General features: G+C 39.5%; 1 protein-coding gene and 1 pseudogene across 3 annotated transcripts; both read right to left on the bottom strand.

Annotated features, from left to right (window-relative positions):
• Positions 1 to 52,093: 52,093 nt before the first annotated feature.
• Positions 52,094 to 140,799, bottom strand: SMC5 (structural maintenance of chromosomes 5). Of its 3 annotated transcripts, none has more exons than XM_039219175.1 (25): positions 140,618 to 140,799; positions 137,767 to 137,908; positions 130,752 to 130,804; positions 122,838 to 123,000; positions 121,250 to 121,384; positions 119,196 to 119,336; positions 117,669 to 117,830; positions 116,591 to 116,662; positions 97,222 to 97,477; positions 95,907 to 96,061; positions 92,201 to 92,314; positions 89,666 to 89,760; positions 88,918 to 89,050; positions 85,757 to 85,930; positions 85,495 to 85,664; positions 74,575 to 74,698; positions 74,112 to 74,234; positions 61,319 to 61,444; positions 58,604 to 58,648; positions 58,089 to 58,184; positions 57,547 to 57,651; positions 57,222 to 57,341; positions 56,235 to 56,414; positions 56,060 to 56,155; positions 52,094 to 54,461 (listed from the first exon to the last, which is right to left on the bottom strand). In XM_039219175.1, the coding sequence occupies exons 1-25, from the start codon at positions 140,797 to 140,799 to the stop codon at positions 54,321 to 54,323; spliced, it is 3,303 nt and encodes a 1,100-aa protein (XP_039075106.1). In that variant the 3' UTR covers positions 52,094 to 54,320. The 3 variants fall into 3 exon arrangements, with proteins under 3 accessions (XP_039075106.1, XP_039075108.1, XP_039075107.1); XM_039219177.1 differs by lacking the exon at positions 140,618 to 140,799 and adding an exon at positions 140,159 to 140,281; XM_039219176.1 differs by lacking the exon at positions 58,604 to 58,648 and having other exon boundaries at positions 54,321 to 54,461.
• On the bottom strand, positions 79,783 to 85,109 carry LOC120221660 (annotated as a pseudogene).
• Positions 140,800 to 144,179: the final 3,380 nt, after the last annotated feature.

Raw genomic sequence — 144,179 nt, 5'->3', positions numbered from 1 at the left:
CCCGTTCTCCCACAACTATCTCCTCTGGCGACCACCAGTGTGTTCTCTGTATTGATGAGTCTGTTTATTTTTTTGTTGTGTTTGTTCAGTGGTTTTGTTTCATTAGATTCCACAGAAAAGTGAAATCATACGGTATTTGTATTTTTCTACCTTATTTTACTTGGCATAATCCCCTCTAGGTCCATCTATGTAGTCACAAATAGCAAGATTTCATTTTTTATGGCCAAGTAGTATTCCATTCATCAGTCGATGGACACGTAGGTTGCTTTCATACCTTGACTATTGTAAATAATGCTGCCATGAACATAGGGGTGCATGTGTTTTTTCAAATTGGTGTGTTTTCATTTTCTTTGAGTAATCAGAATTGAAATTGCTGGATCATATGGTATTTCTTTTTATAATTTTTTGAGAAAACTTCATACTGTTTTCCATACTGGCTGTGCCAACTTACCTTCCCACTAACTGTGTACAAGGATTCCCTTTTCTCCATGTCTTAACCAACATTCATTACTTGCTGTCTTCTTGACACTAGCCTCTGACCGGTGTGAGGCAATATCTTGCTATGGTTTTGATTCGTGCTTCCCTGATTATCAGTGATGTTGAGCATCTTTTCATGTGTCTGTTGGCCATCTGTATGTCTCCTCTAAGAACATATTTTCTCCTCTGGCCCTCTGCCCACTTTTAGTCAAATTGTAATTTGAGTTGCATGAGTTCCTTATATAGTTAGTATATTAACCCTTATCAGGTATATCATTTGCAGATATATTCTCCCATTCAAAGGCCATCTTTCAGTTTTGTTGGTGGTTTCCTTCACTGTGCAAAAGCTTTTAGTTTGATGTGCTCCCAATTGTTTATTTTTACTTACGTTGTCTTTGCCTGTGGACCGAGATCAAGGATCCATACATTGCTACGATGGGCTGTCCAAGAGTTGACTGCCTATGTTTTCCTTTAGGAGTTAGAGGGTTTCAAGTCCCGCATTTAGGTTTTTAATCCATTTTGAATGTGTTTATGTGTATGGTATGAGAAAGGAGTCCAGATTTATTCTTTGGCATGTAACTGTCCAGTTTTCTCATCATCACTTATTAAAAATGTACAGTTTTTCCTCCTCTGGTCCTAGATTAATTGACCATGTCAGCATGGGTTTATTTCTGAACTCTCAATTCTGTTCCTTTGATCTATGTTGTCTATTTTTGTGCCAGTGCCATCCTATTTTGTAGTATGGTTGGAAATCTGCATATGGGATACCTCCAGTGTTGTTCTTGTTTCTCAAGAATCCTTTGGCTGTTTGATGTCTTCTATAATTGCACACAAATTTTAGGATTCGTCTAGTTCTGTGAAAAATGCTGTTAGTATTTCAATAGAGATTTTGCTGAACCTGTAGATTGCTTTAGGCAGTATGGCCATTTTACCAATATTTTTCAAATCCTCAAGCTTGGGATATCTTCCTACTTAGGTCATCTTTATTTTTTTTTTTTTTTTAAGTTTATTTACTTAGTTTGAGAGAGAGCAAGGCAGAGAGTGAGCAGGGGAGGGGCAGAGAGAGAAGAGAGAGAATCCCATGCAGGCTCTGCACCATCAGCACAGAACCCAAAGTGGGGCTTGAACTCATGGACCATGAGATCATGACCTGAGCCCAAGTCACATTTAACTGACTGAGCCACCCAGGCCACCCATATTTATGTCCTCTTTAATTTCTTTCATCATTATATTAGAGTTTTCAGAATACAAGTCTTTCACTTCCTTGGTTAAAGTTATTCCCAGGTATTTTATTCTTTTTGATGCGATTATAAATGGGATTGTTTTCTTGATTTCCCTTTTATTAGTGAATGGAAATGCAACAAATGTCTGTGATAAATTTTGTATCCTGCAAGTTTACTGAGTTCATTCATGCTAATAATTTTTTTTTGGGTGGTGTCTTTAGAGTTTACTATGTAAAGTATCCTGTCAAATGCAAATACTGAAAATTTTACTACTTCCTTACCAATTTGGAAGCTTTTTCTCTTTGTTTTCTGACTGTTGTGGCTACAGCTTCCGGTACTGTGTTGAATAAGTGGCAAAAATGAACATCCTTGTCTTGTCCCTGGTCTTAGAGGAAAAGCTTTCAGCTCTTCACCATTCAGCATGATGTTCATTATGGGTTTGTCATGCATGGGCTTATACTGAGGTATATTTCCTCTATACCTACTTTGTTGAGAGTTTTTATCATAAATGAATGTTGAATTTTGTCAAATGTTTTTTCTGAACATACTGAGATGCTCCTGTGATTTTGATTCTTCATTTGGTGAATGTGATGTATCCCATTGATTGGTAAATATGGAATCATTCTTGCATCCCTGAAATAAACCCCACTGGACTGTGGTGAACAAATCTTTTAGTGTAATGTTGAATTAGGTTTGCTATTTGTTGAATTTGGCATCTATGCTCATCAGGGATGTAGACATGTAAATTTCCTTTTGTGTGTTTGTGTGCTTTTTGTCTGGTTTTTGGATCAGGGTATTGAATGAATTTGGAAGTGTTCCTTCTTCAATATTTTGGAATAGCATTGTGGTTGAAGGAGATGCTTGATAGGATATCAGCATCTTAAATTTGTTGAGACTTGTTTTGTAGCCTAACATGTTACCTGCTCTGGAGAACTCCATGTGCACTTGAAGAAAAAAGTTTATTCTGCTGTATGGGGATGGAATGTTCTGTATGTTTCTGTTAAGCCCATTTGATCTAATACATGATTCAAAGTTACGGTTTCTTTATTGATCTGTCTGGATATTCTCTCCAATGATGAAAATGGGGTGTTAAAGTCTCCCCCTATTGTATTACCTTCATTTTCTTCCTTTATGTCTGTTAATATTTCCTTTATGTATTGAGGTGTTCCTCTGTTGAGCGCATACATATTTGCAACTCTTGCATCATCTTGCTGGATCACTTTGTCATTATGCAATGCCCTTCTCTGCTTCTTGTTACAATCTTTTTTTTAAAGTCCATTTTGTCTGAAAAAAGTATTGCTACCCCTGCTCCCCCCCCCCCCGCCTCATTTTCATTTGCATGGAATATCTTTTCCATTCCTTCACTTTCAGTCTGTATGTGTGTTTGGGTCTGAAGTGAGTCTCCTACAGGCAGCACATTGATGAGTTATTGTTGGTTTTCAGTGTATATATTTTCTTGTTAATTTGTTTTTATCTATTCAGCCAAGCTCTGTCTTTTGGTCAAAGCATTTAGTCAAATTACATTAAACTAATTATTGATAGGTATGTACTTACTGCCATTTTCTTAATTATTTCTTGGTCATTTTTGTAGTTCTGTTCTTTTGCTTTTTTCTCTTACTACTTTGGTGTTCTACTTGGAGTCCTTTCTCTTCACTTTTTATGTATCTATTACAGGCTTTTTGTTTGTGGTTACCATGAGATTCATATATAACACCCTATGTATATAGTAATCTTTAAGTTGATTTCAAAACATTCCAAAAGCCCTACATTTTTACATCCCCACCCCAAAGATTTATGTATTGATTGTCATATTTTACATCCATATTTTACATATTTTATGTCCCTTAACTATCATAGATCTAGTTGACTTTACTGCTTACTAGATTTATAAGTGACTGACCTTTACTATGTTTGTTTTTACTAGTGATTTTTTTTTCTTTCATAATTATGACTTTTTTTTTTTTTTTTTTTTTTTTCTTAAGGAAGTTCCCTTAACATTTCTTGTAAGGCCAGTTTAGTGGTGATGAATTTAATTTTTGTTTGCGAAACTCTCTCCTTCAACTTCAACTGATAACCTTGCTGGGTAGAATATTAATTTTAGGTGTTTTCTTCTCTGCACTTTGAATATATCCTGTCACTCCCTCTGGCTGCAAGTTTCTGCTGAAAAAAAATCAGCTGACAGTCTTACAAGTGTTGGCTTGTATGTAACTAGTTGCTTTTCTCTCTCTCTCTCTCTCTCCCTCTCTCTCTCCCTCTCTCCCTCTCCCCCCCTTTTAAGATTCTCCATCTTTAACTTTTTGACATTGTTATTACTAGGTGTTTTGGTGTGGACTTTTTTGGGTTTATCTTTTTTTGAGCTCTCTCTGTTCTCTGGATCTGGATGTCTGCTTCTTTCCCAAAGTTAGGGAAGCTTTCAGCTTCTATTTTTCAAAATAAGTTTCTTTCCCCTTTCTGTCCTCTCCTTCCAGGACCCTGTAATGCAAATGTTGGTATGCTTGGTGTTGTCCCTAAGGTCTCTTAACCTATCCTCATTTTTTTAAAAAACTTTTTTTTTTTGGGGTTCAGCTTGGATGATTTCCATACTCTGTCTTCCAGATCATCTATCCGTTCTTGTGCATTCTTTAATCTGCTGTTGAGTCCATCTGGTTTATTTTTCTTTTTAAAATTTTTTTAATGTTTGTTTTTGAGACAAAGACCGAGCGTAAGCTGAGGAGAGACCGATCAAGAGGGAGATACAGAATCTAAAGCAGGCTCCAGGCTCTGAGCTGTCAGCACAGAGCTGGATGCAGGGCTTGAACTCCCAGATCGCAAGATCATGACCTGAGCCAGAGTCAGACGCTCAACGGACTGAACCACCCAGGCGCCCCCAGCTTATTTTTTATTTCTGTTATTCTTCAGTTCTGATTGGTTCTTAAAATTTTTTATTATCTCTATTGAATTTCTCGCTGAATTCATGCACTCTTCTTTGAAGTTGGATGAGCGTCTTTAATGGCCATTACTTTTAACTCCTTACTGCTCATCTCAATTTCATTCATTTTCTGAGGTTTCTTTCATTTGGAGCCTGTTTCTCTCTCCTCATCTTCTCTGATTCTCTGTGTTTGTTGCTATCTATTAAGTAAGCCAACTACATCTCCTGGTCTTGAAGGCCGTGGTCTTAGGTAGAAGACCTCCTGTGTGTCCCAAAACCTGCAGTCTCCCCAGTCACCAGAACTAGATGCTCCATGAGGATCCACTGCAGAGGCTGCATGTTGTGGCTGGGCCATGACTGCTGGGGGTGCCCTGGTGACTGGGACTGGCCCCCAGCATAGTGGCTCAGAGGCTTTGCTGCAGCTGCTGCGGGCATGCTGGTGGGTGGAGTCAGCCCCTGGTGTGGCTGGCTGCAAAGCCTGGCTGCAGCTGCTGCGGGCATGCTGGTGGTGGGGCCGGCCCCTTCCTCCCAGGACCCTTCTCTCCAGGAGACAGCTTGGAGGGGCACTGATCCCAGCTGAGGGTGTTGGCTGGTGGTGGTGGGGTGGGAGCTGCTTCAGAGGGGCCCTTGCTGGGGCAGATGAGCTGGGTGTGGCAAGTCAGCAGGGGCACACTGGAGCTGGGGGAGCAGAGCCTGCAATGCAGGGGAGAATGTTGGAACTGGTACCTGCCCACATTAGGCCAGCGAGGCTGAAGGAGAACAAGAAAAATGGCACCTACCAGTGCTGCTTTTCCTCGAGACAGTTTCCATGTATCACTGGCCCTCGCAGCACATACCCTAAAGTGCGTCAACAGATCTCTTCCATAGATGCTGGAAGAGCTCATCTTTGTGGTGCAGATCCCCAGGGCAGAGGGTGCCCCATGTGGGGCTTAAACCGCTCCTTCCTCAGTACCTTCCCCCGTGTTTGAGGGAGCCATGGATAAGTGCACTTTAAATGAAGTATTTCTCTTTCTGAAGTTGATCATCATTGGTGTGCGATCTGTTGCTCCTCAGTACTTCAGATAATGGCTAAAAATGTTTTCTTGAGAAAACAAAGTCCCTTTTGAAAAACCCATGTTCCCCTTCTATGTTTTTGTGCTGGTCCTAGGTAATCAGCTTTCTGCATCCTCAAAAACAGTTGTGTTTTTTGTTTTCTATTATCCCCACCCATGGAAGTGCCAATTGGCCTCTGAGGAATTTTCCTGAAAGAGTCCAACTTTATGCATGTTTCCGCTATGCTTATTTTTTTTCTTTTTTTTTCTATATTTTTATTTATTTCTAGGAGACAGAGAGACAGCGTGATCAGGGGAGGGTCAGAGAGAGAGGGAGTCACAGACTCTGAAACAGGCTCCAGGCTCTGAGCTGGCAGTCAGCACAGAGCCCGACACAGGGCTCGAACCCACGAACTGCGAGATCATGACCTGAGCGAAAGTCAGACGCTTATCCGACTAAGCCACCCAGGCTAAGCCACCCTCAGCTATGCTTATTTTTAATATCAGGGCTTATCACGTCTATTTTTTCCTCTTCAGGAGTCTACGAAGGAATGTCTCAACATTTAAATATTTTTAAGTGTCCTCCAATTGAAGTATCTTAAATTTTGTAGGCACTCTAAAAGACATTTCAGAATGAGGATACCTGAAGTTCACTTTTCAAACTGGCATTTAATTTTCCTGGTTCTTCTCACCTGTCCCCTGACATTTGAAATCTTGATGATGATAATGCGTCTAAGAACACAGTTGAAAAAAAAAGCTCACCCTATTTGGAGAAAGTATTGCAAATAAAAAGTGTTGCTCATTTAAAAGTCGAAATAAGTCAGCCTTCTCACAATGAAGGTGTGCCTATTGGGAGTGAAAGTTGAGGGTAGGAAGCTGAATAAACTGTAAGGGTGTTATAAGGAAATGCTGCACTGAAGAGAAATGAGATAGAAAGATGAAAGGATTTTGTGCATTTAACTCAGAAGATGAAACACATATTAATCATGGAAGGTTGATTCTGTTTTTAAAACAAAGATTTGAGCCACCCCGGTGTCCCCCAAACCATTAAGCATCCAACTTCAGCTCAGGTCAGGATCTCCTGGTTCGTGGATTCGAGCCCCGCATCGGGCTCTGTGCTGACAGCTAGCTCAGCCTGGAGCCTGCTTCAGATTCTCTCTCTCTCTCTCTCTCTCTCTCTCTCTCTCTGACACTCCCCTATCTGTGTGCTTGCTCTCTCTGTCTCTGTCTGTCTCTCTGTCTCTCTCTCTCTCTCTCAAAAGTAAATTAAAAAACATTTGGTCACTCATTCTTTAGGGCTCCAGTAGCACACAACATTCTGGAAGTATAGCAGTGGATTTACTCTTAACTTTTCCACTGGACGCTTAATTTTTTGACTGTGCTATTTATCTTTGGGGTAGCATGCCACCACCCCATCCTTGAGGGATTCCTACACCCTGTCTCTCCCAGATGTTCAGACTGCCAAACCAATGTCAGGAAGAGAAGTGCTTTCGTCTGCTACATTTGCTAAGGGGGACTGTGTGAGTCTGGCATTGAAAAGACATTTGTTCCTGGCCACATGAAAGATGTATGTGTTCAGCAGGGGGATAAAGCAACAGGGAGGCAAGTTCAGCTATGGAACCAGTGAGCCCTGAAGATCCATGAAACTTTGGATCCCAGTAAAACCATGGTTCCCAGGAATTTGGATACTTGAATCCTAGTTGCATGCCTGTAAGTGAATTTTGTATTTTGTTGAAGTTACTTCGAGTTTGACTCCTGTATCTCTGTCACCCTTCACAGAGAGGTACACCGAGGCAAGCTCAAATTACCAGAAATTGAGTTATTTCAGGAACAGCAGAGGAATTGCAGTTTGGGAAATGGGTGCTGTACAAAGCTACAGGCGAGTCCACTGAGTGTTTGGGGCAGGCTGTATTTCTGGGCGAGGAGCACAAAGCGGGGGAAGTCCAGCCACAGTCCAAGCCAGGAGCTCATTGGCTTGAGGGGAGAGTTCTTGGTCGCTGTTCGTTGGTCAGGAGATAAGCCTCGGTCTTCTGTAAATTTTCTGACAGGATATCAGTCTGTCAGTTCTTAAGTTTCATACTTCGGAGGTTACATGTGTGAGATGACCCGTTTCATATCCTCTGGTTCCATTTTAGATTGAAATCCTTTCACATCTGCCTGCCTGTCAAGGGCTTCTGCAGGAAGCATGAGTGAAGAATGATGTCATTTGGGCACTGTTTTCCTTTTTTCTTGTCCTCAATCAAAAACATTGTTAGATGAAGTGCATGTCCCTTGGAGCTGAGGATAACCATTCTCAGGTAGGGGTCTTGTCCCACATAGGAGGGAAAGGACAAGTGGATATCATTGTTTTCATTTGAACGACACAAGGAATAAGAAATGAAAAAAATCTCCATGTTCTTCTAGACTTGTTAGCTCAACTTACGTGGTCAATTAATAAGCCTAAAAATCATTCTTTTTTTTTTTTTTAATAGAGAGTGTGAGCAGGGGAGGGCAAAGGAGGAGTGAGAGAGAATCTTAAGAAGGCTCCACACAAGGTGGAGCCTAATGCAGGGCTCAGTCTCATAACTGAGAGATGATGACCTGAGCTGAGATCAGAAGTTGGATGCTTAACTGACTGAGCCGCCAAAGTGCTCCTAAAAACCATATTCTTAATACAGCTCACCAGGGGGATAATCCACACTCTTTAGAGTGTACTTTGGGACAATGGTTCCCAAGACCCAGACAAATCAGAATCAAATAAGTGAAAGAAAGACAACGCCCTCCTCTCCCCCCCGAAGGAATCATTTTAAGACAACTGGTTTGTTCAGGGATCTTGTGCAGTTGCATCTCAACTTTACCAGAAGTGTCCATCTAAGTGCATCAGGTGGTGTTGGCCATACCACACATCTCCTTCCTCTACTAAAAGATAATCAAAATCTATCCTATTATAAAGAACAGTTGGGACACCTAGGCTCTTCTATTGTGGCTCAGTCATTTAAGCATCCAACTTCAGCTCAGATCATGATCTCGTGGTTTGTAAGTTTGAGCCCCATGTCAGGTTCTGTGCTGACAGCTCAGAGCCTGGAGCCTGCTTCAGATTCTGCGTCTCCCTCTTTCTCTGCCCCTTCCCTGCTCGTGCTCAGTCTGTCTCCATCTCTCAAAAATAAATGTTAAAAAAAAAAAATTTTTTTTAAAAAGCTTTGGCCGGAGTCTAAGAATTTTTGTTGGGCAGCTATTTCTTGAGAAGCAGATTCTGCGATATCTTCAAGAGTTGAGGAGAGATTCCTAATTATAGCATCATTTGTTCATACTCCTAGGCAAAAGAGTAAGGGTCTGCCAAAAGAAGTGAATTTTGAATCATGAATGCCTCCTGGTAATTTGAGTCTGTGGCTCAGGATTGCAAATGTGACAGCTTTGGAAATCAATGAAATGTACAAGTCTGTGGACCACACAGGTGGTTTCATTTCTGTTACCCTTGCCTTGTGTCCCTCCCTGTCTTTGTACAGAGTCTGGATGCAAGTTTCTTTAGACGTGATGTTGTTAACTAATGACAGGGAAAAGGACCTCTAGAGTTAGGGAGTCAGACCTGATCAAGACGGGGCTGAGTTTGTTCCAGAGAAACGGAGGCACTGGAAGTCAGGAAGAAGTTTGTGACAGACAGAATCACAGGATCCACCAGCATGGTCGCAGATCCAACAGTCATTTGGAGGTTGGATTACCCTTAAAGCAATGGCCTGAGATTTGTGAACAATGAATGGCATTATCTTCCCAGTCCAGAGCAAGATGAAAGATGCACAAAAGAATCCTGAAGATCTTCATGGTGTAAGAATCCAGGGAAAGGATGCTCAGAGAGGAAAGGAGGAATGGAAAGAAATGCCCTTGGTCCAATGACTTGGAAGGATGCAGTCTATTTTGTCGGCTACTCCTGTTTTACTAGTGACTTTGATTTTGAGGTCTCGAGGTTTTGCGCAGGACTGGATGTCAGGTGGAGGCTTCTTTGTGAGGTAAGCACCCAACGTTTGATGACTTGTGATTTACCAGTAGAGTCCATGGTCGAGAGTATTTGGAAAGGTCCTTTCTATGAATCTTGCTTTTGCAAAACCATAAAACAGTGCCTGTAAATGGCAAAAGATTTTTAAATGTCTGTAGTTACCTATCTGATGAGTCTGGTAAAATGGAATTAACAAGGAAATTTGGTTACTTCTGTGACCCATCACTGAGGGAGAGGAAGCATAATTTTCCCTTTAAACTTCTAGGATCTTGTCTGAGATTACCCTACGATAAGAGACAGATGGGCAGCTTGGGTGGTTAAGTCAGTCAGGGGTCTGACTCTTGGTTTCCGCTCAGGTCATGATCTGGTTTGGGAGTTTGAGCCCCACATCGGCTCTGTGCTGATGGTGTGGAGCCTGCTTGGGATTCTCGCTCTATTTCCTCCTTCCTAGATCTCTCCCCTGCTTGTGTTCTTTCTCTCTCTTTCTCAAAATAAATAAAATTTTTAAAAAAATTTTGAGAGACAGATTGGCAAAAGAAAAACCAGAAGTTTAATAACCACTTGTATACCTCCCTTATACATGGAAGACACTCAAGAAAACTGAGTTACTTTCTGAACTGGTACACGTTACCACTTTAAATAGTGAGAGAAAATGTTGGGGAAGGTCAAGTTGTGGGAGGTTAGCAGGAAAAGCAAGGAAAGAGGGTACATCGTTACGCAGATTTGGTCTTTGCCGTCTCATTGATGAGAGTTTCTAGAGATTTAGGGAGCTCCTACTCTTCTGCCACAAAGGGGGGACCCCCTTACAAATAGAGGTGTTCCCTATAAATGTAAATGTCTCTGAGAAAAGGATAAAGTCTATGCGGGTTTCAGAGATTTTTCTAGGTCTGTTATTTCTTAAAAATAATTAGCCTAAAATATTTTCCCAAAGACTGACTTGGGTGGCAAATTCTGCTCGCCACATTTTAAGGTAACTGGAATTATGACTGATAAAATGACACCAGAACATAGCAGATGTCTAGGAATTGCAAACATTTCTGGAAGACTTGTATTCATAACAGGCTTCCATACAAATATAAGCTAAGAAGGGTTAGCCTCACTTCTTGAGAATGTTTCCCGTGTCACTTAACGTGTCCTATAAACCTAGTTAGTTTAAGATTTTACCAAATAAGACACCTGTCCTTTGAGGTGTTTTGTTTTGTGACCTTGTGGGAAATCTGAAAGTTACTTTGAGAATTAAAACAAAACAAAAAACTCCATTTAGAATTTGACTTTGGGAAGTTGTCAAAATGTCAAAAGGTTAGAATATTAGACTAAATAGGATCACAGCAGATTAGGAAATAATTCTTCATTATTTAACCAAAGTGAAATAAAACACCTTGAAGGCAAACACGGAAGCTTACATCGTTGTGGACAAAATTTAGCTCTTTCAATATGGAAGAGGATGGGTATCCTGAAGTAAATGAAGACCTGGTAAGGACAACACACAGCACACTTGCTTATTTTTTTTAAGACACAAAATTTTTGCTGTCCACACAGGTAACCTAAAAGGTAAAGAAAAGCCCGTCACAATCTCTTCCCGGGAGCAGACCAATAGCCCAAGAAAAATTTCCTTTTCAGCAGATGAAAGAAAATTAAAGTTGAGTTTTACATAAATAGACTATTTGTATTAGAGCTTCCCCCCCCCCTTAATTATAACAAATTCATTCCATTTTAGCCAGCTTGGCCATGCAAGGTAGGATTCCCCTTACTCTGTCCACTTCCTTCTTTCTTCCCAACTTTCTAAATCCATTCAGTTTGCCCTTTCATCTTTTTCCTGTTCTGAAATAACCAAATTACTTTGGGACAAAATTACTTTCTTTTCCCTTAACAAAAAAGCACTTCCATCCCTGACACTGTTTTCTTGCTGAAAATATAAGTTCTACTTTCCTGGCATACATACAGACGTTTATGTAATTTTTGCTAGAAATTCAGGTTTTTTAAACGTGAATTTCTAGCAAAAAAATAGGTAAACAATTGGGAACAGTGTATTACTGGAAAATTTACAAAAAACATTTTGTAATTCCTGGAAGTATACCCTTCTAGAAATGTATAGCATGTTTGCCAACATGTCACAAGTATCTATAGTTCCTCTGTAAATAGAAAGCCCAAAGGAGACAAATCCATGTTCAACAATTGTTTCCACTATCTTACTTCATTTGGAAATCATCTAAACATTCAATGAATACCCATCATTTAACTTCTCTCAATATAACTTTAAGATTTCAAGTAACTAAAAAGATTTTGGAAACTATTTTTTTTTTAAGTGTATTTATTTGTGAGAGAGAGAATGAGAGAACAAGCAGAGAGGCAGAGAGCAAGAGGGAGACACAGAATCCAAAGTAGGCTCCGGGCTCTGCTCAGAGCCCGACACAGGGCTTGATCCCAGAAACCCTTAGATCATGGCCTCAGCTGAAGTCTGACACTTAATTGAACCACCCAGGCTCCCTTAGGGAACTATTTCTAAATGGACCTACCATAAAGCACAATTGCTCTTGAAAAGTTTATTTATAAACTTGTACTTCTATCTTACTCACTTGTTCCTAAAAATTAGGCTTAGATTACTCATGAAAATTTCATGAGACCTTAAACAGGTGACCATCATCCCAAATACTCTTTCTTGGTGAGAAATACTGTAACAGGGATAACATGAGGGTATGTGACTTTGAGTAAACGGAGGAAGAACAAAAGTTTAACATTTAATGCTAAGAGCTCTGAAGACCGGTCTGTTTTAATTTAACCAACAAACCAAAGCTAGCTTTTATTTACTAAAGATTTGTCTTAGATCATGTGAACTTGAAAAACATTTGGGTTCATTTTCATACTTCTGAGAGTTTTAGGAATACTTAATTTGAGTGCTTATTTTTCTTTAAGCCAATTAAATAGAGCTCTTTGAAAAATTAATTTTGGCAATACCATCCAGAGGTAGAAAAATTTCACACATTTACTTCCTACATAGATACATGCATAGATGCACATAAAAATACAGGCAGGCACAACACAGATCTTCCAGCTCTGGTTGTTAAAATTTTAGCTATGAATCAGGTGCAAGATAAAACTCACTAGTTCATGAAAGAACAGTTGAATCCAAATTGTGTTTCTGGAAGTTGGAATAAATTTTAACTGCTCAGAAGGCTAAAGCTTTTTTTTTTTTTTTTTAACTGATATTTGTGGACAGGAGGCTTGAGAAAATTCACCAAACTTCCAGGCTTTCCCCTACACCCCCCCCCGCCATTTTTCTTTGGATGAGAAGGACATCCTCCCACCTCGAAGTTTGCACCTGAGAGAGATGGGCCTAATAATTTCTAGGGGGAAACAAGTAGAACATTAACATCTCAGAGGCACAGGGAAGTGATTCAAGTTCCTTCAAGAGGGACCTTTGTTTCCTCAGACTAGATCTTTTATCTGCTGGCCTTTCAGGATGAACAGGGGAAGTTTGGGGGTTGGTTAAAAAAAAAAAAAGTGAGATTGGAATTGCTTCTAGAGCTGCATTCTTGTTATAAAATTACGTCTTCTAAGACAAGGATGATTCTTTTAATTCCTCATAGAAATGGGCTGCAATTTGAATGCCGTCATAGGCTGATGTCATCCTATGACATGACCTTGAATTTTCTTCTTTAGATGAAGGAGAAGATCTCCAACCAAGATGGACATCAAGACTCTTGTGTTCTAGATTTCCTAGGTTTAGAGCTGATTGTTTTTTGGAATATTTGGGTTTTGTTTTATTTTTGTTTTCCCTCTGGGTACGTAATTTCATTTTAGATTATTGGAGAATGCCTTCAAAAAAACAGAATGTCTATTAGACCCTGAACAACTACTTTCAATGTTTCCAACTTCTGACCATAGAGCTACCTAAGAAAAATCCTTTCAACTATCTTGTCGGGGTTCAGCCAGGACAAAGAGTAAATATTTCTGGCAATATTGATCAACCCCTTGGACACAAGCATCCCCAAAGAGGGTGCAAAGGACACTACACTCCCAAGATCCAGGACAACTTCCAAAGATGACAGAAGGAAAAATGATTGGGACAACTTTCCTGAGGGCAGACAGTAGTCAGTAGGACCCTGCCCCAAAATGGCGTTCAGCCCACATTTGCCTGGCAGTATTTGGACACCACCAACCTGATGGTTGCCGAGCAGAGTTCTCAGGACCCAAAATGAGGCAATCAAGAAGACAACATCTCTCCCTCGGAGACAAAGAATAAAAACTAGTGGGTTTGGATTTGGAAAGGAAGGGACGACATAAAAACTGATTTTCCTCTATCAGCTGGGCACCTGAGACAGATTCAGGAAAGCTGAGCCCTCACCAACATCTCTGGTTTTCCCGGGATTCCATCCACAGGCTCTGAAGTGAGTGGGGTTTAAAGTAGAGCATGCAGCTCCAGGATCTACCAGAATCTGACAAGATTTTCTATTAATTTTCCCCCCTTGGCTGTTTAAGGGAATGATGGGTAGCACTTATAGGAGAACACCTCCGAGTCCTGTCAACCCCATGAGAGGCTCGTGGGGGGGCTCTCCTTTGAGGATAGATATGTCCTCAAGGCCACTAACTTCACAGACTTTGTTTATGATCCTATAGTCTCTTCAGAGTGGAAAGATTGATGTAGACAGAGGATGCGTAGACTAGATCTGTTTAAAAGGGCATCAAAGGGAAGAATGATAGGGAAAATCTGTTGTAAGATGGCATACAAGACTAATAAGAAAACACCTGTCTGTGATCAAAGATACCCCTTCCGGGTGGTTCTTCCCACCCTGCTTGTCATCTGCCTTAATGAGGAATGCGGAAGTAACAGGCTATAAATTTTCCCTTCTACTAATGCTCTGGGCTCAGACCTCTGAAGAATGATCTCCTCTGAGCCCACTGGTGTAAAATAAGCCTCCTGCCTCCCAAGATCTCTGAGTGCTGCTTGGTTTTTCCGCCGGGTGATCCAGACCAGGTTTCATGATGTTTGGAATCAAGTAAAGGAAGTTAGGAGAAAGCAGTAGGAGTCACTTGAGGTTTATAGCCTTTGTTTTAGCTACCTCTTATGTTACAATTTTGCATTACTCTTTTGCAATGGATCTTCCAGTGAAGCTATTATGAAATCCATAATAGAAGCTTCTGCAGGCCAATTAAAATAGGTATCCCATTTTGGTTTGGGGGAGAACCGTTAGGTTCAAGTGTACCTCCTAAAGGAAGGATCTTGTCTAATAGGGATGCTTCTCATGATGGCCATTGTAATTCTAGATTGTCTTCATCAGATAAATCCATTTAGTAAAAAGTGTACATGCAGAGAGACCATAAAATCGCTGGGTCTCCTGAAGGGTCAGGAGTGGGGGATGGCATACTTGGAGCATTCTGATGACTAGGGTCCTGCACCTGGACTTTGCTCAAAGAAAAATCCTAGATCGCCTGAGAGTTGGGACTTGGGTTTTATCTGATGCTGTGCCTTTTAAGGGATACTTGTTTTCCTGGCTGGCAGTCCATGCCCAATTTGTCTGACTCTTGACCAGACACCTCATTGCATGGAATTTTCCTGTAGGTGGCAAGCAACCAATTGTGAAACTTGACCATGCCCATCTTCTCCTTCTATGGGATTCTTGGGCTTCAGAGACTGTTGTCTCTCACACAGAGGTGGCATAGAGCTCCAGCAGCATTTAGGTGCTCAACGTGTGTCTAGAAGTTTCAGTTTTACTTTTGCTCTGAGGAAAATCTATAGGTTTAAATCCAACCCAAGTGCACCTGAATTCAAGGTCCCTGTCCTTCTGAGAGTTGTCTCCTTCAGATTCCTCTTACACTAGTGAGTGTTAACTCAATGAAGCTACAGGCTGAGTCCATGGAGAGTTTGAAGCAGACTGTATTTATGGCCAAGGAGTTTCAAGAGGGGAAGCCAGATGGAGTTCAAGCAGTAAGTTCATTGACTCGAGGATGAGGCGAGGTTCTTGGTGGATGTTCATTGGTCAGGAGGTAAGTCTTGGTTTTCTGTAAATGAGGCATTTATAGTAAATCAGTATCTCCGTGCTTCTGGTCTGTTCTTCTGAGGGTGCATGTGTGAGATTTTCCATTTCTTATTCACCAGTTCCCTTTTTAAACTGAAACCTTTTCGTGACTTTCAACCAAGAATTCTTTCACAAAGCTGGTGGAACTTTCTAGCACAACATTGCAAAAAAAAAATAGTTGTAAAGTGACAAAGCAATCAATAGTTTTCACATTTCTGATTTCACATTTAAAAAAATTTTGTTTTAATGTTTTTATTTCTGAGAGATAGAGTGAGCAGGAGAGGGTCAGAGAGAGAGGGAGACACAGAATCTGAAGCAGGCTGCAGCCTCTGAGTTGTCGAGCTGATGCGGGGCTTAAACCCACTAACCCTGGGATCATGATCTGAGCCGAAGTTGGACGCTCAACCGAGTGAGCCACCCAGGAGCCCCTCTGGCTTCACATTTTTTAAGGACCATGATAGAGGCACAACTAAGTTTATGCAATCTCCTCAATTCATCTTGGTCAGGTCAGCTATCTTGACCACATCTTCACCAGGAGTAGATGACATGTCAAGAAACCACCTTCTTTGCTCAACTCTGAGAAGCAACTCCTCCTCCATTAATACTCTACCGTGAGATTGCTGCAATTTGCTCACATCTTTAGGCTCTCCTGCTTCTTCCACCACATGTGCAGTTACTTCCTCCCCTGAAGTCCTGAACCTCTCAAAATCATCCATGAAGGTTGGAATTAAACTCTTCCAAACTCTTGTTCATGTTGATATTTCCACCTCTTCCAACGAATCATGAATGTTCTTCATGGCATTTGGATAAGAATGCCCAATCCTTTCCAGAGATTTCAACTTACTTTGCCCAGATCCATCAGAGGAATCACTATGTAGAGCAGCTGTAGCTTTATGAAATGTATTTCTTAAATCATAAGAGTTGCAAGTCAAAATTATTCCATGTTCAGAGGGCAGCAGAGAGGAAGTTGGGTTAGCAGGCATGAAAAACATACTAATCTGTTTGTACATCTCCATTAGCTCTCTTGGGTGACGAAGTGCGTTGTCAATGAGCAATAACATTAAAAAACAAAACAACAAAAGCCTTTAGCAACATCTTACTAGTGGGCTTAAAATATTCAGTAAACCATGCTGAAAATGGATACATTTTCATCTACACTTTACTGTTCCATTTATAGAGCACAGAGTAGAAATAGCATCATCCGTAAGTGCCCTAATATTTGAGCATCAGCTTCAACTTAGTCACCATCTGCATTAACCCCTAACAAGAGAGTGTGCTTGTCCTTTGAAGCTTTTGAGCCAGACATTAACTTCTGCTCTCCAACAGTGGAAGTCCTAGATGGTGTCTCCTTCCAATAGAAGGTTCTTTTATCCACACTTTTATCCACCTCAGTAACTCTCTCAGATAGATGATCTGGAGAACTCGCTACAGCTTCTCCCTTAGCACTTGCTGCCTCAACTTGCACTTGTGTGTCATGGAGATGGCTTCCTTCCTTAAACCTCTGGAGCCAACCCCTGCTAGTCTCAAGCTTTCCCACCTGTCCCAGCCTTCAGAGAGTTGAAGAGAGTCAGGGCCTTGCTCTGGGTTCTGCTTGGGCTGAAGGGAATGTTGTGGCTGGTTCTCTCTTCTGTCCAGATCACTAGAACTCTGTCCATATCAGCAATAAGGCTGTTTGACTTTCTTATCATTGGTGTGTTCACTGGAATAGCACTTAAATTTCCTTCAAGAGCTTTTCCTTTGCATTTACAACTTGGCTGTTTGGCACAAGAGGCCAAAGTTTCAACATGCCTTCCTCACTAAGCTTAATTACTTCTAGCTTTTTATCCCGAGTAAGTGGTATATGACTCTTCCTTTCACTGGAACACTTAGAGGCCACTGTAGTTACTGGCCAGTTATTAATTGGCTTAGTTTCAATATTGCCGCCTCTCGGGGAATAGAGATGCTGAGAGAGATCACATATGGTCTGTTGTAGAGCAGTCAGAATGCACATAATGACCAGTTAAGTTCTTCATCTTATAAGGGCATGGTTCAAGGCACCCCCCCCAAACAATTAGAATAGTAACATCAAATGTTACTGATCGCAGATCACCATAATACATATGGCCATGATGAAAAAGTTTGAAATATTCCAAAAATTATATGAAAATGATACACAGAGACCCAAAAGGAGCAAATGCTGTTGGAAAAATGGTGCCAGTAGACTTGCTTGTCAAAACCCTTCAATTTAGGAAGGGAAGGCATTATCTGCAAAGTGCAATGCAGCAACACACAATAAAATGAGGTGTGCCTATATGTAGTTCATTATAAGTCAAACAGTATTGCAATGTTTCATTGACCAATAGTCCTTTTGGGGACTATCTTTCTGAAGTAAGAGGTGATAGAGAACTAAGGTGGTGATTTTAATAAACCAAGGGCTCCCCCTGACCCAGACATTTGTGTGTTGGTGCCTCTCCATCTGAAATATTTGAGTTGTCTTATATTGTTTATACTCTCCTACTTAGCACTAACACTGTTTAAAATTTTTAACTGCCAATTCCTAGTAAATTTCCCAAGAGCAAACTAGTAAGAACAATGTTTGCTACAATTAATTCAAAGATAGATAACATCTGTTTATCCCAGGAAGCTTAGAGATTTTTTTTTTTTTTTTGAAGCAGCCAGTTTTTTCTTTAAATTGTTTGAAATACTTTGTCCTGTCAGAGATTCCACTTGGCCTATTTGTCAACCCTTTGTACATTTTCTCTTAAGTAGGACTCACACCCAGCGTGAAGCCCAAGGAGGGGCTTGAACTTAGGATCCCAAGATCAAGACCTGAGCTGAGAGGAAGAGTCAGATATGTGACAAGCTAAGCCACCCAGGCCCCTCAACACTTTGTACATTTTCAATTGAATATTTCTCCTACATTTAGGCAGCTTTCATAGATTTCTTCCCCAAAAAACAAAAGCCTAAAACCTCTCATAGGATGATCCATATTTACAACATACTCCAGAAAGAAAAGACCAAAGAATGTTTTATAAACATCAGAGTGGGAAAGGAATAGGAAAGAGACCTTGGCTAGGTTACTTCTCATTCATCTTTTATGTGGAAAAGGCTGGAAACAATCTCAATGTTCAACACAGGACCTCAGTTAAATAAATTAATAACAAATTTGGAAAATGGAATAAAATTTGCTTTTAAAAAGAATGAGGTAGAACATATGTGGTAAGGGGCACTTTTCAAAATAAATTCTGTGAACAGTATTCATACATTTGTTGAACAGCTATTTATTAAGTACTGTCTGTGCTTTGGGGACCCTGAACTTAAGGCAGACAAGGCCTCTGATTCACCTGCCTACTTTAATATACCATATTTCCATTTGTGAGGATTTTTAAAAGTTAAGTTTATTTTGGAATTTCTATACCCAACACGGAGCCCAAACTCACCACCCCAAGATCAAGAGTTGCTTGCTCTTGTGACTGAGCCAGCCAGGCAGCCCTATTTGTGAGGTTTTCAAAAGCGTTTACACTTCGTGCCTCCTGGGTGGCTCAATTGGCTAAGCATCTGACTTTGGCTCAGGTCATGACCTCCCAGTTCATGGGTTCAAGCCCCACATTGGGCTCTGTGCTGATAGTGCAGAGCCTGCTTAGGATTCTCTCATCTCTCTGCCTCTCCCCTACTCGTGCTTTCTCGCTCTGAAGACAACCTTAAAAACATAATGTCTTTTAAAAAATGTTTAATGTGTGTTTATAAACCTATATACATAAAAATACAATTTTAAAAAACTTGTACATACATGTATTCATATGCATGTGTTTGCATTGTAAGTTTCTGGTGTACAGGTAATAAAATGTTAACGTGGTTGCCTCTGGGAAGGGGGTGGGAGGGCCTGAGGTAAGAGAGAGACTTCTTTGTCTATATTTTATATATCCACATACATGTATTACTTTTTCCATTGAAAATGTTAGTATTAGGGGCGCCTGGGTGGTTCAATCAGTTAAGCATCTGACTTTGGCTCAAGTCATTACCTCACAGCTCTTGAATTTGAGACCCACATCGGACTCTGTGCTGACAGCTCAGAGCCTGGAGCCTGTTTCAGATTCTGTATTTCCCTCTTCTCTGCCCCTCCCTGAGTCATTTTCTTTCTTTAAAAAATAAACACTAAAAAAATTTTTAAGAAAATATTTTACTCTTAAAATGAACTTCTAACAATTATAAGCAGTATTTATAATCTTCAGTGTCCATATACAAGAAATGGTTTGTTAAGAATTCCTTGGTGGCTGAATGTGTAGCAACATGGATGGACCTTGAGGGTGTTATGCTGAGCGAAATAAGTCAGGCAGAGAAGGACAGATACCATATGTTTGCACGTATAGGAGGATTAGGAGGAACTTGATGGAGGACCACGGGGGAGGAGAAGGGCGGAAATGGTGGGGGAGAGGGAGGGAGGCAAACCATGAGAGACTCTTGAATGCTGAGAACCAACTGAGGACTGATGGGTATGGGGGGAGGGGGGATGGGCATGGAGGAGGGCACTTGTGGGGATGAGCCCTGGGTATTATATGGAAACCAACTTGACAATAAACTATTTGTAAAAAATAAATTAAAAAAAAAAATTCCTTGGTGGCTGAAAAGTTGTAAAAATGATGACTGGATATAATCACTTTCCAACAAACCTTTTGTTTGACCCATGATTGATCGGCAATGCTTGTTAAGTTGAGTGAAGAATAAGCTATAGAAATGGAAGCTATAGAGGATCCGTAACGGAAGAGAAGAAACCCAGGAGAAAGAGGACACTACAATAATATTAAGTAAATAGAAATGAAGGGTGGGCTAGTGAGAGCTCTTGATTTATACCAAGAAAACAAGGAAAATAAAAAAATGGGACAGGTATTGAGCTCAAAGGGAAATGGAGAAGTGAGCGTTAGAAAAACGGTGAGGCAGGTCAAGCGGTGTCTGGGGGCCATTAGCATTAGCCATTAGTTTGCCCGTAGCAAACTCAGAGGGTCCCTAGAGAGGAAAGATGGGACACTATTCGGGAACCGGGTGGACCCTCCCCCTACCCCAGTTCCTTCAGTGCCAGGTGCAGGGGACACTCTGCTGGAGCAGGATGGACCCTCCCCACACCCCCAGTTTGGTTCAGATGTCAAAACTAAGGATCCCACATATACACACCAAGAGGTATGAAGAGGTTTATTCCTCACATGACAAGTCTTTTTGGGGAGATGAGGGAAGGCTTCCCAGGTTTACCCAGAATGGCTGCAGAGGACAGGGAGCACAGGCCGAGGTGGAGAAGGCGTCAGGCCAGGGTGAGGGCTCCTGTGCGTGGCCAAGGGATTGTGAGGCTTGAACCTCCTCAAAGGACAAAGCTGCCATCCAAGGAAGGAGCCCTCCCGCCCCCGATCAGCTTGCTCACAAGTGGGGCACCAGGGGAGGAGGCCTACAAGCTTCCAAAGTCAAACATCAGGGGTGCCCGGTGGCTCAGTCAGTTAAGCGCTGGACTTTGGCTCAGGTCATGATCTCATGGTTGGTGGGTTCGAGCACCACGTTAGGCTCTGTGCTGACAGCCTGGAGCCTGCTTCAGATTTTGTGTCTCCCTCTCTCTGTCCCTCCCCCACTCATGCTCTGTCTCTCTGGCTCTCTCTCAAAAATAAACGTTAAAAGAAGAAGAAGAAGAAGAAGAAGAAAAAGAAGAAAAGGGGGTTCTGGGGTGGCTCAGCAGGCTAAGTGTCCAACTTCAGCTCAGATCATGATCTTGCAGTTCATGAATTCAACTCCCGCGTCAGACTCTGTGCTGATGGCTCGGAGCCTGGAGCCTGCTTCCGATTCTGTGTCCTCCTCTCTCTCTGCCCCTCTTCTGCTCACACTCTGTCTCTTTTTCTCTCAAAAATAATTTTTCTTAAAAAAGTCAAGCATCAACAATGGAGTCAGATTATTACAGAAGGCCTGATAGCTGCAGAATCCTTTTCTATTCTTGCATTTCCATGTGAAGGAGACTGAATTGGAGAGAGAATTCTGAAAACCCACTGCCCTAGATTTAAAGGTGGATAGGCAGGGACGACTGCTCTGGAGAGGAAAAGATTCCCAGCAGGTACGGGTAAAGGGGGAACCAGGCATGAGAAAGAGGAATGAATTCTAGATGCCAGGCAAACTCAAAGGTGGTCTAGGGAGTCCGTGGATTTGCAGGCAAGGTTGCGAAATATCAAAGCAACTATAGTATATGAAGTTGAATATAAAGATGGGAACCTGGCAGAGGTTTCACCCAAAAAACAAACATAAATAAAATATTGTTAAAAATACCAGTGTTAAGTAGTTTCTTCATATCTATTTTGCCTGGCAAAATATTTTAGGTGATAAGACCCATATAAAATCAAGGTAGAAGGTACATCCAGAAAAGAAAAAGAAAATACGATCTCTTCAAAGAAAGGTATGGAGGTCTGATGAAGGAATACAAGAAGGGAATCAGAAGACCATAGGGGCGCCCTGGTGGCTTAGTTGGTTAAGCGTCCGACTTTCGCTCGGGTCATGATCTCGCGGTTCGTGGGTTCGAGCCCCGCGTCGGGCTCTGTGCTGACTGCCAGCTCAGAGCCTGGAGCCTGTTTCAGTCTGTGACTCCCTCTCTCTCTGACCCTCCCCTGCTCACGCTGTCTCTCTCTCTCTCTCCTAGAAATAAATAAAAAAACATTAAAAAAAAAAAAAAAAAAGAAGACCAGAGCACAGGCTGTGAAACAAGGTAGCAGAGGCTCAAAGCTCAGTCCTGTGACTTACTCAGTGTGCAGCTTGGGTAACTAACTGACATCACTTCCATAAGCCTAAGTCCCCTCCTCCGCAAGCTGGGACATTATCAGGTCTGACACAGTGATCGTAAAGAAGGAAGTCAGAATCTTCTATACATACTATTGAACACCACTACTGGAAATTGAATACTGTTAGTATTAACATATTAATAAAAGAAGATTTGGAGACTCCAAAAAAAAAAAAAAAAAAAAAAAAAAAAGGGAGGAAGGGGGTGGCTCTGTTTGAGAACATCTATTATTTAATCCCCACAACAACCCTACAAGGCAATTTAATGATGCTACAAGAGGAACACAGAGGTGGTAAGCCACTGGCCCAAAGTGAGATCCTTGAGCCAGCATCCATATACAGGTCTGCAAGGCTCCAAAGCTCCGGGAGGTCCTGTACCAAGATGAATTTTGTTTTGCTTTGTTTTTGCTACACATTAATGGATATATATGTTTTTTTTTTTTTTTTACATTAATGGATATTTTTGAAGTAGGAGGAGAAAGCAGAATACTGGGCCTTCGAAAGAAGAGAAATGTAGAAGTCTGCAAACGTGTGTGAGCTAGAAGAATGGAAGCGGAATGAAAAATACATTTGAGGATAAAAAGAAAAAACAACCAGAAGAGGGGAAAAAAATAATGGCCATATGTATATTGTGTTGAAAAAAAAATGCAGTGTGTGTGGAAAATTTCTTGGCTAAGTGAAAGGGAAAATTGTATGTAAATGTGTAAATGGTTAAGATAGCTATTATAATTAAAACCTGTGAGCAAGAGATAGGAAATTGCTTTGGCAAAATAAAAAGTACTTCACCGTTAAGGTTTGAAATGGGAGTATTCTTGAAACGGTTTTTGATAATGTTCTAACCAAGGCAGTTTTTATGGCCAAAATCTTTTAAAGGAGAAGGGGGTGCATAATGAAGGGGGAAAATGACCTTAATCCCCCAAACCCCACTTTGCAGCCATTTCATTTCCACTTTGTGGTGGTTTTGTTGATTTCTTGTTTTGCCTTCCAAGTCCTTTCCAATGACTGTCCCAAGACCATCTCAAAGGATGGCATTGTTCTGTGGGGATGCATACAAAATGTAGGCTTTAGGAACCAATCCCAATGCCAGCTTTTCAACAGTTGATAATATTCCATGCATCTCAAAAGTTGCTGCCGTTTGCCCACTTGACATTTCTCCACACTGAGTTTCCGAAGAGCCTCAAGGTTTGGAACTGAGGAGCGGCAAGAAAATGAGAAGGGAATCTCTCAAAGTGAAAATGGTAGCTATGTATCATCATTTCAAAAGGATGGAAAGAACTGTCAGAGAGCGAAGTCCAGGAGAACAAGCCTTTGGGGGCCTGTCCTCTGGTCTGTTTTTTGCGATGCGCGCTGAGGCAGAACTCAGTCCTCTTCCTTTGTCCCCTGCTGTGTCTGCCTTCTACCAAGATCCAACAGGTGACAAATCTAAAGAATTGGCATCCATTGACAAGCTGTAGGTGACACAGGATGAAGAACAGAATCCCTCCACCTGGGCTCCGTGGGTTCCGAAGACTCATTGTCAGATTGTGTAAACTGAATCCAACCTTATACAAAGTGAATTTATATTTGCACATTAGGATGAAAAAGAGGAGAAGAAACAGGCGTAATCTGCCTCAGAACACATGATGGTGATCAATCCATTAAGCTGGCCATTCTGCTTCCTTGGTTTATTCTATAATCAGAGGGTAGTGATTCGTAAGACTGAATTGTTGGCTATAACTTCATAACAAGCTTGGGTTTAAGCAACTGGGAAGCTGTTCTCCCTATATAAAGATGACAAATAGGTTATTTGCAGTTTTCAAGGAGAGGATATATTCTAAAGGGTTTTGGGGTATGAGTTTTGCTTACTGTCTATCAAAACAGTCTTTTTTTTTTTTTTTTTTTTTTTTAAGTAGGCTCCACACCCAGTGTGGAGTCCAATGCAGTGCTTGAACTCACAACCCTGAGATCAAGACCTGATCTGCGATCAAGAGTTGGATGCTTAACTGACTTGAGGAACCCAGGCACCCTTATATCAAAACAGTCATGATGGGATTCCCAGGAACTAATATCAGTGAAAGATAAGACAACCACCAGTAATAAAACAAACAAGCAAACCTTTGCAGGAAACCATGTTCATGTTATGATTTGCTCTGGAATGAGAGTCAGTTTCTTATGAAAGTCTTCTTTTCCCTCCATCTGTTAATAGGAATGATCAGGTTGATTTAAGTTCTTAATATTTTATCAGATTAAAGGTTTTAACAGCATTAGTGAGTCATAATTGACAAAAAGGAATTGCACATATTTAAAGTGCACAATATAAGTTTTAGCCTTGAAGGAATATTCTGGATCCTCCACATCATAGTCAACACTTGTTATTAAATATCTCTTTAATTTTAGGTGTCTTTCTGAGTGTGTAATAGTATGGCATTATGCTTTTAATTTGCATCTCCCTAATGATTAATGATATTGAGTATTCCTTAATGTGCTGGTCATCTGTATATCTTCTTTGGCAAATATACTGTCAAAGTGCTTTGCCCGTTTAAAAAAAAAATGAATCATTTTCTAATTACTGAGTCTTGAGAGTACTTTATATATTTTGAATACAAATCCTTGGTCAGATATATGCTCTGGAATTATATTCTACCAGTCTGTGGCTTATTTTTATTTTTTTATTATTTATTTATTTTTTATTTTTTACTCTCTACCAATATCTTTCAGTGTGCAGAAGTTATTTTTATTCTAATGAAGTCTAATTGAACAATTGGTTACTTTAGGAATTCTGTTTTTGGCGTCCTAAGAAGTCTTTGCCTAATCCAAGGTCACAAAAGTCTTCCCCTGTTTCCTTATGGAAGTTTTGAAATGCTAAGTTTTACATGTAGACCTATGATCCATTTTAAATTAATTTTTATATGTTGTAAAATAGGGACCAAGATTGTGCTTGATTTATTTTGATACTTAACGTGTGGATCTCTAGTTCTTTTAGCTGCAAAGGCTGTCATTTCTCCACTAACTCGTATCGGCAATTTTGTTAAAAATTAGTTGTTGAAGAAAATGTTTTGTGCCTTTAATTTCATTAATTGATTCCATTAATCTATTAATCTATTTATGTCAATAGCATACTGACTTGATTACTTTAGCTTTGTAATAATTCTTGAAAGTGTCAGTGTGCGACCTTAAGTTTTGTTGACTTTTTCGAAGTTCTGATTATTCTCAGTCTTTTCAGTGTTCATGTGAATTTTAGAATCAGCTTGTTAACATCTCTACAAAAATGCCTGCTAGGATTTTGCTAGAGCTTTTGTTGAAACCACAGATCAGTTTGGGAGAACTGAAAACAATACTGAGTTTCCAACTTACGAACAAGGTGTGTCTCCATTTACTTAAGTCCTCTTTAATTTCACTCAGCAGTGTTTCACAGTTCTGTGTGTAAGCCTTTCATATCTTTTGTTACACTTACCCTGAGTTTTCATGTTTTTTGGTACCATTGCAGACAATATTTATTATTTTTGATTTTTTAATAAGAATTTTTAATGTTTTATTCTTTTTTTTTTTTTTTTGAGAGAGAGTATGAACAGGGAGAGGCAGAGAGAGGGAGACACAGAATCAGAAGCAGGCTCTAGGCTCTGAGCTGTCAGCACAGAGCCCAATGCAGGGCTTGAACTCCTGAACCACGAGATCATGACCAGGGCCAAAGTCAGATACTCAACCAACTAAGCCACCCAGGAGCCCCAGATTTTTAAAAAAAAATTTTTTTTCTAATTTCTAGGAGAGAGAGAGAGAGACAGCATGAGCAGGGGAGGGTCAGAGAGAGAGGGAGTCACAGACTGAAACAGGCTCCAGGCTCTGAGCTGGCAGTCAGCACAGAGCCCGACGCGGGGCTCGAACCCACGAACCGCGATATCATGACCTAAGTGAAAGTCGGATGCCCAACCGACTAAGCCACCCAGGCGCCCCTATTACTTTTAATTTTTGAATCTTCACTACTAGTATGTAGACAGAATTCTTATACATTGATCATGTATTCTGAAAACTCAACTCATTGATTGCTCAGGGTTCTTGTAGATCTCCATAGATTTTCTACATAAGGGATTATGTGAAAAAAGATAGTTTTACTTTTTGCTTTCCCAGGGTGGATGTTTTTTATTTCTTTTGCTTCATCACGTTGGCTAGAATCTTCAATGTTGAGAATAGGCACCCTTGACTTGTTCCTGATCTTAGGGCAAAATCATTGAGTTTTACACCATTAAGTATGATGCCAGTTGGAGTATTCTAAGTAAATGCTCTCTATTGAGTTGAGGAATTTTTCTTCTGTTCATTATCAGAGCTTTTTTTTTTTAAAAAATCAGGAATGGATATTAGCTTTTATCAAATGATTTCCTGCATCTATGGAGATAATCACATATCATTTATATATTTATAGATACATATTTTTAGCCTGTTAATATAAGTTACGTTGATAGACTTTTGTTTTCAGATGAATTGTGCCACTGGCCTACACTGGTGGATTTTCAAATGCAAAACAGTCTTGCATTCTTGGGATAAACTTCACTTGGTCAAAATATATTAATTACCCTTTTCACATATATTGGATTCCATTTGTAGAAATTCAGTTTAGGATTTTTGTTATCTGTACTTACTACACAAAGATATTTGTCTGTAGGAGCACCTGGATGGCTCAGTTGGTTAAGCATCCGACTCTTGATTTTGGCTCAGGTCATGATCTCACGGTTTATGAGATCAAGCCCTGTGTGTTGGTCTCTGGGCGGACAGTGCAAAGCCTGCTTGGGATTCTCTTTCTCTGCCCTTCCTGGACCCCTCCAAAAAAAAAAAAAAAAAAAAAAAGAAACTTAAAAAGATATTGGTCTGCAATTGATTTGTAAAGTCTTTGGTTTTGGTATCTGAATCCTCTCTGGACTCCTGGAATGAGTTGGGAAGTATACCTTCCTTTCCCCCTCTCTGAAAGAGCTCATGAAGAATTTGTAAATACTTGGTAGAATTTATCGGTGCTGCCCTAAGGGCATGGAGTTGTCTTTGTGGGAAAATTTTCAACTGCTAATTCAATTTCTTTAATAGATCCGGGCTATTCAGATCCTATCTTTCTTCCTGAGGAAGCTTTGGTAATTTGTCTTTCAAGTAATTTTTCATTTCATCTAACTTGTCATATTTATCGGCATAAAATTGTTGACGATATGCTCTTATTTTTTTTAATACCTCTGGAATCTCTGGTAATGTCATTCTTCTCATTCCTGATACTGGTAACTGGTGAATTGCATTCTTTCCTAATCAGTCCAGCTGGCTTTAGTTTCATTGATTTTTATCTATTGTTACCTATTTTCATTCTGGTTTTTATTTCCCTTCTCCTGCTTACCTTGGATTTAATTTGTTCTTCTTTCTTTAGCTACTTAAGGTAGAAGCTGAGGTCATTCATTTGAGATCTTGCTTATTTTCTCACTCCCTCACCCTGCGCTCACTGCTGCCTCAGCAACTATTAGTTTGTTGTCTGTATTTAAGAGTTTGCTTTTTGGTTTGTTCCTAGTTTCATTTGTTATACTTTTTAGATTTCACATATAGGTGAAATAATATATTCTCTCTGATAATATATCTTTCTCTGATTTATCGCACTTAGCATAATTTCTAGATCTATCCATGTTGTATAAATGGCATGATCTCACTCTTTTTATGGCTGAGTAATATTCCATTTTATGTATGTATATATATATGCATAAAGAAGAGGTTGTGTGTGTGTGTATATATATATATTCTTTATGCATTCATCTATTGATGGACACTGGGGTTGCTTCCATATTTTGACTATTATAAATAATGCTGCTATAAAGATAGGGGTGCATATATCTTTTTGAATTGGTGTTAAGTGTTTTCTTTGGGTCAGTATCCAGTATTGAGATTGATGGATCATATAGTATTTCTCTTTTTAATTTTGGGGGGAACCACCACAAAATAGTGGCCATAGTGACTGCACTAATTTAATTCCCACCAACAGTTCAAAAGGGTTCCTTTTTCTTTTTACAAAAATATTATTGTCTTTTTAATTCTAGCCACTCTGACAGGCGTGAGGTGATATCTCACTGTGATTTTGATTTGCATTTCCCTGACGATAAGTGATGTTGAGCACATGTTCATGTGCTTGTTGGCCAAATATATTTCTCCTTCGGGAAAAATGTCTGTTCAGGTCCTCTGCCCATTTTTTAATTGGATTGTTTGTTTTTGACGTTGAGTTGTCGGAGTTCTTAATATATTACGTATATTAACCTTTTATCAGATACATTATTTGCAAATATTTTCTCCCATTCAATAGGTTGCCTTTTTGTTTTACTGATGGTTTCCTTTTCTGTGCAAAAGCTTTTTATTTTGGTGTAGTCCCACTAGTTTATTTTTGCTAGTGTTTCCCTTGCCTGAGGAGAGATCTACCTAGAAAACTGTTGTTAAGGCTAATGTCCAAGAGATTAGTGCCTCATTTTCTTATAGGAGGTTTACACTTTGAGGTCTTAAGATCTTTCTTATTCTAAAATGCCTGTTTACAAATATCAGATAGAACCAGTTGGTTGATAGTGTTGCTCAACCGTTGAGTGTCTTTACTGATTTTCTAGTTAAATATTCTACCATTTATTGAGAGAGGGGTATTGAGTTCTTTTTTTAAAATTGAGATATAGGGGTACCTGGGTGACTGAGTTAAGCATCCAGCTCTTGATTTCGACTCTGGTAGTAATCTCCTGGTTTGTGGGTTTGAGCCCTGCATCAGGCTCTGTGCTGAAAGTGCAGAGCCTGCTTGGTATATTCTGTCTGTCTTGTCTGTCTGTCTGTCTGTCTCTCTCTCTCCCCTTCACCTGCAAGTGCACATGTTCTCTCTCTCAAAATAAACAAACACATTAAATTAAATTAAATTAAAATAGAGATAATTGACACATAACATTATGTTCAGTTGTACAGCATAATGATTTGATACTTGTATATACTGCAAAATGATCACAATAAATCTACTCAACATGGTCCCCTCCCATAATTACAATTCTTTTTCTTGTGTTGAGAACTTTTAAGATCTACTCTCTTAGCAGCTTTCAAACGTATAATACACTATTATTAACTGTAGTCTCCATGCTATACATTATATTCCTAGTACTTATTTTAGAAGTGGAAGTTTGTATCTTCTGGCCACCTTCACCCATTCTGTCTACATCCCAACCCACACATATTAGCGGCAAATATTTTTTATTTTAGCAGTTGCCTTAAGGCTTTTAGACTGTGATGCATTATTGCTGTATACTATTTTCAAATAATATTATCCTGCTTTTGTATGTTATTGGAACTTGAAAATTATCTTCCATTTCTCCCTTTCCAATCTTGGTGCTTGCCATAGTCCTACATTTTCCCTTTTTACATACGTTGTAAACCCAATGGTACATTATTACTATTATTGCTTCAATGGTCAATTATCTTTTAAAAAGATTTAAATAATGTTAAAATGAATATATTTTCCCATGTAGTTACCATCTTACTCTTTTTTCATTCTTTTTTTTATTCCTTTTGTAGACAAAGATTTCTGTCGGACATGATTGTTTTTGTGCTAGAAGGACTTGTGTTAACATTTACTGTAGTGTTGGTGTGCTGCCAGTGAATTCTCTTGGCTTTTGCATGTCTGAAGATGTCTTTATTTTGCTTTGTTTTCGAAAGAGGTTTTTGTTGTGCACAGAATTCTAAGTTGAGTTTTTCCCTGTCAACACTGTAAATGCCCTATTCCACTGACTTCTCACTTGTATTCTATCCAGTGAGGAATCTGCTATTCATCTTGCCTTTGTTCCCCATTTATATAATGTCTCTTTCTCTGGCTTCTCTAAGCTTTTCTCTTTCTTACTGGTTTTTAGCAATTTTTTCCCTTATGGTGTCCTTGGGTATAGTTTTTCTCCTGTTTCTTGTGTTTGTGTTTTATTAGGCTTCTTGGTCTGTGGGCTTTATTTAGACTTTTCTTAGACTATGGAAATGTTTAGTTTTTTAAACAGTTACAAGTATTGAATAGTTATGAATATGTCCACAGTCCTCCATAAAATAGAATTATGTATTTTACAGTAATAGGTATCCACCTGAAAATATACCAGCAATTTGGATAATATTTTATATGTTACTTAACATTTGCGTCTCAGGCATATTTTAGTATCTTCAAAGCTTTGAATAATTTCAATCTAGGGTATATGGCTTCATACCAAAGTTTATGAATAGACAGACTAGCACATAAGAGTTTTGTTTTGTTTTTAAAATTGTGTGCTTTGGTGTATATTATCAGCTTCATAAAATGAGTCCATGTGCAACTGATAATTTGGGGTGGGGGAACAAAACCGTTCCTAAGGATCTTTTTTACCTTGAGATTTTATATTTTATAATTGCAACAATAACACCAAAACCAATGCCTAGAAATTTCACTGGATAAGACATATGTGGTGTTTTTGTGAAGAAAACCATAAATCTCTGGAATATAGGAAATGTGACTAAATGGAGACCTAGAGGAGAGTCAGTATTATGTAAATGGCAGCCCTTTTATTTAACTGATAAACTAATACATTATCAAATGAAATCACAACAGGCTTTTTAGAATGCCAAAATGATTGTAAAGTTCACCTGGAAATATAAACCATACAAAATGGAGTAATTCTGAGTAATAAAAGGGGACTACTTACTTCCATGGAATCAATGGTAATTAAGACAGTGTGGCAATAGACTTGTTAAACGCAGGAGCTTGGTACTTGACTAATTCTTACCTTGAAATCAATTACAGACAAAGATTTAAATGTAAAAAACAGTATTAAAATGGGGGAAAAATGAGTAAATAACTCATGTCATTTAAGAGTGGGAAAAGCCTTTCTGAAAATGACATAAAGCCTGGGTTAAGAAGTCTGACTAAAACAAAACTTGAACAGAGGAACAACAAATCTTACCGAAGGCAAGAGTAACAAACAAAAACCACGCACTGTAAACAGTGAAAAATATATTGGGGAAAATATTTGCAATGTATATCATGGGCAAATGACTAACTTCATTTTCTCCTTTCATTAAATATATTTTTATATTTTTATATATTATAGATCTGAAATAGATTTTTAAAAAACATTATGAAAAAGTACATAGCAGAAAATAATGGGTACGTGCAGACCTTCTTACCTGACATGTCTCCAGAGGCAAGGGAAACCAAAGACAAAATGAACTATTGGGACCTCATCAAGATAAAAAGGATCTGCACAGCGAAGGAAACAATCAGCAAAACAAAAAGGGATGGGAGAAGATATTTGCAAACAGCATATCAGATAAAGGGTTAGTATCCAAATCTGTAAAGAACGTATCAAGCTCAACACCCAAAAACCAAATAATCCAATGAAGAAATGGGCAAAAGACATGAATAGACACTTTCCTGAAGAAGACATCCAGGTGGCCAACTGACAAATGAAAAAATGCTCAATATCACTCATCATCAGAGAAATACAAATCAAAGCCACAATGAGATACCACCTCGCCCCAATCAGAATGGCTAAAATTAACAGCTCAGGCAACAACAAATGTTGGCGAGAAGGCAGAAAAAGAGGATGTCTTGTGCACTGCCGGTGGGAATGCAAACTGGTGCAGCCACTCTGGAAAATAGTATGCAGGTTCCTCAAAAAATTAAAACTAGAACTATCCTATGACCCAGCAATTGTACTACTAGGTATTTACCAAAGGATACAGGGGTGCTGTTTCGAAGGGGCACATGAACCCCAATGTTTATAGCAGTGCTATTGACAATAGCCAAAGTATGGAAAGAGCCCAAATGCCCATCTATAGATGAATGGATAAAGAAGATGTGGTGTGTGTATACATGTGTATACATATATATACATACACACATACGCACAATGGAGTATTACTCAACAATCAAAAAGAATGAAATCTTGCCATTTGCAACAACATGGACGGAACTAGAGTGTATTATGCTAAATAAAATACATCAGTCAGAGAAAGACAAATATCATATGACTTCACTCACATGTAGAATTTAAGATACAAAATAGATGAACATAAGGGGAGGGAAGTAAAAATAATGTGAAAACAGGGAAAGGGACAAACCATAAGAGACTATTAAAATTTTTTTTTTACATTTATTTAGTTTTGAGAGACAGAGACCGTGTGAATGGGGGAGGGACAGAGAGAGAGTGAGACACAGAATCAGAAGCAGGTCCAGACTCTGATTGGTCAGCAAAGAGCCCAACACCAGGCTCGAACTCACAAACGGTGAGATCATGACCTGAGCTGAAGTCAGACGCTTAACTGATTGAGCCACCCAGGTGCCCCAAGAGACTCTTAAATATAGAGAACAAACTGAGGGTTGCTGGAGGGGCTGTGGGTGGGGGGATGGGCTAAATGGGTAGGGGCATTAAGGAGGGCACTTGTTGGGATGAGCATTGGGTGTTATATGTAAGCGATGAATCACTGAATTTGATTTCTGAAATCAAAATGTTAAGTAACTTGGATTTAAATTAAAAAAGAAAATAATGGGCACAGAGGTAAGAGACCATTCAAAGAAGAAATACAAATGGTTGAGAAGCAGAGGCTCATCCTCACTGATGTAAGTTCAGATTACAAGACGTATTACAAAATATAAGATCTATTTTTTCTTGCCTATCAGATTTCTGGAAGTGACAGATGGGCAGTATCTAAAATAGGGGAGTATACGGATGACGACAAGACTATACTCCGGCACCGGAGATCAAACAATAAAGGGGCTTAAGTAAGATCCTCACTTCTCTACTGAACGCTCCCTCTGTGAAGGTTCTAGATCAATGTGGGCAGCTTTGTAGGTGGGGGACCTTGCCCTTGGCTCCGGGGCTCTGCCTCCTTCGTGGGCTCTGAGCTCTGTATCAAGCAGCCCGGGGTGGGGGGCGGGGGGGGGGGGCTACTTACTCTGAGGGCTTTTGAGACTTGTTCCACATGGCCACAGGCCCTTTCAATGTATGTCCTGTCTCGCCTCTGATCACTGGGCCACCGCGTGCTCTTCTAGGCTGGTCTTAAGTCCTACCTAATAGGGACAGACATTTCTTGTGCGGATGGGACTGTCCTCACTTAGCACATGGGCCCTTCGCTGCTTCTTTCTCTCTGGACAGTTTGTGGAAGGTGGGTTGGGGTCAAAGAATACATGTTAATACATGTTAATTTATGTTAATTATGGGGAGAAAGAACATGGTCTGCAATTGCAGTGATTATGGCTTCAAGAGGTCAAAGGTGCTGCTGAAGATACGTTGTTTACGCCATTTATGTACATTTATGCCATAAAATTCTCACTAGTAAATTTAAGATGCCTGGAAAATGAACTGTGGTTCCTATTTTCTTGCATGTTCGGGCTAAGACTTGCTGTGTCCCCATTATCAATGAAGCACAGAAACCATGCTAATGTCATTGGAGGTCACTGGATGATGCACCCGCAGGAGTGATAATGTGCCAGCAGTTAGTAAAGGGAACGGGGGGGGGGGGGGGGTGGGGGGGGGGGGGGGGGCTCCTGGGGCAGGATAACCTGTGTTGTTTTAACACGAACAAATTCCCAAGAGCTCTGGTATTTAAAGTAATAACAATGTTGCTACTGTTTCAATGGGTGGGGATATACTATTACCAGAAAGGGTGCCCTTGGCAATAAAGATGCTTTTGGGACTCGAACAGGAAAATAGGGTGCAGTTACTGAACAATAAACAAACATTTAAACACTTCTCACTAAGTGATCATCATAAGTCCCTATACCTTACATGGACTGATGAATCTTATAATACACATTTTAAAATTAAATTGTGTGTTTAATCAGGAAGATGGAGAGAGAGAGAAAGCGCGTGAGCATGTGTGTGTGTTTAAAGACTAAGAAGAATTGAGACGCCTCAGTGGCTTAGTCAGTTAAGCATCTGACTTCGGCTCAGGTCATGATCTCGTGGTTTGTGGGTTCGAGCTCCATGTCGGGCTCTGTGCTGACAGCCAGCTCAGAGCCTGGAGCCTGCTTCAGATTCTGTGTCTCCCTCTTGCTCTGACCCTCCCCTGCTCACGCTGCCAATCTCTCTCTCTCTCTCTCTCTCTCAGAAATAAACATTTTAAAAAATTTAAAAAAAGAGACTAAGAAGAATTACATCAGTTCCACAGTGTTGGCTTCATAAGAGATTTTCTTTGTCCTTTGGACTGTGATGTCACACTGAATTAAAAACCAGAATAACTTGGCCATGTTCGCATAGAGAGCTAAGTGGTGGAAACAAATTCTTTGAGTCCAAAGCCCATACTTTTTCTCTTCTTATTTTTTTTGAGGAAGAAAACTTGAAAATATAAGTAGTATAAGTTACGTAACCCAAAATATTACAAACCAGCATATGGTGAAAAATCTTCTTTCCAGCCTAGTTCTTCAGTTATCACCTAATTGCTCTTCCCAGAGGTAACCACTGTTCGTTTCTCTGAGTCCTTCAAGTGACAGTGCAGCTCTGTCTTTGTGTATTTTCTCCTTTTTAAAAACACAGTGCAAGTCCCTCCCCTTTGCCCTCCCCAGTACTTTGCTGTTTTCTGTTAATACAGCCTGGACATCTGATGCTATCAGTACATGAAGATCGACCGCTTTCTTTTTAACAATTGTACCATATTCTCTTGAATGGATGTTTGCATCCTCATTTATTAACCAGTTGCCACTCTCTTGCTATTTCAAACAATATTGAACATCATACTCTCACACGAATGCTTAAAAATACACGTGGAGAGGGCCACCTGGGTGGCTCCGTTGGTTAAATATCCAACTCTTGATTTTGGCTTCAGGTCATGATCTCATGGTTTGTGAGTTCTGTTCTGTGCTGACAGCTCAGAGCCTGGATCCTGCTTGAGATTCTCTGTCTCCCTCTCTCTCTTCCCCTCCCTTGCATGTGCGTTCGCTTGCTCATGCTCTCTCTGTCTCTCTCTCTCTCTCTCTGAAATATTTTTCTAAAACATTTGAACAACTACATGTGGAGAGTAGGTGAGGCACGTTGCTGTAGGTGAGCTCGCTACTTGTTCAGAAGAGACGGCCAGGTGGCTCACTACGGAGCTACCAGCTTTGCACCATCCCCAGCAGTGAGTGTGATCTTTCACTGCAGGCGGGCCAGCTTCTAGAGTTGTGCCATCCTCTGTATTTGTCAGCGTACCCCCTGTGGCCTCCGAGTCCTGACTCTGGCGTCGCGCTAGGCTGTGAGTATGGCTGAGTGCGTGTAACCTCTGTGAACTGCCATCTTCAATGGAGATGACATTCATCTTCTGGAGTTTCTATCAAAACTAAAGGAGATATGTGAAAGACCAAACATTACCCAAATGGGAAGCAGAATCAATATTTTTATACATTCCATGTAGAAATGTGTTTTCCCTCCACTTCTCCTCTTCTATTCTTAGCAGAGCAACTGCTCAGGCTTTATTATGCATCTACGCATCTATCTGCTTTCCATGCTCTTCTCACATGTCCTTGTTTCCTTCCCCTGAGTCTCCTGGTCAGATGAATCATCTTGGATTTTAGTTTTAGTTGCGTTACTCTCCTGAGTTAAAAAAAAAAAAATTAAAAAAAGGAAAGACAGACAGACGGACAGGCAGAAGGACAGATGGATGGACAGAAAGACAGACAATGTAAAAAAAGTCTACGCCTTATTTTGTTATCTAGCCTCACCCTACCCTTCCAAGCCATTTTCCACCACTGCCTTTGGCCACTGTCACGTATGGTATAAAATGCCTTTGAAGCTTTCCTGCCCCAGCACAGTGATCTCATTGCCAGGTTCAAGGATCAATGCAGCCGGTTGGCCTAATCCGGCACTTTGAACATTCTGAACAGAAAGCCCCCACCAGAGAGGCAGCTATGAAAAGTGCATCTACTATCTGTATATTGATTAAACCCAGACAGATGCTTTGTTAATCAGCACAGAGTGTCAGAATTGGTTTTTTATTAAATTGATAGCTTATAATTAACATGATGAATGTTAGAAATGGGCTCGCAGTGAGAAATTAAAGGTATTTGAGATATGTGTTAATAGCTTAGCTAAAATGCTCAGAGACTCCCTCTTATTTTCATGACCTGGGTATAAGAATCGAGCAGGTTCTAGATGCTTTACTCTTAGAGATGGTTCCAAAAGTTTAAACACCCAACCGTCCTAGGACTAAAATTGGTCTAAGGATTTCTTGCTGTTTGTCCCTGTGAAGGAATGTTATCACATGTGGTACAAGTGAACCTTTGATGCAAAGTATGATCAAGTCACTCAGAATGATAGAGCTAGGACCTCACTATATTAGAAAACAAGGTAAATGAACAGTTTTATGCTTGCTTATAACAAATGCATAACAAACATCTATGAGTGGTAGAATTATTTAAGACTGTTAGTGTATTCTGTAGACAAGGTTGTGGGGAATCCCATCCATGTTAACCGTGGTTTTTTACAAGCAAAATCTGAGAGTTGTGTAGGACAGAATTGTCTTGGATCAGCTGAAAATAACAGGACATAGACTTTTCATGACATGAACATATTTCAGTTAATATCACTAGCCTATGAAAGCCTGCCTGCCTGTTCTGTTCCCCTTTCTGGAAGGCCCACTGTGAATACCCAAATGCTGTATCTTCATGAAGCCTTCCCATTTCTCAGATCCCATACCCTTTGAATTTCAATAGTGTTCAATCTGCAGGCCACTTACTGAGCTCCAAAATACCTCTTTGTGGTACACCTTAAAGCATCTTCATAGATCAAGTTTCTTTTACATATATGTGTGTGTACATACATTATATATATATATATATATATATGTATATTCCATCAAGGGTGGAATTAAAAGGGTATGAGTGTGTGTGTGTGTGTGTGTATATATATATATGCATATATATATACTCTAGGGTGGAATTAAAATATATATACTCATACATATATATACATATACCAAGTTTCTTATATATATTACATAATATATTTATATATTATATAATTTATTTTTATATTTGATATAAAATATGTATAATATATAATTTATATTATATATAATATATATAATTTATTTTATCTTTGACCTCCTTCTTCCATTGCTTCCATCCCCTACCCACTCCCTCACCGTGTAGCTACCACCAATCCCTTCTGCATATCCATGAAGCTGTTTTTTTTTGTTCTGGAGTCCACATATAAGAGAAATCACATGGTATTTGTCTTTCTCAGTCTTAGTTCACTTAGCATAATGCCATCAAGTTCCATTCATGTTGTCATCAATGGCAGGACTTTATTATTTTTAAAGGCTGAACAATACTCCATTATGTATGTATACAATTCTTTATCCATTCATCTGTTGATGGACACAGGTCATTTCAATATCTTAGCTACTGTAAATAGTGCTGCAATGAAAACAAGAGTGCAGCTATCTTTCCAAGTAAAGTGTTTCCATTTTCTTCATTTTCTTTGGATAAATACCTCAAAGTGGAATTGCTGGATAATATGGTAGTTCAATTTGTAATTTTTTGAGGAGCCTCTATACTGCTTGCCATTGTGGCTGCACCAGTTTACATTCCTACCAACAGGGCATGAGCACTCCCTTTCCTCCACATCTTCCCCAACACTCGATTCCTTCTCTTTTTGGATACTAGCCATTTTCATAGACATGAGGTGATTTCTCACTGGGGTTTTGATTTGTAGCTCCCTGATGATTAATGATGTAGAGTATCTCTTCATGTATCTCTTGGCCATCTGTATGTTTTCTTTGGGAAAAATGTCGATTCACAACATTTTTTTTTTCCCTCAGTGTTTTTTGGTTTTTTTTGTTTTTGTTTTTGTTTTTTTTTTTTAATGTTTTATTTAGAGACAGCGTGAGCAGGGGAGGGTCAGAGAGAGAGGGAGTCACAGACTGAAACAGGCTCCAGGCTCTGAGCTGGCAGTCAGCACAGAGCCCGACGCGGGGCTCGAACCCAGGAACTGCGAGATCATGACCTAAGCGAAAGTCGGACGCTTAACCGACTAAGCCACCCAGGCGCCCCGATTCACAACAGTTTTAAACTGATTGCTTTCATTGTTGTTTGGTGTTGAGCTGTATGCATTCGATATATACTTTGGATCTTAGCCCCTAATTGGGTATATGATGTGGAAACATCTCCCATTCAATAGGCTGACTTTTTATTTTGTGGACAGGCTGCTGCTGTGTAGAAGATTATTAGTTTGAGGTTATTCTACCTGTTTATTTTTGTTTTTGTTGCTTTTGCTTTTGGTGTCAAAAGCACAGCTCTGCCTATACTATTTGGGGGTGTGTTTACAGTTTTAGGTCTTACATTCACGTCTTTAATCCATCTTGAGTTAATTTTTGTGGATGGTGTAAGATAGTGGCCCAGTTTCATTGTTTTGCATGGGGCTGTCCAGTTTTCCCCATTATATATCCTGGTCTCTGTCCTAAATGAATTGATCATATGTGAGTGGGTTTATTTCTGAGCTCTCTATTCTGTTCCACTGATTTATGTGTTTTTACGTCAGTTTTGATTACTATAGCTTTGTGATACAGTGTGAAGTACGGGGCATGATGACATCAGCTTTGATCTAAAGATTGCTTTGGCTGTTGAGCGAGCATCTTTTGTGGTGTCGTAAAACTTTAGGATTGTTCTAATTTGGTTGAAAATGCCATTGGAATCTTGATAGGTATTGCATTGAATGAAGATTATTTTGAGGTGACTGTGTGGCTCAGTCTGTTAAGCATCTGACTCTTGATTTTGGCTCAGGTCATGATCCCAGGGTTGTGGGATCAAGCCCCACATCAGGCTCCCCACTGGACATGGAGCCTGTTTGGGATGTGTGTGCTCTTCCCCTCCCTCCCTCTCCCCTCTTCCCGCCTCCCCCTCCCTCTTTCCCCCTCTCTCTCTTTCTTTTTCCCTCTCTGCCTCTCTCCCACTTCTGTACACTCTATCTCTCAAAATAAATGAATAAACATTTTTTAAAATATTGTTTTGGGGGCTCCTGGGTGGCTCAGTCAGCTAGGCCTCCAGCTTCAGCTCAGGTCATGATCTTGCAGTCTGTGAGTTCAAGCCCTGCATCGGGCTCTGTGCTGTCAGCTCAGAGCCTGGAGCCTGCTTCAGATTCTGTGTCTCCCTCTCTCTCTCTGCCTCTTCCCCATGCATGTTCTATCTCTTTCTCAAAAATAAAAAAAACTTAAAAAGATTAAAACCAAGATTGTTTTGGGTGATATGGATATTTTTACAGTGTTGATTCTTCCAAAACATGAACATGAATATCTTTCCTTTTTTTTTTTTTTTTTTTTTCTGTGTCTTCAGTTTCTTTCATTAATGTCTGATAGCTTTCAGTCTTTTACCTCCTGGGTTAAATTTATTCCTAGGTAGTTCATTCTTTTTGGAGCAAATATGAATGGATTGTCTTAATTTCCCTTTCTGATGGTTCATTATTAACGTATATTGTGTATTGATTTTATATCATGCAACTTTACTGAATTCATTCTAACAGTTTCTGATGCACTTTTTAGGGTTTTCTGTATATAATATCATATGCACGTAGTTTAACTTCTTCCTTTCCAATTTGTATGCCTTTGCTCACTTTCTTTGCCTAATTGCTGTATTAATATGATACCTCCAGTATCATATTGAATAAAAGTGGCTAGAGCAAACATCCCGGCCTTGTTCCTGATCTTACAGGGAAAACTTTCAGATTTTCACCTGGTCATATATGGCCTGTGTTATATTGCAGGGCATTCCCCATCTGTACCCACTTGTTTGGGAGTTTTTATCATAAATGGATGTTGAGTTTTGTTAAATGGTTTGTCTGCATCTGTTAAGATGATCATAAGATTTTTGTCTTTTATTTTGTTAATGTAGTCTATCACATCGAGCGATGTGCAGATGTTGAACCAACTTCTCATCCCTGGATTAACCCCCAGTTGCTCGTGGTATATGACACTTTAAAGTATTGATGGGGGCGCCTGGGTGGCTCAGTTGGTTAAGCATCTGACTTCGGCTCAGGTTGTGATCTCACCATTCATGAGTTTGACCCCCACAATGGGCTCTGTACTGACAGCTCAGAGACTGGAGGCTGCTTCTGATTCTGTCTCTCTCTCTCTCTGTCCCTCCTCCACTCGTGCTCTGTCTCTGTCTCTCTCTCCCTCAAAAATGAATTTTAAAAATTTTAAAAATTAAAAAAAATATATTGATGAATTCGGTGTGTTGGGTTCATCAGGGATATCAGCCTATCATTATCTTTTTTTTTTTTTTTTTTTTTGTGGTATCCTTCTCTGATATCAGTATCCATGAAATGCTGGTGTCCTAAGATGAATTTGGAAACATTGCCTCCTTTTCAATTTTTAGGAGAGATTGAACAGGATTGGTATTAATTCTTTGAAGGTCTGGTAGAATTCCCTGGGGAAGATGTCTCCTCTGGGACTTCTGTGTGTTAGGCTTTTGATTCCTGATTCAGGTTCATTACTAGTATTGGTCTGTTCACATTTTTTTAATTTCTTCATGATTTGGTCTTAGTAGGTTAGATGTCTCTAGGAACTTAGGCATTTCTTCCAGATTGTCCAGTTTTTTGGCATATATTTGTTCATAAGAGTCCCTTATGATCCTTTGTGGTTCTATGGTATCAGTTGTAACATGTTTCTAATTTTATTTAATTTCCTCTTTTTTTAAATGTAAGGGTAGTTAACATAGAATATGACTTTAGTTTCAGATTACAACATAGGGATTTGACAAGTTTCTACATTCTGTTATGTTCACCACCAGCGTAGCCACCGTCTGTCACCATACAGTGCTGTTACAGTGTCCCAGGCTGTATTCCTTATGCTGTGCCTTTTATTCTCGTGACTTAACTGGAAGCCTGTATCTCCCACTTCCCTTGACCTATTTTGCTCATTCCCTCAACCCCTTCCCTCTGGAAACCATAGTTTTCTGTATTTATAGATCCGATTCTGCTTTTTGCTTATTTATTCATGTGTTTTGTTTGTTTGTCGTTCAGATTCCACATAGGAGTGAAATCATATGGTATCTTTCTCTCTCTCACTTACTTCTCTGCTAGATCCATCTGTGTTACCAAAAATAGCACAGTCTCCTCCTTTTTATGGCTATGCAGTATTCCATTGTGTGATATGTGTGTATAATATACAGCTCTCCCATCTTTTATCCATTTGTCTATCAACAGACACTTAGATCACTTCCGTATCTTAGCTGTTATAAATAATGTTGCAGGGGGCGCCTGGGTGGCTCAGCTGGTTGAGAGTCCGACTTCGGCTCAGGTTATGATCTTACGGTTCATGGGTTCGAGCCCCCCATCAGGCTCTGTGCTGACAGCTAGGTCAGGGCCTGGAGACTGTCTTTGGATTCTGTGTCTCTCTCTCTCTCTGACCCTCCCCTGCTCACACTGTCTCTATCTCTCTCTCAAAAATAAATAAAACATTTTAAAAAATTAATAAATAATGTTGCAGTAAACATAGGAGCGCATGGGTCTTTTCAAATTAGTGTTTGCATTTTCTTTGTGTAAATACCCAGTGGTGGAAATAAATTTTCGTACAGTATTTCTATTTTTAATTTGTTGCACAACTTTCATACTGTTGGTCCACAGCTACTGCGCCACTTTCCATCCCCACCAACAGTGCATGAAGATTCCTTTTTCTCCCCTCGCCAGGGCTTGTTATTTACTAGGGATTTTTGGTTGTTGTTGTGTTGTTTTTCTTTTTTTTAAATTTTAACCATGCTGACAGGTGTGCAGCGATTTCTCATGGTAGTTTTGATTTGCATTTCCTTGATGACTAGTGAGGTTGAGCATCTTTTCATGTGTTGGCCATCTCGATGTATTCTTTGGAGAAAAAAATGTCTACTGAGGTCCTCTGGCCATTTTTTAATTGGATAGTTGGTTGTTTTGGTGTTGTATAAGATTGTTATATGTTTTAGTTTCTAACCCATCTATACTTTAAAGGGTCATATATCATGATCAACTGGGGGTTAATCCAGGGAGGAAAAGTTGGTTCAACATCTGCAAATCACTCGATGTGATAGACTACATTAACAAAATGAAAGCTAAAAATCTTATGATCATCTCAACAGATGCAGAGAAGGCGTTTAACAAAATTCAGAGTATTAGCAAATACTTTCTCCAGTCGGTATGTTGCCTTTCTGTTTTGTTAATGGTTTCCTTCATTGGGCAAAAGATTTTTGTTCTGATATAGTCCCAATAGTTTGTTTATATTTGTTTTTCTTGCCTTGGGAAAAATATCTAGAAAAATGTTGCTACAGCTGATGTCAGAAAAATTACTGCCTGTGTTATCTTGCAGGGGTTTTATGGTTGCAGGTCTCACATTTAAGTTTTTAATCCATTTTTAGTTTATTTTTGTGTATGGTGTGAGAAAGCTGCCCAGTTTCATTCTTCTGCATGCTGCTGTCCAGTTTTCCCAGCACCATTAATTGAAAAGACTTTCTTTTCCCCTTTGCATCTTCTAGCCTCCTTTGTTGTAGATTAATTAACCATATAATTATGTGTTTATTTCAAGATTCTCTATTCTGTTAATCAATGTGTCTATTTTTGTGCCAGGACCATACTGTTCTAATTACTACAGTTTTATAGCGTGTTGGGTAGCAATTCACTTGTGAATCCATCTGGTCCTTTTTAATTACTAATTCAATTCCATTACTAGTAATCAGTTTTTTCAGTGTTTATATTCCTGATTCAGTTTTGGAAAATTATTTTTCTAGGGCTTTATCCATTTTGTGTATTGTTCAGTTTGTAGGCATATGATTTTTTATTGTACTCTTTGATAATCCTACATATTTCTGTGATGTCAGTTTCAGATTTTATGTCTTTGGGTCTTTTGTTCTTTTTGTTTTGATCAGTCTGGCTAAATGTTTATCAATTTTATTTATCTTTGAAATAAACATCTCTTAGTTTAACTGATAGGATTTTTTTTGTCTCTGTGTCATTTATGCTTTGATCTTTATTATATTCTTTCTTTTTAATTTTTTTTAAGGTTTATTTTTGAGAAAGAGTGAGAGAGAAAGCATGAGCAGGGGAGGGAAGGGAAGGAGAGAGAGGGAGACACAGAATCTGAAGCAGGCTCCAGGCTCAGAGCCTGACGCGGGGCTCGAACACATAATTGGTGAGATCATGACCTGAGCTGAAGCTGGACACTTAACTGACTGAGCCACCCAGGTGCCCCATGTTATTTTCTTTCTTAGACTCACACTGGGCTTTGCTTGTTCTTTTTCTAGTTCCTTTAGATGTAGGGTTAGAATGTGTATTTTGTTGTTTTGGGGTGGAATGTTCTCTGCATATCTGTTAGGTTCATGTGGTCCAATGTGTCCACTATTTCCTTATTGATTTTCTGCTTGGATGATCGATCTATCCATTGCTTTAAATGGGTTTTGAGGTCCATTATTATTATGATATTACCAACAATTTCTCTCTTTATGTCCATTAATATTTGCCTTATGTATTGAGGTGCTCCAGGGTTGGGTGTGTAGATACTTCCAGTCGTTCTGTTCTCTCGTTGGGTTGATTCTTTTATCATTATGGAATGTCCTTTTTTGTCTCCTGATATAGTCTTTATTTTTATGGTCTATATTTTGTCCAATAAAATACCAATAAAATGTTGGTACCCTGGCTTTTTCTCCCCACTTCCATTTGCATGGAAAATGTTTTCCGTCCTTTCACTTAAGGTCTGAATGTCTCTGTAGGTGTGAGGAGAATCTCCTGAAGGCAGGCTATAGATAGGTCATTGTTGCTGTTTTCCAATCCATTCTGCCACCCTATATCTTTTGATGGGAGCATTTAGTCCATTTATGTTAGTAAATGACATAAAGTAACTGATAAGCAGTTGCTTATTGCCTTTTTGTTATTACATTTCTGCTGTAATCTTGTCTTCCCTTCTAATAACTGTAGACTTCATGTTTTTCTTCTAGTTCATTGAAGTATAAAAAGTTTGGTTGCTTTTTTGGGTGCCTGGGTGGCTCAGTTGGTTAAGCATCCGACTTCGGCTCAGATCATGATGTCACACTTCGTGGGTTTGAGCTCCGCATCGGGCTCTGTGCTGACAGCTAGCTCAGAGCCTGGAGCCTGTTTCCGATTCTGTGATCCCTCTCTCTCTCTGACCCTCCCCTGCTCATGCTGTCTCTCTCTCTCTCAGAAATAAATTTAAAAAACATTTAAAAAAAAGTTTGGTTGCTTTTCAGATGTCCTTGTTTCTTCAGGTAGGCATTTACTGCTGTGAACTTCTTTATTAGAACTATTTCTGCTGCATCCCATACATGTTAGCATGCCATATTTCCATTTTCATTTGTCTAATGGTATTTTTGGATTTCTCTTTTGATTTCTTCTTTACCCATTTGTTCAGCATCATGTTGTTTAATCTTTACATATTTATGGATTTTCTGATTTGCTTCATGTATCTCATGGGTAGTTTCATACCATTGTGGTCAGAAAAGATGCTTGATATTTTAGTTCTCTTACCGTCTTGTTTTGTGGCCTAACATATCCTGCAGGATGTTCCATGTGCACTTGAGAAGACTGTATATTGTTACTTTTGGATGGAATATTCTAGATAGATCTGTTAAGTCTGTCTGACCTAATGTGTTGTTTAAGGCCACGGTTTCCTTATTGATGGACTATCTGGATGATCTATACATCAGTGTAAGTTGAGTATTAAAGTCCTCTGCTATTACTGTATTGCTGTCTATTTCTCCATCTCATGATTGATTTATAGCTTCTTTGTTGGGTACACAAATATTTGCAAATGTTATATCCTCTTATTGAATTGACTACTTTATCATTATGTAATGCCCTTCTTTTTCTCTTACACTAGACTTTTGTTGTTGTTGTTTTAAAGTCTGTTTTGTCTGATGTAAATATAGCTACCCCAGCTCTCTCTTGGTTTCTATTTGAATGGAATATATTTAGTCGTCTCTTCCAGTCTGTGTGTATCCCTACATCTGAAATGAGTATCTTGTAGGCAGAATAGAGATGGGTCCTATTGTTTAATCCATTCCATCACTCTGTCTACTGAATGTAAAATTTAGTGCATTTACATTTAAAATGATTAATGATAGGTATGTACTTATTTTCATTTTGTTACTGTTTCCTGGCTCTGTTGTAGTTTCTCTGTTCCTTTCTTTTTGGTTTGCTCCTTTCTTGTGTTATTTAATGCTCTTCTGTAGTAGGATGTTTAGATACTTTTTTCTGTGTTTTTTTGCTTGTTACCATCAGGCTTATATGTAACAACTTAAATCTACCCGTCTGTTTTAAGCTGGTAACACTTAACTTCGAATGTATTCTAAAGTACTCTCTCCCCCACATCTAAAATTTTTAATGTCACGTCTTACGTCTTTTTATCTTGTGTATTTCTTAACTAATTATTGTGATCATAGTTATTTTTACTACTTTTGTCTTAACCTTCATAGTAGCTTTAATAGTGATTAATCTACCTTTACTCTATATTTAATTTTCTAGTATGACTTATTCTTTTATATGTTACTAATTAGAACCTTTTCTTTCAGATTTTAAAGAGGTCCCTTAACACTTCTTGTAAGGCTGGTTAAATGGTGATGAACGATTTTAGCTTTTCTTGTCTGGAAAATTCTTTATCTCACTTTCAGTTCTGAATGATAACTTTTCTGAGTAGTGTATTCTTGGAAGACTTTGGTTTTTTCCTTTTAGTTTTGTGAATATATCATGCTACCTTATTCTGACCTGCTGAAAAAAATCTGCTGATAGTCTTCCGAAAGCTTCCTTGTATATAACAACTTGTTTTTTCTTCTGGCTTTGAAGATTTTTCTTCTGGCTGAGGCTAGTGTTTTGACATCTTAATTATAATGTGTCTTAGTGTGGGTCTCTTTGGGTTCGTCTTATTTGGAAATCTCTGGGTTTCCTGGATCTGGATGTTTGTTTCCTTCCCCAGGTTAGGAAAATTTTCAGTCATTATTTATTTATTTTTTAAAAAGGCTTATGCTCGGGGCGCCTGGGTGGTGTAGTCGGTTAAGCGTCCGACTTTCGCTTAGGTCATGATCTCGCAGTTCGTGGGTTCGAGCCCCGCGTCGGGCTCTGTGCTGACAGCCAGCTCAGAGCCTGGAGCCTGTTTCAGAGTCTGTGTCTCCCTCTCTCTCTGACCCTCCCCTTCTCATGCTGTCTCTCTCTCTCCTAGAAATAAATAAAAATATTAAAAAAAAAGAAAAAGGCTTATGCTCCTCTCTCTGCTTTTTCTGGGATTCCTATAATGTGAACATTAACTCATTTGTTGTTGCCCTATATGGCTCTTAAGATATCTTTACCTTTTTTCCCCCCATTTTTCTTTTTGCTGCTCAGACTGGGAGAGTTCTACTGCTTCGCCTTTGAATTCACTGATCCTTTCTTCTGTTTTATATAACCTACTGTTTTTAAATGCCTCTGGTGCGTATTTTAGTTCAGTTACTGTATTTTCAACTCTATGACTTCCACTTGGTACTTTCTCATACCATCCATCCCTTTGTTATATTTCTCACTGTGTTCATCCATTTTTCTCCCTAGTTTCGTGAGCATCTTTATGACCATTACTTTGAAGTCTTTAGTGGGTAAATTACTTATTGCCTTTTCATTACATTTATTTCCCTGAGTTTTTATCTTGTTCTTTAATTTGTGACCTTCTTTTTTGTTGCTTTATTTTGCTTGACTCTTTGTTGGTTTCTATGCATTAGATGAAGCAGCCACCTCTCCCAGTTTTCAAGAAGTGAATTCATGTAGGAGATAAAGCTTGTCATCCAATCCTGCCCTAGCTCTTGTCTTTCAAACATTTGTCCTTGTCCAAGCAGCCTGTTAGATTTTTAATAGCTCCCAGGAGCCTCAGGACGTACCAAGACTTGTCAGTGTCCCAAAGAGGTTCTTGGCACCTGGATTCAGGCCGATGGGAAGCCAGACCCTCATCAGCTTTCAAAAGTGTGCAAATACATGTAGTGCTCAAGATTACATGCAAGATCTAGCGGTGTCCCCTGGGTGGCATTTGAAAAAATGGGGGCTCCAGAAGTGTGTACAAACTCTTCTGGGGGTGCTGGCCAGCTGGAGTAAGGCAGAGGGAGAGCACCAAGATCGTCCACAGCCTATGTTCCTTGTGAGCAGCTCCACAGGCCACGAGATGTGTGCCAAACCTGAAACTTGACCTTTAGGCCAAAGCTCCAGGACAAGCAAAGAGGTCTCTCTCACAGAAAGCCTGGGATTGTGCCTCTGTCTGCTGTTTGTGCAGTGTCCCAGGGGTAGGAGCCTGCCACAAACTGTGTCTCTGATTGTTATAGTTATTTGGTACTGGTACCCAGAAATGCAAGCTGCCCTGGCCACCAGAGTCAGGAGATGAGGGGACACACCCTGGGTGGACACCACAAAAAATAGGCCACCAGATGTAAAAACCAGAGTACCAGACATACGTAAAGCTCCCCTCTGGGAGACTCACTGGTGCTCTGGAAGGGAGGGAGAGCACAAAGGTAGCACCCACTCTCTGAGGTCTTTGGAAAGGATTACAGACAGCTCCTAGATGCGTGTTTTATTAGAAGCCTGTCCCGTAGGCTGTGGCTGTGATGAGCTAATAGGTCTCCTTCACAGAAAGATGGAGAGCCTAGATTGGCTGCTTTTTGCTGCACCTTGGGCAGCTATTCAAGAGGTGTTTCTCCACTGGTTACTGGCTACCAGACCCAAGGGATATAGAAGGATCCCCCTGCAGCAGCCATAAACATCAGGGTGCCTGAGAAGGGAGGAAGTTCCTTCCTGGGTGACACCTATAGTCCCGTGGGACCAGGAATGCAAGGTCCCCTGCCCTCCGGAACCAGGTGATCAAGACGTGTCCCTCAGCAACAGCTGCGAACATCGGGGCACCAGATGCATGTGAAAGTTCCCTCCTGGGAGATCCTTTGCTTTGGTCATGACAAAGTTGGTGCAAAGGTGACACCCGCCAGTCTTTGTCCTGGAGTGATCCAGCAGCTTCTAGATGTGTGTGTTAAATGTGATGCCCGGTTCTCAAGTCGATGCTTTAATATAAGGAGAAGAGTCTGTGTACAGCGCAGGCACAAACAAGCTACATCTGAGCCGGGCCCTGGGGCAGCCACGTGCAAGCACATAGGCCCCGCATGGCTTTCTCAGACCGCTAGTCTGGGGGGCTGGGGGGATTGCGAGCCCCGCTGGTTTACAAGGTTCGACATCTTGGAGGCTCGTCTCTCAGGCGCACAGTTTAAAAGCTGGGGTGCCTAATGGGTTGGAGCTGAGCCCTTCACCACTGCAGGAGAGGCTCTGGGTTTGGAGTTCCGTCCTGCTTGTAAGTCACTGCACAGGGGTGGGGGCTTTGGCAAGTTTGTGTCCCAGCCTCTCCTACTCTTGACTTGTTTTCTCTTTTGTCCAATGGGTTGGTGTCACTCAGCCAGCCTTTCGGTGATCCTGAGGACATGGTTCCCTATGTAGCTGTAGACTCCGTGTGTCTATGGGAAGAAGGGAGTTCAGGATCTTCCTACATCACCGTCTTGAATCAAACCCCTACCCTAGGCTAAGTTTGTTGAGAGAGGAATCTTATGGAGGCCTTATTTTTTTTTCTTTCCCCTTAAAATACATAGGCTAGTGTTTTGCTTGTAGTGCCTGTAAATAAGGATTGAATATATAAATAATGCAATATGCTCAAATCCATCAGTGTTGGGAGAAAGGGCACTGTTTCATGATACTGTTACTGAGCACTTACTACATACTGATGAGTGTTTTTCTAAGCTCTGGGGTGTAATAGTCAACATGACAAAGCCTCTGCCATCCGAGAACTCATTCTAGTTGAGAAGAGAGACGACAAACAAAATACAGTAAGTGGTGGTAAATGCTATGAAGAAACAACAGCAAGAAGATAGCAGTGGCTCAGGGATGCGATTTCAGATGAGGGTGGAGTGGAAAGGTACATAGGAATCTTCAGGGCTATGGGAACTCTGGATTTTCACGTGCGATGGGGAACTTAGCAGGTCTTTTCCCTGAAAACACTGTCAATAGGGCCATGGGGTTCTCTCTGAGTCTGTGGCAGACTCTTGTCTCCCAGTAGTCCCCTTCCCTTTTTAACAGAGTGGCTGGAGTTTAACGTGGTAAATGGCCACGTAGCTAAAGATGACCTAGTCCGGTTTGTCACAGGCCACGGGTCTAAGTCCAGGACAAGAACAAAAGTAACATGGACCTCTTGCGTGTCGTGTTCTTAAAAGGGGCGACTATGTCTTCCTCTCACCCCTTTCTCCCTTCTTGACCATTTGGATACAAATGGTGGCCAGAGCTGAGGCAGCCATCTTGGACCATGGGAAGGAAGCCATTTTTTTGAAGATGGCAGAGCAGCAAGAGGGGAACTGGGTGAGGAACCGCGGGCTGCTTCTGCTCCGGGAAGAAAAGAATAAACTTCTCTCTTCTAGAAGCTCTATCTGGGTTTTTGTGACAGCAGAACTTGAACCTGAACTAAGGTACAAGTATTGGGGTGGCAGTGTCTTAGCCCTCACGAAGTGCATTACATAACCAGCAACCGTTTATGGGAGAGTTCCCAACGATCCAGATGGCAAGGTATCTTGCTAAGAAGGCAGCACGGGGGGCGCCCGGGTGGCTTAGTCGGTTAAACGTCCGACTTTCGCTTAGGTCATGATCTCGCGGTTCGTGGGTTCGGGCCCCGCGTCGGGCTCTGTGCTGACTGCCAGCTCAGAGCCTGGAGCCTATTTCAGAGTCTGTGACTCCCTCTCTCTCTGACCCTCCCCTGCTCACGCTGTCTCTCTCTCTCTCCTAGAAATAAATAAGACATTAAAAAAAAATTTTTTTAAAAAGAAGGCAGCACGGTATCCTGGGAAAAAATTAAACCTGTTTCTCCAGCCTCCAGCCTGTTTCCCATTTACCGAAGTAAAAGCTTGCAAAAGTCTTTTAACGTCGCAAAGTTTCTGTTGCTCTACAGTTAAAGGGTTGTTGGGTAGAAATACTCTGGAAGTACAATACGGCTTATACACAAATAAATACCCCGTCTAGTTTACAAAGTCACTTGAGGCTTATGGGGGCTAGCCCAATCACTCCAACGATTCCTTTTCGTGATTTAAGACTGGAGAGGATGATCTAAGACGCTCAGATCGTTTCTAAGCCTAACAGCTAATACTTGAAGGTGAAAAATGACATGTCAGAGACCACTGGCACTGAATTAAGATTTTAAATAATACGAAAAGGATTTAAAATTTATTATTCTATCATAACATTGGACAGTCTGTCCCCAAACTTTTACACTGAAGTGATGTGTTTCAGTCTACTCCTCAGTGGGTATTTGGCAAGAATTGAAGGGGACCCCTTGGCACCGTGCCTTCCGCCCCAACTCTTCACACGTGGGCCGGGACACCCCCGAGTGTGTGAGCTTGCTCCTGAGAGGCAAAAGGAAATACGAGTTTCCTAATGGGTGGCGAGAAAGATAAGGCACAATTTGTGGCAGCCTGCCCCCAAACAGCCAGCCTGCGTCCCAGCCTCAGATGAAGTTGGGGCCCACAGGCCCCTCTCAGCTTCCCGAAACCCTCTTAGAATGAATCTACGCAGAGCAGTCCTGCTCTTTGTCTTTGAGATTAAACAACGCTGGTTTAAAAAAAAAAAAAAAAATCTTCCAATCGCCAATGACTTATTTTGGAAAAAACGAGTGAATAGTTCTCTCTCAGTAACAACAAAATCCCCGAAATTCAAATTTTCCACCAGGAATGAAAAATAAGCCCAAATGGTCAATAAAGTCAAATCTCCCAAATGTGCAAAGTGCATTAGTTAGAAGATTTCCCCAATAGATGGTGTGAGAATAAAGTAATGAGACTGGTGGGTCTTGAGGGTAGTTCATCTCACGGATCCAAGTTTCATGAAGGTGTACGAAAACAATTTTATCTGTACGTCCAAAGGCTCCCTGAAGGCCTACAGGTGTCTGTCTGTCCTTTGAACAACTAACACAATCAATAAAATGGAACAAACACTCTACGTTAACCTCACTTGAAAGGGAATTCTCAAGACCTTGCTGGAAAAAATACGTAGTACGTTACATTTTTTAAGACTTAAAATACAAAACTGCAATGAAGCTGGAGAAAAAAATGAGCCACTGATGAAGTGGCTGCTGGGCCCAGGGGCCCTCGGCACCCCTCAGCTCATCTGCTCCCCTTTACAACTCCGTGAATGAAGTATTCTTATTTCACCACAAGGAAAAGGAGTCAAGAATGGAGATTAACGTATGGAGACCAAAAGATCCTGGATAATGTTTTTAGCAAACCTAGGGCTTCAGGCTAAAACTGCTGACACTCGTGTTGTAACGTGGCTTCCTCGGGTGGCTGAAACGTTTTTTCATGGTGTTCTTTGCTTCTATTAGACGGCAACGTCCTTGCAGGCAAAGAGCTAAATTTTCAATGGCTTTTGAACACGAACTGGCAAAGGCACACCAGACAGACTGCTTTCTCGGTCAGTGTGAAAACCAAAATGACTCTCAGTAAGTTTGCAAGTGTAAAAACCGTTTCTCTTTAAAACCACCACCACCAGGGGCGCCGGGGTGGCTCAGCTGGTTGAGCGTCTTGATTTCAGCTCAGGCCGTGATCTGGTCGCACAACTGGGGAGATGAAGCCTTGTGTCGGGCTTCGTGCTGAGCACAGGGCCGGCCTGGGATTCTCGCTCTCCCTCTCTCTCTGCCCTTCCCCCACTTACTTGCCCACATACATGCTCTTTGTCTTTCTCGTTCAAAAAAATAAACATACTCTGAAAGAATATGAAAATATGCATTTATTACCAACAAAGCAGCATTTCCCACAGAGGTCTTTTCCCCAGTGACCCACACACACACGCAGACACACACTAGGGCAGGGCAGAATCACATTTTTCACAGATTAAAGAGTCACACTCCAAAGAAAAATAAGCACGTGTCCAAAAGACAAGCAGAAAGCAGAAAACCTTTACTTCAAACCCCTAAAATATTTGAATAGAGACTCTCTCCTTAGGCAAATCAATGAAGATCCTGTCATTAAAAATACTTGTCACCTTCAGGCTTTAAATATTTTATTCATCAAACCAGACTCTGACTTGGCGTTTTTACAATTTGTATGTAATTAGAAATCAACTATTGCAGAAAATATATGAAGTTTTAAGTGGCTGAGAATATAATGTGTTAGGCGTCTTATTCTTTTATTAAAACATGTTAAAATGATACATAATTTTTCCTTTACAGTTCAAAATCCAATGTAAAACTAAGTATTTGTCCAGTAGAGAAATATAAAATGCTTACAAACAAAGTACGGAATAATTACTGGCATATGTAAATTGCAATTAACCTGACCATTTGACTTTCAAACACACCTCATCTTCAAGATCCATTTTCCCATGGGTCGCCCATTGGCAGGGGGGATCACTGGCACTGACTCACACACCAAACACATGACAGTAAGCAGGAACACATGACAGTAAGCAGGAATTAGTAAAGATACTTTGGAAAACAAAGTATTAAACAACAGAAACGTTTGGGAACACTGTCCCTTGACTAACATGTTATCAAGGTTCTCAATGTTTCCGTGAGTTGTTACACTAATGGAAATGTTATTTTAAAATAGTTTCATAATACATGCATTAGACGAAGGGAAGGCTCATTTAAAATTTTTTGAAGAAAAAAATACCTTTTTAAAGAGAAAATGTCCAAGGGAGAGGATATAGACTTAGGGTTCATCATTTCTTGACCTAATGAGAATATAAACTTCCATGGCTAGTCATGAATATACAAAACCCAAATTGAGTGCAATTCTTCAACTTATTCAAGCTAACCAAGTAAAAAAAAAATAATAATTTTGTTACAACTGGCACAGATCCAATCCGTTTGTCAGAGACAAGCTCTTGGATTCGTCCACTATCTCACAAGATTTATTGTGTGAAAGAGCAGAATCGTTTTGGCACTGTTAATTAGTGTAACTCAGAGACAAACAAATGACTCTCTAATTCTTCCCTGCTCAAAGAAAACAGCTCAAATTTGATTTTCTAGGACAGTGGGGTGGGATCAACACTGTAAGGAAGGGACCTCAAAGCTTAAGTTCTAGAAACATTGTTTTAAAACAAATCCATGTTCTCCCTCACTCTTGACGTAACACTGAGAAATTTCAAATACAAATTGTAGAAACCAGTATATGAAATCTTAAGAAAAAAATCCTTCTAAAAATAATTCTTAAAATGCTTTTAGAAATTGAAGATGTAAAAGACAGTCGACTTTAAATTAAAACACAAACAAAACCAAAACCACACGTTTACAGGGTTATTTAAAAACCCTGATCACTTGATTTTTCTGTCAGTCTTCGGCTGCACGTCACATCATCTCGTGGCCACCTGGTGGCATTTCAAACAAGTCCGAACCATTTGTGAAGCCCAGTGTGTTTTTCCCTTGAGACACCAATACAATTAATGTGTCAAGTTTCATAAAAATTTTTTAAAGGCCCATAAAATCACATTTCCTAGTGGAGATAAGGTAATCCTTTTTAATAGGAAGAACTGAATAGATTTGTCATAAATTATTATTATACATTAGTCTAGACATTTCCATATCAATCTTTAAAAAATTAAATAGAACACTGGGAAGAAACTGCCTTGAGCTACAGAGTCCTCTTTAGACTCGGACAGTAATCAAAGTTACTCTGAAATCCTAGCTTGGGGTTACACTTGCCCTGCGCCTGTGATGTACCATGGCCAACACCTTTTATCATGGGAACCTCGTGACATTTGGTCAGAGGGCCAAGGACTCCAGTTCAACAAAAACTGAAGACTAATTTCTACTATGGGATGACGTTCCACAGAGAGAAGTTCCTACGGTCTCCAGTCACCGACCCATTTGTATTTAACATCAGGTTTCCAAAAACAACTGAGCTCTTCGTCTTTAGCGAATCTCTTTTTATTCAAGTGAGGCACACTTATGAACAGGATTTAACCAGAACAAGGTCACGGTTGCCGCCCTCTGCTTTCACTGCGGCTGAGTGAAGGTGATACGCCGCCGCCGCCTCTGGAAAGCCTTTAAGTTCCATCTGTTAGGTTCCAACATATGAGGGCCGTTGTAGACAAACAGCACAGTCATCTTCTCAGAGTAAGGAAGATTCTGCAGGAGCTGTGTGAAAACAAAGGGCACGTAATGCCGTTTGTCAAGCACAATTTGCCGACCTTACGTGGGTCAAGTCAAATCTTACTCTTTTTTAATGTTTTTTATTTATTTTTGAGAGAGAGAGACAATGTGAGCAGGGGAGAGTGAGAGAGGGAGACACGGAATCCGAAGACAGGCTCCGGGCTCTGAGCTGTCAGCACAGAGCCTGACGCGAGGCTCGAACCCACGAACCGTGAGATCATGACCTGAGCCGAAGTCGGACGCTTAACTGACTCAGCCACCCAGGCGCCCCAAATGTTATTTTATTTCTAATGTAAATGAAACATTTCTGAAGTTCTCAATTCATCACCTCCCCTGCCAGACTGTGATCCTGCCCTGAGGGAGCGTACCTGGAGCCTGGCCTGAAGAGTAGTCCACAGGCCTTGTCAGTGCTCCTCAGGCCACATGAGACCCTACAGCTTCCTAGGTTGGCCCTGGAATACCCTTCACAATACCCCTGGGATCTGTACTGTAACTCCTTCATCCACAAACATTTCACAGGCAACAAGCAACTTGTATGGTTTGTGAAAGATTGGTAACCTGAACAGTGTGTGACCGGGGTGGGTTTTTAAGGCCAGGTGTTACGTAAACAACAGAGCATTATTAACAGACCTGGCTATTCCAGAGAGTGTATGTCAGGCACAGAAGACAGATTACATACTAGTCAATAAAAATGAGCATCTAGATGGACTCGTCAATGAAAGTTTTCATGCATGCATACTTAAAAAAAATTTTTTTTTAATGTTTTATTTTTGAGAGAGAAGGGAGAAAGCAAGAGAGAGAGAGAGAGAGACAGAGTGCAAGCAAGGGAAGGACAGAGAGAGGGAGACATGGAATCTGAAGCAGGCTTCAGGCCCTGAGCTGTCGGCACAGAACCCAATGCGGGTCTCGAACTCAAGAACCGTGAGATCATGACCTGAGCCGGATTCGGACGCCTAACCAACTGAGCCACCCAGAAGACCCTGCATATTTAGTTTTAAAACGAAAACCCATTAATCTGAATGAACACAGCTCTGAGTCTGCTGGTCTTATAATTTACCCACAGCACAAGGTAACGAGAGAAAATTTCCTGTTGTGATGGTTCCTGCTTAGGGAAATTTCTCTATAAGGATGAATCTGCTTTTATCAAAGCTAATGTGAGAAGAGAAGATGTTGGCCTAACTCGTGATGTCCTCTGGGCCAGGGCAGTGGTGCTGGTGGACAGAGAAGGGCATCGCACCCCTGGACTGGCCCTTCTGGGGGCATGAGCACCTCAGCTCTGGGGGTTAGCTGCTGCCACTTGTAAAAAGTGCTAACAGAAACTTCTCTAGAGAAGGAATACGCGCCAAAAGCAGGGAGGAAATCTTGGTTCTAGAACATGATTCTATGCCTCCTACATTTCTTCTTGCAGTAATACGGTCTCTGATTAAGTATGCCACGGAACACGTCCCCTTGAGGAACGTGAATACTACTGCAGTGCTTGGAGGTCCTTCTGTGGGGAGTGTTTCTGGGCCCTCACCTGCCACATGATGGAGCCGCAGGGGGCCTGGGAGTCACGGGAGCTTTCGGAGAGGACTCGTACCTACCTTTGGTGTGATAAAGAAGTACTGAGACGTATTTTCTTTACAAGCAGTATTTACAACCATTTCAAACACTCGGCGTTCGTTGATGGGGTCCATTCCCTACGCGACAATAATAATGATTACGTTTAGGGCTGTCCTAAGGTGCCCCAAAGCCCAGGCAGGAGAGAGAGCACCGCACCTGATTGATCTCATCAACCACACGGAAGGGACAGCGGTTGAGCTCCTGCAGCGCCATCAGGTACAGCATGGTGGACACACTGCGCTCGCCCCCGCTCTGGTGGTGCGGCGTCAGCTCGTGCAGCTGTGTGCTGCTGCGGAACTTGACGCGGATCCGGATGCCGTACTTGTCATAGTCCTCCTGCGAAACGTCCACACAGCTGGTGAGGGTCCGGGTGTCCCCGGTACTCACATAACTACTGTTCAAAACCAGACTGAATAAATCCATTAGAAGCGGAGAAAACGTAAAATTTAGTGACTGTAGGTTTACTGCAGTAGATCCCTGCAGATCCCCAAAGGCCTGAAGACGGCAATTGGTTCTGATACTTTGTTGTTGGGGTTTATTTGTAAAAACAGAATTGATTTATGGTTCCTACTCCACAGAATAATTGTGAGGATTAAACAATCATCCTGTTTCATCCTCTTTTTCAATTATTTTAAAGCAAATCCCAGTTCATCACTTGATGTACTTCTGAATGGAAATTATTTTACCTACCCTTTGCAGTGCACTAACTTACAGCTTAAGAACTTAGTAACAAATTTCCAAATATTTTCATTCCTCTGTACTCTCTCTTGCTAAAAAAGGAAACCACTAATAAGCAGTATTTCAGTTAAGTTTGCCAATCTGCTTAGGAATGTTGTAACGTGGACAGTGGTCCATTTATAAAGCAATTCATGCACAGCTGAATAACCATTACCTACCTGGATATAAAAAGAGTTAGTAAGGTACTAGTGACTTATCCCACATCTCTCTCTCTCTCTCTCTGTCACACACACACACACACACAAATGATCATGATGGACTCCCGCAGATGGTGTTTTCCTTCCTCTGAATGATTTTTTAGTAAGCAAAATTGTCACAGGCACAATTCTACAATTAACAATTCACACGTACTTTCAGCACATAATTAAAATTGTTTGCCAGGAAACATTTCAAGTGCATTATTACCTCATTTTCTGTATGTAGATCAACTTCACCAGCACACTGCATGGAACTAAAAAAATTGCTGAATTTTTCATTAATTTTTTCTACGAGCTCCTTTAAAGGATTAAGCCACCTTTCTTTCACCTGCAAATAAATTCCATATAAAAACACAAAAGTATTACTATACTCTGATAGAAAGCTGTCCCGAAGACAAACGCAGAATCAATCTAGTCACGAAAACATGCATAACTGTTCATTTCATGTAATTTCACTTTGCATTTTCTACGTTCCTGTGGGATAAATGATAAGCACGTGACAGAAGAAACGATAAAGGTTATTAAATAATTACCTGTGAAATGTTTTCCCTGTATTTATCCAGTTCAACTTTCTTTATCTTTAGTTCCTCAGTTAATTGCTCGATTTCTTCTTCTCTTTTTGTGTATTCCTCAACGACCTGCCAGGGGAAAAAAAATTATTGAAGACAAATCTACCAAAGGATAAAATTACGGGAAAACGTACATCAATTTAACCGTGAAGTGAAAATGCCCATTGTGTCGCATGGGTTGTATGCAACTCATTTATGTTCTTCTACTGAAAGTGTTTTTTATCCTCAAAAAAACAGTCGCTGCAGTATTTCAGGTTAGCCCCACTATTCTTTTTATAAAGGAAAGGCACAGAACAGGGTGTTCCTTAGGAAGAGTCTATTTAAAATTCTAATAGATTCAGAATCTGGCATTTAAAGCACATTGTTCCTGCTGTCTAGCTTATTATTACCAAGAGCTCCAGTACAGAGTGGGAGGCCAGCGCTGGGGGGAGTGTGTGCACGCGCGTGGGGGGGGCGTGGGGGGGGCGTGGGGGTGCCTGCGGTAGGCCGTAGGGGAGAAAGCATACTGTGGGATTCAGTCCTGTGAAGCAAGAAGCTCTGGATCTTTCTTCGGTTAATAAAGCATCAATTTCATCCAATGTGTTTGGAAGATCCTGGAAAGCCTAAAGAAAAAAATGGTCTATGGTTAACAGAGAGTACAGCAAACGGAGTTCAATTTGGATAGTTAAATGTTCTGCTGAGTAAGTTATCTACTACGTGTTCAACGGCATGCTAGCATACAAGAAATCAAAGGAATTAAACAGGGTTTGGGACCTTCAAAAAGCTTACACTTTAAGTAACACAAAACATACTGACCAAGTAACACTGGGTAACACCGGCAGAGTATTGATGTTGAGTATTAAAATAAGCAGTACGTAGCATACAGACTAAGGGAAGTATCAGTTCATGCTGGAGGAGCTACAGCAGAGTTAAGAGAAGGGAAGAGGCCTCGACTTCATCTCTGGGTCTTAGAGCAAGTAGCCGGGGAACAGCAAGGCAGAGCGGAGACAGGAGCTTGGAAACGAGAATGAGCAGTGCATACCATGGGGGGTGAGGAGTTGTGTCCATTTGGAATGGTGGGTACTTGCTGAATTGGTAGAATGGGTCCAGAATATGTGGGGCATTGAAAGAGAGCAAGAAGTTAGAACTTTACACTGTACTTATGAAGAATGACAAAAGCATCTTAAGAATCCAGTTATGCTGACAGCAGAATTTCACCACAGTACAGCTGACCCTCAAGCAACACCGGGTGGGAAGGCCAACCCCCACTGCGCAGTCAAAACTCTGTGTAACTTCTGACTTCCCTAAAACGTGACTACCCACAGCCTACAGCTGACTGGAAGCCTGATGGATAACATCAACAGTGGATTAACATGTATTTGGTATATTACATCTTACATACTGTACTCTTTCAGTAAAGGAGGCCAGAGAAAAGGAAATGTTAAGAAAAATAGGAGAGAAAAATATGGTACTGTATTTACTGAAAAAAAAAAAAACAATCCACATACAAGTGGACCTGCGCAGTTCAAACCCGTGTTGTTCGAGGGTCACCTGTATGACCCTCGGAGTCCAGGCGGTAGAGACCCGTCAGAGCAGACCCCTTCGTATGTGGGAGGAAAGCAGTACACTGTGTTGCTGGCACAGCCTGCGGCGTTCACGCGGTATGAAGTACAATGACTCGTGAAACTCAAACAGGTCCTGAAATGTTACATTCATATCTTAAGTCTTTTAACTGTTTAGAAAGCAGTTCAGTGTCTACAGGCCTTCAGATATGAAGTATCCATTGCTGATGTGACTTGTGTGCCGGGCTTTCAACCTGTGCCTAACATGTGCTGGGTGTCTCCACCTGACCCCTGACGGGCACCCTAACTCTCAGATGGTCACACAGAGATAGATCTTCACTTCACGGGCCCCCCACCCCCCCACCAGCGTGAGCACGCCTATTTCTCCTTCCATCTTCGCTGTCTCAGTCAACGGCAGAACGCAGGGGGCGGTTTCTCTCTCACGCTCCACCTCCGATTCGGCAGCAAGTCCTGCTACTGTCAGTAACAGATCCTCAAACTGGCACACCTCCTTCTCCAGCCTCCCAGCCTGACTCCTGCCGCTGTGACTTCTGGCCTGGTCCAAAGCAGTAATACTCTGAACGGTCTCCTTGCCTTCATCCTGTGTCCCGACCTGATCCTCCACCCGGCAGAGTGCTTTCCCACACGCTCGGCAGCCACATCCCTCTTTCTAATCTTCCCAAACTCCTCCTGCGGGCTCTAAGACCCTGCATGGTCTGACCTGTGCTTCGTTTATGCCTGGATTACAGCGTTTCAGCCTGCCTGAGTCCTTCCATTTTGAAACATGCTGCATATGCTTCTGTCTCAGGGGCTTCATAAGGAGCGGTTTCCTCTGCCTGGAATACTCTTCTCCCCAAACACTCACTTGGCTATTGCTTCTCTGTATTCAGGAATCATCTAAAATAGTATCTTCTCCAAGGAGCCTTCCCTGACACTCTATCCTCTTAGCTTGTTTTATTTTTCTTCTCGGCACCTCTCGATAGCCGACATTATCTATTTGCTGTTTAATTTGTTTGTCTGCCTGACCCTCCAGACTTAGAATGTAAATTTCAGTAGAGAAGTATTGGTCTTGTTCACGGCCTGATACATCAGTGACATTTTTAATACACAAATTATCTTCTACTTTTGTTTCTTTCAAAAACAGTACAACTTAACAAGGGTAGAATTGTGCTGCTTACTCTAAAGAAAAAAACTACAGATACTGTACTATTTACTTCTTTTATAACTAAATGTACTTAGGAAAAGTCCGAGTATATTTTTAGAAACAAAAGCCACTAATTTCTTAGATCTACTAACTCACAATTATGTACTCTAAGAGACCCATTCTCTATGGTATGTGTGTCTGATATAGTAGAATAAAATCTTTAAGGATTGAAAATTATAATCTAAATGAGTTTTTCCAGTACTATTTCTATCTTTAGTAGACATTTCATTAGTTATTAAAATAGAGATTAGACATTATTAAAATAGGAAATACACATTTCCTTACCTACTGAAATTAAGATAAAGTATTTTATCTAAATATTTAAAAAATAGTTTTCTATTTTATTTTGACATTACTCTGCGAAAAGTAGGTATATTGGACAAGGTGTGAACCCTACGTGGCAGATAAAACTTAGGATCACGGGGCCCCATGACTAATGGTAGAATTCGAACTACAGGCAGCATCTCATTTACTAACTGAATAATGTTAGCACATAAACCTACAGGAGGAAAGGCTCTTTTCTCCTTTTCTTACCAAGAGATGTGAGTCCTAAAGATCTAACCATAAACAAATACCCTAATTTCTAGAAAACCATTTTCACTTTGCATTTTTCTCAATATCCTTTCTATTTACTGTTGTTTATAAGCCAATTACCAATGCTATGTGTCCATAAACAATTACACCCCATCTCCTGCCCCCACCTCTTAAGGGTAGCTTGGGGGGAAGAAGGCTTTTATTAGAAGAATGAATGTTCTGGCAGTGATAACTGTGCAAGGTGACAGCAACGACTGACTGGTGCCCAAGTTTAAAGACAGTGAAGAAAATCCATTAAGCATGACTACATACATAGTCAGCTTACAAATCGGGGGGAATCCCCTATTTCTTTCAGCACATTGTTTTTCGCGGCACATTACAATGCCTACACACTTCAAGCTTAAAAATAATGTGTTGAGTATATGCACTTGTAGCCTTATATACTTTTTATACTTACTGTCTGGTATTCTTGAGGGACCGTCTGCTCTGCGCCCAGGTTGCATACTTGCCTAGCTCTCTTCATCAGTTCCTTGCATTTCTGCAGTAACCTCTGTCTGCTTTCATCCAGCTCAATGAAATGTTGCTATCGCGAGAAAACATTTTTGACAATTTGTAGGTTACAGTTAGAGGACAGTTTTATTAAATGACCACATTACAACGTGTATCTTGGAGGTACTGTGGATTCAGTTCCGGACCACCTCAGTAAAGTGACTATCACAATAAAGCAAGTCACATGAATTTTTTGTTTTCCTGTATTACCAAACATAAACATACACACATATATATATACTATACATGTTCATACATATATATACACACACACACATATATACCTATGCATACATATATATACACAAAACATGTTATATCTAAAAAAAACAATGTAGGGGTGCCTGGGTGGCTCAGTCGGTTAAGCGTCCAACTTTGGCTCAAGTCATGATCTCACGGTTCGTGGGTTCGAGCTCCCCACTGGGCTCTGTGATGACAGCTCAGAGCCTGGAGCCTGTTTCAGATTCTGTATCTCCCTCTCTCTCTGACCCTGCCCTGCTCAGGCTGTCTCTCTCTCCCTCTCTCAGAAATAAAACATTAAAAAAAAAAAAAAAAAAAAGGTTGGGTAGACAGACAGAAGGAAGGAAAGAATGGAAATAATAGCTGAGCTCACAGCTGACTCAAGAAAACTGAGAAAAAACTGGGAAACTGAGGCCTTCTCCACTTGGAGGCTCTGAGGCTGGAGAACGAAATGCACACCCTTCTCTCCAGCCACGGACCCATCCCTGCAGCACTCACCTCTCTCAGAAATAAAACATTAAAAAAAAATTAAAAAACAATGTATATACCTTATTTAAAAAATACCTTTATCGCTAAAAAAAAATGCTAACCACCATGTGAGCTTGTAGCAAAGCCCCCCACTGATCACAGGTCATCATAACAGATATAATAATGAAATATAATGCAATATCTGAAGAAGTGTAGCACAGTAAAGAGAAGAGCAATAAGGTGAGGTATGCCTGATATCAGATAAATTCTGGAATTTCGACTGATGAACAAATCATCTAAAAGCCATACCTCACAAATCCTGACAACTTTTATTAGAGAGTAAATTTGAACTTAAACTTTAAAATATATCAGAACATAATATGATATTTCTCTAATTCTTAAGACCTCTGAAATTTAAATTTGCTTTCTTCTGAAACGGTTTAACTTAGCTATATATAATCATGCTCTAGTAAAATCTGAAATACACAGTACACAGGTTTCCTATCTGAAAACTCAGCACTCAAATGTAAAGAGAACCTTTAAGTAGTGTTTGGTAGTTTTCCAACTGCCTTTCATGTACTTATCATTTATTCATGGACCCATTCATTCCTTCACCAGATAATTACTGGGAATCCATTAAATAAATGTCAGTACTTTATTATGCACTGAACAGAGAGGTGAATAAGGAGAAAGCTACACAAAATTATTATCAGAAAAGAAACAGCTACTATTTATTGAAAGCTTATGTGCTTCACATACGGTTCCCTTCTCACAATACTGTAAAAAAAGAATGAAAGCATCTTGGCCAAGCTGACACATTTAGTTGCAGGCTGTCAGGACTCACATCCTCGCCTGCTTCTAGAACTCGTGCTCCTTCCATTATGGCACCGTGCCTCTCAGGGGAAAGCAAAGCCAGCATGTGGGGGGAAGGAAGGGAGATGCAGGAAGGCCAGCGTGGTCACAGAAGCTATGACAGGTGAATGGCCTTCAAGGACAAGTAAGAAATTACTGAGGAGGAAGCAACAGAAAGCATTCCCAGGACAGCTGATGACAAATGTGAAGGCAGGGAAGCCTCCTTAGAGGCTTATTTAGTCAGGAATGAGAAATCTACCATAGCTGAGAGCAGGTAAGGCTGTAAAAAACCATAGTGGTAAGGTAGGCCAGAGCCCGATGTTAAGTTTCTGTGTAACGAGGAGGGCACAGTGGAATGCCTTCTGTGGGCCAAGGTAGTTATAACCACTATTCTGTATGTTAATTCAATCCTCATTACAGTCTTAGAGAAATGCATTATCTTCTTTACATGTGGCTCAGAGATCTTAAGAAACGTGCTCAAAGTTATAGCAAGCAAACAGGTTTCTAAGAAAACCGGTCTAGTTTGCCCTTTCGATTAAACTTCAAACTTTGGTCTGCACACAAACAAAAATTAGGGGGGGCGGGGGGGGGCAACTGTTAAAACGGTACTGATGCCCGGCCACGTGGTGGATCTACTGATTAAGATCTCTAGGGCAAAGGCCTGGACGTTTGTATTATTAACAAGGTACTCAGGTGATTTTTATGCATACAAGGTAGATAGCAAATAAACTAAACCAAGACAAAAGTTATGAAAAGTCAAAGCAATACATACTGAACAGAACTGAAAATACAAAACCAGCCTGACACTAGTCACTTGGTACTATGGTCTCTATATCTGAGTGAAATGAAAGAGAAGGTTAAAGACTCCCTATCACCCCCACTTTGCTCTCAGGACAGATCACACTGAAGCAGTATAAACAAGGGCCAGATAGAAACCAAACACTCCTAGAGTCTTCCATTCCTGCCTTGTATCCTTCTGGGTCTTGACAAAACAAAGCATCAGAACATTATAGCAAAGAAATACAGGAGTTGAACATCGAGGCCTTTGGGCTTTGGAGGACAAAACCTCTCAAAAGTTGCCTAATTCAATCTTTCTCCCAAAGAAAAATGCTCTTTCTGGACATACGTGCTTGTGACATTCCTCTACACCTAGCACCCGTTTTCCCCCACTCCAGACCAGAATTCATGCTGAGCTATTTTTGTGGGAGCATACAACTATGTAAGATAATGTTGTGAAGTCAGACTAGTGAAAAAGGCTTTATTAATAATTTGCTTGGAGTCTAGCCTTTAAGAGTTAATAGGCCAACAAACTTTTCATCTGTGTAAGACCTAAGGCGAGACAAAGGCAAATTTATGAACTGTGGCTCACCAACATCTCAGGAACGGCTACTCTGGGTATACAGTCTGAAAGAATAAGCATTAGCTTTTCTCTGAAATTCCTGTTGAGAAAGTTCAATGGTCGTGAACCATGTCCAAGGACATTAAACAAGGAAAAACTTCTCTAAGAGGGCCCTCTAGTGGGACAAATCAGAACCGTTCACAGAATTTCTTAAAAATATATATAGCATGTTGCACATAAAATCAACACAGTAAGTATTCTATTTGACAGTTTATGAAAAGAAGAGTCAAAGTGAACAATTTCCTGTATGAAAGAAATCGAAGTTCCAGGTCTTAGGGACTTCTAGAATATTTGTAAATAAAAACACTTTCCCCTCAATTTTCCTCTAATATAAAGATAAGCATCAAAGTTTATGTCAATTTAACGGAATTCAAATGTTAACTGTAAGTTTTAGTACATATCACACAGAATACATATTTTAGAATGATGAAAAGTTAGCGGTCTTGACTTTAATATACAAGATTACAAATTCTATTTCAATCAAATAATAAACAATGAAGTAATGGCAATAATACTACCGACTTGTTAAATGATTCCCCCTTCCTTCAAAATAGATCTCCCTTAAAGAAAGAAAAAAAAGGTCTCCTGAAACTGTTTTGCAGGAGAGGTAAGCAGGTAGCCAAGAAGGAGAACATTAGATAAAAGAACAGAATTTCTAAATTAAGTATGAGGATAAACACATTTAACAATTTCTAATTCTTATCACTAACACTAATCCTGATGTAAATTTGTACTTTTTAAGGAACCTGTCTTCGTGCTAGGCAGTGCACTTAAAGAAGCATCTGGATCTAAAATAAACTGATCACAATAGTGCTGCAAATCAGAGAGGTATTTTAAGACCTATGGCTGAAGACAAACAAGAGCCTCGGAGTAAGGTTAGAAAACCAGGGTGCGGCTTAACAGCAAATGAACACCCAGCCACGTAACAGGTAGACCCATCTGTGTCCACCTCCGTACTTAGACTTCCCGCTTACTAACTTGTCCTAAAGATACTCCAGACAGCATTATCCAACAGAGGCTCACCCCCATCTGCCTTCCTCGGGATGTTTTATCGGTCTGGAACACTTTACCCTATTTGTCTTCCAATGATCTGAGGCCTTCTCGAACTCCACGCTGGTTAAGTCCTCCGGGTTCAATCCCTACAGTATGGATACCATCCCTACTGAAGCTGTGTGTCAATATTCTTTTGTGAACATGTTTTCATGGTGGGGGGGGGGGATTAAGGACAAATGGGAAGTGGTAGTAATGGCTCCTTAGTGTATGTAACCTGCCCTGTGTTCAAAGGGACAAGAAGAAAAAACACCCTACTTGTTCTCCTTGCTTCAATGCAGGAGGAAAGCAAGAACCCATTTATCTATGGGTAAATGATACCCAACATAAGAAACAAACAAACAAAAAAATGTAAAAGAGAAAATGTACTCCAAAAACATATTATACCATGTATTCTCTCACTCATTCTTGATGATTTAAGATGTGTGGCCAGGGAGCATGGTCACTTAGCAACAAACAGTTATTAGGGACAAGTGCAAGAAATCCAAGAACCTTACAAAGGAGATGTGACTTTCAGATCAACTCATTATAAAGAGAAACAGAATGGTACAGAATACTGCTGAGGAAATGAAGTTGGGTAGTATCAAGTAAGATTAGTGTGGAAGAACCTGTACGCGTGCATGCGTTTGTGAGTGGTTAAGAGGCTGAGAACTGAGGGATTATTTCCAGGTAACAAAATCTAAAGGGACAAGCAACAAACCAGAGATTATTTCTTGGGACAGTATAATGGGGCCATCTTTGTAAAAAATGACGGACTCAAAAATTGAAAACAAAACCTCCTCCCAAGAAATTTTCCTATTTCCTAGAGTAGGCTACTCTGCTCAAAGTATTCATACTGCTGCTGCTATAACCACAGGAGAATATGCTGACAGTTTGCATAGAATCTCAGGACACCCAAGTGACCGAAGGCTGGTAGAGGGGCTCTATGTCTAGAGTAGGTTAAAGTTTGGGAGAACGCTTACCCCCAAGCCATGGTGATTTCCTCATCCTTCTGTTAATATGACACAAACCCACAGTTTTCATAAGCACATTAACACTTAATTCAAAATTAAAACTTGAGGCACACGGATCCAAGACTGTACTGTGTGACTGGACTTTCTCCACACAGTACTGGCACGGTGGGTCAATTTCCTCATGAGATATCTCCTGTGATACCACTTCCTATCCTGAACAACCAGGTGCACAGGCTCACTCAATATAGCATGGGCTCTGTCATGATTTACCAACAGAACACATGGTGGGCAGATGACATTCCTCACTCTCCATGAAATAAACACAGATGAGACAACTTCCATATCCAGCCCCCACAGCACCCCCAGCCTCCCGCCCCTGCCCCGTTTGGGTCCTCTCTTTGGGGTTTTCTCCTAGATCCCTTCCACATGTTCAGAATGACTATGGCTACTCCTGCTGCCTTCCTCCCCTTTTTTTTTTGCAGGGGAGGGGAGGGGAGGGAGGAGGGAAGGATTGTTCCATCTTCCAAGTCTCTGGTTTTGGCTCCAAGTGAACTCACCAATCCTACCATATCAAACCTGACCTTCAGCTCCTTCTGGCTGTGCTTATGCTTGCTTACTACTCTGAGATGTGTATCTGCTTTCCAAATCTGGTTTCTTCTGATTTCTTTGAGCCATAAGCTTTTATAGGAAGTGGAGTCCGAAGAAGCTCGCTTCCGAATAATGAAGCTGCGCTTCTGCTCTGATTTAATGCTCCCACTGCTCTGTGCAGTACTTTATTTCCTAAAACCAATCACCTCGGGCGGCTGCCGCTGAATGACACTACTCCAGTTCACTAGTGCTCAATAGGAGTGTTTTTCAAGAGTCAGGCGTAAAGTGAATCACCTACAGACCCTGCCAGAGCGTAGCAGACCTTGGGAAAGTAGAAGCGTAGATGACAAAGGGCACAAGGGGGCCTCAAATCCATGACAAGCTTTCAAAAGCCGCAACCAACATGGCAGTGTTCAATCTGTTAGGGATAAGGGGCACATGGAAGTCATGTTACTCCTCCTACTCCGGTGTAGCTTTACAATTTCATGCTTGAAAATATTGGAAAAATAGATTTTAAAGGTGTTTTCAGTGCTGAAGTATAACTGGTGAATAAACTGCATGTAAAGTGTACAACTCGGTGAGTTCTGATGAGCACATACAAGTGAACCCGTTACGCCCAAGATGACAAATAGATCACTTTCAACACCTCGTCCTCCTTTCCCCCTGACCCTCCCCGGGCAACCGCTGACTGATTTCTGTCACTACGCGTTTTACATTCTGTCAGATTCGTACAAATGGAGTCACTTTCTTTGGTCTGACTTCTTTCACTCAGCATAACTAAGACCCATTATGCTTTGTGTCTCAGTAATTCACCCTTTTAATGGCTGAGTAGTATCCCCTTGTGTGGATGTACCATAATTTGCAACCGCTTACCTGCTGCTGGACGTCTGTTTGCAGCTTTTAACGGTTACCATCCTACAACACGTTCCTGTACCGGTCTTTCATGGACACAAGCTTTCATTTCTTTGGGGTAAATACTAGGAAAGGAATGGCTGGATCATATGGCAGACAGAATCTCTCCAATGGTTTTTCCAAAGCGGTTACATTCTTTAAATCTCCACCAGCATGTATGTGAGTTCCCGGTGCTCTACTTCCTCGCCAGCACTTTGGTATGGTCCGTCTTAAAGTCTGTCACTCTACTGCATGTGTGGTAGTAGCTCATAAGACTTTTATGCACATGCCCTACTGACTGATAATGCTGAGCATCTTTCCCTGTGCATATTTGCTATCTGTGTATTTTCTTTAGTGAGGATCATGCTAAAACCTTTCACACGAGTAGGCTGTTAGTCTTCTTAGTATAAAAATTATTTTATAATATGCCTCAGGGGTCAGCAATCTTTTTCTCCACAGGACCAGTAGGGAAGTACTTTAGGTGTTGAGGGCCTATTTATCATCTTTAAAAAATTCAAAAACTATTAGCTTGTAAGGATTTTGTATAAGCAGATGTTAGGCTACAGATGATCCCCGTGACAGCCCTTCATCTTCACTTCCTTTGTTAGTTGTGTTACAAATATATTCTCCCTGTTTGTAGCCTGCCCTTTAACAGCATCGACTGAAAACAAGTTAATTCTGTCGAAGTAAAAAGGAAAAGTTCTGATTCCTTTTCCTTTATGTAGTTCTTGCTTTTTGTGTTCCATTCTATTTTGCTAAAACCAAGATCATTTAAAATTTTTTCTTTCCTTCAGCAAGCTTTTACCTTTAGTTCTTACTGAAGTCTGTGACCCATTTACATGTGGTAGGAGGTAAGGATTGTGGCTCATTTTTTTGTATACGACTATTCCATTGTTCTAGCTCTGTTAGACTATTCTTTCTCCATTGAACTGCCTTGCCAAAAAACAATTGACTATGTATGTGTGAATCTATTTCTGGATTCCCTATTCTCTTCCACTGAGCCATGTGTGTCTATTTTTACCCCAATACAATGATGTCTTCATTACCACAGCTTTCTGTATAAGAAGTCTTCAAATTAGGAAGGGTGAGTCATGGAACTTGTTCCCTTTCAAAGTTCTTCTAATTAGGTTGTCAATTTCTAAAAACCCTGCTGGGAATTTTACTACATCTATAGATTTGGGAGAGAACGGACATTTTAACAAATCCGGATTCTTTTATCCATGAACATAATGATTCTCTCCATTTACTTACATCTTATTTTAATTTCAGCACAATTTTGTAGTTTTCAGTATACACACAGGTCTTATAACTATATCCCTAGGCGTTCCTATTTTTGAGGCTATCAAACACAGTACTGTTTTTAAACTTCAATTGTTCACTGCTCATAGATGAGAGCCACAACTGATTTTGAACTTCTATGCTGAACTTGAACCCGCAACCTTGCTAAATGCACTAACAGAACTTACAGCAGTTTTGTAGATTCCTGAACATTTTCCACAGAAACAATGTTTGTCTGAAATAGGTTTTTGATTATTATTATTGCATTGGCTACAACAAGGTGGGACAGAAGTGAGTAGTGAGTATTTCCTCATTCCCAATCATTAGGAGAAAGCTTCCATTCCTTCGCCAATGAGTATGATATCAGCTAATGGTTTTGGGTGAATGCCCTTTATAAGCTGGATAAAATGTCCTTCTATTCCTAGATGCAGAATATTTTTATCCTAGAAAGGATGCCAAATGTCGGCAAATGTCTTCTCTGTATATACGGAGATGATCATCTGGCTTCTGTGGATTGTCCACATAATGAATTTCCAAGCGTGACCTCAACTTTGTACTCCGGGGATAAACTCATTTGGTTAGGATGTATTACTCTTCTTATATACTGCTGGATTTCATTTGCTAACTTTCTAGTTTTGCTCACCTTTTTAAATGAATTTTTGCATCTAAGGTTCATGAGCGATGCTGGTCTGCAGTTTCCAGGGTGTGGTTCTGATCCTGGGAAATGCCAGCCTCATCGTGTGTTAAGAAGTATTCCCCTCTTCAGGTAGAACCGCTATGAATTCTTCCATTACATACCTGGGCCTGGCGCTTTCCTTGTGGGAAGGTTTTTAAGTACAAATTGAATTTCTTTAGTAAATAGAGAGCTATTCTAATTCGCCCTTCTTCAGGAACTTCTGATAGTTTGTGGCTTCCAAGTTTGCCCATTTCTTCTAAACTGTCAAATGTACTGCCAGAAAGTTGTTCACCATTTTCTCCTGATACCTGCTTACCATGTGTGAGACCTGCAGTGCTATGCTCACTCTCCCGCCGGGTTCCTTTTCCCCACGCTGTGGCCCGGAAGCAAGCCAAGGCAGCCACAGGGCTCACCATGCACTGTTCCTTCGCTCAAAAATCACTGTCCTGTGCTGCCTTTTTACCCAGTACCTACACATCATGGTTTCATATATTTGGTCCCATCTTTTAAAGTGACAGGGTACATATGGCCCCTGGTATTTCATCATGGCCAAGGATGGAAGCGTTTTGGTTTTTATTGTGGAAAATTTCAACAATCTACAAAAGCACAGAACAGTATAATGAACCTTCATGTACCTATCGTCCAGCTTCAACAATTCCCAACTCATGACCAAGACCGTGTCATCCATGCTCCCTTCCCAAGCAGCCCCCACCCTGGAGGATTGTGAAGGAATTTCAACATTCTATCTTTTATCAGTATTACAGCAATGTATTTTGAAAAGATGAGACTTAAAAAAAAAAAATCCAGAGCCGTATTATCAAACTTAAAAACATTGCCAATAAACTCAAATATTACCACATAGTCAGTATTCAAATATGCCTTTTTTAGAAAAAAAAAAAAAATTTTTTTTTTGCAATTGCTTTGTTCAAATCAAGCCACACGTTGTATTCCATTAATATGTTTTCAAGTACGTTTTAACTTCTAGGTTCTCCCCTTTTTTCTTTTTTTCTTAGATACTGCACTATCTAATGAAGTAGGCACAAGTTCTATGTGGCCATTAAGCATTTAAAATGTGGTTTGTGTGACTGAGAAACTAAATTTTTAGTTTAAATTAACTTAAAAACCAACACTCCAGCTATTAGAAAATGTTTAGTTAGAACAACTTGAATATATAAATTTAGTTTTTTAACTGTAAATATTTTTTGGCAGGGAGGGAGGGGGCAGAAGGAGAGAGACAGAGAAAGAGAAACCTAGCAGGTTCCATGCTCAGTGTGGAGCCCAGAGCAGGGATCATGACCTGAGCCGAAATCCAAGAGTCAGATGCTCAACTGACAGAGCTACCCAAGTGCCCTTCAATTATAACTTTCATTAAAATATGATCAAATATTTCTGATGACAATTTATCATCTAAGTTGAGATGTTAAGTATTAAATGGAGTATTCTGAAGACTAAACTGGTAGTTTCAGGGCAGTGGTTCTAGAATAGAAGCAATTTTGTCCCCCAGGGTATATCTAGGCAATGTCTGGAGACGCATTCGGCAGTCACGATTGGGAATGGGGAGGGGTACACTACTGGCATCTAGCAAGTAAAGGCCAGGGATACTGGGTTTAAATTTAAACACCCTACAAAGCACAGGACAGCCTCCACAATAAGAATTCTCTAGTATAAAATGCTGACACTGATGATGTGAACACACTCTATTCCAGAGGCTTCATCAAAGTGAAATTTTTTCACAAAATAATTTCATGTTAAATCTTTTTGTCGGCATACACATAAACATCTGGTTATTTTTCTGTGATGTTAGCAGCTAAGTGAGCCACTGATTCATGAGCAGCTGCAAAGGGGATATTCTACTACTGTCATTCCTTCTGCATTTAGTATCTGAAATGCTTCTGTAAAGAGGCACTTCTTTTACTTGCTTAACCTAAATAATACTTCACATACAGGGACGCCTGGGTGGCTCGATACGTTGAGCGTCCAACTCTTGATTTTGGCTTAGGCCATGATCTCACAGTCATAGGATTAAGCCCAGTGTCGGGCTCCATGCTGGGTGTGGAGCCTGCTTGGATTCTCTCTCTCTCTCAAAAAAAAGAAAAAAAGTCACATAGGAAATTTTGGCGAAATGCTTGGCTCGTCCTTTGCCATTTTTCAAAATAACGAGCTAGTTCTCTAGTATCCTCCAAAGGTGACCAATATTATTTTTGTGAGTATCATTAGAATTTCATAAATTTAGATATTTCTGAGCCTCTGTGATTAAAAAAAAAAATCCCTTGGGTTCTTCATCATCCTTTTTAAACCTTTCTGAATCCCTTTCTTTTAGGTGGCTCTCTCACATTGTGCACCATACTGGAACTCTGAAATAATCATTTTTTTAAAACATGAGTTATATTCTCTTGTACTTTATGACATGATCTATGTTTGGCCTTAATTCTCCCATTTTATGTCAAATTTATTTTTGTGTCATATGTAATACATATAAAATAGTTTTTAGTGACCTGATCTGTTTTATTATCTCCCTCCTCTTGTCTATCTTTTCGTACTTAGGAGAGTTTACACAAATACCTTATATAATATCCTTATATCTTTTACATCTTTTTTTTTAAAGAATACTATCTGTTGGTTCCCACTATAAATAATATTGAAATTCTCCCTTATTTCCATCTCCCAAAGTACCCACTTTGAAGTAATATCCTTTTATTTCCTGCCAATACCTATAGGACAATCAGGAAGTATACTGTTTTACTCCTATGGCCTCCCTTCCCCCATTTTCAGTGTTGTGTGTTAGCTACACTGTCTGCAGTTAACACTAGAAATGCCCATTCTGCCGTCGCCTTAGTCGGTGAGAGTTCTCCTTGTCCGTAAGCAGCGTGCTTCTGCAGTGGGCCGATGGGAGAGCTGGTCAGGCCTGCACCTCCAAGGCACCATCAACCTTCCTCGAGTCCACAGTCACCTTCAGCTGTTGTCAAACTGCTCTGCTGAGCTTCCCACACCAGGTGGGGCCTCTTTCATTTAGAAAGGAGAACCTGCCAGTGGATCCTCTGAGCTTTCCCTCTGCTTGCCATGTACTTACTGATACCATGCTAGCCTGCTGCTGACTTCATCTTCCCTGCTGACGGTCTGGGGTTCACAGGTGTTGTGTGGTAAAGAATCAGGCCTTAGTCCCTGGTTCTTGGGAAGGAGACTAACCCCCTAGGAATTTTCAGAGTGATAGGAATGTCTTTGTTATTCATGAGGAGCCCCTTGGATCACCCCTACACTCAGGCCTAGAAGAGGACTCCTGATGGGGACAGGCAATGCCAGAAAGACAAATTCTGTGATTAGAGGGTTGGGGTTTTAATCCTATGATTGCCCTGATTTACATTTTTTAAAGTTTATTTTGAGAGAGACAGAGAGAGAGAGTAAGTGAGGGAGGGGCACAGAGGACCTGAAGCGGGCCCCATGCTGACAGCAGAGAGCCCAGTGTAGGACTTGAACCCATGAAGTGTGAGACCATGACCTGAGCCCAAGTCAGAAGCTCAACTAATGAAGCTACCCGGGCCCCCCTGAACTTATTCTTGAGACTTCTGAGGAAGGGGCTAGAGACCAAAGGTCGGTCCTGCTGGGGACAGCGCCCTTCCCTTGCACATTCTGACGCTAACTCCGGGCAGGCGGTGGGAGAGTATACTGTGCAACAGCAACGGGGATACTCTGAAACTTAGTTTTGTTGTATACGTTGTCCATGACCTTGTGGCTGCTATCCTAGTTGCTCTTCTATTTTTGGGAAAGGATTCGGAAGACTCAAAAAGGATGTCACTATCACCCTCCCTTTGTTGCCAATTCTTCTTGGGGATTTTCCTTACCTTAGCGCATCACATTTCATGCCCTGCACGCTATCTATTTTAATAGTTATCATTTCCCAGAGCGGTATTAACAGAAGATTAAATCACCAAAACTGTACACTAAGGCAGCTCAGTGTTGACTATAATTCATCTGCAGTTTACTTTATGAGATGTACAAACTGTAATAAAAGCTACTAGTGGCTACGTGGTCACAGAATGACTCGAATTTTTATGGGTTAAGAGAACAGACAGGAGACTCTGCTTGTCAAGTGACTAAATAAGATATTCTAATTTCTCATATTACCATACCTCCCCCAATCACTGTATGTAAGATGCATCGTACAGTGTTTCAAATATGGCTTCCTCATTAGCAACATGCATTAAATTTGTAAATTAAACAGAATATGAAAAAACGCATATTCCAAGTGATGATCTAGGCTCTGAGGCTGGAACCCCGTAATAAAAAAATAAAAGCAAAAAAACTGTACCTCTGTGAGACGGAGCTGTGATGAAACAGCCATGTAATCTGATTCTAATTTGTTCTTCTCGGAGATCACTGTAGTATTTTGAAGAATTAAATCAACTTTTTGTATGTGCAAAGAAGTACAAATCTAGGAACAAGAAACCCTCAAAGTTTAATCTGCTTTACAACTAGGAAAAAAAATAGTTTTAAAAAAAATTACAAACCAGGAGAAAAATAAGTTTTCTAATCTGATGCCTCAAATAGTTCTTTTTACAATTAGACTTCTAAAATGTTTTTCTCTGTATTTAATTGAGTCATCTGGAATAAAACAATTTAACTTAACGAGTGCTTTTAACCAAATTATTGACCTAGAATGAGAAATATCAAACAGGAAGTTAAAATTGGTGATAGTAAAATCTGAGTAAGTTTTTTTAATCTATGTACTTCTCTGACATAAAAAAGTGGCCAAAATTAAGAAAATGCCTTACCTTTACAAAGCTTGTTAATTCAGTAACAAGTTTTGCCTTTTGAACATTGATTTCCTTGATTCTGGTACTTGCTTTTCGCTCTTCCTCTTCAAGGTTGCAAGTATCCTGCTCCATCAGCTTTAAACTGTATGGAACACATAATCACGTAGAAATCGGAGTTAACACCAGGATTGTGCCCAGGTCTCCTGCCATTTCATGGGCTTTTCAGCAGTGCTACTCACACATATAAACTACTAGCTTCCAGATTAAACAATCATGTTATATGACCACACAGGATCAAAATGTACTTGTTGAGATGTTATGTGCCCAGCACAGTTTAAGTAATGATGGCCTAATGCTGTAGGATCTAGAGTCAAAAAGATGGATTTGAATCTTCTTTTGTCAATAATGAGCAGCATAACTAGACAGGTTACTCTTCTGAACTTTAGTTTCCCTATGTATAAAATGCTAAAAATAATAGTACTTCTCCTAAAGGGCAATGGTGAAGATGTGAAAAAGGTAAAATATGTAACACACTTGGTATAGTGCCTGGCTCTGAACTAACTGATAAATATTAGTTACTACTGTTGTTATTAATGTTGTTTACCCACAATCCCTTACCTTAAGGAGCTTAACTGAGGAGATGTGATTAAGAGATTAAAAATATATGGTGAAAGGATAATACAACAATCCTTTGTTATCTGAAATGAAACTAAGGATCAGAAGTTAAGTTACCCAAGATCATGTATAGTACGTGGTAAGAGGTGTCTGACACCAAAGTCCAAGTTCTTTCTACTCCACTGTGTTGCCTCCAAGGTAAAGGCAAGAACGCAGTCTGGAAACAATAATAAACAAGGAGGACCCAGTTCAGCAGATGTTGCAGAGACGGACCTCAACAGTACATGGAAGAGGGTGTGGAGGAGGTTAGGAAGCTGAGGTGAAATAGGTCAAGTGAAAGGAGACTAGAAAAATCTGAAAGTCAATCTAAACGAAAGGAGTGTTGTAACTACAGGTGACTGGTGATGGGTATGAAAGGCCAATGCACTACAAAAACCAACATTACTTTATAAAGAAAAAGTTTAGTTTTAGACAGTGGGTCCTACAGAACAGTTGAACAGAAAAGGTTAAGTGTCTTACAGATGACTAGAGATAGAAATGATGTCAAAAGTGAAGGCTGGAAAGAGGCTTAGAGATGAAAAACCTCTGGGCAGCCAGACTAAGGAGTATCTTGCTTTAAGCAACCAAGGTAATTATTAACTATTTCAGTAATAGTTAATGGACAACTGTTTACTTTAAAAAAATTATCTTAATGCATTTCTTATATGACTCAATTTACAAATGTGTTTAAAAACACATAGAATATTAGGTCAAGGTAAACGGATGGCTTAATTCAAGGCAACGAATGATCATTTATTATCAAAGACTGACTCTGTCAGTCATATCTAAATCTTCATAGAAAAGGATATAAAAGAATAAAAAGGTCTGAGGCAAGACATGGGGAAACCTTTAAAATGGAAGCCATGTTCCTTTCCCCTAGAAAAAAAAAAACCCATAGTTTTTATACCCTCTTCCATATTCCACTTTCTACAAAATATCCAAAAACAAAATAAAACGTATAGTCAGTTCTCACAATGGTTGCAGGAACATTCACAGTAAGCTGGCAGTTACCCGTTAAGAAAAAGACCTGAAGGCTATTCACATCTTTCTAGAGGAGTCTGTGGAATCTGTGGCCTGTAAGGCCAAGCAGACATAATTCTACTTGTAACAAGGGGATTACAACTGAAGGAGATACAAGCCCCAGTTGCCCATTCTCTTCTGTGAAAACGAGTATATCTTCCTCCTTGCCTATTCTATGTCAGCATCGGTGAGAAAACACAGAGCCTATTAGCTTGGATTGATAATCTCCCTGCCTGTACCCTCTTCTCTCCTCTCCCACGAATCCAAATTCAACGGATACAAGTCTAGGTCAGTGGTTCTCAAAGCATGGTCCAGAGGCCTGTGGGGATCCCTGAAACCATTTCAGGGGAATCACAAACCATCTTCATTGTTATAAGATGATCTCAGTTGCCCTTTTCACTGCAATGATATTTGTACTGATGGTACAAAACCAGGGGTGAATAAAAATCCAAGTGTTCTGGAACGAATCTTGGTAGTAGCACCAAAATGTACTCATAGTTAATAGCTTTTCACAATGCCAAATTAATATTCTTGATAGCAGTAAAAATTAATCGTGAATCCTGAGTATGTATTTTTTACTTAAAGTATAATTGACCTAATGTTCTATTAGTTTCTGGTATACAACATAATGATTTGGTATTTGTATACATTGTGATATGTTCACCACAAAAATCTAGTTAACGTCTGTCACCATAGTTTTAAGTTTTCTTTCTAGTAGTGAACACTTTTAAGATCTACTCTCTCAGCAACTTTCAAATACGGGGATTTTTTTCTTTAAAAAAAAATTTTTTTTTTAAGTTTATTTTTGAGACAGAGACAGAGCATGAGTGGGGGAGGGGTAGAGAGAGAGGGAGACACAGAATCTGAAACAGGCTCCAGGCTCTGAGCTGTCAGCACAGAGCCTGATGCGGGGCTCGAACCCACGAACAGGGAGATCTGACCTGAGCCGAAATTGGACGCTTAACCAACTGAGCTACCCAGGCACCTGCAATACAGTGTTTTTACCCGTGGTCACATGCCATACATTACATTCCCATCAGTTTTGTTTTTATAACTACAAGTGTGTACCTCTTGATCACCTTTACCCATTTCTCCCCTCTGGTAACCACCAATCCATTTTCTGTTATCTATGCATTGTTTTGTTTGTTCATTTGTTTTTGGTACTTATAGGGCAGTTGTATGGTATTTTCTTCCTGACTTACTTAACTTAGCACAATACCCACAAGTTCCACTTATGTTGTCACAAAAGACTGCATTTTTTTTAATGGCTTAGTGATACTGCAGCGCATGTGCACACATGTGTGCACATCTCCTTCACCCACCCATCCATCAGTGAACACTTAGGCTGCTTGCATGTCTTGGCATTTGTAAATAATGCTGCAATGAACATAACAAGCATTTTTTCAAATCTGTGCTTTCATTTTCCTTGAATAAATAGCCCGAAGTAAAATTACTGGATCGTGTGGTAGTTCTCTTTTTAATTCATGTGCCTCTTGGTCATCTGTAGGTCTTTGAAAAAAATGTCTATTCAGATCCTCTGCCCATCTGTTAGATTGGTTTTTATGCTACTGACATGAATGAGCTCTTTACATATTTAAGATAGTAAGCCCTTATCCAATATATGCTTTGCAAATACCTTCTCCCATCCCATAGGTTGCCTTCTTAGTGCGTTTGATGGTTTCCTTTACGGGGCAGAAGCTTTTTAGTTTGATACACTGCCATTTGTTTACTTTTGCTTTGTTGCTGAGGTCTTTGAAGTCAGTTCCCAAATAATTACTGCCAACATCCATCCATGTCAAGGAACTTAACGCTTGGTTTCTTCCAGGAGTGTTACGATTTCTGGTCTTCTATTCAAGTCCCATTTTGAGCTGATTTTTCTGCATGGTAAAAGACAGTGGTCCAGTTTTCCCAGCACAATGTACTGAAGAGATTATCCTTTTCTCATTGTATATTCTTACCTCTTTTGTCACAAACTAAGTGACCATACATACATGGGTTTATTTCTGGGCTCTCCGTTCTGTTCCACATATGTCTGTATTTATGTCAATACCCTGTTTTGATTAATACAGCTTTATGATATAGTCTGAAATTAAGCAATGTGACGCCTTCAGGTTTGTTCTTTCTTAAGCTTGCTTTGGCTATTTGGTATCCTTTGTGGTCCCCCAAATTTTTAGTTCTTCTAATTCTGAAAAATGCCACTGGAGTTTGGATATGGATAGGACTTGCATTGAATCTATAGATTGCTTTGGGAAATACGGACATTTAAACAACACTCTTCTAATCCGTGAGCACAGAAAATCTTTCCACTTATTTGTGTCCTATTCAATTTCTTTCCTCAATGTGTTAGTGTTCAGTATACAGGACTGTTACCTCCTTGGTTAAAGTTACTCCTTTGCATTTTCTTTTTCACTTTCTTTTGTAAACAGGACTGTTTTCTTAACTCACCTTTCAGAGTACCTTGTTAGTATATAAAAACACAACAGATTTTTGTATGGTGATTTTGTACCCTGGGACTTTACTGAATTTGTTGATTAGTTCTACCAGTTTCTTTTGGTAGAGAAAGGTTTAGGGTTTTCTATGTAAAATCCTGTCATCCACATGTAGTAACAGTTTTACTTCTTTTCTAATTTAGATAATTTTTCTCTGTTGCCTAATTGTTCTAAGTAGGATTTCTTTCTCTCTTTGACTCTCTTACTCTCTTTCTTTCTAGCAGAGGGATAGATTTTTTTACTTTTTAAATTTTAGACAAAGAGCAAAGGTGAAGGAGAGGGGCAGAGAGAGAATCTCAAGCAGGCCCCAAGTTCAGCGCAGTGCCCAACATGGGGCTGAATCTCACAACTGTGAGATCATGACCTGAGATAAAATCAAGAGTCTGAATGAAACTTAACTGACTAAGCCAGCCAAGTGCCCCTAGGATTTCTAATACTATGCTGAATAAAACTGCAGGAGTGGGCATCCTGGTCTTGACCCTGATATTAAAGGAAGATTTCAGTTTTACACTGTTGAGTAGGAGGTTTGCTATGTGCTTGTCATAAACAGCCTTAATTATAATTTCTGACGCTAATCAATATTCTATCATTATCTGAAAAAGGAGAGGGGCCAGAGAAGGGGCCTACTGAGTCGACTACCTTCATGGATTATTGTAAGCAAACCCAACATGATAGTGATGTGTCCTCTTAGACCTGAAAAGAGGCACAAAACCACTAAGTTACTAATATTGTTGGTGCCTTTCTGGTGACTGGAGATCATGTTTCACTGAGCTATGTATTTGGCAATATACTTTTCTCCACTGAAAAATGGATGGGCAAGTAGAACACTGTCAGAATTGGCTATGGCCCCACAATCATCTCCTGTTGGCTGGTATTTAATGTAGATTTGTAGCAATCGGCAGCATTTTCCCTGCTAACTAATTCCAGGAACTGGAACATTCAACACTGCTTCTTGTGAAACTGCTAGGACTTTTCCGACCTTCAGCAACTCTTCAAGGCCAAACTCCTTCTTCCTAAGGTCAGAAGAGGCATTTGAGCTACTGTGGGTGAACCTCAGAGCAGGTCAAACTGGCAGTGCCGTGCCAACCAGATGCTGCTGTTGCTGAGCCGGGTGTCACTGTGGTGATGTGATCACAGGAAAGTGCTCTGTTGTAGTGGAAATACAGCAGGGAGAATATGCTAACTTCAAGGTTGCTCCATGGGAATCCTTCAAATCTGTAAACACTGCTGCAGTAGTTGGGTGAGCTGAGCTGGAGATTCTGTGGCCACTGCTGCAGTGTAGCCTGAGTAGGGTAGGCAGTCACCACCTGACCCAGAAGCATCGTGCTGGGTACCAATATGGCCCCAGAAGCTATAGGCACAGTTAGTAATTTAATCTCTAACCACAAGCTGCTGACCTCAAGAAAATCCTCTCTGTCCTGAGTCAATGTAGTTACGGCAGCACTCTGGGTACTGTTTCATGACATACTAGGTGGAATGTGGACGTGCTTACCAGCTACGAAACCATCACGGGGTCCACACAGCGGGGCTGTACGAGTGCTCTGACTGGAAAGAGGTGTTTATGGTCTGTGCCAGCTCAGTACGTTCTGCTGACTCTGATCTGATGCACTTTGTAAAGGCTGCCGTTGTATCATACGCTGAGTGGAGCCAATGTGTCCAGGATTCCTTCCACTTTGATTTTGATTAAACAACCTGGTCATTAATATTTATAGATACAAGTTGCAAGATGTTAGATGAATTCAGAAGAAAGCTGAACAGAATCAATATTCAACCCAGGGTTGACCATTGTAACAAAAAACAAAAAAACCCTGCAGCCCTTGGGATGCCTGGGTGGTTCAGTTGGTCAAGTGTTCCACTCTTGATTTTGGCTCAGGTGGTGTTCCCAGTGTCGTCGGCTTGAGCCCTGCCTCAGGCTCCATGCTGAGTGTGAAGCCTGCTTAAGTATCTCTCCCTCCCTTGTCCCTCTCCCCTGCTCGCTCCTTCTGTAAAATAAAAAATTTTAAAAATATAAAAAAAAATCTGCAGCCCTTAACCATGGACATTTGAAGGTGTTCTTGAATTTTTCTTATTTCTTCTTGTGGCTGATGAATATTTGTCTCTATCATGTCTGTTGCTCTGATTGGTCTCTCAAGATGCCACATGGCTCGTAACTGAGCTAAAAACTGACACTGAGACCTCCCTTTTAAGGAACTGGTACATGTGCAGCTTGAGACCTCACTGGCTGTATTAATGACTCAACAAGAGATGAGGAATTTGTGGACTGACTGAACAGTGACCTCCTCTGTGTCACTCTTTTTAGGAGCTAGTATATACCATCTGGGAGGAGTACAATATCTGCTGGGTCTTTGCTTGTGTTGAGGAAAGGTCTGAGACTGCTGCCTGAGATAATTTTCTTGACTTCTGGAAGGAAGCAGAAGGGACTGGGCTGTGATCAAACCTTTCCAATACTTCCTTGAGACTGTGTCTATGTGATTATCAGACCCAGAATCTTGGCCTTTGTCAGCAGTTGTTTCAGGAAGAGACTCTTCAATGCCAAGTACGCATCTTCCAGCCCCACCTACTGTATTAATTTACTACGGTGTGACTACAAACAACAAACTCTGGCTTGAATTCCACTGATGACAAATGATACGATGAGTCTGAAGCCAAATCCACTGTGGCCCTTTGATTTGCAGGCTATAACAGCATGATCTGCCTTCCGCATACTGCAGTAGGTGTTCATGACACTTTTGCCAAATGTTCTAGACCATCCACATGATGTAATCCTACCCTGATTTTCATAAAACTTCAAATGGCAAATGTCCTATAATGGGTAGTTCCTTGTGGCCTAGAAATTGAATTCTAAACTATGTCTCGATGTCTAAAACTCTCCATTAGGCTCTTCAACAGTACACATCCTTGCTGAACTGAGGTGTAGTTCATCAATCTGAATCATGGTAAGGCCTATTATACCTTGGATAGTTCCTTCAAAACCCTTCTGTGGAGTGTTTAATGATTTGAAATTTCTTATAAATTCCACATATTCATAGATATAGGACTCCTTTGGGTCTACTGTTCCTCAAAGCATATGACAACAGAATTCTAACTGATTTTAAATATTCAAACATTGATGAATCACTTTTCAGCAGATGGGTAGAGTATTTTATAAACCAGTGAGTGTTCCCTCTCTGGGATAAAACACTTTGATCCACAAGATCCGATTGTAAATATCAAAGTGATGAAGTTATATACTCTCACACACAGTATGCTTCCATCTATCAGGAATGCTTAAAAATGAAACACCAAAAGCCTTGAACACTGACTCTGTAAATTCTTCATTACTGAGGAATGCTGGTTTTCAGTCCTGTCAAATGTCACTGGCATCCGACTGTAAAGTGATTTGTTTTCAGTAAAAAAATCAATGCTCTTCTGCAGAACAGATTTCGTCTTGTGCTCACGGGCTTCCTGGATCTGGAAGGTTAGGGAACTTCGCAGTTATTTATTTCTTCAAATGCGTTTTCTACTCCTCTCTTTATGCTTCTGTGACTCATATAATGCAAAAGTCACTATGCTTGATGTTGTCCCTTAAGCTATTTTTACTTTTTAAAATTCTTTCTTTTTCACTATTGGTTTTGGGTGAATTCTACTACCTGGTCTCCCACATTACTGATTTTTCTTGTTCTTCGTCTAGTCTGTTGCTGGAACCCCTCCAGTGTATTTTACAATTCAGTTACTGTGTTCTTCAGCATTGTGAAGTCCGTGTGGGACTTTATTTATATTTATATTTTCTCTCTCTCTAGGGAAGTTTTTGCTGTATTCATTCCTCTTGTTTTAAGACCATTACTTTGAATTCTTTATGAGGTAAATTATCACCATTTCATAATGGTTTTTGTTTCTGGTATTTTATCTTGTTCTTTCATTTGGAACACACTCTTTTGCTTCTTCATTTTGCTTGATTCTGTGTTGATTTCTAAGCAGCAGAAAAACAACCTTCTCAACCTTCAGTAAGTCTTGAAGTGACCTCATGGAGATAAGCCCTGTTATTCAACTGTGCTTAGGTCTCGGTTGTCACATGAACCTTTGTGGTCTAAGCAGCCTGATTTATCCTTGACAGAGCCCAGCCGTTGAGGGAGTGCCAAGTGCTGTGAGTGTTCCAGAGGAAGGGATCTCAGTGTACCCCTAGTTTCAGGCTGAAGAGAAGCTGGACTAGAGGCCAGACCTTCAGGCAGCAGCTTTTAAGTTATGAAGATATATAGATGGTAGAGTCCTATAGAACCATAACCATAAGCCCTCTGGCCTACAGACCATGTAATCTGGAGGGGGTCTCCTCAGAAACTGCTGCAAAAATGAGGGCTCCAGATGAGCCCTTTCTGGGAGGTACTGGTGAGCTGTGGCAAGGCTAACAGAGAATATGACAGAGATGACACCTCCTAGGCTATGTTCCCTGAGAACAATTCCGTAGCCTCGAACTGTGTGGTAGACCTGAAGCCCCTGAAACTGTAGTTCCAGGACCAAGGGGTCTTGTTCACAGGAAGACTGGAGATGTTTCAGACTGCTATCTAGGCAGTGCCATGGGGATAGGAGCCTGTCAAGAATGCTCTCTGATCATTTCAGAACTTTGGCCACCCAGCTCTGGCGGGGACTTGGGGGTGGCATACACCCACCAGTGCCTCTGTCCCAGGAGGAATTTCCATTAAACTCCTGCCTCTTGGCTGGATGCTTGAAGATTCGCAAATGAATCTCCTTCACATTTAGTCTAACCACTTTTTAAATGGCTGCTTTTGCCCAGAGTCCTGTGGTCTTTGCATGAGTCCCTTAAGAGCAAAATCTGTGCTCCCTACTGCTGTAGCTTTCTCCTAGATAGAAGCCCCCTTGGTTCCCAAAGCCAGATGTTTTGGGGACTCATCTCTTTGGTACAGGTCCCAAGGTTGGGAGGTTGGGGTTCCTGCTGTAGGCACAAGCTCTTCAGGGAAGAGCTCCATATTTGTGATAGGGATCACAGCACCACCCGACTGGTGGGCCCACGACGGGGGTGGGGTTTTGAGTGATTCTGTCTCTGTAGTTCCCACCCCTCTTGATGTGGACCATACAACCCTTGTTATAGAAGAGCAGTTCAGCTCAGCTAGTTTTCTGGTCTTTCTCAGAGCAAACTATTTCCTGTGTAGCTGTTGATCTGCTATGTCTGTGTGGGGACGGGAATTCAGCCTCTTCCTATGCTGCCATCTTGAATCACCTCCCAGTGGTCACTGAGTATATACATCTTTATAACAGTGTGATGAAATACAAGTACACAGTACTTCTAACATATACCAAAGTATGATGGTGGCCTCAAGGAAAAGCATATGCATGAATGAGTTGGGGGCTGGACTACTTTTTTCATGAAAGACCAGTTTTACTTGAAAGAATAACAGATAAACTATGGTTATTTAGACTTAAGTATTTGGCAGACTGTTCCTCTCAACCTCAAGTGGATGAAATCAGCTTATCACTTCAAGAAAAGTAACGGACAATATTTGCCCCCACTGATAAAATTCAACTTTCAAGTGAAAACTGGAATTTAGAAAATCTGTATCTACCACTGTAAGCCTGACAGCTTCTCAATTCTTCAAGATCTTTCTGATGGGATTGGAAATCAACACAATTATTCTTTTTGTATTATACAATAAAATGTCAGTATCTGAAAGCCCTATAAATGACCAAGGAATGATGGAACAAAATTACTGGGTAAAAGATCCACTTACAGTGCAAGAAGTTTTAATATAAGAATAATCTCTTTCACTGGTTTCAGATTCTACAGTGCAACTGAACTTTAAGGAACCACACCTTGGCAGGTTTTGATTTAGTATTAAACAAGACAGTAGATAACTATCTGAAAATCTTCTATCAATCTACTTCAAAGCAACATCTCACAACAGACTGAAAGTAAAAGCAGATATGAAATAAATAAATTTATCGAAAGAGACTGATGAAAGTGTAAAACAATCCCACTCTTCTCACTAAATGTATTTTGGTTGGAAGACAGTGGTTTTTCATAAATATTTTAAACATTCTGTTTTAATTTATATTAATTTATATTACCACTAACGTGGTATTAAATATCATAGCTATAAGCCATATAAACAAAACTTTCTCAAGGTCCTCAGTAACTTTTAAGCATGGAAAGGGGTCCAGGAGTGGGTTAAAACAGTTGATCAAAGCACTTAAAATTCACCAACCTCTGCCCTACAATTTTATTTTGGGCAACAGGATGAAAAGTTTGAGAAAAATTACTACAAAATGTGTTTGTGGGAATTGCATCAGCATTACAGGGTACAGGCATACATCAGAAATATCAGAAATACTGCGATTCGGTTCAAGACCTCTGCAATAAAGCAAGTCAAAAGAATTTTGTGGCTTCCCAATTCGTGTCATGTTTACACTATGTAGTCGTCTATTTAGTGTGTGACAGCATTACATCTAAAAAAAATGTACATACCTTAATTAAAAAATACTTTGTTGCTAAATTATCTGAGCTTTCATAGTCCTAATCACTGATCATAACACATATAATAAAACAATTTGAAATATTGTTGAGAATTGCCAAAACATAACAGTGTGACAGTGAGCAAAAGCTATTGGAAAACTGGTGCCAACAGACTTGCTTAACACGGGGCTGCCAAACCTTCAATTTGTAAACATAACAAAAGAAAAAACTGAAGTATCTGCAAAGCACACTAAAACAAGGTATGCCTGTGTAATTAATAATAGTCTCAGTGCTGGCCCCCCCCCCCCCCCCCCCCCCCCATTCCAAAGGTACCTTTCTAGTTTGGAACTAATTTTTTGTTCCAGTTGTCTTTTCTTGGTTTTTCTTTCAAGAAGCTCCTTCTTCTTCTGTCTAAGTTCATTGTCTTTGTGCTCTAGATGCTTGTTTCTCTCATATAGGGCAATCAGCCCTGCTTCCACAGCCTGCAGTTTTCTATTAATTTCCTATGAAATATTCAAAATTATTTTAAAAACGGTTCTACTTAAATTATTACAAATCCAGTTTGTATTCTAATCCAATACTCAAAATAACCAACCTTTAGCTGTTCTTCTAAGTGTCTTCTTTGCTCTAGATCCACAGTGACTGTGAGAAACTGGGCTACTTTTAGGGATGTGTTGCTAGAAATAACTTTGTTTGAATAAAAGGAAGTCTTCACCACATACTTTTCTTCTGCTGTGTACATTTGTTTTAACCGGGTTTCTTGTATTACCTGTCAGAAAATGTGAAACAAGCATTAGTGTACACTGAATTAAATGTTTTTAAAAGGACTAAAGCACTGAAAATACAGACCAAGTCCATTTTAGAAGATCAAATAGATATACTTACACAACAGATATATATCCTTTTTTAACTTATTCAGTAACATCTCTAAAAAGGTGGCTGATATACTTCAGGTTATTATTATGGAAAACACTGACGAAGAGAGAAGGGAGAAAACCGAAACAGCTGCAGCAAAGGTGGCTATGTTTCTAGCAGAGTCTACAATCTCCTATGTAAGTGTCCTTCTGGAGTTTTGTTGGATCTACAGAGGAGATGTGAGGAACCAGCTGCCCAGGAGACAGAGCTGTGGGAGCTCAACTAACTCATTTACTCTCACCGCCCCTCAGTTATACTGTTCACAGATATATAATCATATTCAATTCCTATATATTTGGAAGAATATTTTAACCCTTCAAATTTTGTGGGGTTTTCTGCATTATTTCGAGGTCTCTCTCAAGAACTTATACAAAAAGTTCTCTAAACTAAAACACATTCTAAACACAGTAACATTACTATGTGTATTTCCGTATATTAATGAAGAATAGGCTTTTGTAGTACAGTTTTTTCTGATCTCTGCATCTTCATCACCAATACCTGTGGCTTGCTTCTATCCAGAAGTTAATAGTCTAAGTTAAGAGAGAAGACATATTTAAACACTTAGTTGAACAAGGTATAACGTGGCATCTATAAACTGCGGAATACTCTGGAATGAAGGGAAAGCCTAGAAGTTAGCCTACTCCAGTTCTTATGAATTTAAGTTGATAGAGATGGTGAGGGAAGAGCACTCCCAGCAAAAAGGACATCATGATTTAAGGCTGGCAGTAGAAAATTTAACCAAGGGAAAGAGTCTTGGGTATTAATGAGAGAACAATCCTGTAAATGGTCTTTTATATGGTCTTATCCTATTTTCGTAAGCTAGAAAAGAGGTGCACCCACATGGAGAGTTCTAGTATTCATTTCTCCAAATATTCCCCATGATGTAATTTTTTTTAAAGATTTTTGACAGAGAGAGAAACAGAGCATGAGCAGGGGTAGGGCAGAGAGAGAGGGAAACACAGAATCTGAAGCAGGCTCCAGCCTCTGAGCTGTCAGTAGAGCCCAATGTGGGGCTTGAACTCACAAACTGTTGAGATCATGACCTGAAGTCAGACACTTAACCGACTGAGCCAGCCAGGTGCCCCCTGCCCCATGGTGTAATTTTTAATCAAAGACACAGGCAACTTACTATAATTAGCTTGGTGGGGTATCCTTGCTTCCCACACAATAGGTTGGTAATGAGCCCTCATTTCTTTTTTTTTTTTTTTTTTTTTAAATTTTTTTTTTTTTATGTTTTATTTATTTCTAGGAGAGAGAGAGAGAGACAGCATGAGCAGGGGAGGGTCAGAGAGAGAGGGAGCCACAGACCGAAACAGGCTCCAGGCTCTGAGCTGGCAGTCAGCACAGAGCCCAACGCGGGGCTCGAACCCACGAACCGCGAGATCACGACCTAAGCGAAAGTCGGACGCTTAACCGACTAAGCCACCCAGGCGCCCCAATGAGCCCTCATTTCTTATCTTCTGTTGGTAAAGTACAGAGTCCCTAAATTACAAATTAATTGTCCCAGGGATACTGATACACTAGGCATTACAATTTTAAAACACACTTTCAAATATATCCAATACAAAAAATAGTAGTTAGGTCTGTAATTGGGTCCTAGATGCTTACAAGCAAAATATACACAACCTGGTGTTTTGAAAAAGACCTTAAATGAAGAGACTTCTTTCCTATTCCTGCCTGTGATACAAGCAACAAAGGTATTTTGGAGACCTAGACATTTATATGAAGAGAGAGCTCTCAGCAACATTAGCAGAACATAGATAGGAGCTATGAGTTTGTGTGCGAGGCTGGCCAGGAAAATGAGATCCTATAAAGGGAGGTCATTCATATAGAAGATAATTTTTTTTAAGGTTATTTATTTTTGCACATGAGAGAGAAAGAGGCAAAGAGAGAGGAGACAGAGAAGCCCAAGCAGGCCTGGTGTAGTGACAGAGCAGAGCCTGATGTAGGGCTCAAACAAACTGTGAGCTCTTGACCGGAGCCAAAATCAAGAGTCAGATGCTTAAATGACTGAGCCATCCAGGCGTCGCTCATATAGGAGATAATCTTAAGCAGCAGCGTGAAGAAAGGAAGGGCTTACCAAAAACAGTTCTCTATCCCAGCCTACCATCCTAATGTATAATGTATGTGAAAAATAATCTAGGGGCGCCTGGGTGGCTCAGATCATGATCACACGGTTCGTGGGTTCAAGCCCCACATCAGGCTGTGTTGACAACTAGCTCAGAGCCTGCTTCTGGTTCTGTGTCTCCCTCTCTCTCTCCCCTCCCCTGCTCATGCTGCCCCTCTCTCTCAGAAATAAATAAAAAACATTAAAAAAAAAAATCTAGTATACAAGAATTTAAATGATTAAACCATTAATATAATGTCTGAACACAAGTTTGTCAAGCAGGAACAGAATGAGCTAAGAGTGCTAGGTGTCTCTTTTGAGGGTTCAACTTTATGCAATAAATATAAAGTATTTACTCTATAATGGGTATGATGTGAAGTCCCCTAAAGTATTAATCAACAGTCACAGTTTTGTGCTGTATTAAAAATGAAAAATACAAAGAATTTCTGTGTGGTTAGAAGTAGAATGACCTACTTCTTGAATATGCTAAGAAGTTTTTTCTTTTAATTTTTTTAATGTTTATTTTTGAGAGAGAGCCCGTGAGCACACATACATGGGAGGGGCAGAGAGAGAGAGGGAGACACAAAATCTGAAGCAGGCTCCAGGCTCTGAGCTGTCGCCATGAACCATGAGACCATGACCTGAGCAGAAGTTGGACGCTTAACTAAGCTACCCAGATGCCCCAAGAAGTTTTAACAAAACAAGGTCTGGGTACTGATTCAGTACTTTCTTACCCGTTCAATTTTTTCTCTGGTCCTTTCAGTTCCCACAGGAACTTCATGAATATGATAATGGCAGCAAAGGAAGCTCATGACAGGATCAGGTGCATCAAATAACTCTCGCAAGTAAGAGAAAAACCCATACTGTCTGAAACGAAAGGCACTTCTTAGATTTTTCTTCTTAAAAATCATTTACAGAAATCTGACAGTCGACAAGGGGCAAATAAACGAAATCTAATTTAATGATGGTACACAAAGTTTTTCTTTGTGTATTTTAAAATCACTTAAGTGATTAACACTTCTTTCCATGTCAGAAAAGTTTACTAATATATTCAATGATTACAAACTATTAATCTTCTTTGTTTCTTCCACTGCGTTTATATTTAGAATGTCTACTTACATCTAGAGTTAAGTACTTATAGCTGTCTTACAAATGCAAATTTTCCATTAAGTCTTTCTGGAATTACTTCTGCATTATGGAGTGATGATTTGCTTTATTTTCCCAATACCTAACCAACTACTTTAGCATCTTTTAGCAAACAGTCCCATATTATTGCACTGATTTGAAACATCACTATCATATAGTAAGTATTCCGTGCTTTGTCTGTTCCTAGATTTTTCCGTATTTTAGACTGAAGATCCTAAAAAGGAATAATAGAGCCTATAACATATTTATGTGAGAGATAATAAAGTATGTATAAGAGCTAAAGATGGTTATTTATTATTCAAAATAACAGGTTCTAACAGTATTTTTAAGACTTACCTGAGGTCATTCAGAGATCTTGAAGGTGCTTTGTCTGCATATGAACTCTTGGGAGCAATAACAGCATTTACTCTTAATTTTTTATTGTCACGAATCTGAATATAAGGAAAATAAAATAATTCAATTACCATATATTATCAATCAAAATGATATTTAAAATTATATTCCTACTGGCATTCATGGTATGATCAGAAACTGGATGTTTAATGGTACTTTTTAAATAGAAGTTTATTTAAGAGAGCGAATGAGCGTGGGAGGGGCACACAGAGAGAATTCCAAGCAGGCTCTGCACTGTCAGCACAGAGCCTGAAGCAGGGCTTTAACTCATGAACTGCAAGAATCATGACCTGAGCAGAAACCAAGAGTCAGATGCTTAACTGACTGAGCCACCCAGGCGCCCCTCTAATGGCACTTTCAAGAAAATTTTTTAGTGTGAGAATGATCTAATAGTTCCATGTTTTTAAAGAAAGAATTTATCAGTGAAAATAGTGAAAGAGATACACTCTAACAGTTAAGGAAGCAGGAATACCAAAACTTAGAGAATTGGAGAAACGGAACACGCATTTCCCAAATCATTTTATGATTCCAGCATAATCCTGACACCAAAACCTGACAAAAACAATATCCCTCATGAATACATACGTAAAATCCTTTACAAAATATCAGCACACAGAATCCATCAATACAAGAATAGTACACATGACCAAGTAGAATTTATCCCAGAAATTCGAGATATAACATTCAAAAAACAATCTTATTTATATCAACAGAATAAAGTCCAAAAGCCATATGATCATCCCAACAGATACAGAAAAATATGATAAAAAAATTCTTAGCAAACTAGAAATGGAAGGAAATTTCCTTAACCTGATAAAGGGCATCTATGGTAAACATGCAGCAGACATAATACTTACACACAGTATTGGAAATGGTACACTAGTAGATAAGATTACAGGAGGCGGTTATATACATTTCACAATTTAAAATACAAAGTCATGTATGTACAAAGGAGGTCTGGTCCTGTTATGGAAAGTTAATTATCATAGCACATACACAAAAATAAAGGTCAAATTTTTTAGGAATCCACGTCACATCGATGTAAGATTCAGATCCTTAGCACAGAAGAAGCATGAGTTTTTGACTCAAAAAAGGTACTCAGTATAGGCTAAACTGGTCATTTCCAACAGAAAGCATCTAATTACACCCGAGTGAATGCCATTTGCTGTCCACTTAAAAACAAAATGACCTGCTTCTTCAATCAGCTCTCATACCAGACCAAAAACTCACTGGTTAAGCTTAAATAATTCTAAACTTCACAAATGTCTAACTTCTGGGAGTCCATTCTATAATTTGATACATGCAACTTTTTATCCAATTACCATATAGTCACATTCCCTGCCAACTCCCAAACCAGAAGGAAGGGCACTATGGTATGGTAAAAGCCGAAGGAAGTAAGGACCCTTCCCAATCACTAGAGGACCACGGCAGCTGATTCAGCGCCCGGTCCTCGCTTACAACCGGAATGAAACCTAAACCTAATCTTGTAGGGCTTTTAAAAGAAGCAGAAGGTGTATATAAAAGGAAAGAAATCTTACCGACCGTAACAACAGAACAGCTAACAATATATACTTTACAGATGACCATAGGAGCTCCTGGGCAACTCAGTCGGTCAAGCATTTGACTTTGGCTCAGGTCATGATCTCACAGCTTTTGAGTTCGAGCCCCACATCAGGCTCTGTGCTGACAGCTCAGAGCCTGCTTCAGAATCTGTGTCTCCCCCTCTCTCCTCCCCCTCCCGCTTGCGCTCACTCTCTCTCAAAAATAAATAAACATTAAAAAATTAAAGATAACCATATATAATAAAAATAACTGCAATACTAAATTCTAAATACTTTTCTATTGATTAATGGATTTAACCCTCCCAGACATTGTAAAGTAGATAACGTACCTATATTTTGCACAAGAAGAAATTATGGCATAAAACATGTAGGAAACTTGCCCAATTTAGTAGCAAAGCCAGAATTCAAATCTTGGCAGCCTACCTGTATGTAGGTCTACCCTCGTACCTACTAAGCCAGCCACATTGCCTTTTAGTGCCTTCGATTCTCAGTAGTGTTTCTGTAGCCAGATACAGAAGTCTCATTCTTTCTGAAGAGGTTTTATTTAAAAGCAACAACATATTGATTCCCACACTCCCCGCCAAAGAAAAACCGAGTTAATTCCAATATATTTCCAAAAAGAATGTCTAAGACCAAAGGCCCTTCATTACATTTTCTTCTCTTAAAAGAATGTGACAGAATTATTCCTACTAATTCCAAATAACTTCAAAACATGTTTCAGATGCAATTATGGGCTGCTTTTTCTCTTGCAAAACATATTCATTCCCCAATAATGGCACAGATAAAAAAAAGAAATTAACAAAATTGAATGATTTTACACAAGAGTTACCGCTGGCATCATTAGTCATTATTTTGTCTTACTTTGAATTTAAAACTTAAGCCCTAGAGGAATCAAAGTATTGTGTTGGTTACTTGCCTCTTTGAGGAAAACCTCCATATCTTCCTGACTTTCAAATACAAAAGCTCTCAAGTCATTTGATGAAATGTGATTTTCAATATATTTGGCATTTTTATTATCTTTCATATTGATCTAAACAAAATTAAAAGAAAATATAAGTTGATTTTCATGAAATCCAAACTGATTACAAGAACATTAATTTTACTTCGATGCATTTAATCATATTAAATTTACTTGAGAAAAAAAAGAAAAATACTTTGTCCTGAGAGTCAACATTTTAACACCTCTATTTTAGTACCCAGAAACATCCAGTATATAGTAAAACAAGTCAAGACTTGAATGAGTACCTGAAGCTTATCAATCTGATTTATCTAAGAAATAATGAAGTTCTTTCCTAGTCAACTCAATAAAAACCTGTGAAACAGGCTTAGATTGTAATCTAAGAGTATAAACATTTCTCCTCTATTCCCACACTTTTAATATTTTCTTCTTAGTCTTCAAGAGGAATTCATACTATGCACGCAGTAACTGATCAGTTCATAAACACAATGAAAAAAAAACTTGCTCTGAATGAATTTTAACAGTGTTTGCAAGAGAAATCCTAGGCTTATACCACTAGAGTATAAGCTTTATGATTCATTTTTAAAATATTAACAAAACAGGCACTTCTGCGTGTGAAACTCAATGCTGTGGAAAATGTGAAGATTGGTCAAGAAAACATACTGTTTCAAAAGACTACACTATTACTTTTTGCAGATGATAAATATGTTGAAAAGCAGAACTCGAGCTAAAGCTCTTTAACAGAGGTGCCTAAAAAGTGCTATCTATGGAATTTTGGGGGGTGGAAATAGATTACCTTCAGCAGATGGAAATCAGCTTTCTTGGAAAAATAAAGATTTATGAAAGAAAAGGTATTTGTGTACCACATACATAAAATGCAGTATACTAGTTAGGAGCTAAGGCTCTGGGGTCAGACAGAGGTTGCTTCAAAAGAGGTACAACTTAAACCTCTGAAAGTTTTAGTGTTTTAGCAAAATGGGTAGAGCCAAATAGTCTGCACCTCAGAAATAAATGTGGATTAAAACAGAGTAAAAAATTTAGTACAATGCTTGTCATATAAATGTTGGCAAATAGTACAATTTTAAATGATAAAATTTCAGTTAGCATAAACATGGGAAAACTGATACATAAGCAAGCAAAAAAATTAAAGCCCAATAAAACACCATCACCTGGACATAAACACTATAGCAAGTCAGTGTCTACGGTTTCCCAGTATTTTCTGGGACCAAATTACTTCCTCAGAAGGAATGGTACAAATGAAAGAAAATGTAAGTGGGTGTTAGCTCTAACTTTTAGAAAGGGTTAAAGTAACCCCAAAGTGACTGTAGGGGTCAGCCTCTCAGCTCTCCTTATCACTCTCCTGTATCAGAGATGCTGTTATGTCACATCTTTGGGTCTCCATCTTGTGGTCATTCGTTCTTTGAGAAATTTCACTTGTTCATTTAGACAATGATTCTCAAAAGAGTCACACGAGTGGGGGTCATTTCTGTGCCTGGCCAGTTTGTGTACTTCCAGGAGTGACTAAGTCACACTTTTCTCCCCAGGTTGAATGCACACTGCGTTACACTCAGTCTGGCCTCCTGCCATCCTGAAGGAAGACTTCCTCACGTCGTCAGTTCTGCACCTTCACTAACTTCTCTGGTAAAGAAGATACCTGGTAAAGTTCCTCAAGGGCATGTCTTTGCGATGCAGCAAAGACACAGAGAAGTAGACAGCGGCGGCACAGCCCTCTAAGGTGATCTGGTGGTTAATGGCAGACTGTTTCAGCTTTTTAAAATGCAATCTTTCTTGGGGTGCCTGGGTGGCTCAGTCAGTTAAGTGTCCGACTTCGGCCCAGGTCATGACCTCAGGGCTGGCAGGTTCAAGCCCCAGATTGGGCTCTGTACTGACAGCTTAGAACCTGGAGCCTGCTTCAGATTCTATGTTTCCCTCTCTCTCTGCCCCTCCCCAGTTCAAGCTCTGTCTCTCTCTCTCTCTCTCTCTCTCTCTCAAAAATAAGTAAACATTAAAAAACAAAATCTTGCTCTACATCCTATCTTATAACCTACTTTATAATTCATTAATAAGTCATAAATATTCTTTTATACTAATAGAGACCTAGAATGACATTTTTAATGGATGTAGAGTAATTTGCATGACCACATAATAGCTCTGGAAATTTTATTCTCTGCCTCACCATCATTACGCTATTATAAACACTGCTGTGAGAAAGAGAACCATAAATAAATCTTTGCACACTTCTTCCATTGTAGACTGGAGTGGTCAGAAATGACTCCTGGAAGCGGACTGCTAGCTGACAAGTTACTGGACTAAAATTTTAAGCTTATATATTCCTAACTTGCCTACCTTGGTGACATTTCAACTATATATTGGAGAGTCAGGTAAGTGTGTGTGTTGGGACAGGGATGGGGAGCAATACAGGTGGAAGAAGGTGGTGGGAAAGGTGAAGGGTTATTTCAGAAAGGATAAAAAAAAGCAGTGCTTATCTTTTTATGTCAAAATTCAAATGTAATTTGTAATGTAAATATATGCCTGCTAATAATCCCTCTTGGCAACAGGCTACTGTTAGAGGAGATCAAATGATAGAAGGATGGCAAATTTAGTAAAGTTGTGAATTAGAGGTCTGAGGTTGATATTTTAACAAAAATCTGTTGACAATTATTTGCATAATTTATTATGTTAAGGATCAAAATATTTTCTTATATTTTCTTTCAGTCCTTACCAGATTAATCAAAACAATAATGTCTGCATCCAAAATAGATATTCCCTTCTTGATCTGGCAAAAATACTCTAATAATACATACCTGAGCAAGAAGAGAATACAGTATTATGCATATTAATTTTGCTAACATAATCTAAGATATAAAAAAAGACAACTACATAAAATGATTTTAAGTAAAGGATAACACAAATTACAGAAAATAGAAGTTTTCATGAATCCTGCAAGGATCTATAGTGCATTCTTTTCTAAAGTAAAAAAAAAAAAAAAAAAATTACCCAGCAAAAACAATCCTTTAGTCATTTTGTGGTAAGTTTTAAGTTCATCTTATACCTAATATATCACTACGAAAGAACGTGCTGTTTACTTTCTTTACCCTTTCCATGGCCAAAATGATTACTTTTAATATTTTAGATGGAAATCGTGCTAGCCCTTTCATGGCCACACTTCATTAAATGATTTACTAAATACAGCTTACCCTCTTCTTAATGACCCATGATCATCAAAAAGAGCTATCAAAGGTTTATGCTGGTTTCAGTCTCAGAATCCTCAGAATGCTCTAATAATTGCCGGTAATTCTCCCCTCTACCTTCTGTCAGTTCCCCCATATCAACATAGTTATTCACAACAGTTTCTAGCCCTTTGGCAGCATTTAATCTATTGCCTGCTATATGTTAAGAATAACAGCCAGAAGGAACTAGCTAACCAAACTAATTTTATACAAGATTCCTGGTCAGTAAGCTAACAGTTTCATACTTTTCCTATTATCAGTCAAGGACCCTTTAGAAAACTCCGGTATGGATTCAGCAGCATACCAGTTGCCACAAGTTGGATAATGGAAAAGCACAGTGTTAATAACACTAAGAATTCTTAAAACAATAAAAATCTATAATGACTACAATAATCAAACTAACAGATGCTACCAAGATGAACAAAATTTCTTACCGTGAGCATTATAGGCTCACAGACTCTTTGCTTAAATTTGTCCCGGTTATTTCTTAGCCATAAAACAGCATCGTATGTGTCACGGTATCTCTGTCTCAGCTTGTCTTCCTTTTGATTCATAAGATTGTCAAATCGTACAATATTATCACCCACGCCTAAAAAAGGAAAACAAAGTATATCTTTGAGAACTTTGATTAAATAATACAAAAGCATATCTTAGATCTAAAAGTTAGTACCACTCAGCAAGTATCCAACACAGTGAGAAAGCAAAACCCTGGACAAATTATTATCAAATTTCCAAACACCTAGGATTAAAAAAAAAAAGACCTTTAAGCTATCAAAAATAGGCCACATAAAAAAGATTAAGAAAGCACTAATTTGCTAACACAAGGTGATTGCAATAGGCCCTCAAACATCTGAGAGAAAAATTATTTTCAACCCAGTCATATATATAACAAAACCAAGTTAAAAGGGGACCATGAACTGAAGGTATTTCCATTAAATTCCAGATATCTGTAATTAAATCCCAAATCTCTCTTCTTAGGAGGTTACCCAAAGATGTATAACAGAATAATGCAAGAAAAACAAAGACACAGAATAAATGTATCCAACACAGACAAGGATCTGCGACAAATCCCAGATAACAGACGCACAGGAGGCTTCGAAAACAATCCATCTAGACGGTAGGAGGGGCACGGGCGGTGGGGGAAGGGGTGGGGGGCTGGGGGCTCCAGAACAAGAGAATGCCTATTTAAGAAGGCGGCACACCCAATACCAGGCTTGAACTCAAAACCCTGAGATCAAGAGTCACATGCCCTACCGACTAAGCCAGCCAGGCACCCCAATCATTTTTTAAGGAAATACTACAGCAAATGTTTTTTTCTTTTGTCTTTAAGGTAAATTAAAACCTTTAAAAAAGCTACGGGGGCGCCTGGGTGGCTCAGGCAGTCAACCGTCTGACTTCAGCTCAGGCCATGATCTTGTGGTTCATGAATTCGAGCCCCACAGTGGGCTCTCTGCTGTTGAATAGCCAGCTGCTTCAGATCCTCTGTCTCCCTCTCTCTCTCTCTCTTGCAAAAATAAGCATCAACCACCATAATAATCTGAGATAAGACAGTGGTCACCCAGTGGCAACGCACAGTATATAATACATATAGGTAATTAAGAGATCAATTTGGAAAACCCAAGCTGAGATTCCTCAACAAAGGGAGTTGAGCAGTTAAAGGCCTGGTTCCAGGGGAAGAAGGAAGTCCATCAACAGGAACAGATCTCCATTTTATAAACATCTCTTCACCCTAAGTTTAACAAAACTTACTCTTTTTCTCCTTCTCTAGGGTTTCCTTCTCTGCTCGCTTATCGAACACCTCGCCTTCACATGATGCCTTTTCATCTTGAATTCGTCTCAAATCATTTGTAATGGCATCAATCTGAGGCTGAAGATTCTCACAATTTTCTGCGGACTTCAGTTCATTCTGCAAATCTTCGATCATCTTCCGAGTGTTACTTATCCTCCGCTGGCGATCGTGTTCTTCGTTCTGTTTTACTATGAGAGCCTGCTGCAGCTCCTCAATCTAGTAACACACAAGTAGGTTAGTACGGCTTTAGAAGGCTTGGAGAGTAATACAGTTTTTAAAATGCAAACCATCTAGGTACATGGGTGTTCTCTTCACTAAAAGGTATATTGCTATGGGCTGTTACTCCTACCAGACCACCTGGGTTATCTTTATTGGTTCACTAATATACCCTAAGTACCTGGAGCAATGCTTAGCATACAGTTAGCACTCATTAAATATTTGCTCAATGAACAGAATATTTATAAAGCCAATCAGATTTCTAAATACAGACAGGAAGTAAACACATACTATACACCAGAAGACTGAAATTCACACAGCATCTATATGGTATATGACACTTTCAATTAAGCAGTAATAATAGAAATGATGATTATGACTGTCACTCTTAACTTTAAACTTAAATGAACTACTGTCTTTCAACAAAATTATTTACTATTACTTGCAATTATAGATTGACAAAACCTCAAAATATTATGTTTAGCAGGGTAAATTACTTTAAAAAAAAGGGGCGCCTGGGTGGCTTAGTCGGTTAAGCGTCCGACTTTCGCTTAGGTCATGATCTCGCGGTTCGTGGGTTCGAGCCCCGCGTCGGGCTCTGTGCTGACTGCCAGCTCAGAGCCTGGAGCCTGTTTCAATCTGTGACTCCCTCTCTCTCTGACCCTCCCCTGCTCATGCTCTCTCTCTCTCCCTCCTAGAAATAAATAAAAAAAACAAAAAACAAAAAAAACAAATCATATCATCTGCCAGTAGATTTTTATCAAAACCATATAAAGACTACTTAGAGTTAAGATTTTAAGACATGCATGCACACATATATGCGTATACATCCTATTTTTTTAACAAGAATAGAATTTTGTATTATAATGGTTAAGGTTAACATACAACATAATTTGTTAGTTTGCTTTCTTTTCAAGTCATCTTTACTCCCTTACCTTATCCCCATTATAAAAGTAGGAACATATTCATTACAGAAAACATGTAAACATATAAACTTAATAAAAATCATCTACAATGTCCTTAAACACTTACATTTTAATACCTACTTATTTACATCTTTCTATAGGACATATGTTTTATTAAATGACATCACTAAAAATGTGTTGAGAACAGTTCCTCATTCCTCCTGTGTCCTTGGCAAAACAAAATTCTGATATCTGTGTAACGTCTTATGGATATAATACCTTTTGTCCTATTCCCTATTGTTGGACATTGGGGCGGATATCAATTTTTCCTTTCTAAAAATTTAACTTTGACAGTGTCAAGATAACAAACTGAAATATACCAAAATCCTCTCTCCTAAACCAAACATGCAAAAGACAGAAATATTTGAAAAAATTAAGATACGGATCTGTAACTGAAAGTTAACAATGTTCAATGGGCCTAAAAGAAGCAAGGAGACCAGAAGCCACACCGTTCGGCTGGAAACCCATGAAGTCCAATGAGGTACAGGTACAGAATTAAGAATCACCAAACACATGAGTAAGTCCAGCTCCATGAAAAAGGGACAAGAAATTTAGCAAACAATACCTCTGCAGCAAAAAAGACCCACCAAGCTACCAAAACTCACTGGACTACTAAAGAAATCTGTACTGAGAGGTTTTGGTCTGACTTGAAAAACTGGGAAGCAGCCCAATACCCCTGCCCTTCCAGCTAAGTTGTCTCAACTCCTACTCACTCGTGTGCCACACTCATCCAAGCAACTTCCATGATCACCCATCATCTTCAATTTCCATGAATGTTCTCTACTGTTCCAGTTGACACTGAAAGACACTTCTAGAGCCCTCTCCAAATACTTTCTCCTGCCATAATCCTTCAGACCGCTTCAGGACTCAGAAGTGGAGAGAGGGTATTAATCCTCATGAATCACTACTGTACTATTTCTTTATTAACTGAGCCCCATTTAATTTCTCTAGAAGACCATGGTATCAGGCTTTACCACCCATTACCTCTGTTGCTGTGTTAACTACCTCCCTCAAAAAACCATCCTCACTCCATTCATGGATGATTTTAGCTCCCCACTGCTTTCCTCTCTATCATATGCCCATCACATATACAGAAAATCAATCCCTTTGGCCCTTGTGTTCCTGGACTTGAACCACCTTTTCCTAAACCCTTCCTCAGCCACCTTCTCCTATGGTTATACTTCAGATCATGTAAATCTCCAAAAATCATCCACCTGAAAGCCATTTCTACAATCTTATTCTTCCAGTCCCATTAGTTGCATTTTACTTACTGTGGTATTCAAACTGTTCTTTGACACCACAGGCTCCTGTAATGCAGTGACCCTTCTACCTTTTCACAATCCATCATCTCCTTCATTTCTTTTTTTAACCTCCTGAGGTTCCACAACCCAGTACAGGACCCACTGCAAAGACCTCTTGTTCCCTGACCATTCTGATGTCACACCAGCCAGGAAAAAAAGCATAGGTTTAATAGGGACTAACTGCATACCTGCTATCTATCTGTATCTACGCAGCTGAACTAATTGAAGAAACTCTCCGAAAACATGTCTCGCTTTGAATTTACAGCCACAAAACTTAAATACGAACTCAAAACTACTAGACAAACCTATTACATTTCTCTCATCAATGTGTGTTCATCCTAAAAGGAGTTCACATCTTGGCTTCCTCTTTCTTCAATCCTTTATTGCTGCAGGCCCTCTGCTCACTCAGCTAAGGACCTTGTCTCACACTTCATTAACAGCATTGTTAAAATTCCTGCTTTGAAACCCATCACCCTATCTCCAGTACATCTAACTGAGGCCATTTCAAGCAGGGTCTCTCTAATCACTTATGGTGAAGGACCATTTTTTTTTTTTTTTTAATTCCAAGCCATCAAGAGTCAACTTTTATCAATGACAACTACAAGAAATCACAATCATTTAACAGGAAAACAGCCTGTTAATTCCTTCAAAAGTAAAATATATACCTATGATATTCTAGGAAATTACCAAAGAAAATGAAAGCATATACATCTACAAAACTTGTACAGGTATACTCATGGCAGTCTTACTGGTAACAGACCCAACCCAGAAGCAACCTTAATGTCCATCCGTAGGTGAATAAATAATTGTGGTCTCAAGTAAAGTGAAGAAGTACATTAAACTAAAACAATAATGCAACGTATCAAAATTTGTAAACACACCTAAAGCTGTGATGAGAGGCATTAAGTCCATACACAAGAGAAGTCTCAAATCAGTAACCTGAGATTCACCTCAAGAACCCAGAAAAAAGCAAAATAAACCCACACTGAGCAGAAGAAAAGGAAATAATAAAGATATGAACAGATATCAATATAATTAAAAAGAGAAAAACAGAAAATCTATGAAACAAAGCACTGGTTCTTTGCAAAAAACAATTAAAATTAACAAACCTCTAGAAAGATTGCCTTCCCTCCCCCAGAAGAGAAGACACAAATTACCAATATCAGGAATGAAGTAGGAGTATCACTGTATCACAACAGACATCAAAGGATAGTAAGAAACTTTATGCACAAATTTGACACCTTAGACACAATAGATCAATTCCTCAAAAAAAAATTAACTACCACAACTCATTAAATATGAAATAGATTATTCAAATAGCTCTATTAAATTTAATTCATAATTTTAAAATTCCCCCAAAAAAGAAATTTTAAAGACCCAGATAGTGTCATTTGAGAATTATTCAGAATGTTTAAAGAAGTAACACCAATTCTACACAATCTCTTCTATAAAAATATAGAAAAGGAGAAACGCTTCTGAATTAATTTTATAAAACTAGTTGACATTGACACCAAAAACAGTACAAAAAGAAAACTACAGAATATCCCTGAGACACAAAAATCCTTTGTTAATCGATAGAACTCAACAATATATAAAATTATATTTATATACCACAACCAAGAAGGATTTTCAGGGATGTAAAGTTGATTTGATGGAAAAAAATCAATCAAGGTAATGCATCAATGTTCAATGCTAAAGATGAACACAGACACCGTCATATCAATAAATGCCAAAAAAAAGCACTTAAAATCCAACACTCAATGATAAATATTCCCAGAAACACAGGAATAGAATGAAAATTCCCAAACTTGATTTAAAAAAAATCTATAAAAAAACCTACAGTAATATAATTAATAAATAAAAAACTGCTTTCCTCTTAAGATCACGAATGAGAGAAGGATGTCCATTCTTGCTGTGGTAGGAACCCCTCCCTAAGGAGAGAAGACTTCAAGGTCACCTAGATATGCGCCCAGGTGCCTACACCCCCCATGGCCTTGTAAACTGAGACAACTTAATCAGACTGCATGTTTCTGTGTGTTACCATATATGGGAGACAAAGAAATAGAAAATGCATAAAAAAAAAAACTATGCAATATGGGCCGCTCAGTTCTTTGGGTACGAGCCCAACTGGGCGGTGCCGGCACAAATAAAGTTGCTTCCTGGAAAGAAAAGCCTCGGTGTCATGACTCTGTGCGAGAATCCTGCAACATTGCCATTCTTCTTCAACACAGTGCAGGAAGGCAAGAAAGAAAATATAAGGCATACAAATCAGAAGAAAAATAAAACTGTCTCCATTTGTAGATGACAGGATTGCCTATGCAGAGAATCCCAAGGACTCTATTTCTTAAAAAGAGAAAGGGAGAGGAAAAAATAGGTGTAATCTCACAAAACACAGAGAACTTGTACGCTGAAAACTACACAATGATTACAGAAGAAATCAAAGATCCAAACAGATGAAGACATACTGTGTTCAAAGATTGGAAGACTCAACAAAGTAAAGGTTTCAATTTTCCCCAAACTGATATACTCATTTAATACAATTCCTATTAAAATCCCTGCAACATTTTTTCTGTAGACATTAAGAAAGATTTCCGTGTCATCAGGAATGGCAAAATCAAACCTAAAATCCTCTCCTCCAAAAAAACAATGAAAGCACTGACAAAAATTGTCAGAATTAACTTTTTGGAATTCTGGAACTTAATCAAAATTTATAATAACCTGGAGACTGTTGATTCAAATAAAATGCCTGAATCTCGGTAAAAACAGCAAGACATGTGGGATTTTAAACATGTCCCATTCCCTTCCGCAGTTGCCTGGCAGCCTTGAAAATCAGCAGCCCACAATCACAGTGAAATCAGCTACTTAATGGCCACTGTCAAAGTCAGAACAAGGTTAGAAAGTTTTCAAAGTTCTCATTCTCAAACAAGTGCCATTATCCGATCTGTCTGCACTTACGGTAAAACTTACTTGCAAAGGTTGTATTTTTTACATGACTCCACCACAGCTGGAAGTCTTTTTCCCTGAAGGCATTTGTCAGAAACAATCAGTGGCAATGTTTAAACACCACAGTTGTTTCATGAGGAATAACAGTTGTGGCAAGCAATAAGGTAGCCAAAAAAGCTAAAGCTTAAAACGCTAGAGAAGACGACACGCATAGGAGACTCTGGAAGCTCCTGAGAATCCAGAAGTCTAGGGGAGTAGGACGGTGGGCATGCCTAGGATCATACACGTTCTCCAGAAAGACTGGAGGAGACCCTAAGCTCTTTCAGAGGCTCTGTGCATACAAAGAATGTTTCACCTTGAGGCTACAGTGCAAACAGTAAGTGAAACCCAAAACAGCTATAAACTAGCAAAACTATACGCCACACACTGGAAAAAACGGCAGTCAATAGAAAATATCCCTGGGGCGCCTGGGTGGCTCAGGTGGCTGTCTGTGACTTCAGCTCAGGTCATGATCTCATGGTCTGTGGGTTTGAGCCTCATGTTGGGCTCTGTGCTGACAGCTCGGAGGCTGGAGCCTGCTTCGGATCCTGTGTCTCCCTCTCTCTCTGCCTCTCCCTGGCTTGTGCTTTCTCTTTCTCGCAATAATAAATAAGTAAACTTTAAAAAAATAATTAAAGAAAAAAAGTACCCCTGAGGGAGTCCAGAAATAGATTTACCAAGTAAAAACTTTACAAAAGATATATTTTTTTAACTTTTTAAATGTTTCTTTATTTCTGAGAGAGAGCGAGAGAGCATGAGCAGGGGAGGGTCAGAGAGAGAGGGAGACACAGAATGTGAAGCAGCTCCAGGCTCTGAGCTGTCAGCACAGAGCCCGACGTGGGGCTCGAATCCACGAACCGTGAGATCATGACCTGAGCCGGAGTCGGACGCTTAACCGACTGAGCCACTAGCCACCCCAACAAAAGCTATTTTAAAAACACTACTTTAAAACCTTCAATGAGGTAAAGAAAACCATGTTTAAATGACTAAAGGAAACAATGTCTCATTGAATGGAGAGTTATTAATATAGAAATAAAGTATAAAAAAGAGCCAACTAGAAACTGTGGAGTTGAAAAGTACAATAACTGAAACAAAGGGAACCTGAAGATCAGTCACTTGAGATTATCCAGTTTGATGAAAAGAAAACAAATGAATAAAAAGTGTATCAAAGTATACCATCATGTAGATCGAAATATGCAGAACAGGAATCTCAGGATAGAAGAGAAAGAGGCAGAATGAGTATCTGAGGAAATAAAAAACCCCAAACTTCCCAACTTTGATCTAAAACATTAATCTGCATATCCAAAAAGCTAAATAACTTCCCAGTAGGATAAAGTGAAACCATCATCATTAACTGCTTAAAGACAAAACATTGAAAGCAAGAAAAAGTAACTCATCAGGTACAAGGGATACCCAAGAAGATTAATAGCTGACTGCTTCCTCATGAGAAAACAAGGAAGGCGGTGGGATGTCGTATTCAAAGTGCGGGGGGGGGGGGGTGAACGGACGGACAAGAATTCTGTATCCAGTAATACTACCCTTCAGAAACAAAGGGGAATTTAAGACATTCCCAGATAAATGTGAACTGAGAGAATTCATTACTAGCAGATCTACATGAAAACCTAGAGTCAGTCTTTCATGCCAAGATGAAAGGACACTAGACAATAACCTGAACCTATACAAAGAAATAAAAAGCACCAGTAAAGGTAACTACATGATTAATATAAAAAATAGCAAACATATCTATTGTTTGTAACTTCTTTTTCTCTTTTCTGATTTAAAAGATAAACCATAGTATTGATTAAAACTATATATACAGTTGGTCTTACTCCCTAGTTCCTAGTTTGGAGTTCTTAAAATCCTTGGAATTGCCTGAGTGACAGGAATATCTTTTGTTATTGATACTGAGCACCTTTTGAACATGCCTGATTTTATGCTAATAAGATGATTCCTGAAAGGGCCCCTAGATCACTTCAGAGTGGGGTCTGGTTGCTGGAAGAATCAACCACATGATCAGAGGGTTGGAAGGTTCCGCCCCACGCCCTGAACTCAAGGAGGAGAAAATAACTGGAGATTGAGTTCATTTACCAATGGCCAATAATTTCTTCAATTATGCCTCCATAATGAAATTTCAATAAAAACTCTTAAACGACAAGGTTCTGGAGGTTCTGGTTTGATGAAGAGGTCAATATGCTGGAAAGATGAAGCACCTAGAAGAGGTGAATGAAAGCTCTGAACACTCCACTTGCCATATCTTGTCCTATGCATTTCTTCCATTTGGCTGTTACTGAACTGTATCCTTTATAATCAACTGAGAGTTGTTAGGGCACCTCTGGTTGGTTCAATTGCTACAGCATGACACTCTTGATCTTGGGGTTTTGAGTTCAAGCCGCCTCACACTGGGTGAAGAGATTAATTAAAAATTAAAAATTCTTGGGGCACCTGGGTGGCTCTGACAGTTAAGCATCCAATTTCGGCTCAGGCCATGATCTCACCGTTCATGAGTTCGAGCCCCATGTCAGGCTCTCCGATCACAGCTCACAGACTGGAACCTGCTTCGGATTCTCTGTCTCCCTCTCCGCCCCTCCCCGGCTCTCTCTCTCTCATAAATATTTAAAAAGTTTTTTTAATTAAAATTTAAAAAAAATGTTTTAAATCTTAAAAAAAAAACCCAAAAAACAAAAAATAGGAATTATTAAGTGTAACATTTTCCTGAGCTCTGTCACTGTAGTGAACGCAGAACTTAACAGGGGGCCATGGGAATCCCTGCATCTGTAGCCACGTCAGGTAGAAGTACAGGTCTGGGGCCTTGAGACTGATATATGAAGCAAGGGCTGTCCTGTGGGACCAAGCCCTTAACTTGGAGAGTATGCTCTAATTTCAGGTAGTTAGGATCCAAACTGAATTTGAATGTAGGACATTGGGTTGGTGTCAGAGAATCAAACATTATCATTACAAAAACAAAACTGTATGAAAAAATAATTAAACTGTGCTAATAGGCTTATAATAAAGTACAATTTGCAGGACAGCAATAGCACAAAGGAGGAAGAATGGAATGGACTTATACAGCAGCAAAGTTTTGCATACTACTGAAATTAAGTTGGTATTAATATAAATTAGATTACTATAAATTAAGATACTGTTATCCTAAAGACAGCCACAAAGAAAGTTGCTCAAAAAATATACAGTAAAGGAAAGAAGGGGATTTAAATGGCACAACAGAAAATACTTATTAACATAAAGTAGTAATGGAGAAGTAGAGGAACAAAAAAGTTCTAGGACACACTGGAAACAAATTAGCAAAAAAGCTGCCTTGCCAGTAATTACATCAAATGTAAATGGATTAAACACTCAATTAAAGACAGGAAGAGGCAAAATGGATACAGAAGATGGCTAGGTAGGAGGGTCCTGAGTTCACTTCCTCCTAAAGACACATCTAGGTAACAGTTACATCTATAAAACTAACCCTGAAAACAATCTAAAAGACAAGCAAAATACATCCTCCAGTCTACTGAAAAGAGGAGGCCACAGAGAAAACTGTAAGAAGGGGGCCCCTGGATGGCTTAGTTGGCATCCAACTTTGGCTCAGGTCATGATCTCATGGTTCGGGAGTTCGAGTCTCCTCACCGGGCTCTCTGCTGTCAGCACAAAGCCCGCTCCTGCTCCTGCCTCCCTCCCTCTCTGCCTCTCCCCCACTCACACACATTTGCAAGCCCTCTCTCTCAAAAATCAATAAACATTAAAGAAAAAAAAAAAAGGATAGGAAGGGTGGGAAGGAGGACACTACTGGGAAGGAAAGCCCTGGAGGGAGTAATCACAAATGGCAAGGACACTACAAGCACAGAGAAGTGAGAGGATCAGACTCCACACCAGCCAATCCTGGCACTGGGGCCTGCAGTGGGAAGACCTGAACATGTGGCTTTAAAAATGAGCATAATTTGGGGCGCCTGGGTGGCTCAGTCGGTTAAGCGTCTGACTTCAGCTTAGGTCATGATCTGACAGTTCTTGGGTTCGAGCCCCGCGTCGGGTTCTGTGATGACAGCTCTGAGCCTGGAGCCTGCTTCAGATTCTGTCTCCCTCTCTTTCTGACCCTCCCTCATTCGCTCGTGCTCTCTCTCCCTCTCTAAAAAAATAAATAAGAAACATTAAACACAAGATCAGAATTTAACTCTGAAAGAACCAGAGGGCAATAGGAAATTCAGTCTGTGCCCTTAACAGAGCCAGCCTAACAAAAAACGCTGCTCAAGACAACAGAGAAGTAGTAGCTGGTTAAGTACCTGGGGTATAAGAGAAGGAATTTATTGACTAATCTCAGAACGTGTACTGAAGGGGCAGGGAGGGATCTTCAGGAGATCTCTCCAGGCACAGAAGTGCTGGCAGATGCCACAGATGCCGCTGTTCTTCCATTCATTCCCTCAGGGTAGAGGGCCTGTCTGCCAGCACTAGCGCTCTCAGTCTAACTTGAGATCTGTCTTGAGAGCATTATGTGCTCCACCCAAGCACTCCCCAGTGGACCAGCCCATCCAAACCACTGCCTATGGCAGCAGATGGCTCCGGCAATAACTGGTGCCACTCTGAAGTGACTCCTGCCCTGGGGGGACATAACCCCACACTGGCATATCCGGCACATACGCAGTTCCAGCAGCCCAGACTCATAGCTGGCTGTGCAGGGAGCCGGGAGCAAGTTATACCCTATGATATTCCTGCAACTATGGCCTTGAGGCTAACTGCAGACACCTAGGCCACCCGCAAGTCCTGCCCACCAACAAGCCTGAGGCAACCTCAGGCCTCAGCAGGAGCACAGGGACCAACCCTGCCTAGTGCACCCACACCACGTATTCTGGGTCACTGCAGACAGCCGGGCTGAAGGTGAGACACGCTCAGCCACAGAGCAGGGCATACACAGTCCACACAGAGGGCACTCCTGGAACACCAGAGAGATGCTGCACTACCGCGTACCACAGCCTTCTACACAGGCTATGACTTTCAAGACTAGGAGATGTAGCTGATTTTCCTAAGACATAGAAACAAACACAGAGTTAGACAAAATGAGACAATGATATGTCCCAAATAAAAGAACAAGACAAAATTCACAAAGCTAAATGAAATGGAGATAAGCAACATGCCTAATAAAGAATTCCGAGACACCTGGATGGCTCAGCCAGTTAAACATCCAACTCCAGGTTTTGGCTCCGGTCATGATGTCATGGTTCATGAGATAGAGCCCAGCACTGGGCTCTGTGCTGACAGCATGGAGTCTGCTTAGGATTCTCTCTGCCCCTCTCCTGCTTGTCTCTCACAAAATAAATAACTGAACTTTACAAAAACTCAAAACAAAGGTCACAAAAATTGGGACTTCAGGAAACAGATGATCTCAATGAGACTTCAATAAAGAACATATGACAACCAGAACAAAAGAATTTAATAACTAAAATAAAAAATATACTAAAAGAAGCAACAGATTAGAGGACTTATCAATGATCTGGGAGCATAATGGAAAGCAATCAAGCTGAATATCAAAAAAAATAATAATAAATGAGAGGAGGTTAAGGGAATTCAGCAACATCATCAAGCGTAACATTCACATTATAGAGATCCCAGAAAGAGAAGAGAGAGTGGGACGCCTGGGTGCCTCAGTCGGTTGGGCATCGGACTTCGGCTCAGGTCATGATCTTGTAGTCCAGGGGTTCGAGCCCCATGTGGGCTCTGTGCTGATGGCTTAAAGCCTGGAGGCTGCTTCAGATTCTGCATCTCCCTCTCTCTGCCCCCACTCACTTGTGCTCAGTCTGTCTCTCTCTCAAAAATAAGTAAACATTTAAAAAATAAAAATAAAGGAAGACAAGGGAGAAAAAAGGGGACAGAAAACTTATTTTAAAAAATACTCGCTGAAAAATTTCCTAGTCTGAGGAAGGAAAGACAGCTAAGTCCAGGACACTGAGAGCCCTTAACAGGATAAACCCAAGGAGGACCACACCAAGATACATAATTAAAATGCCAAAAAGTAATGATAAACAGAAGAGTTTTAGAGGAACAAGAGAAGAGTTAAATACAAGAGAATCCCCCTAAGGCTATGAGCTGATTTTTCAGCAGAAACTCTGCCTGCCAAAAGGGAGTATCATTGATATATTCAAAGTGCTGATAAGAAAAAGCTCACAACCAAGAATACTATACCCAGGAAGATTATCTTTTAGAATTGGGGAGAGATTCAAGAGTTTTTCAGACAAACAAAAGTTAAAGGAGTTCTCTCTAAATTTAAAGGGAGCTCTTTAAGTTGAAAGAAAAGGCCATAACTAGAGGAAAATGATAAAAGGAAAAAAGTCTCATAGGTAAAAGCAAACATGTGCTAAAGATAGCAGATCAATCACTTGTAGTCAGTAGGGAGGTTAAAATACAGAATTAGTAACAATTATACCTACAAAAATTAGTCAAGGGATACTAAAATAAAAAGATTTGAAATATGGCATCATATACATATAATGTGAAAGGGGGGGACAAAAATGTAGTGATTTCAGAATGTGTCTGGACTTAAGGAACCATCAACTTAAAACAGACTGCTACACACATATGATGTTATATACGGACCCGGGGGTAACCACAAATCAAAAACCTAAAACAGACACACACAAAACCCAGGAAGCAATACAAACATAACCCTAAAGAAAGCTTTCAACCATAAGATAAGAGAGCAAGAGAAGAAATGAACAGAAAGAATTACAAAAAGAACCAGAAAACGATAAACAAAATGGCAATGAGTTCATACCTATCAATAATTACTTCAAATGTAAATGGATTAAGTACTCCAGTCAAAAGACAGGATGACTAAATGGATTAAAAAAAAATATCTATGTATATGCTGCCTTCAAGAGACTCACCTCAGACCTCAAGACACCTACAGACCAAAGTGAAGGAATGGGAAAAGATATTCCATGCAAATAAAGCTGAGCAACAAAAAGCAACGGTTGCAGTATATAGGACAAAATAGAAATTAAAACAAATACTAAAGCAAGAGACAAAGAAGAGCACTACATACTGATAAAGAGATCAGTCCAGCAAGAGGAGAAAACAGTTGTAAACATCCATGCAACCAACAAAGGAGCACCTATATACATAAAGTAAGTATTAACAAAGTGAGAAATTAACATAACAGTAGAGGACTTTAACACCCCATCAATGGGTAAGATCATCCAGACCAAAAAAAAAAAAAAAAAAGAAGAAGAAAATCAACATAGAAACAGTAGCTCAGTAGCTCTTTGATCAACACTTAACTAGATGGATCTAACAGATGTAATACATTCCATCCAAAAACAGAATACACATTCTTTTCAAGTACACATGGAACATTCTACAGAATCACAGTGGGCCACACGACAAGTCTCAATAAATTTAAGACTGAAATCATATCAAGTACCTTTTCTGACTACAATGGTATAAAATCAGACATCAATTATAAGAAAAACCTGAAAAGAACATAAGCACATAGAAGCTAAACAAAATGCTACTTAACAATGAATGGGTCAACTAAGAAATTAATGAGGAAATACAAAAACACATGGAGGCAAAAGAAAATGGAAACACAATGGGCCAAAATCTTTGGGATGCAATAAAAGCAGTCCTAAGACAGAATTTTATAGGGGTACAGGGGCCTATCTCCACAAGGAAAGACTCAAGCAACCTGACCTTGGACCAAAATGAGTCAGAAAAAGAAAGAAGCAAGCCCAAAGCTAGTAAAAGGAAGAAAATAATAAAGATGAAGGTAGAAATAAATGAAATATAGAAGGATTAAAAAAAGAGAAACCAAGAGCTAGTTCTTTGAAAAGATAAAACAAAATCGATAAACGTTTAGCTAGACTCATCAAGGGGAAAAAAAAAAAAGGAGGCCTCAAAATCTGAAGTGTAGGAAAAGAAATAATGGACACCATGGAAATATAAAGAATAAGAAAATATTATGAAAAATTATAGGCCAATAGGACAACCTAGGAGAAATGGATAAGTCTTTAGAAACCTATAATCTCCCAAAAATGAATCAAGAAGAAACAGAAAATTCAAATAGACTAAATACTAGTAATGAAATTGAATCACTACTCAGAAATCTTCCAGCCAAGAGGTCCAGGCCCAGATGGCTTCACAGGTGAAATCTACCACACAATTAAAGGAGAGTTAATATCTATTCTCAAATTATTCCAAAAACTGGAACAGGAAAGAAAACTTCCAAATTCATTCTATAAGGCCGGCATTTCACCAATACCAAAACCAAAGATACTACCAACCAACCAACTAAAAAACTACAGACCAGTATATAATGAATACAGACGCAAAATCCTCAACAAAGTACAGCACTAGCAATCCAAATTCAACAACACATTAAAAGGATCATTCACTACGACCAAGTGGTAGTTATTCCATGGATACAAGGGTGTCAGTGTTTGCAAATCAATCAATGTGATACAGCGTATTAACAAGAGTATAAAAATCATATCATCATCTTAATACGTGCAGAAAAAACATGTGACAAAATACAACATCCATTCATGATTAGAGAGAAACATACCTCAACATAATAAAGACTATCTATGAAGAGAACCCATATCTAACACCATATTCGATGAAAAACTGAAAACTTTCCCTTTAAGATCAAGAACAAGAAAAGGACATCCACTATCACCACTTTTATTCAACATAATATTGGAAGTTTTAGCTGCAACAACCAGACAAGAAAAATAAAAGACATCCAAAATGGTAGAAGAAGTAAAAATTGTCACTATTTGCAGATGGCATGACACTAACATATAGAAAACTCTAACGCCTCCACCAAAAAAACTGTTAGAACTGATAAGTGAATTCAGTAAAGATGCAGAATACAAAATTAATATGAAGAAATCTGTTGCATTTCCATAACTAACAATATAAGGGCAAAAAGAGAAGTTAAGAAAACAATCCCACTTATAACTGCACCCCCAGAATATAAAATACCTAGGAATAAATTTAACCAAGGAAGTGAAAGACTTACACTCTGAAAACTGTAAGACACTGATGAAAGAAATCAAAGGCGACACAAATGAAAGACCATACTCATGGAATGGAAGAATTAATATCATTAAATTGTTCTAATATCCAAAGCAATCTACAGATTCAATGCAATTCCCATGAAAATACCAAGAGCATTTTTCACAGAATGAGAACAAATAATCCTCAACTTCATATGGAAACATAAACAATCCTAAAGAGTCAAAGAAAATTTGAGAGAAAGCAAACCTGGAGGTATCTCAAGCCCAGATTTTAGGATATATTATAAAGCTATAATAATCAAAACAATATGGTACCAGTCCAAAAACCAGGCACACTGCTCAGTCGAACGAACACGGAGCCTGGAAATAAACCCACACCTATATAGTCAAACTACAACAAAGCAGACAAGAACATACAATAAAGGAAAGACAGTCTTTTCAATAAATGGTGTTGAAAAACTTCGACAGCTACTTGCAAAAGAATGAAACTGGGCTTTCTTACACCCCACACGCAAATAAACTAAAAATGGATTAAATTACCTAAACATAAAACTCCTATAAAACAGCATAGGCAGTAATCTGTTTGACATTGTCCTTAGCAAGGTATTTATGGCTATGTCTCCTCAGGCAAGGGAAAACAAAAGCAAAAATAAACTATTAGACCTACTGATATACCAAATACAACTACTCCTATACCAAAATAAAAGGCTTTTGCACAGCAAAGAAAACTATCAACAAAACAAAAAGGCAACCTAGTGAATAAAAAGATGTTTGCATGCAATACAAGGTTAATATCCAATCTGATAAGAGGTTAACATCCAAAATATATAAAGATCTTATGCAACTCAATACCAAAAAGCAAAGCAAAACCAAACAAAAACACTACAAAAAGCAACAAACCTGGTTAACACATGGGCAGAGAACCTGAATAGACATTTTCCCAGAGGAGACATACAGATGGCCAAAAGATACATTAAAAAATGCTCAGCATCACGCACCATTGGGGAAACGCAAATCAAAACCACAAAGAGCAATCACTTCACACCAGTCAGAAAGTTTGGTATCAAAAAGACTATAACAAATGTTGGCAAGGCTGAAGCCATTGTGCTCTGTTGGGAAGAATATAAAATGGTGCAACCGCTGTGGACAACAGTATACAGGTTCCCTGAAAACTTAAAAAAGAGAAACATTGTAAGATCCAGTAATTCCACTACTCAAAGAAAACAAAAACACATGTTTGAAAACATATATGCACCCCTATGTTTACCGTAGCATTATTTACAATAGGCAAAATATGGAAGCAACCTAAGGGGCCATCTATAAATGAATGGATACACACACACACACACACACACACACACACACACACGAATATTAATCATAAAAAAGAATGAGATTTTGCCATTTGCAACAATACAAATGGACTTTAGAAGGCATGTTAAGTGAACTAAGTCCAAGACTTAGTAACTGGTAAATAAGGATTAACATACAGAATTGTTGAATCAATATGCTGTATACCTGAAACTAACGTAACATTGTATATTAATATTTTCAATAAGAAAAAGGAAAACTCATGATCCACAGAAATACATTTTAAGTTTTTTTCAACATTTATTTTTGAGAGACAGAGTGCGAGCGGGGGAGGGGCAGAGAGAGGGAGACACAGAATCTGAAGCAGGCACCAAGCTCCGAGCTGTCAGCACAGAGCCCAATGTGGGGCTCGAACCCAGGAACAGTGAGATCATGACCTGAGCGGAAGTCAGATGCTTAACAAACTGAGCCACCCAGGTGCCCCAGGAAACACATTTTAGATGTGAAGACACAAATAGTTTTAAAGTAAAAGGATGAAACCTTTTATAGTCAAATAGAACTCTTCATTTCCACTCTCCTAGTAATCCTCATTTCAGTAAAAGGAACCATTATCCATCCAATTGTGAAGTCAAAAGATTAGATGTGATCCTCAATTCCTCCACAATTCAATCCTTCTATCTACTCCCTGAGCAAATTTTGTGGTTCAGTTTTCTAAATATGCTTGTCACCTGCTACCATGTGAGGGGAAGCCACCATTCTCACGCACCTAGCCTACTTGAGCAGCCTCGTAACTGAACTCTCTACTTTTCTGTCCCACAGTCTATTCTCCGTAAGGCAATCCTGCGTGTTATTAAAAAATATATGAAATACTGTTTCTCTGTGGCTTAAAAACTTCTAATGTCCTCTCAGTTTCTCACAGAATTTAGAATCAAATTTAATTTCCTTTCTTTTTTCTTCAAGAGCCTGCCTATCTCTCGTATCTGTTCCTTCTCAGGAACAATACTGGACCTCATGGGACGCACAGCAAAGACTGTCAAAGTGTTAAGAAAAAACGATTTAGAATTCAGAATTTGATTCAGCAATATTAGTCCTCCAGAATGAGTGCAAAAAATGTATTTTCCAACATAGGAGGACTCAGAAAGTTCATCACCCAAAACAGGTCTCTAAAACACCCACAGAATATATCCAAGCAAGAAAAAAACCCACCTCCAATGGGGCAGAAGTAGTATAAGAATATAATCAAATAAACCAATAACATACTAAGTCTAGATAAGAAAAGATAGTAAAAAATAACATTTTAAATAACCAACAAGTAGAATTTCTGAGGATACTGACGTGGAGTGGAGGAAGAGAAAGTATCTTAATTAAATGGAAGAATAAAAATGCTGATAACTCTTAAAAACATGCTATTTAAACTTTAAGAGTAATCAGTAGAATAGGCTTAGAATATATAACTTTAGGGGAAAAAATGGAATATGAAAACCTTTATCACCAGCAACAGCAAGTAGAAAAGGAAGCAGGAGAAATCAAACAAAAAGCACAGAAAGTAGAAGACAACAGTAAATGGAACTGGTTCAGCTCCCTTACTGTATGAAAAAGTGTCAACAAGCGAAATTAACATAAACCACAAAACAAAACCCAGGATACACTACTCACAGCAGTTCAAGTAAATCAAAACATGATGCAGAAGTAACAAAACACCATAGTTTTAAAATCTAGGAAGCAAAAACTAATACAATTTTGAGGCAAAATAGACAAATCTACACTCACAGAAGGTATTTCACTTTAAAAATGGACAATTCAGGTAGGCAAAAAAGTATGCAGAACATCTGCATAATATAAGCATAGTAAACCCGTTCTAACACATATATAAGTATATTCATACACACATACAAATACATATACACGTATATAAACCTCCATACCTAAAAACATTCTTTTTGAATATATACAGAACATGTATAAAATCAAATATAAAAGTCCAAAATATCTACAATAAAGTCTACATTTATTAACCATCAAGGAAAAGAATTAGAACTCTACGTTAAAGTCTTGAAATTCCATATTCATAGACCTTAAAACAGTAAGAACTCCTATATAACCTTAAATGAATAAAAATGTTAAACTGAAAATATAAAATCTTAAAGGGAAAAGCAATAAATGCACTTATCAACATATAGGAGACGGAGGTAAGTGATAAGCAGATAAATATTTATTCCCTAAAATGTTATTTATTAAAAGTTAATAAAGGCTAAAAGTGAAGTAACTTATAAAAATGACAAGCCCTAACAAATATGTTCAGGCACAGAAAGATAATAATGGTCCAAGAAGCATTAAACCACTTAAAAAGTCAGTGTAACACTGAAAAACCCAGTTTAGGATGAAACCAAACAAAATTTTATGCCAATCTCACATGGTGTGAAAAATCCTTAATACAAGATTTTCTAGTTGAATCCAGCAATGTAGTAAAACAGCAAGTAAGATGTATGAAGAAAGACAAGGATGATTCAATTACACAATTTATCGACCTGTATTCCCATTCAGGTTTTAAAGATGAAATCTTTATGTCTTTTCCCTCCTAAACTCTAAAAAAAGGACTCACTCCCTCCCACAAGGATGGAGAGAACAAGGAAGGCAGCACCAGCAACTGGAGACTTCAGTAACGTTCAGAAAGGACAGCACAGGGACAGCTGATTTAGCAGCGCAGGGTGGGGGGCACAGCGTAAAGGGGGTGAAAGGACAGGAACAAGGATAGAGGACTCTTCCAAAACAAAACCAAAGTACAAACTCCAGAGACTCTCAATAACTAGGAGACGTCAAGTATGTAAGGGCTGCGCTGCCCCACCTCCTGTACCCCGTCCACACAGCGAACACTCAACACAGACAGGCTCGCTTCTGCCAGGGAAATACGAAGTTTCTTCTCTGGAGAAATTAAATGAGATGTGGCTGGGCTTTGAAGATGAAGGCGCAGAAAAGGGGGCAAGGCTAAAAACCGGAATATTAACATAACGCTTCAACGCCAGGAATGCTTCAGGTTATGCACCTCTCCCTAAGACAGGGAATTCAAATGTTCGTTTCCAAATGATTCTAAAGAACAAAACCCCACATACAGCTGGGGATCCCTTAGCTAAAAAGCCTGTCTTCTGGAACAGTCATCCTAAAATAATTTTACCATCAAGCCGCACACCTGTGCACAAAGAATCTGTCATTAGCTTTGTAATGCCCTAGTCTTAACAGAATCTCTTAAAATTTAATTTCTGCTACTGAGATAACGAAATCCAATTTTACCATCACCCCATTAAAAAACTATAGCCATCCAGTTACAGGTATCATAATGCTTATCGATGAGTAGTTTCGGTATTTTCCTAATTTCCCTTTGTCCAACTTCTCTACTTCTTAGTAGAGATTTTAGCATCTCTCATAGATTAAGAAGCAGAGAATGAAGAAAACTTTACACAATTCCCAAACAAAAAGTCGCCCCAAAATCCAGACCTAAACATGAAAGTTGGGGTAAATTAGCATAATAAAAATGTCAATAGCGAACCTTACCTGTTTATCTTTCCTTTCTATAATATCTTGCTTTTGTTTGCATTTTTGAGATGTCTCTTTAATATCTGTTGCCTAAAAGATTAGCCAGAAGGAGGGGAATTTAATTAAAATCTCAAGCAAGCAAATTAGGTAGCCCACCCATCCAAATACTAAATTAACCCACAATGCTTTTTCATGATTTCTTTCAAACCAAATTCATAATCATCACCAAAAATAAAAAGTTACTTGCAAATCTATAAAAGATTATTCCTACTGAGATTAAAAATAGCTGTAGCAGTATGCATACATAGGCTTCTTTATTTCTTCACATTTATTATCTCATGTTATTTCATTTGATCCTAAAAACAATCCTATTCGGATAGCAGGGGTCCATAGTTTAAACCATTCTCCAAATCTCTGATTCCAAAATCTCCCTTAAAGAGCCATGACCATAAAAACTTTTAATTTAGGTCTAATTTTTTTTTAAGTTTATTTATTTTTGAGAGAGAGAGAGAGAGAGGGAGAGAGAGAAAGACAGAGAGTGCGTGCATGTGCACGGGAGTGGCAGAGAGAAAGGGAGAGAGAATCCCAAGCAGGCTCTGCACTGGCCGCTCAGAGCCCGATGGAGGATTCAAACTCAGAAACCCTGAGATCATGACCTCAGCCAAAACCAAGAGTCAGTTGCTTAAATGACTGAGCCACCCAGGTGCCTCTTAGGTTTAAATTTTTTTTAACACTTTTTTAAATAAATGGTATATTCCATACGCCATTATACTATTTCTTCTAAGAAACACGAGGTTTTCTATAATAAAGCCACAACAGGATTTCAATGTTTCTAGGAACACTACTCTGAATCCTCTTAAAATTAAAACAATCACATTTCAGTTTTCCCTTTTGTATCTTGGAATTTCAATAAAGTAGCAACTGTCCAACAGTGATGATTAGTCCCTGAGAGCCCTGTGGTGGCCGAATTCAGTTAAAGAATGGAAAGAATTAAAGTCACAGGTCCATCTACAAAATATCTTAAAAGACCTGCAAAACAGCTCTTGTAGTTGCTAAAATAAAACACAGCAAATCCAAAACTGAGCCACAAAAATACCTTCTCTTTGATTCGAGCCTCCAAACTGTGACGCTGCCCCTCAATTTCTTCAATTCGACGTGTCATGGGGATCTGCCCTTCTTTAAGTTTTCTGACCTCTTCCTTCACTCGGTCTCGAGCTAGCTTTACTTCTTCATACTCCTGACGGACATTTTCATATTCCTTGCAATTAATTCAAGAAACAGAAGTTAATGCACTACTAGCTTAAACTCATACTAAAATCAAGGTGGGGGCAAAAACCAGGTCTATGAAAAGACCCTTTTGATACCCTTTTGGCAGGTCTACAAGTATAAAATTTGCCCTGAGAAACAACTTCAGATACAGTGAATTCCAACAATGACTTATTAAGAAGTTTGACACTCTCTTAGTACTTGTCTCTATCACTAGGCCAGACTCCGACTTCCATCCCTGCCTGGTTGTGAAACTTACACACTAATTGCTACTAAAATAAGGTTTTCTTCTAGTGTCTCAATGGGGGGGAGGGGGGGGAATATCAGAACTTCAAACAAAAGAAATCCAGTTATGAAAAGTAAAAAATGAAAAGAAAACAAGGGAAAAACGGGTCAAAAGGAAAACAAAAAGCAGCACGCAGGTGAAAATGATGCTTGTCATGCCACAGGAATTAATAAATATTTGCTAACAAATACCAAAAGCAAGTGGACTACTAAGAGAGCATACAGTCAGAATGAAAGGGAGGAGGAAAAGGAAGACTACAAACATGAGGGTAAGTTTTAAAAAACTGAAAAAAGATTGAAATCAATCTTAGAAAAGGATTAACCAAAAGACTCTAAAGAAGAAAGATAAAGTAGGTTTAGGACTAGCAATGGACTTAGGAAAATGTAGTCAAAACAAGCTGAAGAAAGGAAGAAGTCTAAGAATAATGGGACCATGGGGCGGGACAGGGTGATGGTACAGTGGAGGAGAAAGGTCACAAACAGAGCCACTCATTTTTCCATTCTATTACTGATTATTTCCATCCTGACCCTGGAACAAACATTATAGGACTTCCTCATTTTGTTGCACCTGTCAAAAAGAAATGCACTGAGGAAACTGACTCTTTAGCTCAAACTGTGGTCTTGTTCGTCACATGGTGATTAGGAAAAGAACAGTAGCGTCAAAAGCCTAGGAAGCAGGAGGAGAGAATAACAGTGCATATAGCATGCAGCTCCATCTGGACTGCAGTCAATGTCAGTAATATATGCCAAGTAAATTCTCAGCGACCTGAGGACACTCCAAGAGTTAAGCTGTACATGTGTAAACAGTTTTAGACAGTAACATTTTATAAAACAAAACTACCCGTTGAGGACTCAAATCTGGAAGAATTAAGAGCACAATCAACTGTCATCTGTTATACAGTAAGAGTAACAGAATACAGCTACACCATAACACAGAGAGACAAATTTTATGATTTTTAAGGCGAAAATAAACAAAAACACTTAATTTTAATACAGAGCAATTAGTGCCTTCTTCATAGCTTTTCTGCTAGTAAAAGAATCACTATTTTTGCCTCTGCTAATTAAGACTTACCACCCATGGTCTTTTCGCTTCAAGCATCTCGATCAAATCTAAATGTCGCTTACGTTCGTAGAACCTCTCCACATCTTGTTTATATCTTTCATTCCTCTGAATCATTTTCTCTAGATATTCAGTTTTCTCTTTGCACGAGGTCTAAAACAAATATGTAACATTTTGCTTAACTGAAAAGACAACAGGTCAAATCTTTTAATAATGAAAAACAAACAATGCTAACAAAATTTCACAATAAAGAATTTCAGAGGAGTTTTTTTTTTAAATGTTTTATTTATTTTTATGAAAGAGAGAGAAAGAGAGAGTATGAGCAGGGGAAGAGCAGAGATAGAGGGAGACACGGAATCCAAAGCAGGCTCCAGGCTCTGAGCTGTCAGCACAGAGCCTGACGTGGGGCTCAAACTCATGAACGGTGAGATCATGACCTGAGCTGAAGTCAGATGCTTAACTGACTGAGCCACCCAGGTGCCCTGTGGAATTTCAGAGGAATTCTTAAGAAGTGTGCATAACTAAAAAGCATACCTGAGTTCTGGTCGAGGCTCTACAATTTATTAGTCTGGGAAAGCCCTGCCACACCTCTGAGCCTAGACTCCACCTGCCTCAAGAGAAGACAAGTATCTGCCCCACTGCCCTTAAGAGCAGAAGCGATATATTTACTATAAGTGCAAGTTCAACAAAAGCTGGAACCTGAAAAGTAGTATTATTAAAATTAGTATGTTATGAACACTCATGACTTTAAGGACTAGGAAATGAGACGAAGGAAGGTAAAATGTGGCCTTCAGACTGCGAGTTCATAAACACAAAGATGTACTCAGAACCTAGTATGATACATGCCTGTGTTCTTTCAAAGGATGGCAGCGGCCTCAGTGAGTGTTTCAGATGGGAGTGCAGTAGTCCCTCCCCTTATTTGTGGGGAAGACAGCCCCAAACCACTAGACGATGCCGAAAACCACAAGAGTATCAAACCCTATATATCTGGTTTTCCCTATACATGCATACCTACGATAAAGCTTAATTTATAAATGTGACACAGAAAGACACTAACGATAACACGAGAGAGTAATTGTAACAATGTGCTGTAATCAAAGTCACGCGGATGTGGTCTCTCTCAAATTCTGTAGTGTTGTCACTCTTCTTGTAATGACTTACATGGATGATAAAATGCCACATGAAGTGAGGTGACCGACAAAGGCACTGTGACGTAATATCAGACTACCGCTGACCTTGTGACAATAGGTCAGGAGGATTATCTGCTCCTGGCCCATGAGTGACCTCGGGTAACTGAAATGGCAGGTAACTAAACGCATCAATAAGTGGGGCACGACCACATGAGACTGGTCCGTGGGGGCAAAGGTAACAAGACTTTATTAGAGTATCTAGAGAAATATAAAATAGTGACTACTCCATGGGTCATTCACTCTGATTAAGTATAATAAATATTAAATTACAAGAACATGTGTATTATTAAGTCTGGGCAGTTACAATATAAAAGAAAGAATTTGTTTATAAGGTATCTGATTATAAAAATTTACTGAATTTATTTTAGTGGCTGGGACACAAAAAATGATTCATTAAACAAAACACCTTTTAAAAGGATATGCTATTGAAGAACTCAAAGTCTAACCTCCTGCAACTGAAAAAATACAGAAATGGTTCAAAAGAGAGACTACAGCAAAAGCTACAGGGTTATCTGCTGTACTCTCCAAAGCCTTTTGGGTCCTGGCTCATGGCAGGTGGTTAAGAAATGCTAAATCAGTAAAAGAATAATACTTAAACTTCTTGAGACGAAAAAAAAAAACCATGATTGGTTCCTTGGAAATTCAACTAATAACATGCATTTGATGAAATGGTGGTCAAATTTTTCACTTTACATGATCAAATCCATTTCTCACTTTCTGTCACCTAGTTTAATGTTAGCAATACAATCCTAGGTGGGAAAAAATTATAAATATATGAAGTCACTCAATGAATGAGAGCTATTATTCACTCTCCTACAGTGCGAAAGACAGAAATCAGTGAGGAACAATAAAAATGAGTTGTCTATTTATAAATACCTCTAGTTGTTTTTCTTTCTCCCTGAAGTTTTTGAGTTCGCAGTGGTATCTGTGCATTTCTGGAGGTCCAATGGACTTCTCAGTAGCTTCAAGAAGTTCAATTTTACTCAGTTTAGCAAATTCTCCAACTTTATCCTAGAGCACAAAATTTAATATCACCAACTATCATCATTTATGAATAACTTCAAAACATATATCACTCAATGATATCACACCTGTCAAGATGCAACTCATTTAAAAGAAAAAAATTTTTAAGATGTGCCAAGATAAATGTTGTCCTTCATATACCATTTAACATGATAAAGATAGGGACAACTGGGTGGCTCAGTCAGTTAAGCGTCTGACTTCAGCTTAGGTCATGATCTCACACTTTGTAGGTTCCAGCTCAGAGTCTGGAGCCTGCTTCAGATTCTGTGTCTCCCTCTCTCTCTGATCCTCCCTCCCCTGCTCACGCTGTCTCTCTCTCTCAAAAATAAAAAAAATAAATGGGGCGCCTGGGTGGCTTAGTCGGTTAAGCGTCCGACTTTCGCTTAGGCCATGATCTCGCGGTTCGTGGGTTCGAGCCCCGCGTCGGGGTCTGTGCTGACTGCCAGCTCGGAGCCTGGAGCCTGTTTCAGTCTGTGACTCCCTCTCTCTCTGACCCTCCCCTGCTCACGCTGTCTCTCTCTCCTAGAAATAAATAAAACATTAAAAAAATAAATAAATAAATAAATAAAAATAAAAAAAAAAAATAAAAAAATAAAAAAAAAAAGAATTCTAAGATGATAAAGATAAATTTAGGGTATGAACTGTCATCTTACTGAGAACCTTTTAAAATTTCTACGTCAGTATTTCTAAGGTGAAGTATTTATATATACATAATAACTAGCTTGGGAATAAAAGAAAAAATAGTCCCCTGGATTGAAATGATCATTATCTACCACTCATCAGTTGGAATGTTAGAAGTTAAGAAAAAGGGCATTTCAAACATCTACTTCTGGAGATATCAGACACCAGCTAACAATACTTTCAAATTTTAAATCTGTATTTAATTTGGAGGTACATAATCAAATCATTGTTTCTGAATGGAAAATATGAACTCTGGTTCAGTCATTAGACAGCATTCAAAGATTTAACATTTAATATGCATTTTCAGGGTATTTTTTTTGCTAAACAAATTTAAAATATGACAAAGTTTTAGAAGGCACACCTATAGATTTAAGAGTTTTAGTGTATCAAGTATACTTGATTTATACAAAAGCACAATTAAGAAGTTATTAACTAAATTTTAAGAGCCTACAAAAGTGTTGCACATGGCCATCCAAGTTACTCTACTTAAAAACAATACAGCTTTGTATCCTTTACAATATTCTGTAATTTAGACTTCCCATTTTTTATTAACTGAAATCTTCCAAATCACTACAATAAGATTATAACAGGAGACGAGATGCTACCTTTTACAAAGGGTGGTGAGTATTACCATTACAAGGCTTAGTCAATTTAAACAGCACCCCTGACAACATCTCTTGGAAAGTATTTACATTCTCATATGGCATGAAGAGGAAACACACACACAATTTTTCCACCTGTACATTTAATTCGCTCATACCTGAGGTAGAAATTGGCAAAGATTGCCCACTTGAATATTTAAGGCTGCAACTTGCTCTTCCACTACTTTCTGGGTTGTAGATTTTTTGTTGATGAACCAAGATGACTGATTTTTTGCCACATCAATTTCACGGGTGATTATAAGATTTCCAGAATTTCTGAACCTAGTTAAAAAATAATTTAAAAATCTTTATGTTCAAATTACATGTAACATTTTAGAAATAAAACTTCCAAAATCCTCTTGCAACAAAGGTTGCCAGACAGGATTATTACTATAATTTTTATTCCTTCTGATATTTTGGCCCCTCCAAAGACGGAAATCTTGATATTTTATTGGTAATACTACTTAATCGACCACACGTAAGTTACCACTTATTCAATATCACAATTATTTAAACTGTTACAACAAATGCCAATATTAATTTCCAAACACTGACAGGATTTATATATCTGGAGTTATTTATCCTTTAAATTATGTTATTCTTCAATCACATGCGTTGACTGCAATTCAAAATGGGTTGGCATATTAAAGGATATAAAAACTAAATGCTGAAACTTCCACTACTTGGAAAATATATGAATGGAAACCAATTCTTGCATAAGCACTTCCAGACATTAAAAGTAGCCCAGTCATACAGGGAGCCCATGCCTTCTTCATCACGTACTCCACTCTGAATTCAGAGGGGATCACAACATACAGCCTTATAAAGGAACATTAAGCAATACAGAATCTGAAAGAAGGGTATTTACTTATTTCTTGCTTTTAGAAGTACTACTGCTCCACACCTCCCATCCATCTTCTTCACTGGGAATCAGCAGCATGTGGTAGAAAGATAAATTATTGGTATTCAATGGCTAAATGACAATGATAATTTGTAAATGTTGTGTATATAGACTATATTGTAATCAGAACACTCCAAACATTAAGATTTTACAACTAAAAAAAAACTAGTTTTAAATTTTCATTTCCAGCAGAATGACTAATGAAGTACCCTTTCTGATCTTCTTGTTGTAAACTACAAATAATATTAAAATATGTTCAAAAGTGCATTTGTGAGTTAGCATGAAAGTAAGTAAATTTGACCAAAATCCCAGTGCAGGTGGAGATCTAGAAGTGGAAAAATGAAAATGGCTTTTACCCTGGGAGCATGTGTTCCACCAAATAACCTTACACATTTTCATAATTAACCGGGAGAGGTGATGCAGACGGGGCCCACAGCTCCCCAAGTGGAGAGTCTACTAACAACTACCCCCAGAAGACTATATCCTCACGTAAGGGTAAACTAGAAGTACACCACCACCATCACCAGACACCGCGAAGCAAACTGCCTGTCTCCAACTGTGGCCTGGATGGAGAAACAATCTCTCCGGACACTCATTAACCACAAGCCAGCTCAAACAGATTAGTATTTTGAATTTAGTTACATGACAGACCTAAGGTTCAAAACGCACCAACTGAGAATTGTGTTTATTTTGATCCTGGATTTAAAGTGTCCAATGGTCTGCTGCAGAAGTCAGTGAAAATTCCCTCAGCAGGAATCTACCTTTATACTGTAAGAATTAACATGAAGTTCAAAGAGAAAGGAGTGGCTTACTGGAAACACACATACACAAAAACAAAGCATCAAGAGTAAGACCTAGCAGAAATACCAAAGTAGAATCATACTGGAATTAATGGGCAAATACAGAATAAGCATCTTCACTATATTTCAAGAAACAGAAGATGGAAAATATTTACTTATATCTGATCTGAAAAAGAATCAAAGGGAAATGAACTAGAATGTAGCACAAAAACATAGGAAGATGAAAAATATGAAAGATGTAAAGAGACACAGATGACTGAATAAGAGAGACTAATCTATGTCTAATAAGAGTTCCAGGGGTACCTGGGTGGCGCAGTTGGTTAAGTGTCCAACTCTGGCTCAAGTCATGATCTAACAGTTTGTAAGGTTTGTGAGTTCGAGCCCCACGTTGGCCTCTGTGCTGACAGCTCAGAGACTGGGGCCTGCTTTGGATTCTGTGTCTCCACCTCTCTCTCCCCTCCCCCACTTGTGCCCTGTCTCTCTCTCTCTCAAAAATAAACGAACATTAAAAAAAAAACAAAACAAAAAAAAAACCAACACTTCCAAGAGGAAGGGAGACAGAGAATGGGTCAGAGGCAATACATGAAGAGATAATAGGTAAGAACTTTCCAAATCATATATTTAAGAAGCTCACTAAATCCCAAGCAAAGTAATAAAAAATAAATCCACATTTAAATATATAGTGTAAAACTATAAAACATCAAAAACTGAGATAGAATTTTTAAAAACCATTTGAGAAAAAGAATTACTATCAAAGAAACTAAGATTAGATTCACATTCAAAGACAATGCAATTATACTTGGCATTTGTTGATACAAGACCTATTGGGGCACCTGGGTGGCTCGGTCGGTTGAGTACCCAACTTTGGCTCAGGTCACGGTCTTGCGGTTCTTGAGTTTGAGCCCCACAATGGGCTCACTGCTGTCAGCCTGTCAGTGCAGAGGCTGCTTCGGATCCTCTGTCCCCTTCTCTCTGCCACTCCCCTGATTGCACTCCCCCCAAAATAAATAAACCTTAAAAAACAAAAAGACCTAACAATGTAGACTTTTATATCCAGCATAAATATCTCTCAAGATAGCAAAAGATCATCATTTTCAGCCAAAAACTGGCTGTTCCACTAGAATATTCTCATTAAAGAAAACTTTAAAAAATGTCCTCTGGCACAAAGAAAGTGATCCCAGAAAAAATAACAAAAACGCAAGAAAGGATAAAAAGCAAGGCAAACAAAAAAAGGGTAATTCTAAACAAACAGTGACAGTTATTTATAGCTATTATGTCTTAAGAAGTTTAAAAGATAAAATAGTATAGAGAAGTTATTCAAATAAAAGTAATCTAAGGTCTTTACTTAATAGGAAAATAAAGACACCTAAGTCTAGACTCAAATTCAAATACATATGTTAAAAATTTTAACAACCACTAAAGCGAGAATGAATAATTTCCAAAACAGTAAAGAAAATATTAAAACAAAAATCCAAACAAAGTCAAGATAGAAAAGAAATACTGAAAAGTAGAATAAAAAGCATGGAATAAGGCAGTAAAAATAAGTCCAGAAATGTAAGTCATTCAATACATGTAATGGATCATATGAATTATGTAAAAAGCAATATAAACAACACCAGCTATACTTGTTCAAATGAGATACTAAAGGCGTAAAACACTTGAAATAAATGAATAAAGCCTGAAAAATACTTAAAAAAAAAGAAAGCTGCCAACTACATTAGTGGCAAATTAAACATCCTAAGGGTAATGCATCAAAAGACAAAGAATTCAGTACATAACAACAGATAGTTCAGGGGCGCCTGGGTGGCTCAGTCGGTTAAGCGTCCGACTTTGGCTCAGGTCATGATCTCATGGTTCATGGGTTCGAGCCCTGCGTCGGGCACCGTGCTACTAGCTAGCTCCGAGCCTAGAGCCTGTCTTCAGATTCTGTGTCTCCCTCTCTCTCTGACCCTCCCCTGCTAGCGCTGTCTCTCTCTGACTCTCAAAAATAAAAAACATTAATAAAAAAATTAATAAAATAAAAAACAACAGAAAGTTCAATTCACTAGGAATATGGAACAATCTGAATCTTAGCTTCAACTAATAATGTCCTGAAAATACATAAAGCAAAAACTGATTAAGATGATGCTAACTGACAAATCAACATAGAGGTATAATATTCTCAGTAATTAAAGAATAGATCTGATGGCTAAAATAAAAAATATACAAGACTTAAAAATATAACTAATCATTTGAGCTAATGGACAAATAGAAAACACTGCACATAACAAGAGCAGAATACTCATTCTTTTCAACCCAGTGGGTAATAATTATGAAAGCTCACTATAAGTATGCCTTGACAAATGTCAAAGGTTTGATAACATGACCATATACCTAACTGTATATAATATAGTAATATTGTATATTACATAATAGTACATATATAATTGTTATTTATAATATATATTTTCTACTACAGTACTATAATCAAAGTGGAAATCAATACTTAAGAAATACATTACACAAGAACTTTAAAGAATTTCTAATTATGAACTCATAAAGAAAATGAAGAAAATATTCAGAACTGAAAAATAGGAAAATGCTTTATATACCAAAACTTGGGAGACAGAGCTAAAGCAGTATTGAGAGGGAGATTTCTAATCTGTTTATATTAGGGATAATAAAAGAGAACACATTTGTGCAATAAATATCAATTTCAGGAAATTAGAAAAAGAGCAAAAAAAAACCCCAGTTTAAGGAACAATTGGTAAAGTTATGTTTAAAAATTAATGAAACAGAAAACAATGATATAACAGAGAAACAACAACAAAGAAGTCAATTCACTGACAAGACTAATAAAACTGACAAAATTTTCAAACCAAGTGGAAAAAAAAAGGAGGTTAATACTACTAGCACCGAAGACACTTAGATCATGCCACGCCTCTGCTCAAAAATCCTGGTGGGTTCACAGCTTACTCAAAATAAATGCAAAGTCCTCACAGCAGCCTACAAGGCCCTAGGAACTGGCTTCTTGATCTTTTCAGACCTAACCTCTTACTATTCACTTGTCTGCTTGTTCAATGCAATGCAGTCACACTAGATACCACTTAGCATTTGCAGACACCAAAATGCTATTTCCCCAAACATCTCCATGCTCATCACCTTATCTCCTTTAAGTCTCTGTTCAAGTACTATCTTCTGAGAGAACTTTCCTGATCACCGTATTTAATACCATAAACTCCACTCTGGCACTCCCTCCTCATTCTCCTTTCGTGCTCAGTTTTCTACGTGAGCACCTATCACCACCTAAAATAATATGTATTTTACCTATTTACATATCTGTCCCTCTCCTCATGCCCCTAACCATAAATTCCAGAATGCTGTCTCCCCCTCCCCCTCAATGTATAGGTACTCCTGAATTAATTGAAAACGACTGCATCAGTGTGTGACAGAGAGTATTCCACCCACTGTCTCACTCAACAAGAATGTGACCAGATTTGTTCAAATGTAACAGATTTGTTCAACAGCAGTAATTTCAACAAATGACCAGCCGTTTTGTGTTTGGTATTCCCAACAAGTGACCACAATGTAACTATAATGAGTTTGGGGAAATGGAAACCTTCGCTATAACAGACATAACAGAATTCTGGCTCAATGTCACTGGTCAGATAATTACAGCTAGTGGCTACTGCACGCCAGCATGTGCGCCTCTTCAGAGAACTAAGAAAACAACTGGGCCTTGGTGATGGAGTAGAAAATTAGGAGTGCTTAACATCTGCTGCCATCCATAACAGTCTCTGAAACTTAAATATTAATACTCCACTCCCTCTGTATTTTAAAAGTATACCTGGCTTAATATATTTATGTCAGTTGCAATATCTAAGAAACCACTGTGATCTATCAATGGTACCAAGGTAAACGCCATTTATGATGTTTTTGTGATCTATCAATGATACCAAGGAGGATCTTCGGCAATTTTTAATTGAGATATAATTCACGTGTCATTTTAAATATACGCATCAATGCTTTTTTCATTGTGGTAAAATGTGCATAACATAAAACTTACCATTTTAACTATTTTTAGGTGTACAGTTGAAGGAAGATGTGTATCAACAATGGTCTTTAACATATTCACAAGGTTGTGCCACCATCCTACCATCTCTTTCCAAAATCTTGTCACCACTCCCAAATGGAGCCCAAACCTATTAAGCAGTCACTCAGTCCCCACTCTCTCCCCACCCCTCCTTCTGAGAAACCATGAATCTATTTTCTGTCTCTATGGATTTGCCTATTCTGGACATTTCATATAAATGGGTAGCATTTGTGTCTGGTTTCTTTCACCAACCATGTTTTCTACGTTCGCCCATGTCGTAGGATCCATCAGCACTTCCTGCCTTTCTATAGCTGAACAAGATGTCACTGTATGAATGTATCACATTTTGGTTAGCCATTTACCAGAGGTCAGACATTTGGGGTATACATAATTTTTCACTATTAAAATTAGGAAAAGGCTAATTTTGTGCCCATGAGTAAACATTCTCTACAATAGTAACTGGATCAAATATTTATTTAAAAGCTGACACATGGGGCGCCTGGGTGGCTTAGTCGGTTGAGCGTCCGACTTTGGCTCAGGTCATAATCTCACGGTTCGTGGGTTCGAGCCCCAGGTCAGGCTCTGTGCTAACAGCTAGCTCAGAGCCTGGAGTCTGTTTCAGATTCTGTATCTCCCTCTCTCTCTGACCCTCCCCTGCTCACGCTATCTCTCTCTCTCTCTCAGAAATAAATAAAACACTTAAAAAAAAAAAAAAAAGAAAGCTGACACTGCCAAATAAGCTAAGCGGCTTATATTCCCACAGTGCGTAACAAGAGTCACTTCTCTATAGCTTTATATTACTACATTTTATTTAAAAATTTTTCTAAGCTAAAAGGAAAAAAGATTTCATTTTGATTTCTTTGGTAACTAATGAGTTATAATGAGTTATATCCTTTTTATACTTACTGGCCACTTACTTTATTTGGTGTTAATTTTTTTTTTTTTTTACCAATTTATTATTTTTACTGACTTGCAGGAGACATTAGTATTTTAGTAATTTTAAGACATATACATGTTATTTGTGCTGAAAATATTTTCTCCCATCTGTCACTCATTTTTAACTATGGTACCATTATTTTCAGCTGGATGTGGATGCAATCTAAATTTCCTATCTTCCTTTTTATCATTATTGGGTCTCCTTTTCTGCTTGGAATAACCTTTCCCTTTCCTGAGACTTTGAAAATAATAGAAAAAAATGTAGATTTTTATAAGTTAATTTTTCACTCAGGCTTTAATACATCTAGGTCTTATTCATGGAGTATTTGATAAAACTCTAAATTTGTGTTTAAAAAAATTAATAGCCAATTAACTTCAATTTGAGTAATTTATAGCCTACACTTTAATGCCATTTTTACAATAAATTGTTATACATTTAGATCTGTTCCTACTTTTTCCATTTTGCTCCTCCGATTTCTGTACTAATACACCATACTATCAAAGCTTTCAAGTCCACTTTAACATCTGATACACAAATACCTAATTCATGATTCTGCTTTTGCAAAATCTTCTTGGGTTTCCAGCACCTTTATTCTCCCAGATAAACTTTAGAATCAACTTGTAAACTTACCTGTTGATACTCTGATTAGAATTGTATCAAATTTATGCATTAATTTGGAAAGGACTGATACGTTCATAATGATATTAACTTTATGTTTCTAAGAAGATAGTAAGTTCTCCATTTACTCAGGTCTTGGTTTTGTATCTTTCAGTAAAATACTATAATTACATTTTAATGAACTGAGTATAATCTCGCTTCTATGTGTGCCTATTTCTCACTGCTATATAAATAAAATATTTTCCCCACAGTTTTTTGAGTAAAAATCATATTCCTGTATCCTATAAAATGATGAGGCTATCAGATAATGTTTAAAACCTACTTAAGCTAGAAATTCCAGGACTTTCTATAAACATTCCAAAGAACAACACTAAAAGTCAACTAAACAATAAACAAATCTGTGTAAAAAAGATGAAATATATACACAAAGGAGGAATAACTGGTTTCATTTTGAAAACTAACTCTGACCCATCAGAAATGGCTGCCAACAGGTAATTTCTTTAAGAATTCTACTGAAAGAAAATTCTTACAATTTAGTTTTTAAGACACTTTTAAAAACTAACTTCTCTGGATAAAACATCCTTGAAATAGTAGTTTCAACACTGACACCATAATGTATTATTACTCTTGACTAAAGTCATCAGGAATGCATGAACATCAAGAAATTGTACCGGAAAAAGTGGTTTCAGTACTTTTAACACTTACAGTTCAATTTCAACCATTCCTTTGGAACATCCTCTCTTCACAAAAAAGCCAACCTAGAATAAAAAAAACAATATGCACTGAGGGATGACATTCCCAGGTCATCACAGATTTAGTGAAGTCATTGTTATTTGTCAAATTAAAATCCTTTCAATAGTATTTTCTCCGTCCACTCCCATCACTTTCCCAGATTTGGGTCCCTCCATTGTTTGTACCCACCAGTGACAATAATATTAACTACCATTTACTGAACATTCTATGTACCAGACAGCCTCTTACAAAGTTCATGACAAAACCAGTGATACAAAGCAAGGAACTGAACCCATGTTATCTGGCTCCAGAGTCTGTGTATGTAGCCTCTACAGTAAAAATTCTCCTCAAAGGAGAAAAAACCAGTGGGAAAATGGATTCTACAGTTTAATCATAGAGCTACACCAAAACCTCTTATTTCCACTGGAGACTCTGGAGTTGCACAGATAAAATATTAACAGCCACTCTAATATTACCCATCCTGTTATTAACAAGGATATAATTGTCATTCTCTTAAAGAAGAGCAATACACATTGGAAATACATTTAAGTACAATCTATGTGATAAAATACACATTTTTTTAAAGCTAGTTTGTATATATGTATGACCAAAATCTTGCAGACAGACTTTGGGCCTAAAAAAATAAATCAGACTGGATCTTCAATCAGGCTATAAAATAATTCTTAAAAAAAAAAAAGTGGAAAATATACTTTGTAAACAATTATCTTTTTAATAGTGGTAGCAGCAGTGAGGACAATTGGAATCACAACAGTGAACACATTAATAAGCATTACCATACAATACTCTGCTAAGCAATTTATAATTTTCTCTTGGAATACTCATGAGCAATCTTATGAGGTATATATTCTATCCCTTTTACGGATGATGAAACTGAGGCCCAGAAATTTGAAAAAGGAGGACCGTCCTTGTAACTAGTAAGTACAGCTTACAGGCATTAATATACACCATCCAAGTTCTAATCTCAACTCTGCCATAAATATGTAAGTTGTTTTGATTCTGACCAGGTTACTTAACCTGTTTTAGTTTCTTCGTAAACAGGAAAACCAACAGCATCTTTTTAAGAGTGTGATCTGCTCACTAGCTTGCATCAGTCAAAATACTTGGTACCAATAAGAAGGAAAAAAATCATGAGGTAGTTCTTATTATCAAGTGTACATATGGATCATATAAAACATGCCAGTATTAAATTTTTATACTAGGATTAACTATAAATATAACATTAAAAACATTTTTACTGGGAACTTGTGCAGCCCATAAATATATATGGGGTTACTCAAAGGTCTGCAATGTGCCCCCAAGAAACCCTGCACTCCACGATCTTCTTTAAAACCCCTACCACTCAAGGGTAAGATCTGTCTTCCCTTTTGGCAACCACCACTTTGTTCTTTATTGGAGTCTGTTTCTGGGTTGTTTGTTCATTTTGTTTTGTTTTGTTTTAGAGTCCACATACAAGTGAAATCATATGTATTTGTCTTTCCCTATATAACTTATTTTGCATAGTGTAACACCCTCTAGGTCTATCTATGTTGTTGCAAATGTCAAGACTTCATTTGTTTTTATGGCTGAGTAACATTCTACACGATGTCTTAATGTCATGTTAAGTCTTGATATCTGATAGGGCAACTTTTCCCATTTTGTTGAATTTCTTAATGACTATCTTAGCTATTCTTGGCCCTCTGGTCTTCCATCTGAATTTCAGAACCTGCTTGTAACTGACTGGAATGATGCGGAGTATGTACATTAATGTAAAGAATGACATTTTTATATTAGGTCTTCCAGCCTGTTCATACGGTACGTCTCTCCATCTATTATTAAACTCTAATATTTTCAAATTAAATAATATAATTTCTACATCGCGTATAAGTCTTACATACGCTCTGTTAATTTACTGCTATGTAAGCTGCACTGTGGTTGCTACGGTAAATGATGTCTATTTTTAATTGTGTTTTTCTGTTCATTGTTAGTGCACAGAAATGCAACATATTTGTTATGTAATCTTATATCTAGCAATCTTGGTAAATTTCTATATTAATTCATTTGAAGGCTTATCTGAGGTCCCTTTTGTGGTTTTCGTTGCAGACAAGCATATAGTATAAATGACTCTTCTCTTTCTTTCCAACTTATATCTCGTTTTACCATACTGTTCTATCTAGAACTTCTAGTACAATGTTGATAGCAGTGATAGCAGGTAATCTTGACTTGTTCTTGAACCTGCTGTATATTTTCAGATATCTTTTATGCAATTAAGAAAGGTATCCTCTACTCCTAATACGCTAAGAGTTTTTTTTAATCATAAATTACTGTGGAATTAAATGTTATTTCTCTACTGAGATGATCATGCAGTTATCTTTTCAAACATGATTATGTAAAAAAAGTCTATAAAATGTGATATGTTCATTTTTTTCTAATGTTCAATCTCTCATTCCTTGAATAAATTCTATTTGGTCATGATGTATGATGCCTTTTATGTATTAGATTCAACAGACTAAAGTTTCTTTTCCTTGAGATTTTGCTCTTATACTCATGAGTGAGACTAGCTTATAATTTTCTCATTCATCTTTGATGGATTCTGGTATTTGGTGTCATATATTCTTTGTGTAAAACAGAAAATGACTGCCATTACAACTAATGGATAACTATCTTTGACGTTCTAAGAAAAAATTTAACAGCTGCTTTTTCCTACTAAGAATCAGTTTGAATCATTTATATAGTGGTAGAAACCTATACACTTACAACTTTAAGAATTTAAGCTAGTTTACTAGCATGACATTGTTCATAACAGTCTTTTTTGGTTTTTTAGAGGAGATAAATCAATGTTATTGTCCATCATTACTTTATCCAAAACTGGAAGAAACATCTCATCCTCCTCTTCTTGCCCAACCTCATCTTCTGGAATAGTGACAGTCCAGCACCTGGCCATTCTTTATAACTTCAACCAGAAATTGGGAGTGGACATCAATTTGGGCTGTTCTTCAACCTTCCGCCCTTGGGAGGGCTCCTCCGCCCCAGTAAATGTTGGCAGCATGCTATTGTTAATGCTGAAGTGACACTGACCTTCCTTCCTGCAACTTTCTGCAATAATTTGGCTTCTGTCCCATATACTTCCAGCTCTCAACTTCTGGACATCTTGGGGAACGATTCATGCTTCCAGATCTTCTTTTCCTCCTTACTCTCATCATTCAGGAATTCAACAAAATTCAACACCCAGGAATTTGTCCCCTTGGGTGTTCATGGCGCTGCAGCAGCAGATGAGGCAGCAGGGCCGGCCCGGTGGGCAGCAGCCACCGAGCCTAGTGTGCAACGCACACGGCCCAGCAGAAGCAGCATCAGAGTGGTGGAAACGTGTAGGCTCCATGATATTCTCTCATAATCATTTAAATCTTGGCTGCATTCTAACAGCGCCCTGGTGGTGGGCATGAGGGCAGTTCAGGAAAATGACAGCTCTGCTGCAAGCCCACAGTAGGGCTCCATTTGTTCGTTCGCTCTGATGCAAGGTGTGGTGTTGTAACTGGCTCTGTTCAGTGAAAATGTGAGTAGAACATAGGACTTTCTGGAGGAAACCTGAAAAGCCAGTTCCCTTTCCCAAAGGGGCAATCATGGAAGAATGTATTGAAATGAAGACTTCATGAGCCTAGGTTCTCAAATGACTACAAAGGGCCTATACTGGGTAAGTAACAAGAACAAGAATTAATCTTCTCATTGTTAAACCACTTAAATTGGGAAATTGTTTCAATCATCACACAACATACCTTTATCGCATTTTTACACTCCGTTTTTCTTTTTAAATGTTTAAGAGAAAGAGCGTGAGTGGAGAGTGGTGGGGGTAGGGGGAAAGGGGGTGAATCCCAAGCAGGCTCCATGCTTTGAACGAAGAGCCCAAAGTGGTGCTTGATCCCTCAACCCATGAGATCATGAACAGGGCCGAAATCAAGAGCTGGACCCTTAGAACTGACTGAACCACCCAGGTGCCCCATTCTTTTTTTTCTACTTTATCTACCCTCAACCCCTTTCTTCTCAAAAGTTGCTGATTTTTGGTTTTGTTTTTTTATTAATTTATTTTTCAATTTCCATTAAAATTTCTTCTTTACCTATACATAATACAGAAGCAAATTTTTCATTCCAAACAAATGGGAAAAGTTTAGTTATCCTTGTTATTTCTCTAATAGCATTATGACCAGAAAATTTGGTAAATGTGGTAGCAATTCTCTGACTTTTTTTACACTTGCATTTGGCTCAGTATTTGGATTTAGAAATGTTCCATTTGTGCTTAAAAAGAATGTAGGCTCTCCCAAGTGTTGAGGGCAGTGTTTATAACCTGTCCATTAGTTCAAACTGACCTGTTGTTCAAATTTTCCGTATTCTAATTTTTTATCTGACTGATCTGATTACTGACAGCTGTCCAACCATGATTATGAATATGTTAACTTGTGAGTAAGAGTTCTGATTCTGCTTAGATGTCTTAGACCTACATTATATGAATTCAAGTTAAGAAATGAATTACCTTCTTGCTTAACTGGACCTTTCAATATTTAATGACCGTATCTATCTCTATAAGCACTTTTTGCTTAAAGTCTATCTTGCCTAGTTATCAATTCAGCTATACCTTTCTTTCATATATTTGCCTATGTATTTCTTCATGGTTTCATTTTTAACTTTTCTGTAACTTTTTATTTTAAATAGGCTTGTTGTAAACACGAGTACTGAGCTTCATCTACTCCAGCAGACTTCAAAATTAAACATGACTTTAGACGACTAATAATTACTGCGACTATTCAACCATTTCATATTTTGTAATAATCTCCCTTTCTACAGTCGTTTTTCTCCTCCTCTCTAAAGGCTTCTTCTGGGTTGTTTGGGCAGTCATTGTTTTTTCCTTCCCCTCTCCCTACGTTTTTATCTTTGGAGCATTTATCAATTTCAATTGTCTTAATAATGGTTTACCTTAGAAACTTTAACATGCAAATTTAATTTAATAAACTGGAAGTTAACAAATTATCTTAACTTCTACCTGACATATAAATCCATGGGGTGTTTTAACTCTGGTGACTGCCAGGAAAGACAACATTTCTATCTTGTTTGATCTAAACTTCACAACTAGGCACTACTTTCTGCAGTTTGCATTTAATTTCCCTACACATTTATGTGTTTTCTTTTCTTTTTTTTTCCCCCCTCACCATTTCTTCTCACATCTTAGAGTTTCCTTCTGGGATTATTTTTTTTCTTCTTCCTAAATTATATCCTTTCAAAACTCTTTTAGTGAGAATCTCAGGCGCCGCGCCCCCCCCCCCCCCCCGACTTCTGCTCTCATTCTGGGAACAAATACTATTGTGCCTGGTCTTCTGTAATTCACTACAATGTATCCGTTTGTTTATTTTTTTTTCATTTATCCTGCCTAGAACAGATCAGGCTTCTTGAATCTGAGGATTTAAATTTCACAGTTTCTAGAAAATTCTTAGTCATTGTTTCTTGAAATACTGTTTCTTCTTGGTCTATTATGTCTCTCTGGAAATACTCTGACATTCAGTGGATCACCTTTACCTATCATGTCTCAACCTTGATTTTTCTCTTTACTTCTATATTTTAAGAAATATGTTCAAGTTTTTTAGTTACAAATTTCTTTTCTCAAATATGTCTGCTTTGTTTCACCTGTCCACCAAATTTCTATTTAAGTAACATATTTTTATTAAGTTCTTTTTGATTCTTTGTCAAATTTACCTCTAGGTTACTTACTCCTGTTATTCTTGGAAAATTCTTTTAATTCCTTAAATTAAATATCCCTAGTTTATTTTCTTCATCTACAAGTTTTGTAGGTCTGATGATACAGTCTGCCACTTGTGTTGGCTTCTCTAGTGATTGATAACCTATGTTTTGATTGTTAACTATGGATTCATAAGTTCCGTGGGCCTTTACGTTAGAATTTTTAGGGCTCAATTTCATGTATTTTCCTTCACAGGATTTGCACCTGCTTCTGCCAGGTGCCTGGAGATATTACTAACTGGGACCACTTTAAAATTATCATTTACAATATTAGGCCACAGAGGTAAGACAAATTGTGGCCCTAAACGTGTGCTAAGGCTTGTGGTTAAGAATTCTTTGGAAGACAAAACAAAACCAGATTCATAAACACAGAGAACTGATGATTGCCAGAGGCGAAGTGGGGTGGAAAAGGGATTAATCAAGGGATTAAGAGGTACAATCGTTCAGTTATAAAATAAGTAAGACACAGGCACATAATATACAGCATAGGGAAATACAGTCAATAAGTCTAACAACTTTGTATGGTGACAGCAACTAGACTTACTATGACCACTTCATATGCATATATTGACTATATTGTATATCTGAAACTAGTACAATATTATATGTCAATTATTTTTCAATAGAAAATAATAGCAATCGGAAGACTTTCTTTTTTTCTCCACCAAATTCAGGGCTAACAATCAGGATAAGTAAGTAGGTAACTCTGTGTCCCATTCTGCAGTGTTTATTCTTCCTACTAAACACAGTGCTTGACTTCAAGTTTCACCTTCTAGCCCTCCTCTACTTCAGGGTCCCCAATCCAGAGCAACCAACCCAAAACCAGGCTTGAGGGGGCAAAGTAAGCAAACACCCCTGGGCAAACAACTCCAGAGCTTGCTTAAGTCTTAGATGCACACAATTTTGTTTCTGCCCTTGGTCAATTTACTTCACCTTTCCACAAGCCCAACAATACACATTCAAGAAGACATTTTATCCTACCCCTAAGAATTTCAAGTGTTACCTCCTGGGAGAATTCTCTAGGGATATACAGAGTCCAGAATACTTCTACAGTGGCAATCTCCTCCCAGCGTCTCTGTCTGCCAATTTCATCCTTTACATTCAAGCTCCACATGTTTGTTACACCCGAGGAACTGAGACACAGGAGGTGATTCGATACTAAAACCAAGTCACAACTCCGAATTTTTTAAAAATGCTGATGTTAACTCACCTTATCCGCCCGTCCCATGAAAGCAGGTTTGCCTGCTAATCCAAGACAAATGGCACAAACGATGCTGGACTTTCCTGTCCCATTCGCTCCAATTATCATATTCAAGTGGGGTCCGGGAGACACTTCACAGACATCATACGTCCTGGATCACAAAGAGGCGAAATTACTACGACGTAAAAAGTGATCTTCGCCAAAGCACTTACTCTTGCTTTACATTATCTACAGGCTTTCCTTGAATTCCTTTAGAAGCCAGCAGACCTTACATTCTAATCCAACTGGACTTGGTTCACTCAGTGGAACTCTTCCAGTAACCACGGTCTTCCAGGCTGCTTCGGTTCTCTAAGCCTATCCATCCTACCCCATTCCTAAAACTCAAAGTGCACTCGTCGTGAAAATAAAACAGGCTAGTTCTACATTTTGCAGCCACCTTTCCCCTTCTCTTCTCACCCAAGCTTTATTTCGTCACATTCATACATTCTTCAGGACTTGCAAAATTTTCTGCTTCCATGGCTTCAAGGGGTAAAAGATTTCCTAACTGTTAAACTCAGTGGGCTCTTTTCAGTTTTATTATCTAACTCTGCTGTGGCAAACGATATTTTTGAAACATTTTTTCCGCTAGGCTTCTGAGAGAATACTCTCCCACAGTTCTCCTCTAGCCTCTCTGAACACGTCCTTCTCAATCCGAGTTCCTCTTTTTTTTTTTTTAATGTTTTTATTTATTTCTAGGAGAGAGAGAGAGACAGCGTGAGCAGGGGAGGGTCAGAGAGAGAGGGAGTCACAGACTGAAACAGGCTCCAGGCTCTGAGCTGGCAGTCAGCACAGAGCCTGACGCGGGGCTCGAACCCACGAACCCCGAGATCATGACCTAAGCGAAAGTCGGACGCTTAACCGACTAAGCCACCCAGGCGCCTCCCGAGTTCCTCTTTTGCTCATCCTTAAATGTTGGCATTCCTCCAGGGCTCTGCACTTGACCTTCTATTCCTCCTATTAATATTTCCCTTCGGGCAGTCTCAACCATTTCTGCAACTTCGAGAATCGCCTATACGCGTGATTTCCAAATCTCTCACCTGTACACATTTTCCTGACCCTTAAAAACACTGTCTACGCAAGATCTTTTTCAGATGCCCCTCAGGAAACTTCAAATCACAGGATCCAAAAAGCATTTACTATTCTCCCTCCCCCCACCCCTCGCCAAAAATTGTTCCCTCTCCTGAACAGCATCACATTTGATCAAGAGCCAACGCAGAGACTGGAGAAAAAGACTGCACAACTATCTAACCCTCAGGCCTCCCAGTCTACAGCCAAATCCTGACAAATCTCTTCTTTCTGCTTCTACTGCCCACTGTTACTCCAAGGTTCAACCTCTGATCATCTCTTACTGTTGCCAAAGTCTTCTTGCCTCCAATCCCTCACCCTTTCTAAATCATCCTTCACATTGCTTCCAGAGTAATGCAAATCACATGTCACTGCCTGCTTAAAATGCATCCTGGTTGCCAACAGGATGAAACTGGAATTCCTTGGTATAGAAAACACAGATTCTCAATAGCTGCCTACCTCTTCAGTATCAGCTCTGTTCACCTATTTGCTCACATCCTACATTCCAGCCATACTAAAACACTAGAGGCTTCCTAAATATACAAACTGTTGCAGATGGTTCCTTCTGTCCACAATGCTCTTCCCTTCTTTTAAGACTTCTGTACAAAGCCCTTTCTCACAGTTGTGAATGAAATTAACCACCTCATCCTTTGCACCTCTATAGCATATATATACATGCACATATCTTTATGTATTTTTTATATATCTTTTTTATAATCTGTATATATCCTTAAAGATTATATTTATCTTTCCTGACCCGGATCCAACTAGCAATTCAGCTACTTATTAGCAGTGTAAACATGGGTAAATTAACCTTTCTGAGTTCCTCTCATCAATGGAGATGAAGAGACGATACAAGAATGAGAGCACTGTGTACATAAAGCATCTACTTCTATACTTGGTACATGACAGATACTTGGGGGAAGAAAAACACGCTGGTATTGTTAGCACAATTCTGTTACCCTAAGCCATGTGCAAGCTTTAAAAAGAAAAAAAAAGGACCGACCAAAAGAAATGGAAGATGCTAGAGAGGTACACAGTATTTGTGTTAAAACATACTAAATTCTAAGACAACTATTAGGATGATTAGCTGTGTGGAGAGAAAGAAAAGGAACCGGGGAAGATAGCTGGATTTGGAGGGGTCAAGGGTCTGCGGGGAGGTCCAAAAACTGAGAATAAGGCTTAATTTTCTTGTACACTTCAACCTCCATCCGGGACAACCTTCACCATTTTGCATCCCTGGCAACTGCTTCCTCTTCACGAATCGGCCACAGCACCACTGCCACTCTGACTTAACTGTTGCTTCCTGTGAGCTCCCAGCGCCCGGACTTCGGTGAATCACAGATTACATCCTCCCTCCGTGGGCCGTGACTCCCAGCCGCCAGAAATGTATTCCCTACCACGTCCACGGCCCGGCGTATGACGCCTTCAGAAAACGTTGGCTGAATGAATAAAAACAGCCGCATCACACCAGACGCACACCTACCACAGCAACACATACGTCAGTGCCCACGGCCTTTGAGTAAAATCCCTCACCGTAACACCGGCTTGAGTTCACGGCCAGACTCACAGCCCCCCCCCCCCCCCGCAGCTTGCGTCCCCCGCCACAAACACACACAAACACACACGCCCAGACTCACATCCACCCACCGTCACTCACACACTCTCCACACACACACACACACACGCAGCTTGCGTCCCCCGCCCGCGCGGGCCCGCTTGCCTCCCCGCCGCGGCTCGGCCTCCGGCCACTCACAAGAAGTTCTCCATCACGATGCGGACGATCGAGCCTTCCACGAAAGGCCTCGACGATTGCAGCGGCAGTGGCGGGGCCGAGCTCTTTCTTTTGCTCGGGACCTCCGACGAGGGATCTCTCGGGAGAGCTCGTTTGGAGGCCAGGGAGCTCGGGGTCGACGTCTTCCTACTCGGAGTCGCCATCCTGGCTTCCCCTCCGCCCCGCAAGCGCTTCCGTTCCCAGTGACCCGCAGCGTCGGCGCCCGGGCGCCCGGCTCCCGCGCGAACTGCCGCGCGCGCGACACCGCCCGTGAGCCCGCCCCCGCGCCTGCGCAGTCCCGGCCCGGCGGCGTCTGCGGGCCGCCCCGCCCCTCGGCGCCCCGCCCAGGAAGCAGGCGGCAAAGAGAACGCGAGCGGGGCCGCGAGCGGGTGGCGGCGGCCGCGTCCCGGGAAGCGGCTACCCAATCTTCCTGCAGGAGCATTTGTGCATTTTTCAGAGTCGGGTGGTGTTTTTGTTTTTTTTTTTTTTTTAACTCAGAAAGAGATGTCAGTGGCATTTAGTACTTTGAAAGCCCTTTCAGCGCTCCGAGGAAGCAGATCCGCGAGGGGACGGAGGGAGGCGCTCGCGGCGACACCTGGGAGCAGGGGTGGGGGGGGAGGGCGACGTCCGACCAGCTGTGTCGCGAAGCCAACCGAGCGCTCCCGCGCTTGCCAGTCTTTGGCTCTTGGTCTTCTCAGTTTGCTCCCTGTTTGCCTTCAATCAGGACCCCACGTCCCCAAAAGAAAACTCTTGCAATGGCCGTATGGCCGCGTCTCCCCAGAAAGCGTCGTGCTAGATCCCCTGCGCTTTCCCACTTGTGAACAGACTCCGGCAGGGACTCTCTATCACCATCACCCCCTTCCCTTTTAAGGCTTCCTCTCCCGAAGTTTCTAGAAACCCCCGAGCTAGGCTGCCTTGGCTTCAGTGAGTGCGTGTGCTTCCACTTGAACCTGCCGCGCGCGTCGGGTTAACCTCCGTGAAGAAGGAGGCTTCCGCAGCCCTTCAGTCCCTCGGCTAATAACGTGTAACCTACGGGAGGCTGCGGCTGCGGTACTGAAGCAGGCGGTCCGAGCTGGGGGTCTGAGCCCTTATTTTCTGGTGCGGGAGGCAGGAAGAGAACCCGCGAAGCAACAAAGGATTAGGTTAATTCCAGGCTATGCTAGGTGCTGTGGAGAAAAATAACCGGAACGAATGTGATGGGGGAGGCACAGGTGACGCTTGAGCGAAACCCTCGAACCAAGGTAAATGACAAAAGAGCGTTCCAGGCATGGACCAGAGCTCTGGAGTGGGAATAAATTGTGGGATGTTTGAGGAACCAAGGAAGGGCCGGTGTGGCTGCCCCGAAGCGGACAGCATTGCATAGCAGAGCCCTGCCCACCGTAAGAGGTGAATGTTAATTTTGAACCAATGGGAAACCGTTGGGTGGCTTTAAGCCGAAGGATATGATCTGATTAAGGTTTTTTTTTTTTTAATATTTATTTTTAAGAGAGACAGAGCACGAGCAGGGGAGGGGCAGAGAGAGAGTGGGGGGGAGACCCAGAATCTGAAGCACGCTCCAGGCTCTGAGTTGCTAGCTGTCAGCAAAGAGCGGGTCGAGAGGCTCAAACCCACGCATTGGGAGATCATGACCTGAGCTGAAATTGGACCCTCAACTGGCTGTGCTACCCAGGCGCCTCTGATGAAAGGTTTTAAATAATCACTCTGGTTGCTGTTTGGGGGAGCTTGAACTTGGAGGTGGGGAGGCCATTTAGAAAACTATTGCGGTAGGGGTGCCTGGGTGGCTCAGTCAGTTGAGCATGTGACTTGGGCTCAAGTCATGCTCTCGGGTGTGAGGGTTCCCCCACATCGGGCTCTGCTGTCATGGAGCCAGCTTGGGATCCTCTGTCTCCCTCTCTCTCTCTCTGCCCCTCCCCTGCTAGTGCCCTCCTCTCACACAAGTGGAATGCGTGCTCTCTAAAAGTTGTTCAAAAGTAATTTGTTACCCCATTACAACAGCCTTAGGTTAGAAGAGTCCAATTCTTTGAAGAAATGATTACATTTGGGGGACTCTGCCCTAATGGAAAAGTAACATAGAGTAAAGGTAGTTGAGGGCAGGAACTCATTTCTGTGCCATTATTAGTTTCTTAGTGAAGGAATCAAATTGTCCTTATGAACTTGAAAGTTGAGGATGGGTCCTGGAGCGTATGATGACCCCAGAAATGCACGCAGGCTCTGAGTTCTTATGTAAAGAGCCAGCCAGTTGTACTCGGTCACCACCTTTTAAAAATGAAAATATTAGGGGTGCTTGGGTGGCTTAGTCGGTTAAGCGTCCGACTTTCACTTAGGTCATGATCTCGCGGTTCGTGGGTTCGAGCCCCGCGTCGGGCTCTGTGCTGACTGCCAGCTCAGAGCCTGGAGCCTGTTTCAGTCTGTGACTCCCTCTCTCTCTGACCCTCCCCTGCTCATGCTGTCTCTCTCTCTGTCTCCTAGAAATAAATAAACATTTAAAAAAAATGAAAATATTATTTCTTTTGCTTCTAATTACAACACCAGTACATGTGAAGTATAGGAACGTTCAGAATACACAGAAAAACATGCACAAAGGGAAAATTTTCTCCAATTACTCTACCCAGACTAATCACTGCTAAGGTTTTAGTGTAATTTTTATCTTCTTTCCTTGCGTTTGTATGATAGACTCCTTTTGTCCCCCTCTGCCAAAAAGAAAACAAAAACCAAAAAACCTGGATGATGCTGCATGAATTATATTATTTTATAATACTCTTATTTAACCCTCTTTTTCTCACATTATGAATGTATTTCCATGCCATTAAATATTTTTCTGTGACATAGATTTTTTTTTTTAAGTCCATTTATTTATAGGGGCACCTGGGTGGTTCAGTCAGTTAAGCGTCTGACTTTGGGTCAAGTTGTGATCTCATGGTTCATGGGTTCGAGCCCCACATTGGGGCTCCTCAGTGACAGTGAAGAGTCTGCCTGGGATTCTCTCTCTCTTTCTCTGCCTCTCCTCTCCTTGCTCTCTCTCTCTCCCTCTCAAAATAAATAAATAGTAAATAGCTTATTTATTTTGAGAGGGAGAGAGAGAGTTTGAGCAGGAAAAGGGCAGAGAGAGGGAGGGAGAGAGAAAATCCCAAGCAGGGCCCCACTGTCAGCACAGAGCCTGACATGGGGCTCAAGCCATGGGGCTGAGCCGAAACCAAGAGTCAGACACTTAACTGACAGAGCCACCCAGGCGCCCCCAGGACATGGTTTTAAGTCACCGTATGATGTTCCATCAAACAGATGTACTATCATTGATTTAAATATTTCTTTCTTGGACTCTGTGAGACTGGAAGTTAGCATGAACCAGGGACACTCCGGCGGACTATACTAGCTCAGTGTTCGAAATTCTTTAATAATTTCACACACCCATAAAAGTATACACATTTGGTTTCTTTAATTCAACTGGTGAACACTGGAAAGGGGGTGGTGATAGAGAGGAAGAGCAAGATGGTCTCTGGAAATCGAATATCAATTAACAAGAACCTGATGCTAAAGAATGAGTGAG

The sequence above is a fragment of the Hyaena hyaena genome, unplaced genomic scaffold (genome assembly GCF_003009895.1).
Source record: "Hyaena hyaena isolate Hyena2069 unplaced genomic scaffold, ASM300989v1 scaffold_799, whole genome shotgun sequence".
NCBI lineage: Eukaryota > Metazoa > Chordata > Mammalia > Carnivora > Hyaenidae > Hyaena > Hyaena hyaena.
This window is presented reverse-complemented; position numbering and strand designations above follow the sequence as displayed.

Bases quoted from the DNA above. Each gene is read 5' to 3' on its own strand.
- SMC5 (XM_039219175.1), bottom strand. From the start codon at position 140,799: ATGGCGACTCCGAGTAGGAAGACGTCGACCCCGAGCTCCCTGGCCTCC. The intron at 89,761-92,200 runs GCAAGTAACCAA...CCTTATATTCAG, and splicing joins TGGAGGTTTTCCTCAAAGAG to ATTCGTGACAATAAAAAATT. The intron at 56,156-56,234 runs GTGCGGTGCTCT...ATTGTCGCGTAG, and splicing joins TGGTTGATGAGATCAATCAG to GGAATGGACCCCATCAACGA.